This window comes from Oratosquilla oratoria, chromosome 8 (genome assembly GCF_046742065.1).
Source record: "Oratosquilla oratoria isolate Oo_2021 chromosome 8, ASM4674206v1, whole genome shotgun sequence".
NCBI lineage: Eukaryota > Metazoa > Arthropoda > Malacostraca > Stomatopoda > Squillidae > Oratosquilla > Oratosquilla oratoria.
Genome location: NC_134784.1, coordinates 58,643,433 through 58,787,611, shown reverse-complemented (window position 1 = coordinate 58,787,611; position 144,179 = coordinate 58,643,433). Strand labels below are relative to the sequence as shown.

The 144,179-nt window shown below is 40.1% G+C and overlaps 2 protein-coding genes across 8 annotated transcripts in view; one reads left to right on the top strand and one right to left on the bottom strand.

Annotated features, from left to right (window-relative positions):
* LOC143027761 (uncharacterized) overlaps positions 1 to 20,841 on the top strand; it is a 34,962-nt gene extending 14,121 nt beyond the window's left edge. Inside the window, exons 3-10 of the mRNA XM_076189285.1 lie at positions 2,033 to 2,179; positions 5,397 to 5,574; positions 6,304 to 6,433; positions 9,909 to 10,034; positions 11,127 to 11,209; positions 14,839 to 14,887; positions 18,236 to 18,361; positions 20,431 to 20,841. Of these exons, the coding sequence (XP_076045400.1) occupies positions 2,033 to 2,179; positions 5,397 to 5,574; positions 6,304 to 6,433; positions 9,909 to 10,034; positions 11,127 to 11,209; positions 14,839 to 14,887; positions 18,236 to 18,361; positions 20,431 to 20,490 (899 nt within the window). The 3' untranslated portion in view covers positions 20,491 to 20,841. The remainder of the gene's footprint in view (positions 1 to 2,032; positions 2,180 to 5,396; positions 5,575 to 6,303; positions 6,434 to 9,908; positions 10,035 to 11,126; positions 11,210 to 14,838; positions 14,888 to 18,235; positions 18,362 to 20,430) is intronic.
* A 29,345-nt stretch (positions 20,842 to 50,186) lies between these two features.
* LOC143027757 (RNA-binding protein 5-like) lies at positions 50,187 to 137,984 on the bottom strand. Of its 7 annotated transcripts, none has more exons than XM_076189278.1 (19): positions 137,855 to 137,982; positions 124,001 to 124,081; positions 115,303 to 115,348; positions 101,709 to 101,834; positions 101,289 to 101,596; positions 98,280 to 98,391; positions 98,086 to 98,155; positions 97,238 to 97,311; positions 95,675 to 95,782; positions 93,952 to 94,066; positions 91,289 to 91,512; positions 85,972 to 86,035; positions 80,309 to 80,460; positions 79,607 to 79,880; positions 78,607 to 78,839; positions 78,264 to 78,503; positions 71,503 to 71,687; positions 51,282 to 51,438; positions 50,187 to 51,120 (listed from the first exon to the last, which is right to left on the bottom strand). In XM_076189278.1, the coding sequence occupies exons 2-19, from the start codon at positions 124,030 to 124,032 to the stop codon at positions 50,794 to 50,796; spliced, it is 2,847 nt and encodes a 948-aa protein (XP_076045393.1). In that variant the 5' UTR covers positions 124,033 to 124,081; positions 137,855 to 137,982; the 3' UTR covers positions 50,187 to 50,793. The 7 variants fall into 7 exon arrangements, with proteins under 7 accessions (XP_076045393.1, XP_076045392.1, XP_076045394.1 ...); XM_076189277.1 differs by having other exon boundaries at positions 137,633 to 137,974; XM_076189279.1 differs by having other exon boundaries at positions 137,814 to 137,970.
* Between the last annotated feature and the right edge of the window lie 6,195 nt (positions 137,985 to 144,179).

Below are 144,179 nucleotides of genomic sequence, written 5' to 3'. Positions count from 1 at the left end.
AAGCTAATTTAGTAAGAAGTCTTTCGTGTGGGACGGTATCAAAAGCTTTTGCAAAGTCTAGATATATTAAATCTATATTGTTTCTTTTGTCATAATTCGAGATAACTGTGTTGTAGAATTCGAGTAAGTTAGTCACGCAAGAACGTTTCCGTCTGAAACCATGTTGGCTATCATTTATCAAACGGTTACTTTCTAAATGATATTCGATAGCATCTCTGATGATAGTTTCCATTATTTTTCCTACGATCGAAGTCAAACTGATAGGCCTATAGTTATTTGGTTTCTTTTTGTCACCTTTTTTGAATGTGGGAGTAACGTTAGCTAGCTTCCATTCTCTTGGGACATCTCCGGATATGATGGATTTCTTGAAAATAATTTCTAATGGAACAACAATCTCATTTTTCATTTCCTTTAAGATTCTTGGATGCCAACCGTCAGGCCCTGGTGTTTTATTAACTTTGAGTTTGTCTATACACCTTTTAATTGTTTCTTTTGTTATATTTACCGTAGTGAGTAAGTTTACCCCAGACTTTTCACAGGTTTCAGTTTGGAATTCACTTTGAGGTGTTTCGTTTACGAATACCGAGCTAAAATAATTGTTTAAGAGATTACACATTCCTTCATTTGAATATTCAAGTTGACCGTCAGCAGATAATAGTGGACCAATGTGATTCCTAACAACCTTTTTATCTCTAATGTAACTATAGAATTCTTTGGGATTCTCTTTGGATTTCTCAGCGATGTTCATTTCGTATTAAGTCCCAGCGGAGCTAGCCGATTTAGGGACTGGCTTTTAGTTTCTGTATGTGTGTGTGTGTGTGTGTGTGTGTGTGTGTGTGTGTGTGTGTGTGTGTGTGTGTGTGTGTGTGTGTGTGTGTGTGTGTGTGTGTGTGTGTGTGTGTGTGTGTGTGTGTGTGTGTGTGTGCGCGCGCGTACGTATGTATGTATGTGTATGCAAACAGGAGAAAATGAGAAAAATTAAAGATATTAAGTGCATACATATACAGATGGATTTTCCCCCCTACAAGGGAGGCAAAGTCAAAGGCATAATTCTACTCCCACGCATTCCATCCCTACCCACTCCACTCCCATTCACCACTCCCCCCTCCCTCTTTACTTGGCTCCTCCTGGATGACGGGTCATCCCTCCATCTCGCCCACTGCCCTGGATCGGATCCAATGCAGAAAGGCACAGTACATCCACAGCAAGGTCACTTCATTTAATCGCGACCCCCCTCTCCATCCCCTCATGCAGAAAAAGAGAAGACGGAGAGAAACTCTAAATCCCCCATCTATACACACCCATTCTCCACTCATCCCTATCTTCTGTCTTTCTTCTTCCTTCCTCAACAGACGTCCTTCTCTTGCTCAACGCCCCTTTTACCCCATTCATTTATCTCATCCTTAGTCGCCCCCTCATGTTCACTCCTTCCACCTCTGCCTTCCACACCTCTTCTATTAATCTTTCTTCACTTATTCTTTCCATGTGTCCAAACCATCCTAATATTCTTCCATCAACCCTATATCCCAACTCTCTTTTCATCTCCGAACTCCTCCTCACCCCCTCAATTCTCACTCTATCCAACCTGGTAACCCCTACCATACTTCTCAGACATTTAATCTCAAACACATTTAAATTCTTCCTCTCTTATGTTCCATGTTTCTTCCCCATGCATTGCTATCGGCACAATAACACCTTCATACAATCTCCTCTTAGCATCCATTCCCAAATGTCTAATATTCATTTGCAATTTGCTGCCATCCTCTCCCCTTGTACATCACATCACTTTACTTTTACCAACATTTATCTTCAACTTCCTTCTTTCGCACATCTTCCCAAACTCCGTCACTAACTTTAATATAATTGCATCGTCAGACGTATTACATGGGACAAGGGTGTGAGATGAGTTAAGTATAAGATCGACAAAGATCGACATATACTGTATACTAGTATATCTTAGCTTCACTGACTCGGAAGGAGAGGAATCTGGCACCCAATAGTGTGTCTAATTAATAGCGGTTTCCCCTTTCAGAGACGTTGACATCGTTGGTCACTGCGATGGTGCCGGAGCTGACCATAGCCAAGGACGTCCTCTACGCCTTCAAGTTCATGGCCTCCTTTTTTGGCGCCAGACAGAACGTCACCACCGTCCAAGCCGACTACTGGGCGCTTCTGCAAAGTACGTCCCGACTGCCCAACATTTAACATCCCCTTTGATTAACATGTAGAGGACAACTGGGGAAGGTTGGGGGAGGTCTCCCTAAGTCAAATAAAATCGCTTGGCAGCAACCAGAAAAAAATGATAATAGTACAGTAGTTCGTTCGCTCTTTTATTTGGGTATGTGTGGTTATGTAGGTACGTATGTGTGGCGGGGGTAAAAAGTGTTGGTAGGAAGGCAGAAATACATTTTTTTTATTATCATTACTATTATTGTTATTATTATTATTATTATTATCATTATTATTATTATTATTATTATTATTGTTATTATTATTATTATTATTATTATTATTATTATTATTATTATTATTATTATTATTATTATTATTATTATTATCATTATTATTATTATTATTATTATTATTATTATTATTATTATTATTATTATTATTATTATTATTATTATTATTATTATTATTATTATTATTATTATTATTATTATTATTATTATTATTATTATTATTATTATCATCATTATTATTATTTCTATTATTATTATTATTATTATAAGTATTATTATTATCATTATTATTATTTTCTTTCTTTTTCCAAACAAGGAGCCCTTCGTGGAACTCAGGGCTTCCATTAGAGTGAAAGTCACGAGTTGCCTTGGTATTCCCCCCATCTTAGGAGCAGGCAAAGCAATACTACTCATCGTGGACACTAAACGCACGCACGCATGCAAGTATGCACGTGCTCGTGAGCGTGCACACACACATATACAAACGGCTCGACGGCGCAGTGATATCGTTCGCGACCGCTAACTCAGCGGTCCGACTTCGATTCCCGCCCAGGGCTGAAATAATTTCAGCATTGCTGCACTGCGAGCCGGCACTCCGACTTTCGTGGGTAAAGAGTTGGGGATGTGTATATGTAAGATTACAGCATTACCCTTAGATCATTCATATACGAACTCTGAGAAGGTAATAGCTGTCGATCACGAGACCAACACTAATCACACACACACACACACACACACAACCTAAACTATTTTACAGATATGTGAATGGTAAACTAAAAAACAAACAAGAAATAGAAAAGCTGCGCAAAGGAAGTCATGAAAATACAAAAGAACAAGAAATGGCAAAAATTATGAGCAACCATTTCAAATCGGTATTCACAATTGAAAACACACCTAACTCTGAGGGAATAGAGACAGAACCCCCCCCCCTTAAAGGAAATAACTGTAACAAAGAAGGAAATCAGCGACCAAATAAAAAACATTGATGTCAGAAAATCGCATGGTACAGATGGAATTGTAAATAGGATACTGAAAGAATGCGTAGAGGAGTTAACAGATAAAATATACACTATAATCAAATACTCGCTCAAAGAAGGAAAGGTACCACAAGACTGGAAAAATGCAAGCATTGTACCAATATATAAAGGAGGAAACAAGAAAGATCCAACTAACTACAGACCGGTCTCCCTAACAAGCACAGTAGTAAAAATATGTGAAAAAGTGATCAAAAGTAGATGGGTTAAACACCTGGAAGAAAAAAACTATATTGAACCCAAATCAATTTGGATTTAGACAAGGAAGATCATGTACAACAAACCTGATCTGCTTCTATTCGAGACTAATAGATATAATACAAGAGAGGAATGGATGGGCAGACTGTGCCTATCTAGACCTACAAAAAGCATTTGACAAAGTACCACACAAAAAATTAATAAGAAAATTAGAATCAATAGGTGGCATCGGAGGTATATTATTAGAATGGATGGAGGACTTCCTGACTGGGAGAAAAATGAGGGTAGTAATTAGAGACAAATACTCGAAATGGGAAGAAATTATAAGTGGTGTCCCACAGGAGTCGGTGCTGGCTCCAATCATGTTTGCCATATATATACTGTATATGACATGGATGAAGGAGTTGGATGTTATATGAATTTCTTCGCAGATGACGCAAAAATACTAAAGAAAGTAAGAACAGAGGAGGACTGTGAATCATTACAATCAGACCTGAACAAAATCTGGAAATGGACTCAAACGTGGGAAGTGAACTTCAAAATCAACAAATGTAGCATAAAGGAGTTTGGAAAAAGGAAAAACAGAATTTAAGAAAATTATGAAATTGGTGAAAAAAAGAAATAAAAAATGTGCACTAGGAAAGGGACCTTGGAGTAATAATCAGCAAAGACATGACACCGGATAAACATATCAACAAAATAGTCGGAGAAAACCTTCAGCCTATTAAGGTCAATGAAAGTGGCATTTGACTATTTGGATGAAGAAATGATTAAAAAATATTTGTTACATTGATTAGACCAAAACTGGAATACGCAGCGACACTATGGACACCCAGCACTAAAAAGAATATAAGGAAATTAGAAAGAATACAGAGAGCGACGACAAAGTTGGCACCAGGCCTTTCCAAATTAACATACGAACAAAGATTATCCAAACTGGAATTACCAACACTGGAACAGAGAAGAGAAAGAGGTGATCTACTGACTATCTACAGAATCACGAAAGGAATGGAAATCCTTGTTAGGAATGATTTACTAAAAAATGACAATGGAAAAACAAGAGGTTATGAAAAGAAACTCAAAAAGGATAACTATAGAAGAGATTTGAAAAAGTAGCTTCCCACACAGAGTGCTGGATATCTGGAATATCTTAGATAAAGAAACAGTGTGTGCAACTACTATTCAAGATTTTAAGAAAAAACTTGATGCTGAAAGATACAAAGACGGGTCACCACGAGCATAGCTCCCTTCCCGTGTAATACAATTAGGTAAATACAACTAGGTAAACACACACACACACACACACACACACACACACACACACACACACACACAGAGTCACATTTTCTGTCCACTTGCACGTAAGATGACGACCTTTTCCTATAACCTAACCTAACCCAACCTAACCTAAACTAAACTAAACTACCCCAGCCCAACCTAACCTAACCCAAACCATCCCACTCACCTAACACAACTAAACCCAAACCAACCTAATCTAACAATCTAACACAACCTAACACAACCCAATCCAACCCAATTTAACCCAACCCAACCTAATCCAAACTACCCTAACCTAACGTAACCCAACCTAACGTTACCCAACCAAACCCAAACTAACCCAACCCAACCTAACTTAACCAACCCAACCCAACCCAACTCAACCTAACCTAACCTTATTCCTTTTAACGGCATCCGCCCGCAGATCAGGTGGAGTTCATGATTGAGAACAAGATCGACAACAGCATTCTGAGCGCCACCTCAAGCGCCGTCACCCGCATGAAGGCCGACATGGAGACCTACATCGAGCACTCCAAATTCACGAAGGACTGGTCGGCCATCTTGCTCACCCTCAAGATGGACACCACCTTCAATGACATCCTGTAAGTCGCGAAGCTACTTTGAGGTGGTGCTTATATTATGTGGTAAAGGTACATTTTCCTCGGTGCGATTATCGCTCAACGATGATCGTTCGTGGCCCAAAGATGATCATCAAACGATTGTCTAAAGCACTAATTCTTTGTTTTTGAATGATGGGGCTGTTTTACTTCGAGCTACAAAGTGCGAGGCTGATCATTTTAACCGAATCTCCCAATGCGTTTACCCAAATATGATAATGCCAGGAGGGAGGGAGGATGATCGTCACCCGCCGCCATTGGCTGTGGTGGTAAGCTAATAATCGCACCGAGCAAGCCTTACCTAGGCTTTTGACAATGCGGTACGGGACTACAGGAATATAGAACATTTAAGTTTATTATATCATAGGTGGGACGTGTTGAAAAAAAATGCTTTACGGTAAATTGACAAGTTTTAAGATCACTTGAATAGTCCGACTGGGCCAACTGATGACATGGGTCGGAGAAGACGAAATATTCTACATGAAAAATTTATTTGATTTCTCAAGAGACTGGTGAAGTATATTAGGTAAATGTGCGCGGGTGTTAACTGAATTCCATTCGTAGAGTTGGAGTGCAGGTAAAACTACCCGCTTTACATATTGGGTCAGCACATAGAATTATTTTCTTTTATCAGCTCGGACTACTATAGTGTCTTTCACAAGGAAATTTCCTTTTAGTTCAGCACATAGAATTGTTGTTTTTCTTTTTTTTCAGCTCTGACTACTATGGTGTACTTCACAAGGAAAAATCCTTTTTGCAGTACCTAGATATGGCCACCGCTAGGATGGTTCTTTGGCAAACGACTGCCCTTCGCTACATTCAAGAGCTGGGACTCAACGGGCAGGTGAGGTTTAACCCTAAGCACCAACTGAGACGCAGGCGACACAAGCGATGCAGTACAGAACAAGACAGACTTCCTTTTGCTGAATTGAAGTACAGTATGAACTTCTCTCTCACTTGAAATGCTGAGGTAGTACATCTAAAAGCTTGCCTGTGTTGCTTCCGTCTCAGTTTGCTCATAGGCTAACATGCAGGGTCATTTTCGTGGAAGTTTTGGCAGAATGGGAGTCTTGTATTGGTTTCATGAGGAAAACTACATTAGGTATCTGCAGGAATGAGAATATATCCCAGGGGCGTCCCCAGGAATTTTTATAGGGGGGGAGCAAGAATTTTTGTAGGGGGGGGGGATATTTACATTACACGAGTTGCAGTTTGACTCATCAATTATAAACTGATATTCTATAACTCAAAAATCTGACGAAATCATACGTTACAAGCGGCATTTTCAAACACCCTGGATTTCTAGGGGGAATAACTACCCTCCCTTGCCCTCCCCCTCCCCCTCCGGACGCCCATGCATGTCCAGACTACATAAAAGATACCGGGAGTGTGATTCTTTCGAGTATCACAATTATATAATTAAAGATAGCATCCTCCTCCCTGTGTGCACTACTGAAGAGGACTGCAATTAGCAGTCGAAATATATAGACAACCCGTCTCTAGTCTTTTCATTGTTAGTGTAGGGCCAGGAATTTAATTGAAATGTCATTTTTTTTTTATTTGCATTGAGGGTAAATTTTCCACCGTGATGTCATTAGAACGTATTCGTATGTAAGCATAGACTAGGAACTTTAGATTTAGGAGGAGAAAATTTCCAAACCTTCAGTTCAGGATTCCTTTAGAGGAATAATTTAGGGGATTTATGATACACAAATGTTACATCAAGATACGAAGTAACGGAACCTTGACTCGTAGTACGTAGTGTTAGTCGGGGTTTTATCCAGAGATACGAAAGTTCAGGGCCATTGTGAGGTATCATACGTGGAGCTTATTCAATGCAAATTACTTGAATATTGAAATCAATGAACATATCTGGATATGCATTTTCATATATTATGAATTATCAAGTGAGGTGAGTGCTAACCCAGACCCTCCCTAACAGGGGGAAAAGGGAGTGTAAACAAACACCAAACAGAAAATAATCACAGCGATATAGTAAAGATTTTAGTATCTAGTTAGGTTATGAAGTAGGTGAAGTAAACACTGAACAGGTGGCCAGACGGTTAGATCATAATACCCATGCTTTCTATCTACGCCATTGAGGCGTTGGATTATATAACCCCCTCCCCCAACACCCTACCTCTCTAGTACCTCACGGTTTCATAGATAATCATCCAGGACGGGTTTTAGTTCATTTCTAATAATTAATTTCTAATAGTTTAAATCAATTGTGTCTACTGTAATAGTGAATATAATACATTTCTGTGTCAATTCTATTTTTATTACAATTTAATCATTACATAAATCAGTAAATCAACTGATTGAAAACTTGAAATTTTCTTTAATTACTCATCCTGGAGTATACAACATAACATCAAAGCGGCCTTAAAGGGGAAGAATGGAATAAAACCGTGGTTGGTCAAAGTACATGTGTCGATATATATATAGATATATATATATATATATATATATATATATATATATATATATATATATATATATATATATATATATATGTATATGAATATATATATGAATATACATGTATATATATATATATATATATATGTATATATGTATATATATGCATATATATATATATATATATATATATATATATATATATGTGTGTGTGTGTGTGTGTGTGTGTGTGTGTGTGTGTGTGTGTGTGTGTGTGTGTGTGTGTGTGTGTGTGTGTGTGTGTGTGTGTGTGTGTGTGTGTGTGTGCGTGTGTGTGTGTGTTTGTATGTGTGTGTGTGCGTGTGTGTGTGTGCGTGTGTGTGTGTGTGTGCGTGTGTGTGTGTGTGTGTGTGTGTGTGTGTGTGTGTGTGTGTGTGTGTGTGTGTGTGTGTGTGTGTGTGTGGGTGTGTGTGTGTGTGCGTGTGTGTGTGTGTGTGTGTGTGTGTGTGTGTGTGTGTGTGTGTGTGTGTGTGTGTGTGTGTGTGTGTGTGTGTGTGTGTGTGTGTGTGTGTGTGTGTGTGTGTGTGTGTGTGTGCGTGTGTGTGTGTGTGTGTGTGTGTGTGTGTGTGTGTGTATGTGTGTGTATCCATATATAGTGGTTGGGGATGGTGGCAACGTTTACTAAACAAATTAATCCATATTAACGTAGGATTCCCCAATCACATTGTATGGATATATGTATGATAAGTGATCATCCTCGTACGTGGTTCTCTGGATTGAACACTGATGAAGGCGTACTATATATCTCGCCCATCCATTCATTGATAAATCTATTGTAGTTGCCGAGTGTGACACTGTATATATTTGGTATAACAGTGGTGGGATCGACGCCCACTCGTGAATAATAAATAATAGTTGCGACGGTGGCACTACATTAGGCCTCATTGTAATTCACTTTGTAAATATATATAAAAGTATTGAATTATGTTACTTGTTTGGTGGACAAAAAAAATGATACAGAAGTATCCCATTACTTTCTCAACTTGATGAAACACTGAGAGCAAGAGACTAGATTAGCGCAGATTTTCTCGAAGTGATTTTCTCGAAGCCTATGAACTTAGACATGTCATTTAAGGCGTTATCACGTTGGGCTATTTTCCTCCAACCTTCAATTAATCAGCACTTTTTCCGCCGTAAAATCACTCTCTGGCAAAGTATTTTGTTTTCTCAACAATATACATAGGATGTCAATTGATACATTGGAGGAAAATGATTTTCCTCCATCAGGAAATCTGCTTCATTAGTCTGCGGACAAATATGTGATAACGCTTTAACACAGCATCAAGTCTTGGTCCTTAGCCACTTCTTACATGAAGCTTCTTTCTTTCGAGACAGTTCTTGTTGTAGGGTAATAATGCGGAGGAAGGGAGGAAAGTCTATTAAAAAGATACAAACCCCAATCCGGTTTAGATTTAATAAGAAAATAGGCAAGAACTTATTTACCAACAGAGTGGTTAACAAATAGAATACACTTACTGTAGTAACAATGTAATGAGCGCTGAAACTATTGGTTGTTTTAAGAGAATATATATAACTTTTCGGATGCGGACGAAAGGTAGTATAGTATATGGAACTGCCTAGTGTAGGCCTTATGGTCTCTTGCAGTCTCCTCCATTCTGTTCTTATGTTTTTAACCATGTAGTGAGCGCTGAGATTATTGTTTGTTGAAGGTTGGGTAACTTTATTGATGCGTATGACAGGTGGTAAGGGACATGGAACTGCATAGTGTAGGCCTTTTGTTCTCTTGCTGTCTCCTTCATTCTTATATTTTTATGTTAACCCCAACCAGGTGGGGATGTTCCATCAGACATGGCTCCCTCTCTTTTGCCTAACTCGAACATCTCAACTGTCCTTCACAGACTCCATTGAACAATGTTTGTGACATTGTCCTGATGTGGCGTGACACTTACGAGTTCGAGATGGAGCGGGTCAAGAAGGACCTCATACCTGCCATGGATACGTGGAGGAAGAACTGGGAATCAAAGGTATGTGGTCAGGATGTTCAACATATTGAATAATTTTCAGAGCATGAAAGAAATTCCTGTAAAATTTCAGAATCACACAAACACGGATATCTAACATAAAATTTACGTTGTCCAACAGCTCATAGCCTTTATATTAGGTTATGAGCTGTTGGACAACGTAAATTTTATGTTAATTTTATGCTAATCTTACCTAACCTAAATTAACCTAACGTAACAATTTTATAGAAAAAATAGGTCTTTCAAATGCAAAGTAGAAATAAGTGAAAAGTGTGTTTCCGTGATACTGTAATAGAACCGAACTCGCACGGTGTCTGTGACCATTCCGTTGGAGATACCACTCACTCTGACACAAACCATTACCTTTTTATTTCGTCGTGTGCTGTTACTCCATTCTTGCCAATCTGCTACGCCCATCTTCTGATCACTCTTAACGTTATCTTCCCATCTTTTCCGGGGTCTTCCAGGTAAACTTCTGCCATCCCTAACACGTCGATCCATCAATCTTTTAGGGAAACGGTCTTCGACATCATAGCCAAATCCCCAGTCCATCTGCCCTCTGGCTTTCACAACTGCCATCACGCAGGGCTTAGCATACATCTCCCTTAGTTCTCGATCGTGCCTCTTTCTCCACTGTCCCGTTTATGGATCGGCGATCGGGCCTAAAATATTTCTCAGCACAACGTTTTAAAAAACCCTCAACCTTTGTTCCATCTCCACTCATTGCCCACGTTCCGCATCCACAAAAAAAAAAAAAAAAAAAAAAAAAAGCTTTATAATAGTATCTTATCTTTGTTCTTTCTGCTCTTTGGAGGCACCGGTGAAATGTAACAGGATATTCGGTTTAGATTCAAGAAGGAAAGAGACAAGAACTGGTTTACCAACAGAGTGGTTAACGAATGGAATAAACTTTGTAACCATCAAGTGAGCGCTGAAACAACTGGTTATATTAAGAGACTATCAGATAACTTTATGTCTGGGAACGAGTGGTGGTAATGGCCATGGATTTGCTTAGTGTAGGCCTTATGGTATCTTGCAGTCTTCTCCATTTTTATGTTCTTATGGACCTTAATGACTTTTTCCTCCCCACCATAGATGCAATTGGTCTGCCGGGAGACTTGCGACGACTACTGGGGATGGGGTTGGGACAAATACATCGACTGCTACGTCAGAGATGGGTAATGTAACTTATATGTAATTGGCAATTTCTGACAAGTCTATCGAAAGAAACACCATGTGAGGACGGAGTCTTTATTGGTAAGACGTTCCGCTTGTGATATACAGCTTTATCAACTACATAGTCATGGCACACATATGAGGCGTCCAGAAACAGTCATCCCTACCACTTTTTCTGGTTTCAAGTTCAAACCGGATCGTGAAAGGTATGAGCCCCTCTGTTTCTGGACGTCTCATATCTAAGAATAATTAGGAAGAGTTTAACCATCCCTAGTCTCCAATGACCTCCTCCCGTTCCCTAGCTTTTCCTATTCATTCCCAGATATTTGTATCAAGACTATTTACTTACAGTGTATGTCTTTTTTGACTGAAATACACGGTACTTCTACGCGTGCTCTTATGAACGCAAAATTCTATTTACGCGGTTAGATTATGGGGAAATTCTTGTTCCTATTTACGCGGAAATTTTCTGCTTACGCGGGCACATTGGTGTCCATTACTGCGCGGAAAATCAAATCCCGCGCCGCCATCTTGCTGATGTCACCATTCACGCGCCATCTTTGTTGTGTGCACGACTGGTCCTTCTTTCGGCGCCTACCCCTCGGTATTGTACTGTTTGTGCCTTTAAAATGCCCCCAAAACAGGTGAGAAATCCTACTGAAGCTGGTGCTCGTAAGAAAACCAGCATCACGATTGAGAAAAGAGGGAAGTGATTGCCAAAGCTGCTCAAGGTTTACGCGTGTGTAAGCTGGTGAGAGAGTTTGATATGCCTGAGTCAACAATAAGAACCATTCTTTTAAATAAAGATAAAATTTTGTCATCTAATATGTCTAAGGGTATAAGGTATGTGAGCACACATAAGAGGCCAGCATTGTTGGACGAGGTGGAAAGGTTATTGCTTGTATGGATATAGGAGAAACAGTGTAAGAGTGACAGCTTGAGTGAGGAAATGATTTGTTCAAGGGCTCGCCAAGTGTATGCCGACCTGCAGCGGCAACAGGCTGGTACCAGTGGCCAGCTTACACCACCTTTAGTGCCCTTTACATCCAGTAGGGGGTGGTTTGAGAAATTTCGGCAACGTACGGGCATCCACAGAGTGACACGGCATGGTGAGGAGGCAAGCGCGGACACGGACGCAGGTGAGGCGTTCGTCAAGGAGTTTGAGGAGCTGGTGCGTCATGAGCGTTACCTGTCACAGCAGGTATCTAATTGTGATGAAACAGGGCTCTTTTGGAAGAGGATGCCTAACAGCACCTACATTACTGCTGAGGAGAAAGCTTTGCCGGGGCATAAGCCTATGAAAGACAGGCTTGCGGTGATGCTGTGTACTAATGCTAGCGGCGATTGCAAGATCACGCCGCTCGTAGTGTATCATTCGGAGACGCCACGAGCATTCAAGAGGGGCAACGTCCTGAAGAGCAGAGTTCCAGTGATGTGGCGTTCCAACCCGAAGGCGTGGACAACCCGACAGTTGTGCCAGGAGTGGCTCGAAGGGGCATGCTGCCCTGAGATCAAGAAGCTTCTGCAGGGGAATGGACTGCCACTGAATTGCCTCCTGCTGCTGGATAACACCCCCAGCACATCCCCTCGACATGCAAGCACATCTTCCCCAAGACCTGGATTTCATCACAATTAAATTCCTGCCTCCGAACACCACTTCCATTCTGCAACCGATGGACCAGCAGGTCGTTTCTAATTTCAAGAAGCTGTACACGCGTGCTTTGTTTGAACGCTTCTTCAACGCTACCACCGACACACTGTGAGAATTTTGGAAGTACCACTTCAATATTTTGCACTGTGTCAAGATGATTAGCAAGAGCTGGGAGCAGGTTAACATCAGGACTCTACAGGCAGCGTGAAAGAAGCTTTGGCCATCATTTGACAGGGAGCGGGACTTCGAGGGCTTTGTGCCTGCTGGTTCATCGGTCATCTCGGAAATCGTTGTGCTAGGGAGGGACCTGGGCCTGGAGATGGAGGACGGGGATGTCGAGGAGTTAGTAGGGGAGCACGAGGATGAACTGACCACCAAAGAGCTGAAGGAGCTGCATCAGGAGCAGGTCGCCGAAATGGCCAGGGAACAGCAAGAGGTTGAGGGAGACGACGATCGTGTTCAGGGCACCACCATGGAGGAGGTGAAGGAGACCTGTCTAATGTAGAGGAAGTTCTACGAATTCGTGGAGGTCACACACCCGAACCAGACACTAGAGAGCCGTGTTGCAGGCCAGTTCAATGAACTGGTTATGCCTCACTACCGCCAAATCCTGCACACACGGCGCCGGCAAGCAATCATCACAGAGTTCTTCCAGCCTCGTGCCAAACGACAGCACCCTAATGAGGGTGCCGCTCCAGATGAAGGAGCACCTTTTCCTTCAGAGGGGGGTCAGTAAGCCCCCACCACTCCACCACCTCCTCACTCCCATCCCCCTGCGCAAGCTGCAAGCCTTACCATCGGTAGGTACAAAAGATGGCTTTTTTCATGATATTTTTTACCTTGTAAGTGGTCTTTAACATTGATTTTTTGGGATTAATGTTGCAAGAACATCATGATCATACCTACTTATGTCCGTTTGGTGACAGGCTTCATCATATCAGAGGGAAAAAAAAGTAGACTTTTTCGAGGTTGGGAACGGATTAATTGAATTAACATTGATTTCAATAGTAAATAGCGTTTCCATTTACGCGAATTTCTATTTACACGGAGGCGTACAGAACGGATTAATCGCGTAGAGGTACCACTGTATATATATATATATATATACATATATATATATATATATATATATATATATGTATGTATATATATGCAAGCAATCACATCACCGTGATAAAGAAAATGCAGAATGAATACAGAAGGGAAGCTTTATATATATATATATATATATATATATATATATATATATTATGCATATACCACAATTATGTACATAATAAGGCTATAACAAACGGAACGTCGTACTAATAAAGGCTCCGTCCTCACATGCTTAATTCTTATTTTCTATTTACTTATTCATCTATTCTTATCTACCATTATTTATTGTTTTCCAATGATCGTTCTCATTCATTATCTAGATGTTCATGCACGGTCAAGAGAATCTAAAGCCTATTGACACGGGGCTAGTTTGATAACTACTTGTGCTAATTTCAAGTTAACTTACCCGGCAAGCAAGTGTTGACACTAGAATAATTTGGAGGCAAGTTTACTAATTTTCCATTGACATTAGGCAAGTAGAGGGGTAGTTTACAAGTCGCTAGCGGCTACTAAACTAGCCCCGTGTCAACGAGGTTTATGTTAGATTCGGTATTTGTACTGTGGGTGGGTGCTGTGCGCGTAGGATCCGGAACATTTCTTTAGCCCCTTCCCCCGTTCCTTACTGCCGCTACGGACATGAATCAAATCCAGTGACTGTAGACGAAAATAGATTATAGAATGTTCAGTGTGTATTGAACAAAATGGGAATGTGGTCCACGCTTGTCATTTCCAAAATTATCTGGCCCACTGGTGGATAATAATTTGGTGATCTCTAGGGTAGAGAATAGTGGTAACGGGGGATATCAATGTGAGCAGACTTAAACAAATCTCATTAGAAAAATAAGTAAATGAATACATAAATAACCACGTCTCCATTTCTAGGTACAACGGGCACAACTATCCCAAGTCGAGTTACCAGTGCACTCACAATGTAAGTAGCAAGAAGGTATATCCAGATGAAATTGCGGTATTGGAACTTAATTAGGTATGAAGATACACAAAATATGCTGGATATGTATTTATCATAGATGGCATTTAGGTTGAAAATGTAAGATTTTAATGTGTGTGTGTGTGTTCACCTTGGTCTTTGGATCACGTGTTGGACTCGTGATCGACAGCTATTTCCCTCCCGGAAGAGAGCTCAGAGCTCGTATGACCGATCTATGGGTAATGCTATGACCTTGCACACACACACACAACTCCCCGCCCACGAGAGTCGGAGTAACGACCCGAAGCGCAGCGATACCGAAATAATTTCGGCCCTGGGCAGGATTCGAACCAGGTGCTGACGCACCTCCGTGCTAACAGTCCAGTACTCTATCACACACACACACACACACACACACACACACACACACACACACACACACACACACACATATATATATATATATATATATATATATAGATATATATATATATATATATATTATACTATATATGTATTATACTGCAGCTGTCCCTCCGTTATGCTGTCCCCCGCCCACCCCTTGTACCATTTCTCTAAATATTCATTTCCTTTCTTCGCCTAACCCTGTGTGTGTGTGTGGTGGGGGGGGGGGGGGAGGTGAAGAATAATGCCATCAAGTCTTCCCACTTGAGTTGTATAAGGCCACAAAAAGGACAGGGATAGGACTAGGCATCCTTCTCGCTATAGCCCCATAGGGGACATTCCTTGGAGAGAAAAAAAAAAAAAAAGTAAAGTCATATGAGGATCTAAGAGGAGTTTTCGGTTTGGGTCTTTTAATGTGCGTGGATGTGGTACATATGAGAGCAAAAGGGAAGAGATAGGCAGTATGTTTGTGAGAAAAAAGATGGATGTGTTGGCATTGAGTGAAACTAGGTTGAAATGGAGGGGCGAGTATTAGCTTGGGAGTGTAGTTGGGAGGTTCTCAAGAGTGAAGAGAGGACGAGAGAGAGAAGGGGTGGCTATACTAGTAAGTGAAGAGATAGGTAAGCGTGTAGTGGAGTGGAAGGAGGATTCCCCAAGGTTAATGTGGATGAAGGTAAATCTGGGAAGGGACATGTGGGTTTTTGTAAGTGCATATGGGCCTGGTAGTGACAAGAGTGTACAGGAAAGGGAAGTTTTTTGTATGGATTTAAATGAGTGCATAGAGGGTTTTCGGAGAAATGTTAATGTAGTAGTATTAGGAGACCTTAATGCTATGGTAGGAAATGAACCAATAGACGGAGTGGTTGGGGAGTGTGGAGTTCCAGGAAAAAAATCGTAGTGGAGAGTTGATGGTGAAGATGTCCCTAGAAAGAGAGTTGGTGAGAGTAAATACAGTGTTTAGGAAGAAAGTCAAGCATAAGTACAAATGGGAGAGGGTGGTGGATAGAAGGGTGGTAGAGAATCTCAAAGAATTCTATAGTTACATTAGAGATGAAAAAGTTATTAGGAATCACATTGGTCCACTATTATCTGCTGTCTGTCAACTTGAATATTCAAATGAAGGAATGTATGATATTTCAATCAATTATTTTAGGATCTCGGCGTAATAATCAGTAAGATCTAAAACCATTTAAGCAGTGTATTTCAGCCTCTGAGGAAGCAACTAAGATTCTAGGACTGATTGCGCGATCTTTTGACTTCAAAAGTCCATCACTCATTAACAAGCTATATAAATTGTTAGTTTATTCACATTTGGAATATGTTGTTTCCGTATGGTCACCGAATCTCATTAAAGACATTGACAGATTGGAAAAGTACAACGGCAAGTCACAAAACTGATTCCAAATATCAAAAATAAATCATACGAAAATCGACTAAAACATATGAATCTATTTTCCCTAAAAAAGTGTAAACTCAAAAGTGACTTGATACAGGTCTTTAAGATTCAATTTAATTTGGAAGTGGGTAGAAACAACTTCGCCAACCGTGTAGTTAATGAATGGAATAAAATTCCTGCGGAGGCAATGCAATGTAGTTCAGTTCGAAGCTTTAAGACTCATTTAGATAAGCACCTAAGCAAGATGTTGTAATGGCTATCATTTATTTTATATTATTTTTATTTGTTTTGTTATCATTTGTCTTTATTTGCTTCTCATTTATTATTAGTTATATGTGAATTTATTACTATTTACTCTTTACTTGTTTGTTTATTATTTAGCTGTACCTATGCATTTATTTCATTCATTGTTATTTACTTTATTATAATTCTATTTATTCATTTATTTATATATTTATTTATCATTATTATATTTTTTTCGCATCCGACCTTGATATGGACCAAAAGGTCTCCTGTCGGCATGCTCCGCCTATGTAATCCTTTGATAGAGCGTTAATGGACTATAAAGTGGTTAGAAATAATTACTGTCAAATACAAAATATGAGTCAACAATGCATAATCTAATTAAATCAATGATAGTGGTGGTAGGTAGTGGCAACTCAAGTTTCTTCAATTCTTCTTCAAGGTACACCAACAGATCAAAAACAGGTACACGAGTAAATAATGAAGTAACATCATAACTTATCAATTCAAAATGGTAATTTAAATTTAGGTTATTAAGCTTATCAACTAAATCTACATTGTTCTTAATGTGGCTACTGGAGATGAAGCCTACAAGAGGTTTTAAAATGGACACAAGCCGCTTAAATAATTTATAACTGGCAGATCCTATGGAACAAGTAATAGGTCTCACTGGGTTATCAGGCTTGTGGGTTTTGATTAATCCATACTTGTATGGCAGAGAAGGTGAAGTGGATGAAAACTCTTTGATTAAATGGTCATGACCTTTTAAAAGTTGTTTCAATTTTGATCTAAATTTGTTGTTGACGGACTCTAAAGGATTTTTCTTTAACTTAGTGTATGTGTTTTCATCACCCAATAAAGTTTCCATTTTGTCAATGTAATCGTTCTTATTCAATATTACAACACTATTACTATTATCTGATTTAGTAACATGCAATTCTTTGGCATTCTTTAAAGTGTTGTACTCTTTGAGAAAACGTTTAGGGCAAGTGGGCTGGTTAGAGTTAGACAAAGAATTATAAAATTTGCAAAGGTTTTGTGTGTGTGTGTGTGTGTGTGTGTGTGTGTGTGTGTGTGTGTGTGTGTGTGTGTGTGTGTGTGTGTGTGTGTGTGTGTGTGTGTGTGTGTGTGTGTGTGTGTGTGTGTGTGTGTGTGTGTGTGTGTGTGTGTGTGTGTGTGTGTACATACATATATGATAGTACAAAAATACAGTATTTCATTCCGTGGCCTAAATGTTCTGTTACTGTATCCTGATGGAAACATCAAGCCGTAGCTGTACTGACCCGTTACCCTTTTCCTTCACCCAGACATGTTGGTCCAATGTCTGCAACCAGTTTTGTTCGAATAAGGTGTCCGAGCAACAAGACGAAGCCGATGCCACATATCTTCAAATGATGACGGTTCCGGACACTTTCGTGAAGAATATGGAACAGGTAGGAGCTCAAATGTAGTAATTAAAATATGTGGCAATAGACCCATCCTTGACTTATGCAGTACAGTTTTGGTCTTCGTCCTACAGAATGGTTATCAATTCACTAGAATCAGTACAGAGGAGAATAGCCAAAACGATACAAGGGTTTGGAAATTTATCTAACGAAGACAAATTTAGGTTTAAGAAGAAAATAATCAAGAACTGGTTTATTAACAGAGTGGTAACTAATGGAATAGGCTTAACAACCATGTAGTGAGTGCCGCATCTATTACTTGTTTTAAAAGAAGATTAAATAACTTTATAGATGGAGATGATAGGTGGTAACAGACATGGAACTACTTAGTTTAGGCCTTATGGTCTCTTGCAATCTCCTCTGTTCTTATGCTCCACTTCTCTCCCGTCCTTCGTTTCCTCCTTCTATTCTACCTCCCCGGTCACATCTGGCAGTACACTCTTAGCCCCCATTTCACTCTCTCCCTCCCTATTTTCCATTTTGATGAAATGTAGACTACCTAGGACAGACCACCCGCTCGCATGGGATCAGTTTTTGTGAGAGTGGAAGAAAAATCTGTAGAAAGATAAAATTATAGTATTGTATAAAAGGAGGGCGGCTATTGCCACGTCCAGCACATTTGAGGGACATTCATCAAGGCTTATATCGTGGTTGAGGTGGCATGTGGCAGGAGAGATGGACATTGAGGCTTGGATTGAGAAAAATGGTTGAAGACATAGGTAGAAAAGCAGAAAAACTGAAAAATTTGTTCGACCTATGTAACCTTCTTTGGTTGGGAGTTACATAGGCAGGACTTAGTGCGGGCAAGATAAACTCTCAACGACTCCTTTTCTTCTCATTTTATTAATAATTAGAGTTTATCATGATTTCATCGTATACACTATAGTCACTATTTACAACACATCACTGGCACACGTTTGACTTGGTTATACACTTTTGTCTCTAGACCACCTCACACAATGTTCTTTTGAGTTAATCTCTGGAGCACCTCACACCGAACCTGCTCTCTCGAGACATGCACGGCCTTTTTGTTGACCGGAAATGTCTAGTCAGCTAAAACTTGGTGTTCTAGTCACTTTATCATTTGGAATTTTCATTTATAATATTATAACTCTATAGTTACAGTATTATTTTGGGGTTACAAACTGTTATCTGTTATATTTACCCTATGTAATATGTTCAGGGGGAAAGGTTTTAGGTGTATTGTGTTCCCGTGTGTTAATGCGGGTTGTGGCTGATGGTATCCATTATGTGTGTGTTCGTATGTCCATGTGCGTGCCTTGTGGGCGCTCGGTTAAATGCTGTGTCAGCTGTTTCAGCGGATATGTAGGCGACAGAGAGTCTAGGTGATGATTGTGACACCGCTCACAATGCGTGGGAATGGTGATGGTGTAAGTGGTGTATACACCTATGCGACTCCACTTTATTCTTTTAATGTCTCTTACCCTACCCCCCGAGTCCCTAATCTGACTGTTCACATTCCTCTTCAATTCTTACCACTTCTCTTCGTTTCCCCTCTGTTCCCTTCTTTATTCTCTCTGAATCTGAGGAACAGGGCACTGGCGCGGCACCTGGCCCGGCACCTCACCCTTCCAAGGCCATCCTCAGCATCCTGAAGGTGGCCACCCCTGGCGCCACCTGAGGTTGAGGGTTGCCCTCTATTCCTGATCTCCTTTGGGCACCGCCACACCGAACAGTGGCATCACCTCCTGTTTTATGTGTGAATTGTTCCGGACTCCATCAAAGTTGAGGATAGCCCCGGAGCAATATCGACGCTATCACACTGCAGCACTCTTTTTCCTTTAACTGTTGGAACAGATTTGCAGCACACAGGTTTCGGGAAGAAGTCTGATATGCTGGAGTGAAAAGAATTTTCCTTCAGCATATCAAATGACATTCTATGTATTTTTGTTGAAAAAAAAACAAAATAGATTGTCATGGTGATTTTAAGGCGTAAATAATTACGGAAGTGGGCGGTACGGCCGATTAATCGGAGGTTAGCAGAAAATAGCCTAGTGTGATAACCTTTAATATTGCCCTTTCTTCCACACGACCAGCTCAAGACTTCGAAGATGTACGACTACGTGAACGAATGCGAAGCCGGGTCTCCTCCCTAGGCGCTCGAGGACGTCGCCGCTTAGTTCCTCCTTCTTCTCTTCCACGATTCCAAGGACGATATCAGCTCACGTGATCAAAGTCAAGGTCAAGGTCAAGGGCAATAAGGAGGAGGAGGAGGAGGAGGAGGAGAAGGAGGAGGAGGAGGAGGAGGAGAAGGAGGAGGAGGAGGAGGAGGAGGAGGTGGAGGAGGAGGAGAAAAAGGGCATAAAATCATCGTTGTCAACCCATGAATAATTTTAAACACAAATTATAACTTTCAGCTGTTCTAGTAGATAAAAGAATGTACTTAAACTCTTTGTAGGGTTGATTTTCAACGACCTATTGGTAAATAAAGATTTGAAGTAAGATTCTATTAGCTTTTCTTTTCATATGCCAAGAAAGATCAAGTCTGTTTGTGCGCGGGAAAATATTCTGTACTGAATGTAGTGCTGAATTCAGTATAGCGATGCTGTTTACCTCACTTGCGTAAATCCTGCGCATGGAAATGATTATGGTGGCCAATAAAGTCACTGAAATCATCTTATTTTTCCCCCGAAAATTTTACCTAATTCATAAAGACTAATGCAAATAAAATTCCATTATCTCCTCTATATTGTATCAAAATTCCATACATGTATTTGTAACAATGAGGCAGTTATTAAAAATAATCCCCATCAATGATTTATGGACCACTATACAATGATACAATACAATGCATAAACGGTCTGCACAAACTCGCATACGCACACAAACTAAATTGGAACCACTGCATACTCCAAATTAGGCCTTATCGGTGTGACTAATATTTTCTTTACCATTTCTTCATCCAAGTAAGTAAAAGCGCGCGTGCGTGCGTGTGTGTGTGTGTGTGTGTGTGTGTGTGTGTGTGTGTGTGTGTGTGTGTGTGTGTGTGTGTGTGTGTGTGTGTGTGTGTGTGTGTGTGTGTGTGTGTGTGTGTGTGTGTGTGTGTGTGTGTGTGTGTGTGTCTGTGTGTGTGTGTGTGTGTGTGTGTGTGTGTGTGTGTGTGTGTGTGTGTGTGTGTGTGTGTGTGTGTGTGTGTGTGTGTGTGTGTGTGTGTGTGTGTGTGTGCGTGTGTGTGTGTGTGTGTGTGTGTGTGTGTGTGTGTGTGTGTGTGTGTGTGTGTGTGTGTGTGTGTGTGTGTGTGTGTGTGTGTTGTATACAACTTTCAACACTACAAAACTACGTACCTGTGAACGGCAGGGAACTCATCGAACCCTGAAACGTACAATGGCATCACAAAGCATCATGTATCTTTATGAATATGTAATTATTTCAATTATTCATATTGGTTTGGATATTTCATGTAACTCAATTTATGACTTACCGTGGCCTTGGGGCCACTTGGAAATCTTCTTCGTCTTTGTTCTGGTTAATGACGGTGATGTGCGCAACGAACTTCGGGCGTGGCATGGAGGGTGAGTATGGGAATGGGAAAGGATAAAGGTATGTTGAGGGGAATGGTTCTCTCACAGAATCCCCTCACTGGTTTAAGACACGCTTCATCGTATATGCACTTCACACATGATATATATGAGGTCTGTGATTGGGGTGAATTCATATCACCCTAGTCACAAATCACTAACACTTTTGGTCAATTACATTTCTTGTCTCGGACTTGTCTTGTCCTCAACTCGTACTCAAATCCTATTCAACTATTGCTCAACTGCGTATATGGGCGAGAGGGACCTCTCTTGGTCCCGAACGCCTAGTGACCTTTGACCTCTCGTTGCCAAGGGTCTATAGGAAGTACAACTTCACCTTAACTGAAGTGAAAATGTTGCACGATACATATATTATATAATCCCCATGCATGGGAACTATAGATGGGTAATGCACCAGAACCAATACTCAAGACGGAGAAAACACCAAGTGGTAAATAAAATGATTAATAATGAAAATGACATATCGGTAACTCGACATTCCTGAGAGGGGTTAGAACAACCGGCTTGGGTAACTAAGGGGTGTCGAGTCCTTACATAATGTTTTATATAATGTTTTCGTATATAGAAACAAAAATGATAGGCCACTCTATCTAAATGGAAAAAGTAAGACTGTATACTTTGTTATGCATGTTTTCATATACTAAGTTTCTAGAATATAAATTTCATACAGCTTGATATGCTTAGTTGCTGTATTTCAATCTTAATCCTAATTCTACAGCTATCAATTCACTAAATTAACTGAGGCCGTAACCACAGATGTGTATATTACTTTGTAATGATAGTCTATTTACTCTAAAAAATGCCTCTGTCGGGATTTATTCCCGACAGTGAGTGAGTGTGTGTGTGTGTGTGTGTGTGTGTGTGTGTGTGTGTGTGTGTGTGTGTGTGTGTGTGTGTGTGTGTGTGTGTGTGTGTGTGTGTGTGTGTGTGTGTGTGTGTGTGTATGTGTATTCACTTGGTCTTTGGATCACGTGTTGGACTCGTGATCAACAGCTATTTCCCTCCTGGAAGAGAGCTCAGAGCTCGTAGGTCCGATCTATGGGTAATGCTATGACCTTGCACACACACACACACCCAACTCCCCGCCCACGAGAGTCAGAGTAACGACCCGAAGCGCAGCGGTACCGAAATAATTTCGGCCCTGGGCAGGATTCGAACCAGGAACTCCAGGCCACTATCGTGGCAGTTCAGTGCTCTACCAACTGCGCCACCGAGAGAGAGAGAGAGAGAGAGAGAGAGAATGTGTGTGTGTGTGTGTGTGTGTGTGTGTGTGTGTGTGTGTGTGTGTGTGTGTGTGTGTGTGTGTGTGTGTGTGTATGTGTGTGTGTGTGTGTGTGTGTGTGTGTATTCACTTGGTCTTTGGATCACGTGTTGGACTCGTGATCAACAGCTATTTCCCTCCTGGAAGAGAGCTCAGAGCTCGTAGGTCCGATCTATGGGTAATGCTATGACCTTGCACACACACACACACACCCAACTCCCCGCCCACGAGAGTCAGAGTAACGACCCGAAGCGCAGCGGTACCGAAATAATTTCGGCCCTGGGCAGGATTCGAACCAGGAACTCCAGGCCACTATCGTGGCAGTTCAGTGCTCTACCAACTGCGCCACCGAGAGAGAGAGAGAGAGAGAGAGAGTGTGTGTGTGTGTGTGTGTGTGTGTGTGTGTGTGTGTGTGTGTGTGTGTGTGTGTGTGTGTGTGTGTGTGTGTGTGTGTGTGTGTGTGTGTGTGTGTGTGTGTGTGTGTGTGTGTGTGTGTGTGTGTGTGTGTGTGTGTGTTTACCTAGTTGTATTTTGCGGGAGAAGAGCTATGCTCGTAGTAACCCGCAGTTGTATCTTTCCGCATCCAGTTCTTTCTTAAAATCATTTATAGTTTTAGCATCCACTATTTTCTCTTTCAATTTGTTCCATGTATCTATTACTCTGTGTGGAAAGCTTTTTTTCGGATCTCTTATGTCTTTCATAAGTTTCTTCTCGTGTCCTCGCGAAATTGTAATGATAGGCCATAAACGTATTCCTCATGATGGCTTGGTGTAGCCCCTCCCCCCTGAACATACACAATACACACACATTCTGGACATCCTAAAACAATACCTGGTAGACCATGGAACCCACGAAGAGAGCTCGCAGACCAGCGAAGTGACGGGAAAGTGGCAGGAATGGGACACAGAGACAGTCTTTCGTAGTGCGGAATAAGTGGCCAGGACACCATAGTGAATGAGTGCAAAATGGAACAGGTGGACGAACGAGTGCCACTTCAAGTGATAACTGAAGTGCAAAATGTTTATTTATTTATTTTTTAAGAGTAGTGTATTAATCTATCTTAAGTGAGGTGTTTATTTTGAGTTGACGATAGAAGATTTTTTTCTTTTTTTCTGTGCAAAAATGTTTTAGTTTTATGCCAAGTAGAATGTTTAGTTATGTTTATCAACTGTGAATGATCACTATATTAAGTCCTAAAAAAGTTTTCTGGAAATTGTGTGAAGGGAGGTACAATGCGATGACGCCTATGTGTGTGTCACGAGCTGCGAATGGGATAAACAAGAATGGCGGCGTCGGTTTCTTGATTATACTTATTTTGTAGTTGTAGCTAAGTGCCCCTCGTATTCTGTGAACAGGCTTGATCACGTTTTCTGTGACTTTATATTTATTCTGAGTGAAAGAGAACAAGTATAACAGCAGTAACTTTATATTTTGTAATGCGCCTATTGTGATGCACAAATATTTGACTCGCATTGAAGAGGTCAAGGGAAGGTAGAAATACCGATATGAACCTTGGGGGAGTGTCATTGTAGCTGATTGTGTGACACCAGGGAGTTTTGATGATGGGCGCAACCCAGATGGACTGGGCACGGCCCCGTTCAATGTTGGATGAAGGAGATCTTTTAATTCGAGCGAAGTGTGCACTCGGCTTGACAATCGGTATGCATGGTTGGGGGCAGCGACTTCAGAACCTGGTGGGAAATCGCTAGTTTGCCCGGAAATGGAAGCTGGAAAGCTAAAGTTAGGGCATGAAAGAAATAAGCAAATGTGAATGGGAGGGTGTAAGAGATAAATACAGGCAAAAATAAGAATGTCTGAGATCCTTGTGGGGATGATCCGTACAGCGAGATTCCAGGTTTAGTTCGGATGTTAGCGACCATGTCCACTGGCCAGCCACTGAGACCTGTTGGGGAGCCCTCTCAGCATCAAGGTGAAAGAAGAAAAAAAAAAAAAAAACTCACGAGGTACGTGAAAAATTGATGGACCGACAGGTGTCACCGGAGAGATGGTTAACACAACCCAATCAAACGGTAGACCTCCTCAGGTCTGGGGAAGCTTTCCTTTTTGAATGGCAGTTAAGAAAAAAATCACACAATGTAGAATTCTTGTGTCCCAAAGGGACACGTGTAATGCCAAGATTTTCGTATATATATATATTATATATATATATATATATATATATATATATATATATATATATATATATATATATATATATATATTATGGTGGTTCGTAATGATGATTATATAAGATATCTGGAAATAAGCTCAGTAGCTTCATTCCAACTAACTGTATATCGTAAGGTGGTCCCCACCTTTCCCCGGGTCTACGTGACAAATGCGTAGTTCGCGGTTAGCAATAAGTACAACCAACCACTCCTCTTCACGCCAAAACGTATACACCAGCGTGGTTAGCAGAATTGTCTGAACCCGAGAAGATAATTCCATGCCTTAGATTATCTACAAAAATTCCACAGACAGGAGACTCTGTAGGTTCTATAACATGATTTATATGCACCTCCAGGAATACCCCCCAAATAGGTGAGGTCGAGCTAGGTAGGAAAATGGAAAGAGGTTTAGGAATGGGAAGCCGCAGTCAGAAGAACTAATTGGATGTCAGTTGAGGGCATGGGAGCATCACCCTTGGAGCTAAGCATCACTCACCTTGACATTTGGATCCGACAGAACAGGTCGACCGATACCCTGAAAAAAATCGCCAATCCAAAGCGTACAGAATTTACCCAGTTATATTAGTATATTGTATATATATATTAGTATATATATATATGTATATATATATTAGTATATAGGGGAATAATATATATTATATTATATATATCATACTCCATATATATATATATATATATATATATATATATATATATATATATATATATATATATATATATATATATATATATATATATATATATATATATATATATATATATATATTAGTATATAGGGGAATAAGAGCAGTGTGGCCAACACTGCTCACTGTATGCTGAGGTTAAATTAAAAATTAGGTGTATGAAAGAGTTTGCAGCCTCGTGGTGCCCATCCTCGTGGGGCTTTAGTTCTATCATGGTAACAGAGCTCTACCATAATTATTTTCATGTGTTTAACTGCCTTAGTATAAATTGGACTTTGGTCAGAGATCCTTTTAGTTGGCTGTAATTATATTCGTATGTACTAAGATAAGGGACATGAAGATTTTTATGAAAGTAGCAGTTGCCGACAAGACTGACGAGTTAAACACCATATGTGGACGGAGCCTTTATTTGTACGACGTTTCGCTTATTACAGCTTTTTTCAAGTACAAGTTGACATACACATGCTTGAGAACGGGGAAAGAAAGAAGTAGGGGGGGGGAGGAAGGGGAGGAGAGGAGGAAAAGGGGGATTGAATACTGGGAGAGGTTGAGAAGGCTGGTCCAAACGTCCGCAGGCAAATTGCTCACAAAGGGTCGTTTAAAATTTTGTTGGCCATGGGTATTAGAGGAATTATGTGGGGTGAGATGTTGAACATGCCTCTATTTTGCTCAATAGTGTTCGTTCCTTGAATGATCGCTGCTTCCAAACACTTCTTGCAGATCTTGTCGGGTTCCAGTCCATCAGATGGTTTTCCCTGTTCCTATGTGTCACACATGCATTGGTGGTGACATCATGCCTGACGTCGTAACGGTGTTCACGTATTCGTGTATTCAGGTCGCGTGACGTTTCTCCGGTGTAAGCTTTATCACATCCCGAGTATGGAATACGATAAACACTGGCTTTGGTGCCCAGTGTTTGGTTGTTGTATGTTCTCGTCCTCGTGATGTCTTTTACTGTCCTGCTGGTTTGGCACACTACTTCCATATTGGTGATTCTTAAAATGAGTCAGGTTAGTGGCAACGTCGCTGGTTGGCAACACGAAACGTTTTGATGTGCTGCCCTGCTGCCTACGACTTTCCCGAATCTTAGCGGCCTGTTTTCTACAATTATAATTATCCAAAAGAAATTCTGGAAATTTTATTGTAAAAAAGCCTCTTTAATAAACCTGCACTCTTCTTCTAAGTATTTTGCACTGCATATCCTGAGTGCTCTAAGGAAAAAGACTCCTTTCTTGGTCCTAATGTCATGGTGGGAGTAGAAATTAATTAAATCGTTTTTGTTAGTGGGCTTTCTATATACTTTAAATTCCAGCTGGTTACCATGTTTAAAGATGTGTGTGTCCAAGAAAGGATGAGAACTGTGGATTTCTTCCTCTAGGGAAAAATGAATGGTGGGCTCTACTTCGTTTAATGCCGTCTGCAAGCGATGAAGATTGAATCGCCTGGATGTGACGAGGAAGACATCGTCCACATATCGCAGCCAGGTCACATGCTCGGGAACGATGTTAGCAAAAGGTCCTGTTTCTAGAAATTCCATAAACAAATTGGCCAAGACTGCACTTAACGGAGAACCCATGGCAATGCCAAATTTCTGGTGGAAATAGCGGTCCTGGAACTTGAAACAATTAATTTCAACACAAAGTTTTATCAAATCGACAAAGTGGTTGTGGGGCAAGGGGAAGTCGATTTTCTCCTTCTCGATTCTATCTCTAAGGAGCTGTATTACCTTATCCGAAGGAACACGTGTGAAGAGACTTTTCACGTCCAGGCTGGCCAACTTCTTGTTTCTGGCGGAGATATCTCGGATTCTGTCTAGTAGGTCTCCCAGTATTCAATCCCCCTTTTCCTCCTCTCCTTCCCTCCCCCCCCCCTACTTCTTTCTTTCCCCGTTCCCTCTATTCCTCTTATTTAATCTCAAGCATGTGTATCTCAACTGGGGAAAAGCAGGAGAGCTCACGCCTTACCTGGGGCTAATCAGGAACGCGCTCTACACGCGGGAAGTGAACTCTACTCACTTCCCGTAAGATACACACACACACCTCTCACGAACATAGCCACGACCCACACACAAACATCTACACTTACTTTTTCTTCGACTAAAATTCGCTTCCTTTCGAACTTTCTCTTATACTACATCTCATATTAGTTTACCTCCCACTAAAGATTTTTCCGTTTTTTCACCTTTCTCTCCTACTACGCCTCCTACCATTCTCTGAACTTTTGGTGATTGTAATCTGTTTTTAATCCCGGCGTCGGCACCGCCGTCCAAGCTCCCAGTCCATTTCTCCCGAGCCACGACCACCAACAGCCCCTAATCGCTCGCTAAATCGCCCGGTGGCAATAGCCCTCTTTTATACACTACTATCTTTTCATTTTCTTACAGACATTCTTTCCCTCCCACAAAAACCGATCCTGCGCAAGCGGGTGGTCTTTCCTAGGAATTCAGAATTCAGAGTACTTGAAAAAGCTGTAATAAGCGAAACGTCATACAAATAAAGGCTCCGTCCACATATGGTGTATAACTCGTCAACATAAAGATGTAGTAATTTAGAATAAATAAAGTAAAGAAAATTAATAATGGTTATTTCAAAACCACCATCACAGTAGCAATAATTTCACATGCATTATTCAACTCTTCATAAGTGATCTCTCCATACTAGATTGAAAGCATAACACCGGTGTTCACTTATGCAGATGACCAAGCACAGCAATTACAGAATATCTGCTAAGAACACCCAAGCTTACAGAAACTAGGACAATTACTCACAATGGAGAACTCATCTAAAAAATCAGCAGTAACACTGCTCATTAAAAGGAAATGAATGAATTTTAAAAAAAATAGCAAAACTAATTGTCTACACTCTTCCATTGGAAAAGTACTTCCAAAATCCTGGACCTGACTTTTGATACATGACCTTTGGCTCACACATAAAAGACGACCTGACATCGAAAAAACTATATAAGAATAAAATAAACACATTAAGAGTAACAAACACAAGCTTTGGTCAGCAGAGGGACACTTTAATCTGATGTTAGAATTTTTTTCAAGAATTACATCTAACTATGCTTCCACAGCACCATTATTACCAATTGGGGGCATATGCCAGGGAATGGTTTGTTTCCCTCACCTAGTGGCACCAGTCCCCGCGGTCTCTCTGAGCAGGCTCCCATGCAGCCACCCACCCTTACCACTCCAAACAACTTTTGACATGTTCGATCAACTTGCCCCATCGAGTCAGGTGAGGCAACTGTCCTTCTACTGGTAACATGTAACTTAGTACTACCTGCTGCAAGATCTGATTGTTGGCGACTAAATTGGCTACCCCACTGGTGAACCACAAGTGAGGAGAGTGTGTTGGACATCCAGATAGAGAAAAACTAAAACCATCAAAAAGACAGATGAACTTTTGAGTCAACAACCATCCAGCCCTGTTATGGATCACTAACCTACATGTTTGCTGTGCATAGTATCCCTGCAGTTTTGAGATGGGAGTACTGGAGGTTGAATGATGTCCCAGTGCCATGGTTGCACTGAGGTTTCCCAAAGGGACTGGCAACATGCCTCTTTGATTGTCTATTCAGGCCAGGATGAGTGGACCCTCTTACCTTGGAGAGACAAATTGGCTGGACTGATTGCCTTGAATCTGTGGGTCAGGCACATTCAGAGTCAAGCAACCACTGCCTGGGCCAACACCACACAGTCCGCAGCTGTCATCCTCTAGTGTCAAAGTGGTGAGTGTGTATACTTTTCCATAACCCCTGGGGTTATTGGGATATTATGTATACTCTAATCCTGGTCTCCCCTTGGGCTCAGTGGTGGGTGGAGACATTGGAGAGTGAATCACAAGCTCATGTTCATGGCAACCATACTGGACACATACGGTGGGAACCGGCTTACAACCTGTCCCCATCAAAATCACTGAACCCACTGTGCAGGGTGTTACAAATGAGGCACAAACACATCAAGCCAGACCTGGGGTGAACCTCTGGTGGGCTCTCTTCCACAGCATGGTTCCTAACAATCAAGAAAAAATGTAACATCCTACAAACTACACAAAAGAAAGTATTGAGAATAATAACTATGTAACAAAACCACCCTAACAGAACATCTGCATACAGAAATCAGATTCCTACACAGAACATCAGATGAAAATACCGAGTACATTTTTATACATGAACCGTAAACCCTACTTATATCTTACTGCATAAAACAAAAGTAGCTAACTAAAAAAATAAATAGATAAGACAATGTGAAATAAGATAAATAAAAAACAAAAGCTGAATACTACTGAAATATGTACCTGCACCAGACAACATATCCAAAAATACTTTCACACTCAGATCACAAAACAACCACTTCAGGAAAGACCACTGAACCTCCTACTCAATCTCTTCTAGATACTCCCAAAGAAAAACTCCTCCAACAATAGCTAGAACTATATTAATATAATTACATTCAGGTCACCATCTAGCACTAACACAATATCAACACAGAATAGGCCTGACCTCAGAAACAACCTGCCTCAGATACATCACAGAGAAGACATTGAACATCTCATCTTACACTATCCCCACCCTAACCATACCAAGGCAACAAAATAATACTTTATCCTCAAGTAACTTATGGGTTAATCCAGAAACAGTTGCTGGTTAACTGGAGTCATGGGTCTCCTACAAAAATTATATGGAGCAATGGGCTGATTGACAGATTGTGAGAGGTTATCAATGACTAAATATAATGTCAATCTCAGTTGCTGCTTCATTCTTGACAGCTCCCAGGTGGGAGCAGGTCCTAGAGATCACTGTTTGAAGGTAATGGGTCAACAGTTGGTCTTATTCTTCCAGATGTTCAATCCCTGGGTCATGTTTCATGATCTTTCTACCATCTTCAGTGAGAGATGAGGCAAAGAGAGCTGCAAGACCTTGAAATGAGATTCATAACAGATATAAGATACCTGGAAAGGTGAAGCAGGGATGTATTGGAAGAAATAGCCAGGGAGTTCAGGTGGGCCTGCTCTGTGAATTGGTCTGCCATTCTCATGCTATATGGATGGGCAGAATATGGGTACTTGCCAAATTCTTGATGAGTTACAGTCTTTAATAGTGTGGGAGACTGGGTTGGTGGAGGTACTTCTCAGAAATGCAGTAACAATATCTTAATGATGTTAGGAGGGGATGGGGAGGTCCACTTACGGTAGAAATAAGTTTTATGTGGAGTGCTGCAAAAGTGAGCATACAGAATCCTGGGAGTAATTATCTCAAATGACATGTCCACTGATAAAAAGATAAACAAAACTGTCGGAGAATCTTACAACTTGCCAAAATCAATAAAGGTGGCTTTTACCTATTTAGACAAAGAAATGGTTAAAAAAAAATACATGTCACACTAATAAGGCCTAGACTAGAGTATGTTGCAACAATATGGTCACCCAGTACCAAAAAGACTATAAAGAAAATTGAACATATCCTGACAGCAGCTACAAAAATGGCCTCAACCTGCCATATGAGGTGAGGCTGGCTAAATTGTAATTACCAACTTTGGAACAAAGAAGAGAAAGAGGTAACCTGCTGACCATTTACAGAATCATGAAAGGCATAGAAGTCCTTGATAGAGGATTTACTAAATTGGGATAAGAGAAATGCAAAGGGACATGAAAAGAAACTCAAAAAGGATAGTTATGGAAGAGACCTAAAAAAAAAAAAAATCCTCACAAAGTGGTGGATATCTGGAGCAAAATGGATAAAGATAGTGTGTGCAAAAAGTAGAAACAAATTTAAGAGCAAACTAGACACTGCGAGATACATAGATGGGACACCATGAACATAGCTCCCCTTCCCGTAAGATACAACTAGGTAAATTTGGAGACCTGTGGATGTGACATCCATTGTCAAGCTTACTCTGTATGAGAGCATGACAAAGGTTCCAGAGCAGTTTTAGAAAATTGCAGGCTTAGAGGCAAGATGCTTTTAGATATTCAATCAATCAATTCATTGCCAAAGGTCACTCTTGCAGAAGACCCACACCTCCCATTTATAGTGTTTAAGGTGGGGATTCTCAGTGAGTCTATTGTCAAGGATCAGGTCTCTCTGCTACCACTGGGAGGGTGGTATTTTGCAGTTGTACTGATGGAGTATCTTCGCAGCAGTGTAGAAATGCATGGTGTTTAAGTTGGGGATTCCCATTGAGTCTATCGTTGAGGATCAGGCTTAAAAATCAAGTCTATACTACCACTGGGAGGGTGGTATTTTCTCATTGTATTGACAAGAGTAACTTCACAGCTGTGCAAAAATGGGTGGTGATTGATTTCAAGGTAGAGAAGAATCCATGTTCTTTGGCCCATTGTTTACACATGCTACATATTTTTGGAGAAGGTGGTTGGTGTAAGCAGGATGGGTTCTAACATGAACAGTGCTAGATCAATAACACAGGCTTGCAGTTATGGAAGGAGGGATTGTTTTTGTTATATTATCAATTGCTATAGTGAAAAGAACACAGAATACTCCCTTGGACTCCTTTTTTCTTTTGGTATGTGATGAGGACCACACTGTTCCTATGCATATAAGAATGTCCTACAGGTTAGGAAATGGGATATGGTGGGTAAAGCTCCTAGGAGGAAGTTTGTGTATGATCCACCATTTCCAGGCTATAAGCTTTTTCCAGATAAAAAAAATAGAGCAGTGTTATTTACTGATAAATGTGTAAATGTAGTTTCTGTTTACACTAGGGTATATGTAGTGCTGCAGCCAGTTCAGAATTACGTTTAAAAGGGTGATATGGGAGGGCATTCTAGTTGCCACAAGTTTGCAGAGGCCAATTGTAAGGGCAAGTGGGCAATAGTCGTTTGGGAATGTATTGTTTTTTTTTTTCCTGGTTTGGTAAAGGGGATGATAATGGCTTTTCGCTAGGTAGCTGGGAGGATACTATGTATCCATATTTGACTGAATAGGAGAGGTGCCTACACCAGGTGTGTAACTGCAGCCAAAGCCATCACCGTTGTCCTTAGTGCTTGGACTGTTGGGACAGGTAAAAATTACTGCTGGAAATTAGAGAGGAAAGTGGGATTTGAACCCTCAACTAAGCAAATGCAATGAAAGCTGGTAAGGCACCAGAGTTAGATGGGTGTCACATAATCTGATGGAGTGGTTTAAGTGGAATGGCCAGTGAGATTGTCTAATACATACCTATGGGAAGGAGGTGTACCAATGGACTAGAGAAAGGCATGTACAGTTCCACTGTACAAAAGAAAAGGGGACAAATATGGGTATAGTAGTTTTATAGGCATATCTGTTAAGTGTAGCTGGTAAAGTGTATGAAAGGGTGTTCACTGAAAGGATACAAAGGAAACAAAGGGTGTAACTGGTGAAGTAGTGTGGATTCAGGAAAAGCAGGTGTGTAGACCAAATCTTTGTAGTAAGGCAGATATATAATTTTTTTTGGGGGGAAAGGTAGAACATCTTTTGGGCTTTTATAAATTTGACAGAAAGGTATTATGGGATGTGTTGTGGATGTACAATATATGAGGAAGTATGTTGAAAGCAGTCAAAAAATTTTACATGAGAGAGTGAATGGTTTTTGGTGAAGGTGGGTTGTGTAATGTCACCATGGTTATTCAATGTGTTTATGGATGGGGTGGTGTGGGAGGTAAATGCAGGAGTGCTGGGCAGGAGTTTTGAGCTAATAAAATAAAATGGAAGGAAGTGGGAGGTGAGCCAATTGTTGTTTGCAGGTGACATTGTGCCGATAGCTAAGTTGGGGGAGAGACTGAAGCAATTGGAGTTTGAGAGGGTACATAAGAGGAGAAAACTGAAAGTAAATATAGTCAAAAGGAAGGTTATGAGGCATACAAGGGGTAAGGGTGGGAATGAGTCAAATGTATGGAACTGACATCAAAGGTGACAAAATTTTCACACTGAATGAAAATCAGAAGAAATAATGGTCTCAAACTGTCAGGAAATTTATTCAATTTGGAAGTGGGTAGAAACAACTTTGCCAACAATGTAGTTAATGAATGGAATAAACTTCCTGCAGAGGCAGTGCAATGTAATTCAGTTTGGAGCTTTAAGATTCATTTAAATAAACACCTAAGCAAGATGTTGTAATGCCTGCCACTTATTTTATATTATCTATTCATTTATTATTTGTCTGTTTATTGTTACTTCCTTGACTATCATTTACTAATATCTGTTAATTTATTCTTATTCATTACTGTATCTTTACCTATTTATTTACTTTTTATTTACTATTATTTATATTATAATTTATATTTATGTTTATTCATTATATAGTTAAGGACCAAAAGGTTTCCTGTTGGCATACTCATCCTTCGTAATCCTTTGCAAGGAATCAAGGACTTGGGGAGGAAGTGAATTATAGTAAGGAAAGCAAGTAAACATCTGGGAGAAAGAAAACAATCGTGAGAAATTGGTATCTGGGGATGAACACAAAGAGAAGACTGTACAAAAGGGTGATTGTGTCCATGACGTTGTACAGAGCAGACTGTATTTGAAGGGGGCAGAAAGGAAGTCATGGTTAAGGTGAAATGTTTATAAAGTATAGTGGGGGTTACAAGGATAGACAGTGAGAAATGTGGAGGTGAAACAGAGAGCAGGGGTGGAAAGTGAGCTGGCAGATATGATAGATCAAAGATTACCAGGATGATCTGGGCATATGGGAAAAGTGAAGAAAGTATAAAAAACATGTGGAAGATGGAGGTGGATGGTGTAACCTTGGGATGATGAAGAATGAGGCAGATGAATAAGGTGAAAAGAGTAATAGATGTAAGATGTATGTATTTACCTAGTTGTATCATACGGGAAGGGAGCTATGCTCATGGTGACCCGTCTTTGTATCTTTCAGTATAAAGTTTTTTCTTAAAATCTTGAATGGTGTTTGCACACACTATTTCTTCATCTAAATTACCTCCAGGTATCCAGTACTCTACGTGGGAAGCTATTTTTTTTTTTTTTTTTCCAGATCTCTTCTATAGTTATCCTTTTTTAGTTTCTTTTCGTGTCCTCTTGCTTTTCTATTGTCCCATTTTAGTAAATTATTCCTACCTAGGATTTCCATTCCTTTCATGATTCTATAATCGGTAGATCTCTTCCTCTTCTTTGTTTCAGAGTTGGTAATTACAATTTGGACAATCTTTGTTCATATGGTAATTTGGAGAGTTGGTGCCAACTTTGTCGTTGCTCTTTGTATTCTTTCTAATTTCTTTATATACTTTTTAGTACTGGGTGTCCATTGTGTTGCTGCATACTCCAGTTTTGGTTTTATTAGTGTAACTAATATTTTTTTTAATAATTTCCTCATCCAAGTAGTCAAATGCCACTTTCAATGACCTTAATAGGTTGAAGGTTTTCCAACTATTTTGTTGATATGCTTGTCTGGTGTCATGTCTTTGCTGATTATTACTCTAAGGTCTCTTTCTGAGTTCACTTTTTTTACTTCTTCTTCACCATTTTTATAATTTCTTGATATTCTGTTTTTTCTTTTTCCAAACTCCATTATACTACACTTTTTGATATTGAAGTTCACTTCCCATTTTTGAGTCCATTTCCAGATTTAGTCCAGGTGTCAAGCAAGGAAAGTAGAGAGCAAGAAATAGGTGTGAATGGAGAGTGGTTTTGAAAGGAAGAGCCTGGAAGGATCTTGCCTGTTCTGTAATTTCTTGAGTGGATGGGGGATGAGGTTTCACCATATAATGAAGCAGTGAGGGTAATCCATCTTTGGATATTGGGCCCTACTGTGGTGCTGTGCTGCCTCTGACCTGTGTATTGACAGGGGAACAGAGTCATCATTCATCCACAATGGGATATGATGGGAAAAACAACAGATGTGTTTTGGATGGGTGTGGGATGAGTGAGGTGTGGGTGTATGCTTTGAATTTGGCCACCTTCTTTATAAATGGGAAAAGGCCTTTAGTATGTGTGCGTCTAATAGAGGCAGAAGGCCATCTTTGTTCTATTGGGTGTGATCCATTCTGGATTTCACTAGAGGATCATATTCATGTTGTGGATAGTAAAAATTTTGGAACAGCTATTCTATGATAGAACCTTTGAAACCACACACCCATCTCACAAACACCACCACCAGAATGCTACAACAAAAAACACCAGCAGCATACTACTCAAATTATCTATAACAATTATCTGTACCACAGATTTAAAATAGTACCAACATGGAAGAGGCCTAACCATTGATTTAATCTGCCCCAGATACAACCACTCCACAGAAGATACCAAAAGCCTCATACTACAAGGCCCCTAACAATCCTAGACAATATATCTTCCCTGAGTGACTTATAATCATCCCACTCTCTGTACCTTTCTAGAGAGTATAGATTAAGGTGCCTAAATCTGACCTCATAAGGTAAATTTCTGAGCCTATGAATCAATTTGGTCATTCTCCTCTGTACTGATTCCAGTGAATTTATATTCATTCCATGAGACAGACACCAAAATTGTACTGCATAGTAAAGGATGGGTCTAATGCCAGATAGAGTTTGATAACTATCTCTACACTTTTATTCCTATCCCAGCAATGAAACCTAATGCTCCATTACCTCTATTCATGGCACTAATGCACTGTTTTCTGGATTTAAGGTCAGGACTCATTAGTACTCAATACTCACAATCAGTTTTCTCTAAAAAGGTGTTATCTAAGCTATATCTGCTTTCTGGGTATGTAAACCTTTGTTTAACATACTGTACTTTGAAACAATGGAATCCATTTGCCATTTCACCAACCATGTGAACAATTTGTTAAGATCTTCCTGCAGTATCCTGGCCTCTTCTCCTGACCTGGTTAGGCATCCTATATTAGTGTCATCCACAAACTTAACATCACTACACATCCTATTGTCCAATTCATTTATATACATGTGAACAATTTGTTAAGATATTCCCTGCAGTATCCTGGCATCTTCTGCCCTGATTAGGCATCCTATTTTAGTGTCATCCATAAACTTAACATAATTACAAATCCCATTGTCCAAGTAGTTTATATACATAATAAACAATTCACCCAAAACTGAGCCTTGGGGAACTCCACTAGTAATTCTCCCCCATTTAGATTTTACACTGTTACTGGTGATACTGTTTTCTCTCCCTGATCTATGCTCTAATCCATTCAAACACTTTTCCTCCTATGGCATGGGCTTTGACTTTAGTAGTCTCTGGTGGGGTAACTTGTCAAATGCTTTGCTATAGTCAAGGTAAATAACATGGTAACTATCATTGTTATCTGACACCTCACTGATATGAGTTTTGTGTCCTGGATCTTGGAGACCTATGACTATATATATATCTCAGTAAAAAACCTGGGTATAACATTTGATGCCAGCCTGAATTTTAAACATCACATAAATAATCTAGTTAAAACTTGTAATTACCATACAAGGACCACTGTGAGGAAGTATCTAAATATACTCTCATTGGACTTGTGCATTCTCTTATTATGTCTCGTGTTGACTATTGCAATTCATTATTTTTGAGACTGCCCAAATACTTACTGAAGAAAATCAAGACCATTCTAAATAAGTGTGCCAGATTGATATTTTCACTTCCCCAAAAACTCCAACCACATATTACCGGATCAAATTGCACTGGTTCCCTGTAATGGCTCGCATAGAGTTTAAGTCTGCTTGTTAGTTTATAAGGCCATAATGTTCAAGTAACCTAAGTATATTGTTGACATGATATCCAGACATGAGAATGAAACACAGATGCCTCTGCAGAGCAGTGAAAACAATTGTAGACAGTAAACGAGACAGCTTTTACAGTGATCTTTTGCTTACACTGCTCCTTGCCTTTACAAGCTGCCAGTTAAGGTAAAACAATAATCAACACTTGCTAGTTTTAAGACCTACCTTAAAAGTTTTCTATTTTCTCAAGCATATGATACCACACTAAAGGTTTTATATGAGGCATATAGAATATGATATTTTTTAGTATGATCCAATATTCATTCTTATTGTGATGCGAGTGCTCGTGAATTCAACCAAAGAACAGGTGCTCAGCAATATAAAACACCAAAATATTACTATTAAAAAAATAGAAGATTCATTATATACGACTTACCCTTGGTGAACCCATCCTGTGAGTCATGAATAAAATTGTCTTTTGACATGACCTCTAACTCTATTAGCTATTACTGATTCTAGCATTTTACCTATAACTGATTGGTCTGTAGTTGTGCATAGATGATTTATCACCCTTTTTGAAAATAGGAACATTATTTGCTTGCCCCCAAGAAATAGGCACGAATCCAATGTCTACCAACTTACTAAATATTTCCATTAACTAGTTGCAGATTTTAGATTTACATTCTTTGAGCACTCCCAGAAATATTCTGTCTGGACCCAATGATTTTGTAGCTTTAAGCCTATTTGTTTTACTACTTCCTTACTGATGCTGATATTAGTCTAGTTCCCTCATCCCCACGGAAGATCAGGTTGCATTCAGGTACCAGCCTGGAGCCTGTTGTTGGTTACCTGTGGGCCATGCATCTTCTGCACGAGACAAGGACCAATGGATTGATTTATTGGTTCGTTGGAACAGATACAAATGCTGATGATGGTATATAATTAAGGTGTCAATGTTTTCTCAATTGTTGAGTAGTCTTCCATTTTAGTTTATGATGCTGCTTGAGAATTATTCTAATTTGCACAGGAAAGGGACAATCAAAGTTGTGTGTGTGTGGGGGGGGGGGGGTAAGTGAAAGTTGTCACTGTGTTGTAGGTCTGAAATTACTTATCATCAGTTTAGGTATGATTGCATAAAAATTATGTCATTTGATGTATTGGTCACTGGAGGTGAAAGCCTGTAGGTTGGTCTGTGCTAAATGGTGAAGGGGAGGATATTAGTTTCTCATGGGAATGTGGCAGTCTCTCTCCAAAAGGAGTGTCTTACATTGCAGTCTCTTAGCAGAAGATTTGAGGTTAGTTGGGTAAGGACTAGTGTTTTCAAAGTGATGTTTTCTTATGTGGGGACATACAGAGAGCAGATGGTTATTGGGCAGTGTGGGAAAAAGTTTGGCTGCAGTGGCTTGAAGTGGAAAGTGGAGTGAAAGAGGTAATAAGACACCTAGACACTGCCATAAACAGCATGGGGATTGAAGTTCCCATTCTGTTTCTGGCAGTAGTTCTTGAAGTTTTTCTATCTTGACACCCCCAAGTTCAACTCCAAGTCAAACTGATACCCCCTCTCCAACATCAGCCTGTTACTTCTGACTTTTAACTTTTACTATGAGAAAAAACAGGACAGCTATGAACATATAGCGGAGTTCTAGGGACTCTTTATTTCTATTTTCAGTGAATAATGTATAATTCTTACACAATATATTTCCTTAATGTCACATTATTTTCCAAATTGCATTAGTGTACACAGCACTATTTTCCAGGATACTTTTTTGGATACCCCCAAGAACCAGTTTCAATACCCCCTGGGAGTGGCACTACTTTAAGAGCACTTGGTTTATGGGGAGGGAGGCAGCAGAGGAGCTTTGGTTTTAGGGGAGCTGCTGCTCCTTTCTTGTTGATGTGGTTGCTACTGTTCATAACACAAAACCTGTAGAAGGCTCCTAAGTCATACAGGCTGTTGTCAAGCTGTACTTAACCCTGAGTTCCAGAACTGGACAACTATTTGGCCTGTATTGCCAGATGTGGGGATTGTGACTTGGAAGAGGAGTGAAAAGAAAGAAGGGAGGAAAGGGGCGAAAGAGGAGAGAAAAGGTGAGAGGAGGAGAGAGGATGGAGAGGGCAAAGATAAGAGGAAAAAATGAGACAAGAAGGAAAAGGGAAAGAGAGTGGAGAGAGAGGAAAAGAAGAGGAGAGAGAAGGAAAGAGGGCAGAGAATAAGGAGTGGGAAAAAGGAGATAATGGGAAATCAGAGTGGGAAATGAGGAGAGGTAGAATAACAGCAAAAGAGAGGAAAGAAGAGAGGAAAGAAGAGAGTAGATGGAGAGTTGGAGGAGAGAGAATGAGAAAAAAAATAATGATGGAAGAGTGAGTGAAAGAGGGAGATAGGGGTAGGGAGAGGGAAGGAGGGAGAAAGAAGATAGACAGAAGGGCAATGGTGCATCCACAGGAGAGATGAGGGCACAATGTTATGACTCTTTCCTTTGATGACAAGGTTAATCATCCAAACTCTGCCTAGGCACATGGACAACTATCATCAATGTTTGTCTTTTAGTGGAGTTATTGAAATGTAAACTTTCTATTTCTTATAGTTCCAATGTTTCATCAATGAAGTAGTCTTGTTTTTCTACTGTATTATAAATTATATTTCCATGACAAAACCATCCCAGTATGCTATGGTAGGGTTGATCAAAGAATATTGGGATGGCTTGGGCATATGGAAAGAACAAGTGAAATAAACCAGCAAAAAGGGTGTACAAGGCAGAGGTGCATAGAGAACACTGAGAATGAGATGGATGAATTGATGAAAGAAATGAAAGATGTCGTGGGTGCAAGCAGGGAAGGGAGGGCAAGAGTAAGGTGTGAATGGAATGGTTGTGAATGGTTGATAAATTGCTGCCGACACAAAGGATTTCTTATTTACCCTGTAAATTCATGAATGGGTGAGGGAGAGGGTTGCCACATAATGAAGCAGTGGAGGTAAACCAGCCTTGGCTCTCAGGTCTTCCTGAGGAGGCGTTGTGTCTTGCTGCATTGCTTCTGAACTGAAGTTAAGATGAGAGGGACAACTAGGCACTGAATGGGTGAAGGATGAATGAAAGGTGGGTGCATACTTTGACCACCCCCTTAGAAGAAAGGGCTGTTTGGTATATAGGGCTGTTTGGTATATATGAATTCCATTGAATTACATTTTCTGATATTCTGTATAAATGGTTACTGTTTACATATATACATAATTTTTTCTCCAAATAAAAACAAACGTGTGCATATACATATATATATATGCAAAGGGGGACGGAGAGGGGGGGTCGCCGATTAAATGAAGCGGCCTTGCTGTGGATGTACTGTGTCTTGCGACACTGCTTCTGACCCAGGGCGGTGGGCGGGGTGCAGGGATGACCCGTCATCCAGGAGGTGCTCAGATGAGAGGAAGGGTGGGAGGGGTGTGGAGTGTATTTGGGGATGAAATGGGTGGGAGTGTTTTTATGCCTTTCCCTTTTTGGCTACCTCCCTTGGAAGGGGGAAAAAGCCTTGGTATATGTATGTATGTATGTATATATATAATATATATATTATGAGGTAGGATATTGATATAGTTTTGAAAAGATACAGGAAAAAACATGTTTTGGAAGGAGGTGAAGAGTGAAGGGGTGAGTCATATAGAGAGGAAAAGGTAAAGGATTAGATGGACCAACATTAATAGAATCAAAGGCAGTAAGGGGAAGATGAGTAGAGTATATTAGAGATTTGTTGAATGTAGAGGTCAGGGAGGAATTGATTGTGGTAGTGGGAGGTGCAATGAAAAAGGTTGTGATGGGAGAAGAAAATTATAGGATTACAGGAAAAGATGTGATATAGAGCTTTGAAAGTGATGTGATGAAAGTTAGTAAAGCATCTGGGTTTGATGAGTGTCACGTGCAGCATCTGGTGAAGAAAGGAACATAGACAATTATAGTGGATTGGTTCATGAGGTTATTAAATGTGTGCAACAGAGAACTAGGGGAGTGCTTGTATAGTTACACTTTACAAGGACAAATATGCCATTACTTTAATTAAGTATAGTTGGCAGTAGGGTATTAATTGAGAGGATTAGGAGGGGGCCAGAGGGAGTAATTGGAGAATTACGGAAAGGAAGATGCATAGATCAAATCTTCATAGTAAGACATATATTGTATGTGAGAAGTTTTTGCCAAAAAGAAATTCTTTTGGGTTTTTAAGGCCTATGACAAGATTGACAAGAAGGCACTTTAGGTGTTGCAGATATTTGAGATGGGGTATGAAGGCAGTTGAGGACACAAAGTTTTAACATGAGTAGCAGGATAGGAAATGGAGAGTGAGTGGTTTGAGGTGAGGGTGGGATTGTGCAATGTCACCATGCTTGGTAGATATGTTCATGGATGAGGTGGTATGGTAAGTAAATATGAGTGTGATGGAAGGGGTTTGGAGATGGTGAGTAAGAATGGAGGGAGAATGGAGTTGCTGTTTGCAGATGCCACTGCACTTGTGGCTGGGTTAGAGAAGGGTGGAAGGGTGTAAGGCAGCCAGTCGAGTTTGGGAGGGTACATGAGAGGAAACATATTAATGTAAATGTGGGTAAAAGATGATAAACTGTACAAGGGGAGAGGATGGAACAAAGTGAGGCAAGTGTATCCATTGCAGGTGCCAATATGGAATATTACTTAATGTCACACTCCAGGAAATGACCAAGCTTGCCAGGCAGACAGTAATGGAGTATGAGAGGAGAAAGTTGAAAATAAATGTAGGTAAAGGTAAGATAATGTGATGTACAAGGGGTGAGAGTAGCAGTGAGTTGGAGACAAGTCTTATAGGATAGAGGCTATGAGAAGTGAACAGTTTTAGTATTTAGGAGCACATGTAGCAGTGAATGTAAGATTGGGGGCAGAGGTTAAATGAAGAGCGAGGGAAGCAAGTAAATGTCACGGGGGAATGAAAAAGTGTCACAAGAAATAGCTATCTGAGGCTGGATACAAAGAGAAGATTGTATGAAAGGGGGATTGTACTTACAATAGTCTACAGGGCAGAGACTGAATGTGCGGGAGGTCTAAAGAGGAAACTTAATGCGTTTGAGATGAAGTGTTTGGGAAGTATGATTGGGGTTACAAAGGTAGAGTAAAAAATGAGAAGGTAAGGAGAGTGGGGGTGGAAAGGGAGCTGGCAGATAGGGTTGATCAAAGAATACTGGGATGGTTTGGGCATATGGGGAGAATAAGTGAAGAAAAAATAGTAAAAGAGTGCAGAAAGCTGAGGTGGATGGAGTGAACTTGAGGGATTGACCAAGAATGAAATGGATGGATGGATGGGGTGGAGGGGGCCTTAGGTAAAAGGGGAAAGTCTGCTGAGTAGGGGGAGGGCAAGACATAGGTGAATGGAGAATGGTTACAAATGGATGATAAATTGATGCAGACCATAGGGAGTTATCATTATCTCCTCTAATTTCTCATAAGTGGATAATGATGGAGGGTCACTATGTAAATAAATCAATAGGGGTAAAACAGTTTTGGCTGTTGGGCCCAGCTGTGGAGGTGGTGTCTTGCTGCATTGCTTCTGATCCATGCAGAGGATGGGGGACAGATATTGCCCTTCATCTACAAGGAGCTAAGATCAATCAATCCATTGACCCTGATCTCTCTTGTAAGACCCGCAGCCTCCAGTAAATTGGCAACAGCCTCCAGTCATAACCCTAAGTCACTTAGAGAAGAGATATTGTGTTGTTGTTGGGAGATTGTTAGTGTAGAGCACAGTAGTAGGTGTTCTGGCTTCTGTGTGGTAGTCACATCTGGGGCAGTTTGAATCTGTGGCCAGGCCTATTCCGTGTTGGTACTCTCCAAATGATGGATGGTGTCCTGTGCACATGTTTGCCAGCATGGTTCTAGTCCAGTATGGTAGGGCTTCCTCTGAGACTTATGATCTAGGGGCCATTGTTGGTGCTTGTTTAGCCGAGTGCAAATATGTTTCCATGTGGATGTTTTGCATGGTCATTGTCATTGTTGTCATTCCCTAGACTGTCTGGCCAAGCAGGTGTTTGTTTAGCCGAGTGCAAATGTGTTTCCATGTGGAAGTTTTGTGTAGTCATTGTCATTGTTGTCATTCCCTAGACTGTCTGGCCAAGCAGGTCTCTCTGCAGAACACCATAGCTGGAATGGGCTTTTCTCACAAATCCCTTATAGAGTATATATTGTGTTGTTGGCATTTATGAATGTGTACAATGCAGTTTTCCATAATATGTTGTATAGTATGACATGAAGTATTACATCTTGGACAGATCTGTGATGTGGTTATCCAGCCTCCTCTGGTAACTTTGAAGGGCTGGATGGGGGTTGTGTTCACAGCCTGGCCAGCTGTCCTCTGTCCTCTTGAGGGAGAGATGATTCAGAGGGATGGATATCAGTGGGTCTGGTATGCAACAATGTATTGTCTTTGTTTTGCATGGTTTGGCTGGTAGGTGTAGATGATTGAGCATCTGGCTGCTTGCATAGTTTCTTTGTTACTCTCTACTCATGGTGCCTGCAAAATCATGATGGGTGCTTGTTACAAAGGAAGAGCATACTGACACACTATTCACAATTCTGGCACAGAACTGTGTTCCTGTCATTTTTGTATGATGTTCTGTTGGGAGAACATCGGGCCCCCAAATGTAGGTGTCCTACAGGGGCAGCCACAGTGTTTCCTGTTACTACTCTCAGTGCTTCTACATTAAGTTTGATTTACTAATTGTTAGGAACCATACTGTGGAGCCTTACACACTGTTAATAAATGGTTTTTAGTCTGTTTCCCATAGTCTGTGCTAGAGATGCCTTTTTTTTTTTTTTTTTTTTTCCCCTCCCCAGTCAGGTCCTCGATATGTGGGCTGAATACCATATGAATAGCAAATGTTAGACCAAGAATTTTAGGGTTCCTTTTCAATGGAAGGAGGGTTTGGCCATTTGGTTCCAATATTCTTTTTTATAGTTGTCCAGAGACCAGTTTTACTATCAATTTCTGGAGTGATGCCACTACTCTGCCATTTCCAATCCAATTCTCCAGTTTATTGAACTATGCCCGAGTATTTTATGTTGCCATTTTGTATTTAGTCCTGGATTATCACGGTTAAGTCACCTGCACACAAGAGAACATGGATGTTTAGTTCTAGTTCATTAAAAGATCAAACAGCAACAGTGAAAACATTACACTTTGAAGGACTCCATTGTATATCTTTTTTATCCGAGATGTAGTTTTGGATTATCCCACTTTTTGTCACTGTTGTCTCAATAATCTTATTCAATAGTATGTGGGGACCTTGTCAAAAGTCAAAAGCATTCTTTATATCTAGAGCATCCATAATTGTCTTTCCTGAATCTTCTAGTACTTGTTCTGTGATGTTCGATAACAGAGCACTGGTACAGTGCCCTTGAAACCATTTTGATTGTGGGAGGTAGGCATTCAATTGATTCTTGATGCAACCCACCTTTCTGTGGATGATACGGAGGTCCTGTGGTGGTTTGGCTTCAAGATTGATATTATGTGAGCTCTCTTCAAGATGTCGTGTTTAGCCAGTAGTTGAAAATATCTGTTAAGGCTCCCATGGCAAATATTGTAAGAGCTTAGATAAATGGGAAAAACAAACGAGTGTTGGATAGGTGTGGTATGGATGAAGGGTGGTGGATGCAATAATGGGGAAGTGGCCTTTTGGTATATAGATACATATATATTATGTCACATGTAGTACAAGATTGAGTCAAACTATAGATATGGGAAGTAACTAAATGTCTTGAAATGAGAAGCATCACAAGAAATAAATATTTGTGAATGAACACAGAAAATACTGTATGAAGGGATGATTGATTCCATGACACTATGGGGGCTGAGGCTTGGAATTTAAGGAAAGCAGATGCTTAATGTGTCTAAGACAAAACATTTATGACATATACGTATAATGATGGTTAGAGTGAGAAATGAAAAAATGAGATAAAAAGTGGCGGTGGAAGGAAATTTGACAGACAGGGTTGGTCAAAGAGTACCGATGGTTTGGGCTTTAGGGAGAGTGGGAGGGAGTGAGAGAGAAGAAGAGAGAGGTGTTTGTGTGTGGTGCAAGGCAGATGTGGATGGAGTAATTTTAGGAAGATCGTGACTGCGATGGATACATTGGGTGATGGGGGTCTTGGGTAAAAGGGGCATGTCTGTTGGGCAAGGTATTGGCATTTGAACAAAGAGTGGATGTGAATGGATGAGAAATTGATGCAACCTGGTTTTTTTTTTTTTTTTTTTTTTTTTTCGTTCAGTAAATTTCTGCATGGATAAAGGGGAGTGTTGTCATGCAATAAAGCAAGCCAGCTTCAGCTGTCGGGCCTTGCTGTGGAGGTGCTGATCTTGCTGCATTGCTTTAGACCTGCACAGTGGGATGGGAGCAGTTACCTTCATTCACATGAAACTCGTATAATAGGGAAAACACATGGGTGTTGGATGGTGAAGGATGTGTGCATGTGTGTTTGTGTATGCAAGTGCATACACATTGAGTTTCACAAAGTACACAACCTGGAGTCCCACAGTGGTTGGCAACAGTCCTCTAAACCTCCCATAGATCTCTATAGGAAGACACTTTGGATCCCTTTCTGTGCAGTATTAGTGTGGGCCTACCTATTTCTCTGTCATTGCCTCAAAATAGTAAGAAGTGAGCAGTCACCAGCTTCCCATGCATGAAAAGGTGCAAGAAATACAGTTGAAGTTAATACAGATCTTGGGCTAGTCTGGAGAAAACTGGGGTTGATGAAATTTGAAAATGGCAGTTTTGCTGTCCATCTTGTAGGACCACCACAAGCAGGTACTCATCACTGGTACATACCTAGGGCTGTGGGCAAGAAGAAGAATGACCCATAATCCAGGAGCCATGAAAAGAGGAAGGGAGTGGAGTATATGGGGATGAAATGGGTGGGAGTGGGTTTATGCCTTTGACTTTGACTACCTCTCTTGTAAGGGGGAAAAAGACCTTGGTATATGTATATCTATATACACACACAAAGCATATCACAAATCTCCCCCATCTGGTGGCTAGGACTTGCTCCTTACAGGACCTTATGTGGAATTTAATGAACCATAACCTTGGTTCAACTGGCTCATGGCTTTTGTGTGAAGGTGTTTCTTTACTGGTAAGGACCTACATAAAGATTTAATAGGGTTGAAGTAGGTACATGCATTTTGATTTGGCTACTTAACTTATGAGGGGAAAAAGACTCAGGTACATAGATTGGAATGGGTTAAAGTGATGGGGGCTGAGGTGACAGCAGTTCAGTTCCTGCTGTGAGCAAGTTGGACCAAGTGCATGGTTCATTAAATTCCACACTTTGAAGTCCTCTGTAAGGGGCTAGTTCTAGCCTCCTGATGAGTGTGATACACATACACACACACACATTAGTTAGAGAAACTTTCAACTTGTTAAGATCAATGAAAGTAGCCTTTGATTACATGGATGAAGAAACGGTTAACCACTTCCATACGGTGACGCCTACGTAGGCGTCATGAGGAGCAAGTGGGTATGTGATGATGCCGACGTCGGTGTCTTGATTATATTTATTGTAGTCGTACCTACGTAACCTCCATTCTCTCTAAACTGGCTTCATCATATTTTCTATGGTTATCAAAATTCACGGGTGAAAAAGAACGAACGGTTGAGCACCGACTTTATTTTTTATAATGCGATTATTATGATGCAACATCGCACGTCGAGCAGCTAATGCTGCCAGACGTGCGATGTGCCCCGGAGTGAAGAGGTTAAGAAAATACTAGTTACACTGATAAGACCAAAATTGGAATATGCTGCAACACTATGGTCACCTAGTTAAAAAAAAATATAAAGAAACTAGAAAGAATTCAAAGAGCAACAACAAAGATGGTGCCAACTCTCTCCAATTTGACATACGAACAAAGATTGGATAAACTAAATTTACCAACCCTGGAACAAAGAGAAAGAGTTGATTTGCTAACCATCTACAGAATTATGAAAAGGATGGAAATCCTTGATGGAGATGACTTACTAAAGTGGGACAGAAGAAAAACAAGAGGACACAAGAAGAAACTTAAGAAGGGCAGCTACAGAAGAAATCTGAAAAAAGAATAGTTCCCCACACAGAGTGATAGATATCTGGAACAAACTGAATGAGGAAACAGTGAGTGTTAAAACTATACATGCAGAAAGATACAAAAACGGGTCACTACAAGCATAGCTCTCTTCCTGTAAAATACAACTAGGTAAATACACACACACACACTCCGAAATAGACCGAGACTCATTACAGAGTGATCTGAACAGTCTCTGGGTAGAGCAAGAAATGGGAAGTAGAATTCAACATCAAGAAATACAGTACAGTAAAACTCCTTTTATCCGACCTTTGAACATCCGACTTTTTTCTTCAGTGTCCCAAGTCAGATAAAAGTAAGAGTTTGTCCAAACATCTGACTGTCGAGCGATTGTTTAGTTATTGCTATTGCCGCTACAGACTCATGTCGTCTGTTATTTTCGTGAGCATTTCAGTGTTTGTTTACGTTTGGCCTTTGGTGGTTATTTCTCCTCAACTCTGCTGTGTTTATTATGCTTTATTGTATCGTAAATAAATAAAAATGTCTCAAACCAAAAATAATTTTTTTTTTTTTTTTTTTTAAATGTACCTCCAAACATCCAATCTAGGGGAGGTCCCACCAAAGTCGGATAAAAGGAATTTTACTATATAATCGAATTTGAGAAAAGCAAGAACAGACTATTAGGACAGTATAAAATTGACAAAAAAGTAAAAAGTAAATTCTGAAAGGGACCTATGAGTAATCATCACCAAAGACATGTTGCCAGATAAACATATAAACAAAATAGTCGGAGAAACATACAATTTGTTGAGATCCATAAAGGTGGCCTTTAAATACCTGGATAAAATGATTAAGAAAATGTTACAAACACTGATAAGGCCAAAACTGGAATATGCAGCGCTGATATGGTCACCCAATACAAAAAGGAATACAAGAAAATTAGAATACAAAGAACAACAACAAAGATGGCCCCAACACTTTCAAACCTGACATATGAACAATGACTGGCCGAACTGGAATTGCCGACCCTGGAACAAAGAAGAGAGCGAGGGGACATACTAACCGTCTACAGAATTATGAAAGGAAATGAGCACCTTAAGAGGGAGGACTTAATAAAGAGGGACACAGGAATAACAAGACATGCAATGAAACTCAAAAACAACAACTACAGAAGAGACCTGAAAAAGAACAGCTTCCTACAAAGAGTGATAGACATATGGAACAAATTGGACAAAAAAATTGTGTATGCAAACACATACAAGAATTTAAGAACAAACTTGATCTTGCAAGATACAAAAGCGGGTCGCTACGAGCATACCTCTCTTCCCGTAAAATACAACTAGGTAAACACACACACACGTATACAAACATGCATATTTGACTCTGCTTAGTATCACCCACTCCCTACCTCTGAGACCAGGATAGTGCCTCCTTACAGAAGACCTTTAGAAGAAGGTAATTTCATGGAGTGTCCCCTTACTAAGTACTCGCTTGCTTGGCAGGATTTGAACTGTCTCCTATCCTCATCTATGCTCTAACTCACTTGGCCAGTAAGAATGATATGGATATGCACACATCTATTCTATATACCGATGGCTTCTCACTCTATAGAATGACAATACACTACTGCATGCCGACCTTGACATCCCTCTGAATCCTCTCTCCCCCAAGAGAACAGAGTCCACTTGGCCAGGCTGCAATCCAGCCCTTCTAAATTGCCGGGGGCAAATAGATGAAGGCATTGTGAATATCTGTCCAGGATGTAACACTTCACTCATACTATTCAACACATTGTGGACGACTGCATTCTACACAACTATGGCTGCCAACAAAACACATCCAAAAGGGGAAACCCTGTTCCAGCCATGGCATTCCTCAGGGGGTCAGGACAACTTGGCCAGAGCCCCCCTTATCAGGCAAGCAGCCAGCCAATGCATGCACCCATCCTCACCCATTCCCCTCCCAAATGCTTCCCTTTTCTCTTAGACCCTTGTGTATTCCATCCATTACCCAGGTCAGAGGTAATGCAACAAGATGTATGCAAATATATATCATATATATACATAAAAAATAATAATCCTGATGAAGTGTTTCCTACATCAGTTGTACTTGTTTTCCTATACCTATTGAAAAAGAAATTATCATCTCTCATCCTGTGCTACAATACTCACACCACTCATACAAATTGTATGTGCATCGCTGGTTGAGTGGGCGAGTGGAAAAGAATGTGAAGGAAAAGGAGAAGGTGAGGAGGAGGAGGAGGACAGGAGAAAGAGAAGTTAGAAAGGAAGGGAGAAGTAAAGATTCATAATTTTATGCCAAAATAATTCTTTCTACATAATTTTGTGTTAGAATATGTGTAGGTCCACTAAAAAGACACTTCAAAAGGATACGAAATCAAAGCCATAAATGTTCTTTAATCTGCAAAAGTCTTATTCACTACAGTATTTACACAATTTTTTTTTTTGTTCAAATTATCATTCTAGTACTGCACAATATCAGCAGAGAACCAGCACACTGTGACAACATTGGACTAAGTAACTGTGCAGTCAGCTGGGTTGAGAATAATGGTTTCCATGGGGAAATTACATCACACCTGTGCTGCTCAACATTAAACACAAACTAGAGTCAAAGCTTGTACAAATATGGAGTGTCAATTTCTGCTGCTGCCTAAATAAAACTGGTCATTGCATAAATACAATTTGTGTTTACTTCATTATGACATGGAAGAAGATCTTTGCAGATGCAGACAAAATATAACATTTGGTCAAGTTTAAAGACAAAACAAAGGAAACCTTATCACTTAATTATCACAGTAAATGCCTCATTTAAGACACCTTGAGACATAGGAGTAATGTGGCAAACGTTTCAGCATTCCAACCAGGAACCAGGTTAATTTACTTGAAATGCTCAAAGTTCCAGCACTGAGCCATTGGCACCACTGCTGCTACATATGGGCATGCCAAGATATTGACTCACGGAAACTGAAGCAATGGCGGGGGGCCTTGCCACTTTTCTTAAACACTACCATTTTTGGCAGCTTCCTTCTCTAGTGCATCAAGCTCTTGATAGCGGTGGAACATCATCTTCTTGACGCATTCCTTGTAGCTGTCACCCACCACACTATAGGTACTGCCCTGCATTCCTAACCCAGCTGTGGCCACCCGCCGCTCTGTCTCGATGATGGAGGTGCGGCCCTGGTTGGCTTTGCCCAGGCCCTGTCCATCACTCCAGCCCATCTTCTTAAGGAGTTTGTTGCCAATGTTGTCGCTGCCTATCCCCTTCTTGGTGGGCTCCTCATAGGTGGTGGACGAGGCTTCCTCCCTTGCCGCCATGTACTTCTCCTGACAGGGACAACGACCACATTATGCTGCACCCTATAGCACATTGCACCCCTCGATGATGCCACACACAGACCCAGCTACATCACTATGGCAGCAGCTTCCACCCTCCATCATCATGAACTACATCACTATGCCAGCTAGCACCAGTGTCTCTGCATTACCTTGAGTCTATTGGGGGGAGGAACTTCAGGCTCTCCATACTTCTGCCTTCTTTCCTTAGCACGGTCACGGTACTGCAAGCCTGCTAGGTTGGGGCCCTCCTTCGACTTACGCATTCCCTCCAGATTCTTCTTATGCAAATCTGATAATTGTACATGTCTGAAATAGTAAATGCATATCATATTAGGTTAACCATACTGTGAATAACGAACAATCATCTCTACTATCGAACAGAGAAGAAAAAAAAAAAAAAAAGTGGAGATTTGTGAATGGATAGGAAATTGAAAAACAGCCATTAGGGGCTTCTTCCTGTATAAATTATTTTGTAGATATAAAGGGAAGATTGCCATGTAATGATGTAGTGAGGGGAACCAACTTGAGCTGTTGGCCCCTGATCTGAAGGTGATGTGTTATGCTGCATTGCTTCTGACATGAGCAGTGAGCAGGATACAAAGAAAACCTGTCAACCACAATGAGCTAAGACAGAAGGAACAAATAGTTGTTGGATGGGTCAAGGGTGGGTGTTATCTTGACTAAGCCACCCCTTATAAAGGAGAAAGATCCTTTGGATGTATACATACTGTCACATCCTCAGCATAAATAAAATCCTGTGGTTGTAGTGTTATGCCATTGCATGAATAAAGTATCCAATTTGTATTTTTAATGCACACCTTGCATGAATATGGTGTGTTGTATATCATTAATGGTGTTATTGTCACTTGTTAAACAATTTTTTTTTACATATGTTATAAAGTAAACCATTGCACAATACTTGTCTGTTGGGGCACACTTAGAAGATGCTCTGACAAATGATACCAAGGTCAGATAATGTTATATAACTTGGCGTGAAAGTACGTTCTCCTTTCCCATTGGTTGAAGGTGGCTGAACTACCTTGTTTAGGTATGTATCAATATCTAGGAAAAGTAATCACCTTTTCCCAGGCTATATAAGGCTGGGCAGAGAGCAACTATAGACAGATACAGAGAGACAAAGAAAACTGAAAGCAGAGAGAAGACAAGAAAAGAAACAGAAGCCAATGGTTCATCCGAACCTACATATTATTTTTTCTATATTCATCAATTATGATTTCACTAAACAAGTCCTTTGGACCTCTGTGATTGCACTACACAATTTTCAAGTACTGAACCCATGAACTGGCAATCTCCACACGAAGTGCAAGCTTGAATTTTTTTCCAAATTATTTCAGACATCTAAAGTTAAGTACGAATCTACATAAGCTCTCTCCTTTTTCTCCACTACGAAACACCAACATATCTATGTTTCCACACTACCAGATTTCCCTACCAAAGTTATCGAGCACCAGTCTCACCTCAAACAACTGTTCAAGTACTCATTCATGCAACATAAATGTATTTAGATTTTCATATAAATTGATGTACATTGCTATACGTTTTTTCTTCTTCCTCTTCTCCTTCTTTACCTAGTTGTATTATACAGGAAGGGAGCTACGCTCGTGGTGGCCCGTCTTTGTATAAAAAAAAATCTTAAAATCTTTAATAGTATTTGCACACACTGTTTCTTAAACACTGTTATTTATGATATCACTATGTGGGAAGCTATTTTATTTTTTTTATTTATTTATCTAATTGAACTAAGTTGAACTAAGGGCATGGTTCGTTAAATTCCACGCTACAAAGTCCTCTGTAAAGGGCATCGTCCTAGCCTTCTGATAGGGGGGAGTTTGTGACGGTAAACCATATCATCATATAATTTTTTTCTTTCTTTTTTCAGATCTCTTCTATAGTTATCCTTTTTGAGTTTCTTTTCATGACCTTGTTTTTCCATTGTCATTTTTTAGTAAATCATTCCCATCAAGGATTTCCATTCCTTTCATGATTCTATAGTCAGTAGATCACCTTTACTCTTCTCTGCTCCAATGTTGGTAGTTCCAATTTGGATAATCTTTGTTTGTATGTTAATTTGGAAAGAGCTGGTGCCAACTTTGTCGTTGCTCTCTGTATTATTTCTAATTTATATTCTTTTTAGTACTGGGTGTCCATAGTGTAGCTGCATATTCTAGTTTTGATCTAATCAATGTAACTAATATCATTTCTTCATCCAAATAGTCAAATGCCAAGGTCTCTTTCCGGGTTAATTTTTTCGATTTCTTCTTCACCAAGGATATAATTTTTTTTAAATTCTGTTTTTACTTTTTCCAAACTCCATTATACTACATTTCTTGATATTGAAGTTCACTTCTCACTTTTGAGTCCATTTCCAGATTTTGTCCAGGACTGATTGTAATGAATCACAGTCTTCCTCTGGTCTTGCTTTAGTATTTTTGCGTTATCTGGGAAGAAATTCATATAACTCCTTCATCCATATCATTTATATATATGGCAAACATGATTGGAGCCAGTACCAACTCCTGTGGGACACCACTTATCATTTCTTCCCACTTCGAGTATTTGTCTCTAATTACTACACCTCATTTTTCTCCCAGTCAGGAAGTCCTCCATCCATTCTAATAATTTACCTCCGATGCCACCTATTGATTCTATTTTTCTAGTTAATTTCTTGCGTGGTATCTTATCAAATGCTTCTTGTAGGTCTAGATAGGCACAGTCTGCCCATCATCCCTCATTTGTATTATATCTATTAGTCTCGAACAGAAGCAGATCAGGTTTGTTGTATATGATCTTCCTTGTCTAAATCCAAATTGATTTGGGTTCAGTATAGTTTTTTCTTCCAGGTGTTTAACCCATCTACTTTTGATCACTTTTTCACAAATTTTTGCTACTGTGCTTGTTAGGGAGACAGGTCTGTAGTTAGTTGGATTTTCCTTGTTTCCTCTTTTATATATTGGTACAATATTTGCATTTTTCCAGTTTTGTGGTACCTTTCCTTCTTTGAGCGAGCATTTGATTATATTGTACATTTTATCTGTTAACTCCTCTACACATTCTTTCAGTATCCAATTTGGAATTCCATCTGGACCATGCGATTTCCTGACATCAATGTTTTTTATTTGGTTCATTTGATTATATTGTACATTTCATCTTATCTCCTCTACGCATTCTTTCAGTATCCAATTTGGAATTCCATCTGGACCATGCGATTTCCCGACATCATTGTTTTTTATTTGGTTGCTGATTTCCTTCTTTGTTACAGTTATTTCCTTCATGGGGGGGTTGTCTCTATTCCCTCAGTTAGGCCAGTTCTCAATTGTGAATACCGATTTGAAATGATTGCTCATAATTTCTGTCATTTCTTGTTCCTCTGTATATTCATGACTTCTTTGGCACATTTTTTATTTCTTGTTTGTTTTCTAGTTTACTATTCACATATCTGTAAAATAGTTTAGGTTGTTCCTTGCTTTTTTCTATTATTTCTTTTTTCTTCTCTGTGTATTTTTACACAATCGTTTCTTAGTTTGATGTACGTTTGCCATTTGCTTGTTTCCCCCGCCCCCATTTGTTCCAGGCTTTGTCTCTATCCTTAGCTTCACTACATTATTTGTTGTACCAGTTCTTTATGTATGCTCTTTCTTACTTTTGTGGTACATATTTGTTCATACCCTCATTATAAATTTGTTTTAGAATATTCCATTTCTCTTCCATCCTTATTTCTTCCTTTAGGAATTTTTCCCAGTTTGCATTATGAAAGAATTTTTCAAGATTTTCAAAATTCATTTTGTTGTACATTGGTCTTCCTATTCTAGGTTTCTCTTTTCTTCTTAGGTCTATTTGCTCATTTAATTTGAATTATATTAATACATGGTCACTCTTTCCTATTGGTGTTTTGTAATCTATTCTGTCTACAATTTCAGGTTCCGATGTATTAACCCGACTTAGGTAAAGTGGGGTCAGACCCCATGCTTTTTTGTTTTTTACTTTTAATATAGTACTAATATATTACAAATAGATATGTTCTCCCATATACCTTCTTGACAAGTGGAGTAGTTTAAGGGGGTGATAGGGTCATTCCTGAATCTTGCTCTATATAAGCTTTATAGAGCTTTTGGGCCTGTCAGACCCTACTTTACCTTAGGTGTGGGTAGCGTGGGGTTTGTCAGACCCCACTTTACCCAAGTTTTTTTTTTTATGGCATATAAATGTTTTATCATTTAAACTTATAGGTAAATAATGATTTCTTCTATTTTTATCATTTTTTTTATGACTGATAAGCTGAATTTCATTTAGCTTTGTTTTAATTTTGTTTTCGATGGTGATGGTATTATTTGAATGCATTGTAATTGTGTTGACTGGGGAATCATAGTTTCATGTTCATTATCATTTCATTTTTTTTTCTGTTTGTCGTTATTCCAGGTAAATGTTTCGTTGTTTGATTTAATTTTCATTGTCGTTTAATGAACTGAATAATGGAAAAGACATCATTTCAAGTGATGACAAAGGATATTTATAGTTAGTACCGAGATGATGTTTCTTTCTTGGTGTATATATATTTTTTGTATTTTCCAGGCAATAATTATCAGATAGAAAAAACTGTATTCAGAGACATACAATAATGTCAGGCACAGGTGATGATATGGTAATGTGTGACTAGTGATGAAAGTGAGATTGATGAAGTCAGCAATACCTTATTTTTCATAATTTTTTTGTAATATTCATTTAAAAATATTTCTAACAATTATAGTCACTTTCAAGCATGTAAATGAAAGGAGATAAGTTAAAGTACCTATGTTTTGATTTCTATGTCACTAAACGCAGGGGAAGAATTTTTTTGTATTTAACCCCTTCCATACGGTGCCGCCTACGTAGGCGGCATGAGAAGCAAGTGGATACGCGAGGCTGCCATATCGGCGTCTTGATTAAATTTATTGTGGTTGCCCCTGCATAATGACATACTCTCTAAACTGTCTTCATCACATTTTCTATGGTTATCAAAATTCACGGGTGAAAGAGAGAACGATCGATATAAGCGGTGACTATTTTTTATGATGCGAGTATTATTACGAAACATCATACGTCTGGCAGCTAATGCTGCCCGCAAGATTTTGGCCCATAGCGAAGTGGTTAAGGCCTGTCAAAGTCAAAATAATTACCTCAGATTTTTTCAGATTTTTTTTTTTTTTTTTTTAACATTTATTATTCATTTGTTGTGGCTCTGTTTTTCCTTAAAAATAGTTGGGACATTGGTCTCTACAAAACGATTATGACCAACCACTTCACGTTTCCTGTTTTCAGTCAAGTACCCTCTAAATTCAGCAATACCTTATTTTTCACAATTTTTTCTGTAATTTCCATTAAAAAATATTTCTACCAATTATAGTCACTTTCAAGCATGGAAATGGAAGAAATTGATTATCATTATTATCTTTTTTTTTTCCCTTTCTTTTGGGGTCTGTCAGTCCCCGCTTTACCTGAGGTGTTTCCCCAAAAAAGCTTTACCTGAGCGGGGTTAAATCCCGTCTCGAAGGTTCATTATTTCTATATCTGGTATTCTCCTCTATCCACTGAGTCATTGTGTATTCAATGGTCATATCGAGTAGCATGCTGCCCCATATGTCTTCTCCAACCCTTACCGTCATTTCTTCCCAACATATTTCTCAAGTTAAAATCACCCATAATTACTGTATTTCCTTTCTTTCAGTAAACCAGTCAGTTCTTACATTATATCTCCCAACAATTTGGAATGATTGTGTTCTGTTCAGGACTGTGTTTTAGGGGGTACATACACAACTACAAATATTCTATTTTTATGTGGTTGCTTTCTACTTTTATCATAATTGATTCTACATTGTTTTTTCCTTCTGTTAACTTTGTCACATTTAAGTCTTTCCTGGTCAGAAATAGTACTCCCCTCCTTGTTTTTCCTTTCTATTCTTCATCCAACAGTTGTATAGACCTTGTCCCACAGTAATTGGAGCTAGATTATCTTTTAATTTAGTTTCTACTATTCCCATTATGTCCATTTTTTCTATGTCAGCATAGCCTAATTTTAATTTTTTCTTGTCTTTTTCTATTTTGTTTCCTTTTTCCTGATATACCATTTTCTCAGCCACAGGTCCAGCACATAAAAAAAGAAGAAAAAAAGTCGGGTTTTTTTTCTTTTTCATCTGCTTCATTTCTAAGATACTTTTCTTTTTCTTTATCACTCATTTCTTTTTTTATCAATACATTTTTGTGTTGTTCACTGCTTGCTAATTTTGCTGTTCTAAATAGTACTTTCTCTGCAGTCATTTGTGATCTAAGTTTTACTTTTCATGGCCTATATTGTTTTTCTTTAGAGTATCTACCTATTCTATAAATTTCTTTGACTTCTTAATCTAAAGTTTGACCCTCCTCTTGAATCTCAGAATTTCTTTAGCAATCTCTTTTTCTTCTTTTTCTCTCTGATACTTAGGAACATGATACTTTTCTTTAATACCACATATTACAATGCATCTTTTTTTGTCCACTGTATCCCTAACCAAATTACCTTTCTCCTTAATCACTTGGATTACCATTTCCTTGGAATTCTCCATGACCTGCTGTTCCACTATTTCTAAAAAATATAATTCTTGACTTTCCTGTTTCACTCTCCACTGTTTCTTTATTTCTTGGAAGTCATTTTCTTTGATCTTTTCTTCCACTTTCTCAGTCACTGCCCGTATTTGATCCTTCATCCGTTTCTTTGATGCCTCATTCCTATTCATATCTTCATTTTTCAATCTTTTATTTTCTCCCTTTATCCTATTCAGTTCCATTTTTAACTCATCTATTTCCCTGTTATTTTCTTCATTGGCCTTTCTTAATAGGGCTACTTCTTTGTATATACTTTTGCATTCACTTTTACATACATACATATACCAAGGCTTTTTCCCCCTTACAAGGGAGGTAGCCAAAAAGAGAAAGGCATAAAAACACTCCCACCCATTTCATCCCTAAATACACTCCACACCCCTCCCACCCTCCCTCTCATCTGAGCACCTCCTGGATGACGGGTCATCCCTGCACCCTGCACTTTTAAGTTCAATTATTTCATCTATTAATTCATTGATTTCCCTATTTCTTATTATATTTTTAAACCTAGGTTCTCTTTCCTTACATACCCCTGTATGCATATTGCTATTGTCCCTGTTAAATCCCAAGAAGACATTTCTATCAAACTTTAAGTATGTCTTTGGGGCCTCATTCAAGCAAGCTTTATTTTTCTTTTTGTACAACTCCAAGTACATACATACATATACCAAGGCTTTTTCCCCCTTACAAAGGAGGTAGCCAAGAAGGGAAAGGCATAAAATCATTTCCACCCATTCCATCCCTGAATACACTCCTCACCCCTCCACCCTCCCTCTTATCTGAGCACTTCCTGGATGACAGGTCATCCCTGCACCTTGTCCACTGCCCTGGGTCAGAAGCAGTGTCACAAGACACAGCACATCCACAGCAAGGCCGCTTCATTAAATCGGCGACCCCCCCTCTCCGTCCCCCCATTGCATAAAAGGAGAAGACGGGGAGAAATCCCTTCGGGCTGCGTCAACTTTTGCTCACACATACTACCTCACCCCCAATCCCCGCCCCCATTCCACCTCATGCAATCACAACATCATCCATATACAACCAATTTCCATTCACCCCTGTCTTCTGTCCTCTCCCGTCCTTCCTCAAAAGACATTCCCCTCTTCACAAAAGCCCCCATCACCCCATCCATCCACCTCATCCTAGGACGTCCCCTCATGTTCACTCCCTCCACATCTGCCTTCCATACCTCTTTTACTAGTCTTTCTTCACTCATTCTTTCCATGTGTCCAAACCATCCTAATATTCTTTCATCAACCCTATCTCACAGCTCCTTTTCCACCCCTGTTCTCCTCCTCACCTCCTCATTTCTCACTCTATCTAGCCTAGTAACCCCCATCATACTTCTCAGACACCTCATCTCAAACACAAACTCCTTCTCTCTTCTTCTCTTATGTTCCATGTTTCTGCTCCATACAGTGCTGTTGGCAAAATCACTCCTTCATACAGTCTCCTCTTAGCATCCATTCCCAAATGTCTATTCCTCATTACACTTTTTAATCCACCAAGGCATTTATTCGCTTTTCTCAATCTACATTCTACCTCCACCTTTTCCTGCCACATTTGCACCCAAGTATCTAAAACTATCCAGTTGCTCTCCCTTAATGCTCACTTCCAGTCTACTGCCATTTTCACCCCTTGTACATCTCATCACCTTACTTTTACCACATTTATCTTTAGCTTTCTTCTATCACATAGTCTCCCAAACTCTGCCACCAACTTCTTCAATCCCTCCTCCGATCCTGCCACATGAGCAGTGTCGTCCACAAACAACAGCTGGCTCACCTCCCACTTTTCTCCATTTTCTTTAACCATCTCCAATCCCTGACCCACTACCCTTGCATTTACCTCTCGCACCACCCCATCCATATATAAGTTGAACAGCCAGGGTGACATAACACATCCTTGACGAAGTCCCACCTTTACCTCGAACCACTCACTCTCTCCATTTCCAATCCTGACACAAGCTCTTCTACTCTCATAAAAACTCTGGACAGCTCCTAGAAGCTTTCCTCCTATCCCGTATATCTGCAGAACCTCCCACAGTGCCTGTCTACCCTATCATAAGCCTTTTCCAGATCCATAAAAACCAAAAAACCATCCTTCCCCTTTCCTATAGCTTTCTCACATATCTGTCTTACCACAAAAATCTGATCCACACAACCTCTACCTGTCCTAAATCCACACTGTTCCTCACCAATTACTCCTTCTGTTCCTCTCCTAATCCTCTCAATCAAGATCCTCACATAAGCCTTCCCAACTACACTTAACAAGCTAATTCCTCTGAAACTACTACATTCACACTTTTCCCTTGTAATTAGGAACTATACAGGCACTCCTCCAGTCCTCCGGCAAACATTTAAATAACCTCACCAACCAGTCCACCATCACTGTACCTCCCTTTTTCAGACATTCTGCATGGCATCCATCCAGACCAGGTGCCTTACCTGCTTTCATCATCTTAACAACTGCCTTCACCTCATCCTTCCTTATTTCTCCTCCATTCTCCTCACTCATCACTCTCATTTTCTTCGCATTTCCCACTGCAGCTATCTTTCCTTCCCTATCCTCCTTCACATTTAGCAACTCCCTAAAATATTCTGCCCATCTTCCCCTTACCTTCTCTTCCAAGTGGAGACTCAATTATACTTATGCTAGACATCTTTTTGTAGGTTCTTTTCCCTTAAATACTTCGTTTTTCTTACATTGTCACTTATCATGAATAAAAGAATAAATGAATAAAGATACAAAGACTATATTGTTGGCCACAATGTAACTCCCTTCCTGTTTTATGTAAACAACCAGGCGGGAGTTGGTTGGTTCTAAAATATTTCATCGGCAAATCACTAAATAGCAGTCTGGAGCATATTCTTGAGACGACCTTCGATCGCTGCTCGTGTGCTTAATCAAGGTGTGCAAAATTGGTGTGTGGAACAAGGAGGACAGGAGGAAATAGAAGGGAAGGTAGCGAGTGGTGGGATGAGGAAGCAAAGAAGGTTGTAGAAGAGAACAAGCAAACATTCACAGAATGGTTACAAAATAGAACGAGAGAATCATATGAGATGTGAAAAGAAAAGTAAAGCATAAAATAAAAGAGGCAAAGAGGAGAGCAGATGAGAAATGGGGTACAAATACGACAAATTTTTTAAATAAAAAGATGTTTTGGAAAAAAATTAAGAGGAAAAGGTGAATCAAGTAGAAAAGAAAATGTAGAAGATGCAGATGGAAAGATGATAATGAAAGACTGCAGTAAGAGGAAAATGGGCAGAGTATTTTAGGGAGTTGCTAAATGTGAAGGAAGATAGGGAGGGAAAGTAGTTGCAGTGGGAAATGCTAAGAAAATGAAAGTGATGAATGAGGAAAATGGAGGAGACATATGGAAAGATGAGGTGAAAGCAGTTATCAAAATGAGAGCAGGTAAGGCACCTGGAATGGGTGGGTGTCATGCAGTGTCTCAAAAAGGGAGGTATGGTGATGGTGGATTGGCTGGAGAGTTTATTTAATGTTTGACTAAAAGAGAGTAGGGTGGCAGAGGGCTGCCTGTACAGTACCACTTTACAAGGGAATAGGAACAAGTGTGAGTGTATTAGTTTCAGAGGGATCAGTTTGTTAACCACTTTGATAAGATGATGCCCACATAGGTGTCATGAGGTACGAGTAGGTCCACAAGGATACTGGCATCAGCATCTTGATTATATATTTTTTGTATTTGTACACGAGTTACCCCAGATTCTGTGAACTGGTTTGACCACATTTTCTGTTTCTTATTACTCAGAGTAAAAGAGAATGAGTAATACAGATGTATACATATATACATATACCAAGGCTTTTTTCCCCCTTACCAGGGGGGTAGCCAAAAAGGACAAGGCACAAAAACATTCCCACCCATTTCATCCCCGAAAACACTCCACACCCCTCCACCCTCCCTCCCATCTTAGCACCTCCTAGATGACGGGTCATCCCTGCACCCTACAGATGTGACTTTATATTTTATAATGCATTAGTATGATGAATTGTACCCTACAGATGAATTGTACCCTACAGATGTGACTTTATATTTTATAATGCATTAGTATGATGAATTGTACATTTGTATGATGAATTGTACATTTGTACCCTACAGATGTGACTTTATATTTTATAATGCATTAGTATGATGAATTGTACATTTCGCAGCCGATGCTGCATGTGAGAATTTGTGTCATATTAAAGTGCTTAACCCCTTCCATACGGTGCCGCACACGTAGGCGTCATGGACTTAGATCTCGGTGGCAGCAGCCAATGCCAGCCGTACGACGTGTCGTAATAATACTCGCATCATAAAATATAGTCACCGCTTATATCGATCGTTCTCTCTTCACCCGTGAATTTTGATAACCATAGAAAATGCGATTACAAAAGAATTAGAAAGAATGTCATTATGGAGGGGCGACTACAATAAATATAATCAAGACGCCGATATGGCAGCCTCGCGAATACACTCGCTCCCCATGACGCCTACATGTGCGGCACCGTATGGAAGGGGTTAAATGTAGTTGGGAAGGCTTATGGGAGGGTTTTGATTTAAAGGATTAGGAGGGGAAGAGAGGGATTGGTGAGAAACAGTGAGGGTTTTGGACAGGTAGGGATTGCATGGATCAGATTTGTGTAGCAAGGCAGATATGCGAGAAAGCTTTAGGAAATGGTAAGGATGTTTTTTGGGCCTTTCAATTTGGAAAAGGTTTATGTAAGGGTGGACAGAAAGACACTGTGGGAGGTACTGTATTTGTTTTTTGGCTACCTCCCTTGTAAGGGGGAAAAAGCAGTTTGTATATGCATGTCCATTTATGTTAAAAAAAAAAAAAAAAAAAAAAAAAACATAAATGAACATGCATATACAAACTGCTTTTTCCCCCTTACAAGATAAGAGGGAGGGTGGAGGGGTGTGGAGTGTATTCAGGGATGGAGTGGGTGGAAATAATTTTATGCTTATGCCTTTTCCTTTTTGGCTACCTCCCTTGTAAGGGGGAAAAAGCCTTGGTATATGTATGTATTTATGTTGTGGCTATTTTACTATTGTACATACATATACTTTTTTAGGTATGTCCCCTTTGGGGCTACAGGTAGCAGGATTCCTAATCCTATCCCCATCCCGTTTTTTGTCATCTCCAACGACTCAAGTGAGAATTGGTGGCAGAATTCTTTTCCCCCACCACAGGGTTAGGCAAAAACAGGAAATGAATATTCAGAGAAATGGTACAGGACCATAACAAAAGGGTGGGTGGACAGCTTAACGGAGGGACAGTCGCAGTGCTGTGTCTTGTGGCACTGCTTTTGACCCAGGGCAGTGGACAAGATGCAGGGATGACTCGTCATCCAGGAGGTGCCAAGATAAGAGGGAGGGAAGAGGGTTGCGGGGAGTAGAGTATGTAGGGAATGGAATAGGTGGGAGTGGTTTCTATGCCTTTGTTTTTTGGCTACCTCCTTTGTAAAGGGGGAAAAAGCCTTTGGTATATGTATTTACCTAGTTGTATTTTACAGGATGAGAGCTATGCTCTTGGTGACCCATTTTCATAACTCTCTGCATCCAGTTCATTCTTAAAATCTTGTATAGTTTTGGTACTCACTGTTTCTCCGTTTAGTTTGTTCCAGACATCAACCACTCTATGTGGGAAGCTATTGTTTTTCAAATCTCTTCTGTAACTGCCCTTCTTTAGCTTTTCGTGTACTCGTTTCTCTTTTCTCCTATTTTAATAAGTTGTCTGTTCAAGAATTTCCATCCCTTTCATAATTCTGTAAATGGTCAACAAATCACCTCTTTCTCTTCTGTTCTAGTGTTGATAGATGTAATTTCTCCAATCTTTGTTCAGATGTCAAATTTCATAGTGTAGGTGCCATTTTTGTCACTGCTCTTTGAATTCTTTCTATTTTTTTTTTTTTTTTTTTTTTTTTTCCCCTTTGTGCTAGGTGCCCATAGTGCTGCAGCATATTCTAGTTTAGGTCTTGTTAGTGCAACCACTATTTTCTTTACCATTTCTTCATCCATGTAGTCGAAGGCCACTTTCATTGATCTTAAGTTAAAAGTCCCTCCAAATAATTCATTGACATGTTTATCAGGTGTCAAGTCACTGGAGATAATCACTCCCAGGTCCCTTTCTGAATCAACGTTTTTTATTTCCTTGTTACCAATTTTATATTGACCCAATAATCTATATTTGCTTTTTCCAAATTCCATTATACTGCATTTCTTAATGTTAAAGTTCACTTCACACCTCTGACTTCATTCCCATATTTTGTCCAGGTCTTCTTGTAGCGATCTGCAATCTTCTTCTGTTCTCTCTTGAGTAAATTAGGCATCATCAGCAAAGAAGTTCATTTAACAATTCACTCCCTCATCCATATCACTTTTATATATGGCAGACATTAAAGGACCCAATACAGAGCCTTGCGGGACACCACTTATCACATCTTCACAGTTCGAATTTTTGTCTCAAAGTACCACTCATTTTTCTCCCATTTAAGAAATCCTTCATCCATTCCAGTAGCTTACCTTGTATTACTCCTATTATTTCAATTTTTCTTATTAACTTTTTATGTGGTACTTTGTCAAAAGCCTTCTGCAAGTCCAAGAAGGTGCAATCTGCCCAACCATCTCTTTCTTGTATTATCTTAATTAATCTCGAGTAAAAGCACATTAAGTTTGTGGTACACGATCTCCCACTTCTAAATCCAAATTGTTTAGGGTTTAATATCTTATTCTCTTCCAATTGTTTGATCCATTTGTTTCTGATAACTTTTTCACATATTTTTGCTACTGTGCTTGTTGTTGTTGTTGTTGTTGTTGTTGTTGTTCCCTAGACTGTCTGTCCGAGCAGTCCCGTCTCCCCAAGGAAGGCCACAGCCGAAACTGGGTTTTCCCACAAATCCTTTATAGAGTGTATGTTGTGTTGTTTGCGTGCATGATTGTGTATAATGCAGTCTTCCATTATGTGTTGTTGTTGTTGTTGTTGTCGTTCCCTAGACTGTCTGTCCGAGCAGTCCCGTCTCCCCAAGGAAGGCCACAGCCGAAACTGGGTTTTCCCACAAATCCTTTATAGAGTGTATGTTGTGTTGTTTGCGTGCATGATTGTGTATAATGCAGTCTTCCATTATGTGTTGTATGGTATGGGGTGAAGTGTTACATCCTGGGCAGCTGTTCACAACACGGTCGTCCAGCCTCTTCTGGTAGCTTAGAAGTGCTGGGTGGTGACCGCATCGCAGTCTGGCCAAGTGGACTCTGTCCTTTCGTGGGAGAGAGGATTCAGAAGGGTGGATATCAGGGGGTCTGGCATGCAGCAGTGTGTTGTCTTTCAGTGTGTTAATGGAGCGGTGAGTGATATGATTATGAATATGTTTCCGGAGGCTGGTATTTGGTGGTTGTGGAGGAAGAGAAGAGAGTATCTGTGCGTAATAAAGGTCTTTGGGTGTAGTTTTAATGTTTCTTGGTGTGTGTGGGTGTTCTGCTATGTAGTGTAGCGGGTGTGATGTGTTTGTGGTGGCTGCAGCAAGTGTTTGTGTGCCTCTCATGTCGAGGCACTGTGCTTGTAAGGGATATCGGTCTGAAGTTTGTAGGATCTTCTTTGTTTCCTCCTTTATATATTGGTACTATGTTTGCATCTTTCCAATCTTGCGGTACCTTTCCTTCTTTGAGTGAAAAGTCTATTATCTTGTATAATTTGTCCGTCAGTTTGTCTATACACTTTCATTATCCAATTTGCAATTCCATCCATTCCATGCGATTTCCTAACATCTAGGTTTTTTTATTTGGTCTCTTATTTCTTTCTGTGTTACCTTTATTTCTTCCATTTTAGAGGGTCTTTCTTGTTTGAGATGAGATGTCTGAGAAGTATGATGGGGGTTACTAAGCTGGAGTGAGAAATGAGGTGAGGAGAACTAGGGTAGTAACAGAGTTGGGAGATAGGGTGGATGAAAGAGTATTGGGATGGTTTGGACACATGGAAATAATGAGTGAAGACTAGTAAAAGAGGTATGAAAGGCAGATGTGGAAGGAGTGAAGATGAGGGGTGACCTAGGACGAGATGGATGGTGGGGTAAAGGTGCTTTGGGGAAGAGGGGAATGTCTGTTGAGGAAGGACAGGAGAGGACAGAAGACAGGCGTGAATGTAGACTGGTTGTATGTGGATGATGATGTTATGCATGAGGTGGAATGGGTGGGGGATGGGGTTGAGGTAGTACATACATACATGTACCAATGGCTTTTTCCCCCTTACACGGGGGTCAGCCAAAGAGAAAAAGGCATAAAAACCACTCCCACCCATTCTATCCCCTACATATTCCACTCCCCTCCACCTTCCTCCCCCCCTCTCCCTCTATTCATATACAAGGGAGAAGGGGACAAGTCTGAGTGTAGTAGTTTCTGAGGGATCAGTTTAAGTGTAGTTGGGAAGGCTTGGGGGGAGGGTTTTGATTGAGAGGATTAGGAGAGGAACAGAATGAGTAATTGGTGAGGAACAGTGTGGGTTTAGGACAGGTAGGGGTTGTATGGAACAGATTTTTGTGGTAAGACAGATGTGTGAGAAAGTTGTAGGAAAAAGTAAGGATGATTTTTAGGACTTTACGGATTTGGAAAAGACTTATGACAGGATAGGCACTGTGGGAAGTACTGCAGATATATGGGATAATAGAAAACCTGTTTTGAGCAGCAAGAGTTTTTATGAGAATAGTAGAGCTTGTATTTACCTAGTTGTATTTTACGGTGGTGACCTTTTTTTTGTATCTCACAAGATCAAGTTTGTTCTTAAATTCTTGTATGGTGTCTGGACACACTATTTTTTTTGTCCAGTTTGTTCCAGATATCTATCACTCTGTGTGGGAAGCTATTATTTTCCAGGTCTCTTCAGTACCTGTCCTTTGAGTTTCTTTGCACGTCTCATTTTTCCTGTCCCACTTTAATAAGTCCTATTTATCTAGGAGTTCCTTGCATTTCATAATCCTATAGATGGCTAGTAGATCCCCTCGTTCTCTTCTTTGTTCCAGGGTCGCCAATTCCAGTTTGGCCAGTCTTTGCTCACATGTCAGGTTTTGAAAGAGTTGGGGCCATCTTTGTCTTTGCTTTTTGTATTCCTTCTAATTTTCTTGTATTCTTTTTTGTACTGGGTGACCATATCATCGCTGTGTATTCCAGTTTTGGTCTTATCATTGTTAGTAATATTTTTATCATTCCTTACCCAGGTAATTAAAAGCAACCTTTATTGATCTCAACAAATTGTATGTTTCTCTATTTTATATGTATATCTGGAGACATGTCTTTAGTGATGATTACTCCCATGTCCTTTTCAGAATTTACTTTTATTTCTTTTTCATCAATTTTATACATACATATACCAAGGCTTTTACCCCCCCCCTTACAAGGGAGGTAGCCAAAAAGGAAAAGGCATAAAAGCATTCCCACCCATTCCATCCCTAATTCACTCCACTCCCTTCCACCCTCCCTCACATCTTAGCACCTCCTGGATGACGGGTCATCCCTGCACCTTGTCCACTGCCCTGGGTCAGAAGCAGTGTCACAAGTCACAGCACATCCACAGCAAGGTCACTTCATTAAATCGGCGACCCCCCCCCTCACCGTCCCCCCATACATAAAAGGAGAAGACTGGGAGAAATCCCTTCAGGCTGCATCAAATTTTGCTCACACATACTCCCTCACCCCTCCTCCATCTCCCCACCCATTCTACCTCATCATCCATATACAACCATTCTCCATTCACCCGTCTTCTGTCCTCTCCCGTCTTTCCTCAAAAGCCCACTTCACCCCATCTATCCATCTCATCCTAGGACGTCCCTTCATGTTTACTCCCTCCACATCTGCCTTCCATACCTCTTTTACTAGTCTTTCTTCATTCATTCTTTCCATGTGTCCAAACCATCCTAATACTCTTTCATCCACCCTATCTCCCAGCTCCCTTTCCACCCCTGTTCTCCTCACCACCTCCTCATTTCTCACTCTATCTAGCCTAGTTACCCCAATCATACTTCAAGACACCTCATCTCAAACACATTCAAACTCCTTCTCTCTTCTATGTTTCTGGTCCATACAGTGCTGTTGGCACAATCACTCCTTCATACAGTCTCCTCTAAGCATCCATTCCCAAATGTCTATTCCTCATTACACTTTTTAATCCACCAAAGCATTTACTCGCTTCTCTCAATCTACATTCTACCTCCACCTCCACTCCACCTTTTCCTGCCACATTTGCACCCAAGTATCTAAAACTATCCACTTCCTCCAGTTGCTCTCCCTTAATGCTCACATCCTTGTACATCTCATCACCTTACTTTTGCCCACATTTATCTTTAGCTTTCTTCTATCACATACTCTCCCAAACTTTGTCACAAACTTCCTCAATCCCTCCTCCGATCCTGCCACATGAGCAGTGTCATCCGCAAACAACAGCTGGCTCACCTCCCACTTTTCTCCACTTTCTTTAACCATCTCTAATCACTGACCCACCACCCTTGCATTTACCTCTCGCACCACCCCATCCATGTATAAGTTGAACAGCCAGGGTGACATAACACATCCCTGATGAAGTCCCACTTTAACCTCGAACCACTCTCTCCATTTCTTATCCTGACACATGCTCTACTACTCTCATAAAAACTCTTGACAGCTCCTAGAAACTTTCCTCCTATCCCATATATCCGCAAAACCTCCCATAGTGCCTTCCTGTCTACCCTATCGTAAGCCTTTTCCAGATCCATAAAAGCCCAAAAAACATCCTTCCCCTTTCCTATAGCTTTCTCACATATCGGTCTTACCAAAAAAATCTGATCTACACAACCTCTACCTGTCGTAAATCCACACTGTTCCTCACCAATTACTCCCTCTGTTCCTCTCCTAATCCTATCAATCAAGATCCTCCCATAAGCCTTCCCAAATACACTTAACAAGCTAATCCCTCTGATTTGATAGTCTATTCTACTCTTGCTTTTCCCAAATTCAATTATACTGCATTTCTTGGTGTTGAATTCCACTTCATTTCTTGCTCCATTCTGAGACTTTGTTCAGATCACTCTGTAATGAGTTTCTTTCAGAACTTATTTTCTTTAACAACTTTGCATCATCCACAAAGAAGTTCATGCAACATTCAATACCTTCATCCACGTCATTTACATATATAGCAAACATTATCGGAGCTAGCACTGACCCCTGTGGGACGCCACTACTTATTTCTTCCCACTTTGATATTTGTCCCAGAACACTACTCTCATTTTTCTTCCATGTAGGAAATCCTCTATCCAATTCAATACTTTTCCATATATGCCTCCTATTGTTTCCAGTTATTTAGCAATTTTCAATGTGGTATCTTATCAAATGCTTTTTGGAAGTCCAGGAAGGCAGTCTGCCCAGCCATCCCTTTCTTGCAATATATCTATCAATCTTGAATAGAAACAGATCAAATTAGTGGAACATGATCTTACCTGTCTGAATCCAAATTGCCTCAGGTTCAGTATATTATTCTCCAGATATTTTCTCCATCTTTGATGATTCTCTCACAAATTTTAATTATTGTACTCGTTTGGGACACCAGTCTATAATTTGTTGGGTCTTCCTTAATTACCCCCTTATATATTGGCACTATATTGGCATTTTCCCAGTCTTCTGATAATTTTCCTTCTTGGAGTGAGCATTTAACTATTCTGTTTATCTTTCCTATTAGTTCATCTATACATTCCTTTAGTATCCAGTTTGCAACTCCATCTGAGCCATGTGACTTATTAACATCAAGCTTTAATTAGAATCAGAAACAAGTGATTTGAGGTAAAGGTAGGGCTTCGTCAGGGATGTGTTATTTTGCCTTGGCTGTTCAATTTATACATGGATAGGGTAGTGCAAGAGGTAAATGCAAGGGTAATGGGCTGGGGATTGGAGATGATTGAAGGAAATGGAAAAAAGTGGGAGATAAGCCAGTTGTTGTTTGCTGATGACTGCAGTTTAGGATCAGAGGAGGTATTGAGGAAGTTAATGACAGAGTTTGGAAAGGTGTACAAAAGAATAAAATTGAAGATAATGTGGGTAAAAGTAAAGTGATGATATGTGCAAGGGGTAAAGTGGCAGCAGACTGTAAGCGAGTATTAAGGGAGAGATTGAGGAAGTGGTTAGTTTTAGATACTTGGGTGCGAATCTGGCGGTAAAGGGAGGAGTGGAGGTAGAATGTAGTCTCAGAGAAGCAAGTATATGCCTAGGAGTATTAAAAAGTTTAGAGAGAAATAGACATTTGGGAATTGATGCTAAGAGGAGATTGTATGGGGCAGAAACATGGAACATAAGAAAGGAAGAGTGGAGTTTTAATGTATTTACCTAGTTGTATTTTATGGGAAGGGACCTATGCTTGTAGTGACCTGCTTTTGTATCTTTCAGCATCCAGTCTGATCTAAAATTCTTGTATAGTTTTTGCACTCACTCTTTCCTCATTCAGTTTGTTCCAGCTATCTATCATACTGTGTGGGAAGCTATTCTTTTTCAGATCTCTTCTGTAACTACCCTTTTTAAGTTTCTTTTCATTGTCCTCTTGTTTTTCTCCTATCCCATTTTAGTAAGTCGTCTCTATCATGGACTTCCATCCCTTTCATAATTCTGTAGATGAGCAGATCTCTTTCTCTTTTTTGTTCCAGGGTTGGTAGTTTGAGTATGTCCAATCTTTGTTCGTATATGTTTGTGATGATGTGCCTGAGAAGCATGATAAGGATAGGCTGATAAGAGTGAGAAACGAGGAGGTGAGGAGAACAGGGGTGGAACTGGAGTTGGGAGATAGGGCTGATGGAGGAGCATGAGGATGGTTTGGTCAAATGGAAAGAACTATGAAGATTAGTAAAGGTGGTGTGAAAGGCAGAAGTAGGAGAGAATACGAGGGGGCAACCAAGGATGAGATGGATGGATGGGGTAAAAGGGGCATTAGGAATACATGATAAATGTCTGTTGAAAAAAGATGATAGAAGACTGAAGATAAGAGTGAATGGAGAATGGTTGTGCATGGATAATGATGTGATGCATGGAAGGGAGTGGGTGTGGAATGGGGGAATATGTGTGAAAAATAGAAATAGCCCAAAGGGATTTCTCCCAGTCTTCTCCATTTCTGTAAAAGGGGAAGGAGAGGGGGGGGGTCACCAATTTAATGAAGTGGCCTTACTATGGATGTGATGTGTCTTGCGACACTGCTTCTGACCCAGGGCAATGCGTTAGATGCAGGGATGACCCATTATCCAGGAAGAGCAAAGATAAAAGGGAGGTGGTTGGATGATACATACATATACCAAGGCTTTATCCTCCTTACAAGGGAGGTAGCCAAAAAGGAAAAGGCATAAAATCATTCCCACCCATTCCAATCCCTGAATACATTCCACACCCCTCCACCCTCCCTCATATCTTAGCACCTCCTGGATGATGGGTCATCTGCACCTTGTCCACTGCCCTGGGTCAGAAGCAGTGTCGCAGACACAGCACATCCACAGCAAGGCTGCTTCATTAATTCGGCGACCCTCCTTCTCCGTCTCCCCATGCATAAAAGGAGAAGACGGGGAGAAATCCCTTCGGGCTGCGTCAAAATTTTGCTCACACATACCTCACCCCCCATCCCCCTGCCCATTCCACCTCATATATAGGTGGGAGTGGATTTTATGCTTTTGTTTTTTTGGCTATCTTAACCAATATGTAATACTAGCAAGAATTATGAAACTGTCAAAAGGGATAAAATTTACCTGTTGAGCGCTTCCCTATTGGGGAACTGTCGTTTACAAAGGAGGCAAGCCATTTTGGTTAAGTCAATCAGTTTTTCTTCAGATCGATCCTCACCACTAACAGCACTAGGTTCCTCCTCACTGTCACTCCCTTCACCACCATAAGCTGCAACCAGACCTGAAGGTTTCTTCAGACTGGACATGTTCTGAAATTAAACTTCCTATGAGCAGGGCAGGTTTTGCAACAATATTTAATGTGAATATACCTAAAACTTGCTTATATAAAACTTATCCTACATTCACAGAACACAAATTTTCTTGTGGGAAAGAAATAGAGTAATTGTGGAAGAGCAGTGTGGCTTTTGAAGAGGAAAAGGATGTGTATATCAGGTTCTTGTTCTATGGCAATAAGAGTTTCTGGCAAGAAATAAGGCTGTAATCTGGGTCTTGTATACATATATACCAATGGCTTTCCCCCTTGAGAGAGAGAGAGAGAGAGAGAGAGAGAGAGAGAGAGAGAGAGAGAGAGAGAGAGAGAGAGAGAGAGAGAGAGGAGAGAGAGAGAGAGAGGGGAGAGAGATGAGAGAGAGAGAGAGAGAGAGAGAGAGAGAGAGAGAGAGAGAGAGAGAGAGAGAGAGAGAGAGAGAGAGAGAGGAGAGAGAGGAGAGAGAGAGAGAGAGAGAGAGAGGAGAGAGAGAGAGGAGAGAGAGAGAGAGAGGAGAGAGAGAGAGAGAGAGAGAGAGAGAGGAGAGAGAGAGAGAGAGAGAGAGAGAGAGAGAGAGAGAGAGAGAGAGAGAGAGAGAGAGAGAGAGAGAGAGAGAGAGAGCGCAGAGAGAGAGAGAGAGGAGAGAGACAGAGGAGAGAGAGAGAGGAGAGAGGAGAGAGGGAGAGAGAGAGAGAGAGAGAGAGAGAGGAGAGAGAGAGGAGAGAGAGAGAGAGAGAGAGAGAGAAAGAGAGAGAGAGAGAGAGAGAGAGAGTGAGAGAGAGAGAGAGAGAGAGAGAGAGAGAGAGAGAGAGAGAGAGAGAGAGAGAGAGAGAGAGAGAGAGAGAGGAGAGAGAGAGGAGAGAGAGGAGAGAGGAGAGAGAGGAGAGAGAGAGGAGAGAGGAGAGAGAGAGAGAGAGAGAGAGAGAGAGAGAGAGAGAGAGAGAGAGAGAGAGATATTCCATCCCCACATACTCTACTCCCATTCATCCCCCTCCCTCCCTCTTATCTTGGCTCCTTCTGGATGACAGGTCATCCCTGCATCTCACCCACTGCCCTGGGTTAGAAGTAATGTAGCAAGACACATCACATCTACAGTAAGGCCATTTCATTTAGTTGCCAACCCCCCTCTCCATCCTCTCATGCATATAAAGAGAAGATGGGGAGAAATCATGTCGGGCTGCATCAAAATATTATTCAAACATACTCCCCCCACCCCCTTCCACGCATCACATCATCATCCATACACAATCATTCTCCACTCACTCCTATCTCATGTCTTCTCCCATCCTTCCTCAACAGACATTCCCCTCTTTCCCAATACCCTTTTTACCCCATCCATCCATATCATCCTTGGCACCCCCTCGTGTTCACTTCCACACTTTTATTACTAATCTTTCTTTACTCATTCTTTCCATGTGTCCAAACCATCTCAATACTCTTTCATAAACATTATCTCCCGACTCACTTTCCAACCCCATTCTCCTCCTCACCTTGTTTCTCACTCTAACCAGCCTAGTTACCCTTATTATCCTTCTCAGGCATTTCATCTCAAACACGTTCAAACTCCTTCTCTCTTATATGTTTCTAACCCATACAGTGGTGTCAGCACAATCACTCTTTCTCAAACACCAAGGGAATACCAAAGGTTTGAAAGAGTTTTTTTCGGGGTTTGAAGGGGGAAGGAATATGCATAGAGGATTAGAAATGGATAGAGAACCCAGATATAGAAATATAATGAGAAATAGAGATATTAATGACACTTTGGATGATTTAATAGAGCTCAAAAGTGAGTATAAAATAATGTACAAAGAAGTAGTTATGCTAAGAAAAGCCAATGAGGAGAATAATAGGGAGATAGATGACTTAAAAAACGAATTAAATAAATGAAAGGGAGAAGATAAAAGGTTGAAAAGTGAAGATATAAATATGAATGAGGTGTTAAAAAAGGAGATAAAAGATCAAATGCAAGCAGTGACTGACAAGGTGGAAGAAAAAATTAAAGAATATGACCTACAGGAAATAAAGAACCAGTGGAAAGTTGAACAGGAATGTCAAAAAGTATCCCTTACAGAAATAATGGGGCAACAGGTCAAGGAAAATACCAAGGAAATGGTGATCCAAATAATTAAAGAGAAAGGCAACTTAGGGGAACAGTAGATAAAAGAAGATGCATTGTAATCTATGGCATTAAATAGAAGCATGATGTACCTAGATATCAGAGGGAGAAAGAGGAGAAAGAGATCGCAAAGGAAATTCCAAAAGCATTACAAGTGGAAGAACAAGGTTTGGATAGGTAAATCGAGTAGACCTACAGGATGGGCAGATACTCTAAAGAAAAACAATACAGGCCACTGAAAGTAAAGCTTAGATCTCAAACAACTGCCAAGGAAGTACTATCCAGAACAATGAAATTAGCAAATAGTGAACATTACAAGAATGTATGGATAAAAAAAGAAATGAGTTTAGAGAAAGAAAATAGAAACAAAGCAAATGAAAAAAACAAAGAACTGAAACTGAAAAAAAGAAAAAAAGAAAAAAAAATTGGCGAGTGGTAGACCTGAGGCTGAGAAAATGGTATATAAGGAAAAAGGAAACAAACACAGAAAAAGATGAGAAAGGAAATTAAAAATAGCTTATACTAATATAAATGGAATAACTTCAGGAATTAATTAATTAAATGATTATCTGGCACCAGAAAAACCAGACATAATGGGAATAGTGTAAACTAAATACAAGTGTACTCCACCACCCAACACTGTGGGACAAGGTCTATACAACTGCTGGACAAAAAATAAAAAGGCTAAACAGGGTGGCGGAGTATTAATTTTGACTTATAAAGATTTAAATGTAACAAAAATAACTGAAGGAAAAAATAATGTAGAATCAATTATGATAAAAGTTGAAAGCAAACATATGAAGTGTAGAAAATTTGTAGTGGTGTATGTGCCCCCAAAACAAAGTCCTGGATGGAAAGTGATCATTCCAAAATATTAGATACAAAATATGAATTAACTAATATACTGAAAGAAAGAGGAAATACAGAAATTATGGGTGACTTTAAAGAAATATGTTGGGAAGAAATGACAGTGAAGAGTGAAGACCTCTGGGGCAACGTCCTGCTCGACATGACCTTTGAATACACAATGACTCAGTGGATAAAGGAAATACCAGATACAGAGGTAGTGAAGAACCATCAAGGCTGGATTTAATGTTTACAACAGAGCCTGATATTGTCGATAAAATCGATTACAAAACTCCAATAGGTGTGACCATGTACTAATACAATTTGAGTTGAAAGAGCAAATGGATCAAAGCAGAAACGATAAACATAGGAAGACTAAAGTACAACAAAACAAATTTTGAGAAACTAAAAAAATTCTTTGGCAATGCAAACTGGGAAAAATTCCTAAATGAATAAACAGGGATGGAAGAGAAATGGAATATACCAAAAGAAATTTATAACGAGAGTGAATAAATACGTACAATAAAAAATGAAAAGAACATACATAAATAGCTGGTACAACAAAAGGTGTAGTGAGGCTAAGGATAAAAGAGACAAAGCTTGGAAGAAATTGAAAAGAGGCAAGAAAACAAGCTAATGGCTAATGTACATCAAACTAAAATGGTTATGTAAAAATATGCAGAGATGAAAAGAGAAAATATGAAAAAAAAATAATAATAATAATAAAAAATGCAAGGAAGAACCCAAACTATTTTACAGGTGTGTAAATGGCAAACTGAAGAATAAACAAGAAATAGAAAAGCTGCGCCAAGGTAAATACTAATATACAGAACAACTGGAAATGGCTGAAATTATGAACAACCACTTCAAATCAGTATTCACAATAGAAAACTCACCTAACTGTGAGGAAATAGATATATCCCCCTCAATGAAAGAAATAATTGTAACAGAAAGAAATCCGTGACCAAATCAAAACCCTTGACGTCAGAAAATCACATGGTCCAGATGGAATTGCAAATTGGATACTGAAAGAATGCATGGAGGAATTAACAGATAAAATATACAATATAATTAAATTCTCACTTAAAGAAGGAAAAATGCCACAGGACTGGAAGAATGCAAACATTGTACAGATTTATAAGGGAGGAAACAAGGAAGACCAATCAAACTACAGACCAGTCTCCCTGACAAGCACAGTAGCAAAAATTTGCAAAAAGGTTGTCAAAAATAGATGGGTTAAACATTTGGAAGAAAAAACTATACTGAATCCAAATCAATTTGGATTCAGACAAGGAAGATTATGTGCAACAAACTAGATCTGCTTCTACTCAAGATTAATAGACATAATACAATAGGGAGATGGTTGGGCAGACTGTGCCTTTCTGGACCTACAAAAGGCATTTGATAAGGTACCACACAACAAACTAATAAGGAAAATAGAGTCTGGCATCAGAGGAAAATTATTGGAATGGATGAAAGACTTCCTGACTGGGAGGAAAATAAGAGTAGTAATTAGAGATAAATTCTCAAATTAGGAAAAAATGAAAAATAGTGTCCCACAGGGATCAGTACTGGCCCTGATCATCTTTGCAATATACATAAATGTTCATGGATTAAGGAGTGGAGTGTTATATGAATTTCTTTGCAGATGACGCAAGAATACTAAAGAAAGTAAAAACTGAGGAGTGCACCTCATTACAACAAGACTTGGACAAGATCTAGAAATGGACTCAAAAGTGGGATGTGAAATTCAATATCAAGAAATGTAGTATAATGGAATTTGGAAAAAGTAAAAACAGAATATAGAGAGATCATAAAATTGATGAAGAGATAAAAAAAGTAAACTCGAAAAAAGACCTTGGAGTGATGACCAGAAAAGACTTGACACCAGATAAGCATATTAATAAAATAGTCGAGAAACCTACAATTTATTGAGGTCAATAAAAGTGGCATTTGCCTATTTGGACGAGGAAATGATAAAAAAAAATTCTAACTACACTAATAAGACCAGAACTTGAGTATACAATAACACTATGGACACCCAGTACCAAAAAGAATACAAAAAAATTGGAAAGAATACAAAGAGCAACAACAAAACTGGCACCAACTCTTTCCAAAATGACATATGAACAAAGACTGTCCAAATTAGAATGGAAATCTTAGATAAGAATGATTTATTAAAATGGGACAATGGAAAAACAAGAAGACATGAAAAGAAAAGAAGAAAAAAAAAATAATAATAATAATAATTATAGAAGAGATCTAAATATATAATATATATAGCTTCCCACACAGAGTGATAGATACTTGGAACAAATTAGACAAAGAAACAGTGTGTGCAAACACTATTCAAGATTTTAAGAAAAAAATTGATGCTGAGAGATACAAAGATGGGTCACCACCAGCATAGCACCCTTTCCGTATAATACAACTAGGTAAATACAATTTCCTCTTAACATCCATTTCCAAGACAATTTCTCATTACTCTTTTTAATCCCTCAAAGGTCTTTATGTATTTGGAAAAGGAGTATGATAGGATTGACAAAGACATTATGTTGCCAGTGCATGAGATGGGCTCAGTCTGTTGAGTGCAGTTAATAATAATTGAATGGGTAGTAATGCTTGTGTGATGGGCTACACCAGTTATTGTGTTTAAAAGGCAGGTAGCTAGCCTAGTCATGTAACCACCCCCACCCATCTCGTCCATCACCAATTTTTTTTTTTTTTTTTTTTTATCATAGTTCCTTATGGATGAAAGGTCATCCCTGTCTCCCACCCACTGCCTGAGTCATAACCAATACGGCAGAACACAGCACATCTACAAGGCCAGCCATTTCATTTACATGTTGACACTCTCTCCTTGTCCCCTCATGTAAATAGTGAAGACCAAGAGAATACCCTTCAGGCCAATCAAATAGTGCACAGTGATTGTGAACATACAATCACTATCCACTCACACCTATCTTTGCCTTCTCCCTTCCTTGTTCAATTGACATTCCCCTTTTATTCAAGGCCCCCTTTGACCCATCTGTCCATCCCATTCTCAGTTTTCCCCTCAAGTACTCCATCTATTCTTTTTTTGCTAATCTTTTCCTCACTTCTTTAAAAAAAAACCAAACCATCCCAATATTCATTTATCAACCCTCTCTGCCAGCTCCTATTCCACCCCCACTCTCCTCACCTCTTCATACTCAATCCATTCTCATTACATATACCCCAAAGGCTTTTTCCCCTCTACTAGTCACAAAAAGGCATAAAATCCACTCCCACCCATTTTATCCCCACATACTCGCACTCCCATTCACCCCCTCCCTCTAAATACCCACCATATTTCTCAAACACTTAAATTTCTTTGTTCTGCCTCCATTAAATTCAGTCTCCATCCCATACGGTGTCATTGGCACAATCACCCTTTATATAGTTTTCTTTTTGGATCCATTCCTGTCAAACAAGCAAAAATTCTTATGGGTAATAGTTGTAGAAGAATGTATACTTAAGTGTGTGATTGGGTGGTGAGTAAAGATGTCCTTTTAATACTTTTCACTCCAACCAAATCAACACAAAACATTTGCAGTACCACTACAAAACCCTGCATTTTATGTAATCTAAACTTACCAAGACTGAAGGATCCTTTTTCAAATGCATCTGGAAGACCTGTGCTTGCTTCTCAACTAAGGATGCTCTATCCTTTCTCTCTACAAGCACTGCAAATGCAGCATCTGCTGCACCACCACCTCTAGTAGACCCACCAGCAGGCTCTGGAGCAGCTACCTTCACAGCAGCACTTTCATTTCTTTTGTTCTGTGCCTTTGCCCACCGTTGCATGTCCTTAGCAATCTTCTTTGCTACTTTTACCTAACAAAAATAAAACAAATAAGAAAGCTTTCTCTTCCACTTGATCTCTGACATTTTCACAGAAAAAAGTAATAACAATCTACAACTGTTAACAAATACTTGCCTTTTCTTGTTTGTCTTTTTCTTTATCCTTTTTATCACCCTTCTCCTTGCCATCACCATCTTCAACAGCTGGTGCTGGCATGTATGTACTTTTCTCTGCATCCCAGTACATATACTGGCCAGTTTCAGAGTTGTAATAGTACTGACTGTTGGCATCATAATACAGACCAGTAGATGGGTCATAATAATAACCTGATGACTCATCATACTGGTAGGCACTCACATTGGGGGTGGCTGTATTAAAATAAATAGTGAAATGTTACTATAGTAACTACTTGCATACCTACATACAAATCCCAAAAGGCCCTTTCCCACATCCATCCTACACCCACCCACTGCACTTATCCTACCTCAACTTTAAGTGAATAATGAGTCAAAGAAATACCATAGTAGCTAAGTAGTGAAAATAAAAATGGGGAGGCAAGAGACCATTCACAATAACTGTTAAACTACGGTGACCTGGAGGCCTGGGTGACCAGTACTTGGGTAACAATTGTACATACATATCCCAATGACTTTTCCCTCCCATTTCATTTACTAAGCACAAGTGCCAAATCATAATCTATTGAGAGTACATATTTGTGATGGTGGGTTTATAGCTTCACTCATACAATGATCCCAATTGTTGTCTTCCCATTCCAAACAACTTTCACTAGGTTCAACTGACTTGCCTTAGCCACAAGTTCTGTGGATGTCCCTTTCATTCCCATCAAAGGTTGCCTCTTGTGGAGATAACCCAGCAAGTGGTATCAACAATGGGAAATGTACCACATGCCCATACTGCTAGAGTTTACATACATGAATTATGTTGGTAATAGGCATAGATTGAGTCTCATGGAACAGTCTCTGATTTAATACTCATTCTAACATTAACGCCATGATTTTCTGAAGGCATTTGGTACAAAAACATCAAAATGCCTCTTGAGGTAAGCAATCATTATCTGTCTCACAGCCATACAACACATAAAGCATAAAATGCCAAGTCTATGCTAAGTACTTACGGTAAGTCTGATAGTCGGATGAATTTTGTGACTCGTAGCCAGTTGGTGTGGTGAGTGTTTGTTCTGTAGATGTGGTTGTAGTCGTTACAGTTGCACTGTAAGTTGTTGGGGTTGCAGATGCTACAGCTGCTGTTGCAGCTGCTGTGGTTATTGTTGGTGCTGAGGATTTCTGTTGCATAGCCTGGAGAGCTGATTGTGCTACTGCCGCTGCTGCATTAACAGAGTCTGATTGTGTGCCTGACTGCTGCTGTTGCTGCTGTCCTTGTTGGTATGCCTGCAGGTGAAAAATCATAAAGAACATTTCCACAGAAATCTCATTTAGTCTGTCCTTTGAGCATTGCTTGCAATAATTCACCTACATACCAAGGACTCATTCTCCCTTCAAAGGGAGGTAGCCAGTCAAGGGATGCACTCGCTCCCACCCATTCTAACCCCGGTCACCACCGTCATTTCCCTTATTATCCTAGTTCCTACTGGATGAAGGGTCATCCCTTTCTCCTGCCCACCACCCAGGTCAGAAGCAATAGGTATGTGGTGTACTGAGTATATATGTCTTATTTCATCTGCAGTTGACCTCTATCAAACAAACCTCAAAGGAGAGAATATTTCTTTGCCAGTTAGTAACTGGTAGGTGAGGATGGGATTAATCTATACAACATGTATCTAACTTTCTACTACATCCTGGCAAGTTCATGTACATACCTGTGCCTGCTGTTGATAATATTGAGTGTAGTACTGCACATAGGCTGAGTGTTCCTCTGGGGACTGTGCATATAGCGATGCACTGTATTCTGCTAGCTGCTTTATATCTGCCCCTGCTGTGTACTCAGCTGGCTGGTGTTGACTCCAATTACCTGACCAATATTAAAAAGATCCATTAGTCCATTTCCAAATACTGGGCAACTGTAACTCAAAGACCAATAGATTAAATGTTACTGGTCTTTCAAACAATCTAATGAGCTTATCTTGTATAACATGAAAATAATTCAGCACCCGCCCTCTCTATCATCATCCATAAGCATGACAGTATTGTTCTGGGATTTAATATTGCATATCCTTACTCATATCAAACACTGACATCTACCTCTGGTATCTTCGCTCCAGACATTGATGCCTAGCCCACTTAGCCACTACAATCCCCAAATCAGAGTTGCAATAAGAGACAGCATAAGCTTTTTAAATGACCTATACATAACCCTGGGAAAATGTGCTTAACCACTTCCATACGGTGACGCCTACGTAGGAGTCATGAGGAGCAAGTGGGTACGCGATGATGCCAACGTCGGCGTCTTGATTATATTTATTGTAGTCGTACCTACATAACCTCCATTCTCTCTAAACTGGCTTAATCATAGTTTCTATGGTTATCAAAATTCACGGGTGAAAGAGAACGAACGATTGAGCACTGACTTTATTTTTTATAATGCGATTATTATGACGCAACATCGCACGTCGGGCAGCTAATGCTGCCAGACGTGCAATGTGCCCCAGAGTGAAGAGGCACATCTCCTGCACAGGAGACCCAAAAATACAGATGACTTCCTCTACTTCATCAATGTATATATACATACGAGGGGGCTTCAAAAAGTTTGTGGAAAAAGGACAGTATAAAACAATGGTTTCAGTTATGTCTATTTTTCAATATCTGCTCCATTAAGGTCAATACAATTCTGCAAATGTTAATACCAGCCTCTAAATCTATCTGAGTAGAACTGAGGATCATGTGATCTGAACCATGCCAAAGCAGCCCTTTTTACATCTTCAACTGATGGAAAATTGGTACCTTTCCATTATTTTCTTAAGTTTGGAAACAAAGAAGTCGAATGGGGCTAAATCGGGGCTGTAAGGGGGATGTCGGATGACTTCCCATTGAAATTCACGTAGCACAGCTCGTCTGCCGAGCACCGTGAGTTCGAGCATTATTGTGGTAAAGAGGACGCGTTGATGCAGGTTTCCAGGTTGTTTTTCCAAGACTTTTTTTTTTTTAGTTTTCTCAAAACACATTCATAATAAGTATATGTAATTGTTTTCTTGTTCTCAAGTAAGTCAACCAGCAAAATCTCTTCTACATCCCAGAAGACAGTGGCCATGACCTATCCTCTTGAATGCTCAGATTTTGCTTTGACTGGTCCACTTCCACCCGGGGGCAGCCACTGCTTTGATTGAATTTTGTCCTCGGTGCCGTACTGGTAAAGCCATGTTTCATCACCTGTCACAATTCTCTGTAGAAAACCTTCAGTCTTCATCCCACTTGATCGATCTGCCTTTATTTGCTGCTGATCTGGGCGCAACAGCCTAGGGACCCATCGAGCGCAAAGCTTGCTTAGCCCCAAACTCTCTACCAGAAATGTATGTGCAGAACCCACGGAGATGTTGAGTGTATCTGCTGCTGATTCAGTGGTTATTTGTCTATTCTTTTCAATCATGGTGCAGACAGCATCAATGTTTTTCTCACAAACTGACGTTGATGGCCTGCCATTGCGGGGCTCATCTTCAATTTAGTTTCTTCCACTTCTGAACAGACTTATCCATTTGTATGTTGCTGATTTCTTTGAGGCATTGTCATCATAAACCTGCTTCAGAGCATCAATGATTTGCATATTCTCCCAACCAAATTTGACCATGAATTTAATGATAGTCCTGGCCTCAATTTTGGTGGATTCCATGTTGCTTGAATGGTGTCTAATTGGCAGCGATGTGTCATTACCTGCATTTATGGGTTCATGTTTGAAATTGTTATAACACCTTGGTACAAGAGTTTCCAGGTGCGATAAAATCAAATTCCTTCCATATATTTTTTAGTTATGGACATTTTCCACAAACTTTTTGAAACTCCCTCGAACATTAATATACCAAAGTCTTTCCCCCCTAACATGGGAGGTAGCCAAAAAAACAAAGGCATAAAGACCATTCCCACCCACTCCACTCCCCTCCACCCTTCTCCCATGCCACATCCATTTGTTCCATTCATGTTAACTGCAGGTGACCTTCCACTGACTGCCACCAAGACCTTATGCTTTCTTGAGACACTGTCACAAATACGAGGGTCGTTCTAAAAGTAATGTCTATTTTTTTTTATTCCAAACAAAGGGATACAAGGGGATTGCAAATTGCATTGTTATGATGACTGAACTTTGCACTCATGACCTGAAAGTTTCATCTCTCTTGCAGATATTGATGGTGTGACACTCTAAAAGCAATCCCTGTCATAGACGCGAGTCAGAAGCAGAGATGTGTCATTGAATTCGTCCATGCAGAAAAAATTGAACCAATCAACATCCACCGCCTGGTGAACATTTACGAAGCCGATGCAGTTGATGTCAGCAGTAAGGTGATGGGTTCGTCAATTTCAGAGTGGCGGCAGAGATGTGAGTGACAATGTGCGCTCTGGACGCCATGCACAGCCACCACCCCGGAAAACAAAGTGCGCCTCAATCAATTCGTCTGCGCTGATCGGTGGATAATGGTGAATGAAATGCGTGTAGAGTTGGATGTGGGTGTCAGTGCACTGAAAACAATGTTGTCATCCCTAGGATACAGCAAAGTGTGTGCTAGGTGGGTCCCACAAATGCTCACACAGGACCAAAAGGACCACCAACGGGATGTCTGTCAGGACTTGTTGGATCGGTACAAAGCCGAAGGTGACGGATTCTTGGACCGCATCATCACTGGTGATGAGACGGGGTGTCACCATTACGAGCCGGAGTCCAAACGGCAGTCAACTGAATGGCACCGCTCACACTCCACCTTTGTAATCAGCTAGTTAAGTGTAGTTGGAGGGTCTTTATTGAAAGGATTAGGAGAGGAAGAGAGGGAGTAATTGGAGAGGAACAGTGTGGGTTTAGGACAGGTAGGGGCTGTGAGATCAGATTTTTGTGGTAAGACATATGTGAGAAAACTATAGGAAAAGGTAAGGAGGTTTTTTGGACTTTCATGGATCTGGAAAAGGCTTATGACAGGGTAGACAGGAAGGCACTGTGGGAGGTATTGCAAATATTTTGGATAGAAGGAAAGCTGTTAAGAGAAATTGAGTTTTTAGGACAGTACTAGAGCGTGTGTTAGGATTAGAAATGGAGGGAGGGAGTGGTTTGAGGTAAAGGTGAGACTTCATCATGGATGTAGTATGTTGCCTTGGATGTTCAATTTATACATGGATAAGGTGGTGCAAGAGGTAAATGCAAGGTAGTGGATCAGGGATTGGAGATGGTTAAAGAAAATGGAGAAAAGTGGGAGACAAGCCAGCTGTTATTTCCTGACGACACTGCTTGTAGCAGGATCAGAGGAGGGATTGAAGAAATTAGTGACAGTGCATGGGAAGGTGTGCAAAAGGTAGTTGAAGATAAATGTGGGTAAAAGTAAGGTGAAGAGATGTACAAGATGAGAAAGTGGCAGCAGATTGGAAGCAAGTATTAAGGGAGAGAGACTGGAAGTGGATAGTTTTAGATACTTGGGTGCAAATGTGGCAGGAAAGGGAGGAGTGGAGGGGGAGGTAGAATGTGGATGGAGAGAAGTGAGTAAATGCCTTCAGGGATTAAAAGTGTAATGAGAAATAGACATTTGGGAGTGTTTGTGCCAACAGCACTGTATGGGGCAGAAACATGGAACATAAGAGAGGAGTTTGAATGTGTCTGAGATGAGGTGTCTAAAGTACCATAGGGTTACTAGGCTGGATAGAGTAAGGAATGAGGTGAGGAGAATGGGGGGTGGAAAGGGAGTTGGGAGATGGGGTTGATGAAAGAGTATTGGAAGGGTTTGGACACATGGTGAGAATGAGTGAAGACTAATAAAAGAGGTGTGGAAGGCGGAGGTAGAAAGAGTTAACATGAAGGGTCAACCTAAGATGGGATGGATGGATGAGGTAAAAGGGGCACTGGGAAAGAGGGGAATGTTGAGGAAGGGCAGGAGAGTGCAGAAGATATGGACGAATGGAGGATGGTTGTGTATGGATGATGTTCTGATGCACAAGGTAGAGTGGGTGGGGGGGATGGGGGGGTGAGGGAATATGTGTGAGAAATAAATTGATACAGCCCGAAAGTATTTCTCCCCGTCTTCTCCTTTTCTGCATGGGGGATAGAGAGGGGGCTCGCCAATTTAATGAAGCAGCCTTGCTATGGATGTCATCCCGGAGGTGCCAAGATAACAGGGAGGGAAGAGGGTGGAGGGGAGTGGAGTATGTTAACCACTTCCATACGGTGACGCCTACGTAGGCGGCATGAGGAGCAAGTGGGTACACGATGATGCCGATGTCGGCATCTTGATTATATTTATTGTAGTCATACCTACGTAACCTCCATTCTCTCTAAACTGGCTTCATCATATTTTCTATGGTTATCAAAATTCACGGGTGAAAGAGAACGAACGATTGAGCACTGACTTTTTATAATGCGATTATTATGACGCAACATCGCACGTCGGGCAGCTAACGCTGCCAGATGTGCGATGTGCCCTGGAGTGAAGAGGTTAAGGATAGAATGGGTGGGAGTGGTTTTTATGCCTTTGATTTTTAGCTACCCCCTTATATGGGAGAAAACACCTTTGGCATATGTATGGTACATGTATGTACAAAGATTTATCCAGCGATTTGTGACCATGGATGAGACTTGGGTTCACCATTTCCAGCCTGTGTTGAAAGAACAATCAAAACAATGGGAGCATCTTGGATCTCCAGCTCCAAAGAAGGCCAAGTCAGTGATCTCTGCAGGGAAGGCGAGGGCTTTAATTTTTTGGGATTCTGAGGGGGTGCTGTGCTACTGGTGGATTATCAGACAAAGGGTTAATCCATTACTGGACCATACTGTGCCAACTTTACAAGGCAGCTACGAGAGAAAATTAAGAAAATATGGCATGAAAAGCTATCATTAGGGGTGCTTTCCATCAGGACAATGCACCAGCACACAAATCCATCATGGCTCTTGCTGCCATACAAGATTGCAGCTTCCAGCTAGTTGAACATCTGCCATATTCACCTGATTTGGCCCCCTCAGACTACTATTTCCCAAGATGAAGAGCTCAGCAGTCAACATTTTGCCAGAGATAATAAAGTCATTGATGCCGTAGAGGTGTATTTGGAGGACCAAGACTCAAACTTCTACAAAGAGGGGATCCATAAACTCCATGACCATTGGAATAAGTGTTTAAACTTGCAAGGGGATTACATTGAAAAATAAATGTATCAATTTATTATGAAATAATTTTTTTAAAGTTATGTTGTAACAATATGCTTGAGGATGGAGACAAAGAAAATTATAGATATGCAGTTCTATGATAGAGCTTTTAACACCACTCATCCATCTCATATCACCCATACTGCCAACCAAACAAGAATGAAAAGAAGATATTATTCACTAAAATCTCTGGTAACTTACCATAAGTGCCAGATCCAGACCCTGACCCTGTATTCTGACTAAGTTTGCAGTATGATATTGTGACCTAGAAAGATATTTACACATATAAATTGTAATTAAAATTCATAACATCTGTTACACTCTTATTCCAATTATAACATAGATTGATTTGGTTTAATTTCAAACTCTCCCTCACTGATAGTGCCTCCATACAGAGCACTTTCTGAAGCAGAAAATTTAATGTTTTGCCCTTGGGAAGAGGGCTGGATTGGAAGGGGTTTGGAACCATACATACATACATACATATATATATATATATATATATATATATATATATATCTATATATATATATATATATATATATATATATATATATATATATACGACATCTTGACAGGCTGTGAGAGAGGCAGAGGGGAAAACACACCAATAGAACGAGAGTTTATTCTTTAACTAGTTTCGCATTATGGTGCTTCTTCAGAAAGAAGCACCATAGTGCGAAACTAGTTAAAGAATAAACTCTCATTCTATTTGTGTGTTTTCCCCTCTGCCTCTCTCACACACACACACACACACACATATATATATATATACCAATGGCTTTTTCCCCCCCTTACACATTAGTTAGAAAGAAGAAGAAAAAGGAGAAAGGAGAAGGAGAAGGAGGAGGAGGAAGAGGAGGAGAAGGAGGAAGAGGAGGAGGAGGAGAAGGAGGAGGAAGAGGAGGAGGAGGAGAAGGAGGAGGAAGAGGAGGAGAAGGAGAAGGAGAAGGACGAGGAGGAGGAGGAGGAGGAGGAGGAGGAGGAGGAGGAGGAGGAGGAGGAGGAGGAGGAGGAGGAGGAGGAGGAGGAGGAGGAGGAGGAGGAGGAGGAGACGATGAAGGACAGAAAGAGAAACACTCCCACCCATTCCATCCCCACATACTCCACTCCCATTCATCCCCTCCCTCCTTATCATCTTGGCTCTTCTTCATCTATACACATCCCTACATCCTGCCCACCTAAATAATGATAATATACGTAAATATTAATTTCAAAGACTGCTTTGTTAGGAGGTACCATCCTACCTGCAAACTACTCAAAATCTACAAAAACCTGTACCACACACTATACCACAAATACATATTCACACTTACATCACACGACAGTTTCTTCGAGACCAACCATCAAGCTCCTCACACTATCAAGCCCTCCCACCTGACACTGGCACCACATGAATTCCTCCCAAGAAGAGCAAGCACCACATTAGCATACGTGCATTTAGGTCACTTTCCACAACTAAAAATGCTTGGCTACATAAACAGCCCCATATGTCACAATTACACAAAAGATATAGAACACCTCATCCTATACTGCCCTACTCTAGCCATATTCAGAGAACACATTATTTCGTCCTTGAATGACTTGAAAGTCAATCCCCTGGCTGCTGTCAGATACCTGGGAGTTCTAGGTTTCATGCAACACATACCTAGTGCCACATTGATTGATCAACTTTGTATATATGCCTTTGCTTTTTTTAAGAATGTCCCCTTTGGGGCTACAGAGAGAAGGATGCCTAGTCCTATCCCCGTCCCATTTTTGTCGCCTTTTAAAAGTCAAATGGGAACATTTGGGTGAAAGTATTCTTTTCCCCCACCACAGTGTTCAGTGAAACAAGAAAATGAATATTCAGAGTAATACAGGACAGTAACAAGTGTGGGGACAGCATAATGGAGGGACAGTCACAGTATAATAAAGTATCATAATTTCTCAATAAATAGAAATTTCCTCAACCACAGACAAAATGATGTGTGACTCTGGTCCATAGGGGTGCCCCATACGGACCATAAAACCTCAGTTGCAGGCTACTGAGCAGCTTTTAGCCCCACAATAAACATGCAGCCAATACCCCAGAATGTCTAAAAAAGGGAGGTACAGTGATGGTGGACTGGCTGGCCCCTATGGACCAGAGCCACACATAATTTTGTCTGTGGTAGAGGAAATCTCTATTCATAGAGAAATTATGACACTTTATACTGCAAATGACCCTCTATTATGCTGTCCCCCAACTCTTGTTACTGTCCTGTACCATTTCTCTGAATATTCAATTTCTCATTTTACTGAACCCTGTGCATACATACATACATATACGAAAGGCTCTTTCCCCCTACACGAGGGGTAGCCAAAAAGAAAAAGGCATAGAAACAACTCCCACCCATTCCATTTCCTATATATTACACTCCCCTCCACCCTCCCTCTTATCTTAGCACCTCCTGGATGATGGGTCATCCCTGCATCCTGTCCACTGCCCTGGGTCAGAAGCAGTGTCACAAGATACAGTACATCCACAGCAAGGCCGCTTCATAAATTCAGCGACCCCCCCCTCTCCATCCCCTTCGGGCTGCATCAATTTTTTTTTTCATACATACTTCCTCAACCCCCATCCCCCACCCACTCCCCCTCATGCATCACAGCATCATCTATACACAACCCCTCTCCATTCACCCCTATCTTGTCCTCTCCCATCCTTCCTCCAGACATTCCTCTTTTGTAAAACCCCTTTCATTCCATCCATCCATCTCATCCTAGGACGCCCCCTCATATTCACTCCTTCCATCTCTGCCTTCCACACTTCTTTTACTAATCTTTCTTCACTCATTCTTTCCATGTGTCCAAACCATCCTAATACTCTTTCATCAACCCTATCTCGCAGTTCCCTTTCCACCCCTGTTCTCCTCCTCACCTCCTCATTTCTCACTCTATCCAGCCTAGTAACCCCCATCATACTTCTCAGACATTTCATCTCGAACACATTCAAACTCCTCCTCTCTTCCTCTCTCATGTTACATGTTTCTGCACCGTACAGTGCTGTTGGCACAATCACTCCTTCATATAACCTCCTCTTAGCATCCATTCCCAGGTGTCTATTTCTCATTACATTTTTCAATCCACCAAGGCATTTACTCGCTTCTCTCAATCTACATTCTACCTCCACCCCAACTCCTCCCTTTCCTGCCACATTCGCACCTGAGTATCTAAAACTATCCACTTCCTCCAGCCTTTCACCCTTAACCCCTTCCATACGGTGCCGCACACGTAGGCGTCATGGACTTAGATCTCGGTGGCAGCAGCCAATGCCAGCCGTACGACGTGTCGTAATAATACTCGCATCATAAAATGTAGTCACCGCTTATATCGACCGTTCTCTCTTCACCCGTGAATTTTGATAACCATAGAAAATGCGATTACAAAAGAATTAGAAAGAATGTCATTATGGAGGGGCGACTACAATAAATATAATCAACACGCCGATATGGCAGCCTCGCGAATACACTCGCTCCCCATGACGCCTACGTGTGCGGCCCCGTATGGAAGGGGTTAATGCTCACTTCCAGCCTGCTGTCACTCTCTCCCCTTGTACATCTCATCACCTTACTTTTGCCCACATTTATCTTCAGCTTCTTTCTTTCACCATCTTTGTTGTTGCTCTTTGTATTCTTTCTAATTTTCTTGTATTCTTTTTTGTACTGGGTGATCATATCAGCGCTGCAAATTCCAATTTTGGCCTTCAGTGTTTGTAATATTTTCTTAATCATTTCTTTACCCAGGTATTTAAAGGCCACCTCAACAAATTGTATGTTTCTCCGACTATTTTACTTCATGTTTATCTGAGGTAAAGGTGGGACTTTGTCAGGGATGTGTTATGTCGCCCTGGCTTTTCAATCTATACATGGATGGGGTGGTGCAAGAGGTGAATGCAAGGGTAATGAATCAGGGGTTGAAGATGGTTAAAAAAAAAAAGGGAGAAAAGTGGGAAATAAGCCAGTTGTTGTTTGCTGACGAGACTGCGCTTGTAACAGGATCAGAAGAGGGATTGAGAAAGTTAGTGACAGTTTGAGAAGGTATGTGAAAGATGGAAGCTGAAGATAAATGTGGGCAAAAGCAAGGTGATGAGATGTATAAAGCAAGAGAGTGGCAGCAGGCTGGAAGCGAGTATTAAGGGAGAGACTGGAGGAAGTGGATAGTTTTAGATACTTGGGTGTGAATGTGGCAGGAAAGGGAGGAGTGGAGGTGGAGGTAGAATGTAGATTGAGAGAAGCGAGTAAATGTCCTGATGGAATGTTCTGGTGTAATGAGAAATAGACATTTGGGAATGGATGCTAAGAGGAAGTAATATGAAGGGGTGATTGTGCCGACAGCACTGTACGGGGCAGAAACATGGAACATAAGAGAGGAAGAGTGACGGAGTTTGAATGTGTTTGAGATGAGGTGTCTGAGAAGTATGATAGGGGTTCAGCATGAGCACCTAATCTCAGTGAGACACACCTCAACACCCTTCAGACCATACTAAACAAAGCATTAAAAAGAATTACAGGTTGCACATAGACAACACCTACAGACCACCTACACTATGAAACAAAAGTCCTCAAGTCAAAGATCACCTTGACATAAGAGGCACACAAACACTTGCTGCAGCCTCCACAAACACAGCACACCCATTACACATAGCAGAACACCCACACACACCAAGTCATACAAAAGACCCAAATATCTATATCACACACAAATACTCTCTTCTCTTCCTCCAAAACCACCAAATTCCAGCCTCCGGGAACATATAACCACATCACTCTCCTCCATTGACAAACTAAAAGACAACACATTGCTGCATGCCAGACCCCCTGATATCCATCCCTCTGAATCCTCTCTCCCATGAAAAGACAGAGTCCACCTGGCCAGACTTCAATGTGGCCACCACACTTCACCCCCTACTATTCAACACATCATGGAAGACTGCATTATACACAATCCCACATGCAAACAACACAACATTCACTCTATACAGGATTGTGGGAAAACCCCATTTCAGTCATGGCATTCCTTGGGGAAACGGGACTGCTCAGACACAGTCTAGGGAACAACAACTGAGGATGAGATGGATGGGGTAAAAGGGGCACTGAGAAACATAGGGATGTCTGTTGAGGAAAGGAGAAGACAGAAGATAGGGGTGAATAGAGAATGGTTTTGTATGGATGATGTGATGTATGGAAGTGGGTGGTTAGGGGGGTTAGGGAGTGATTACATGTGTATGTTATTTTGATACAACACGAAGGGATTTCTCCCCATCTTCTCTTTTTCTGATGAGGGAACAAACAGGAAATTGCCTAATAAATGTAGTGGCCTTATTGTCAATGCTCTGTCTTGCTGCATTACTTCTGACCAAGGGCAGTGAACAAGATCATTTAATTCCATGCTACAAAGTAGTCTGTAAGGGGCACTATCCTTGCCTCCTGACAGGGGGGAAGTTTGTGATATTAAACCATATCATATTCATCGTCATATATAGACTGTGACCCACCTGCTTCCCATCAATAACAGGTGGACTTTGGACTAGTTTATTGTGCAGCTGCATTGAATCCATCACTGAGTTGAGCTCTATGTAGCACACTCCTCTGGATGTGTTAGTCAAGGAGTCCCTCCCAATTCGCACTGATCGGATGGGCAGATCACTTCCTGCATGCTGAATGCCTTGAAGAACACTCTCTTCCGTGGACAGGATGTCTAAACCACGCATTAGTAGAGCTGAAAAATGAAAAATAGTTTATTTTCTACTCACCATTTAGCAATACAATGAAACAAGTCTATTGAATCATTCCGAAGCTATTTACAACTTGAAACAAAGATTTCACCAAAGAAAAGACATGCCAAAAGGCTTTTCTCCCTTTGGGGAGGTGGTAGTTAACCCATACACCCATTACACATTTATTGAATGCCCATTAGTCACTCTTCCCAATTTAGCACCTTGTCAATGAAGGGTCATTCCTCTCCCTTGCCATAAAACTTGGGTCCAAGTCAATCAAGTGGCAATTCAACATAAGAACACAATATCCAGAGCTGGTTTACCCCCACTGCTTTGATACATGGTGACAACAACTACTCGTTAATTTGAAATACGAGTAATTTATGGAGCACAAAGGAACATTCCTTCAGATGCATAATCTCTCCATCTTTAATTTTCTATTCACCATTTTTTGCACATCTTGCATCTTCTAACATTCAGTCTATTCAATTCTACTTTGCACATTTTTTTTACCTTTTTTCACTCGCTTTCCATAAAAGAAGTTATATAAACAATATAAGGAAGTTGATACACTAAAACTTCATTTTTTTTTTTTTAAAGATTAAAAAACATACGAGAGGTACAAAGTAAAGAGAAGGGAAGTTAAGCATTAGATAAAGGAAGCAAAGAGGAGAGCAGATGTGAAATGGGGTAAGAATATGACAGAAAATTTTGAAAGTAATACTGTTTAATGTTTTGGAAAGAAATTAAAAGAGGAAGAGGAGGCGAATCAAGTAGAGAAGGAAAGCTAAAAGGTGAAGATGGAGAGTTTATAATGGAAGAGAAGGCAGTGAGAGGAAGGTGGGCAGAGTATTTTAGGGAGTTGCTAAATGTGAAGGGGAATTGGGAGGGAAAGGTAGTTGCAGTGGGAAGCACTAAGAAAATGAGAGTGATGAGTGAGGAAAATTGAGGAGAAATAGGGAAAGATGAAGTAAAAGCAGCTGTTAAGATGATGAGAGCAGGTAAGGCACCTAGGTTGGATGGATGCCATGCCAGACTGTCTGAAGAAAGGCAGTACAGTTATGGTGCACTGGCTGGTAAGGTCATTTAATGTTTGTTTAATAGAGGGCAGTGTGCTGGAGGATAGAGGAGTGCCTGTATAGTTCCTCTTTACAAGGGAAAGGGGGACAAGTGTGAGTGTAGTAGTTTCAGAGGGATCAGCTTGTTGAGTGTAGTTGGGTAGGCTTATGGGAGGGTCTTGATTGAGAGGATAAGGGGAGGAACAGAGGAAGTAATTGGTGAGGAACAGTGTGGTTTTAGGACAGGTAGGGGTTGTGTAGATCAGATTTTTGTGGTAAGACAGATATGTGAGAAAGCTATAGGAAAATATAAGGATGTTTTATGGGCTTTTATGGATCTGGAAAAGGCTTATGACAGGGTAGACAGGAAGTCACTGTGGGAGGTACTGCAGATATCGCTTGTTTGCGAAAACGTCATCATAACTCAAAAAACTGAATTTTTGAGTTATCTATACAGACATATTCATCTTCAAACACGGATTTTTTTTTGTAACAGTGTCATACCTGTAGCTCAAAAATTGACCGCTAGGGAGTGCTAAATGTCCCAATGACATAACCTTACATGTTTCAACTTGTTCCAACAAATATTTTAGACTTAGTAAAGATTATGATTGTTTCAACTTCTATAAACTTTAGAGGCGTATTTGATGCTCCAAAAAATGTTCCACCTATGGTGTTTGAGGGCTTTTTATAATATTGAGAGCGTTTTGAAACTTTAAAATGCCTCTCCTGAAAAATTCGATATTTTGAGTAATGACGACGTTTTCGCAAACAATCGATATATGGGATAGAAGGAGAGCTGTTGGGAGTAGTCAAGAGTTTTTACAAGAGTAGTAGAGCTTGTGTTAGGATTAGACATGGAGAGAGTGAATGGTTTGAGGTAAAGGTGGGACTTCGTCTGGGATGTGTTATGTTGCCCTGGCTGTTTCATACACCAGAATCGCCCAAATTACATCCCAAAGGCTGATCTTATACACCAAGTTACCCCTGAAAAATTGCTGCCAGGGTTGCCAGTTTGGTAAATAACAAAACTTAGGTGTCTTTTATAGCCAATGGATAGGGCTACTTGGTCATTACCACAGATAATGCCTATTCTTGGCAAATTTTTTAATTTGCAGCATACATCGTATTCCACTGACGCTGTAGGGGTTAATATATTTAAAGTGAAAGAGAACAAATAATAAAGCTCTGACTTTATATTTCACAATGCATTGTTATGTATCACTGAATCATCATACATCAGGCAACTGATGCTGTGCTGAAGAATTTGACTTGCATTGAAGAGGTTAACATGAACGAATGTGTGGCATTGGTCTGTAATATGCCCTAAATCAGTCCCTTCAATAGTATGGGGAAATATACAATATGAAATTAGATACATACTGTTGGTGGGGTATGTGCAAACTTCATCACTTCCCTCATTTCCAGCCTCAGATTCATGACGAGGGGCAGAACACTTGAAGCAGGAATCACGCCTCTTGAAATTGTGCGCACCACACTGTAAAGACATCCAAATGCTTTTACTTTTTACATATCCAAATTAACTTTACAATATTATCAATAACATCATGCTAGAATAGATTTGGAAGGGACCAATGATGGGTACCTGCAAGCAATGGTCCTGTGAGACAACTTCAGAAAGAACCATCTAACTTAACAACTGGTGACTGCTCCCCTTCTACTACTTCCTGTTTACCCTGTCATATGCCTTTTCCAGATATATATATATATATATATAAAATAAAAAAATAAAAATCCTTACCTTTTCCTATAGCTTTCTCACATATCTGTCTCACCACAAAGATCTGACCTACACAACCCCAACCTGTCCTAAACCCGCACTGTTCCTCACCAATTACTTCCTCTGTTCCTCTCCTAATCCTCTCAATCAAGACCCTCCCATAAGCCTTCCCAACTACACTAAACAAGCTAATCCCTCTGAAACTACTACTCACACTTGTCCCCTTTTCCTTTGTAAAGTGGAACTATACAGGCCCTCCTCCAGTCCTCCGGCACTCTCCCTCTCTCCAGCAAACATTAAATAACCTCACTCATCACTCTCATTTTCTTACCGATTCCTTTCCCGTTTCACATTTAGCAGCTCCCTAAAATACTCTGCCTACCTTCCTCTCACTGCCTTGTCTTCCATTATCATCTCTCCATCTGCACCTTTTACCTTTTCTTCTCTACTTGATTCGCCTCCTCTTCCTCTAATTTCTTTCCAAAACTTCTTTTTATTACTTTCAAAATTTTCTGTCATACTCTTACCCCATTTCACATCTACTCTCCTCTTTCCTTCCTTTATTTTATGCTTAACTTCCCTTCTCTTTACTTTGTACCTCTCATATGATTCCCACGTCCAAATTTGTAGCCAATATATGAAAGCCTGCTTCTCTTCTACACCCTTCTTTGCTTCCTCATCCCACCACTCACTACCCTTCATTCTATTTCCTCCTGCCCTCCTTGTTCCACACACCATCTTTGCACACCTTATGACTCCCTCCTTGAAACATCCCCATTCCTCTTCCACTCCTCGTTCTACTCTATCCTTTACTCCCTCCCACTCCTCTCATAGCTTCTTCTAATACTCCTCCTTTTCTTTCTCATTTAAGAAGTTTACTCTAAACACCTCCCTACCTTCTGCCCTTTTCCTCTTTCTCCACCTATTCCCCACTCTCAATTTACCTTCCACCAGAAAATGATCTGATATTCCCCCACTCTCTTCCCTTAGAACATGTACATCCTTAACTCTTCCTACCATACTCCTGATCACTATATAGTCCATTAATGCTCTATCTGCCACCCTTCCATCCACCACCCTCTCCCATGTGCACTTATGCATGAGTTTCTTCTGAAACACTGTATTTGCTATCATCAACTTTCTTTCAAGACAATTTTTACCTGGAACTCCATACTTCCCAACTACTCCATCTATTGGTTTGTTTCCTACCCTAGCATTAAGGTCTCCCAATACAACTACATTGACATTTCTCCCTAATCCCCTAATCTACATTCTTCTCACTACCAGGTCCATACGCACTTACATAAACCCTCATCTCCCTTCCCAGCTTCACAATTTGCAAGAACAATTATCACTAATCCTTACCTTTATACAAAACCAATCTTGTGAAGCTTTTGCATGCCTTTCTGACGATTCTTTGGGTATAGAATACTGGAGGGTTGCCCTATACATATCCTGCAGGATAAGGACGCCCTGCAACACCCAGTAAATCCTATATTAGTACCAAATGGAAGTGGAGTATATTACAGGAATTTGGGTCAGACTACAGCTTTCCTTCGTTAATGTGCACCACCAGGAAACTTGAGTCTACAGGATCAAAGCCAGGAGTCCATGCATGCCAAGTCCTCCTATGTTACATGCTACACACAACTTCAAGTCCTTATTCATAAAGAATGGCAGCACTAAAATCCCATGACTCAAGTTTGCTTTGCTACCAAATATGGTGGGCCAGAAAGCTGCGAGTCATGCCCACAACTAAGTGTGCCAAAACCCTGGCACTGAGAACCCTTTGGTGAGGAGGCTGTTGTTGTAGTTGTGGTTGTGGTTGGAGCTGCAGATGATGATACTGGTGCTGGTAGGTTTGAATGTCACGAGACCTCACGGGAGAATCCCGGACAATATCGAAATCTATTTAAGCGTACACTGAAACTTGATTCAGTTCTGAGGGGCTTATTGTTCATTGATGATAAAGCATGCTCACTAAGGGACTTATTCAAGGGAAGCTTGGCTGAAAGGAAGTCCACCTTTCTCTTAGGTGTTCTCTATACTTGAATTTTAATTTATGCTATCAAATGGGTTCAATGCAGCCAGGAGTGTCATGAAAAACAAATGAGAAGAAATGTAACAATAATAATAATAAGTCAACAAAAACACTTAATCAATCAAAGGTGGTCTTGATCTCAAAGCTCCTAACACATGCTCTATGTTGTGTTACTTAGAAAGCAAAGTTCACAGGTACTTTTTTCCTCTCCAATAATTATTATTATTATTTTTTTTTTCAGCAAATGCAGTCCTCTTGAGTATTTTAGGCAATATTCAACTTAACTACTAAAATGATGTGACTAAAGCATTCACTCTTTCTTTCATTCAGACATGGGGAGAGATATCATGCAATAGGATTACAAGGCAAATTTGGGGCAATCCAGAACTGACTCAATGACATTAAGACAGAATGTGGGTAAGATAAGATTGAGTTCTCAACAGCATAGAAAAGGATAGGTACTCTTTTATCTTAAATACACTTTCTCAATGACATTAAGATAGGAGGAGGTTAAGACAAGATCTGGGTTCTCAATAGTATGGAAAAGGAAACAAGAAACCTTATCTTAATGTTCCAATCACACCCACGCACAAAATTATATATCAATGTCAAACCAGTGACATATCTAACTGACAGCAGTACAAAATATGATCAAGGTATGGAAGCAAGATTGATAAGGAACCAGTTGGCATTGACTTTAAGGAGGTATAAACCCAGTGTTACAGGCAGATGACGGTTGGTGTTGAATCCCCCCCCCCCATGCAGCCTCTACCATGCCAGCAGCAGCAGTGGTGGGAGCAAGGAGGTATGGGGGATGGGGAGTAGGGGACCTCCACCAGAGCCACCATGGGCCGTCTGGCTTGGGCCGGGTTGGGGCCGCGTGATACCTGTTTGGCTTCCATCCAACGAGTGGCGTCATGTACCGTCGTAAACTCCACGAACGCAAAGCCTCTTGATGCACCTAGATGTAAGAACACACACAAGCACGTGTTAATGGGGTCGCTCAGTGATGGCGGCGAGGGCATAGGAAAACCACCTCGCACTAGGGCCACCAGGCCAGCAGCCATCACCTGCACTACCTTGCTGCTCATCGCCTTTGCACAATCTAAAATTTGTGGACATTGACTTAAATTAAAACTGAATAGGTCACAAAGGGTATCTCTCAAACAAAACATCATCAGCTACCGTGACACTCAATCTCCCGCTGAAATGCAAAACATTAACAGTGATGACACGCAATACATTCTGTATATCAATGGACAAAATAAGATCAGGTCTGAAAGGTCGGTGAATGTGCATTATAATTGGATATCAAGTGTATACAAAAGCTATGACAATTCAATCCCATTCCTCTATACCATACCATGACAGATATTGGCAATATTGACAATTAACCAGGTAAGTAAACAATGTGTGACAGTAGTTTAAATCAAATTCTTCTTATATTTCTTTCCTGGCTTCTATACTATCTACCTTACCAATAGGCAACATGTACTTACCACATATAAAAATCAATAATAAACTTGCCCGGCTCTCCATCCCCTCACTAGAAGAGGGGCCAATAATCTGTAAGAATCTCTTAATAGCCTTACACTGGCCCTTGTGACCTTGTTTCTTACAGCAATGAGCAACAAGGCAGGCAGGTAATAAAGATGGGAACCAAAAATTTGTTTAAATTAACGAAAAAAGGAAAAAAGAGTAGGAGACAAGAGGATCCCAAGGAACAACACTTTACCTGATTCTTTTTTCCGCACTAGCCTAATGTCCTTGGGCATCAAATTACAGGCCAGTATGTCTGCACGAATCTAAAATGAACGAAATACCACACTTAACAAGTGATACCCCTACATTATCTAAAGGAATACAATTTCAAAGGGTATAATTAAATTCACATTACCAATATGTAAAACCAAAGTTCTTAGTACTTACATCATTTTCTGTGATGTGCTGTGCAAGTCCACGCACCATTATAGTATTATTTGGGGGTTGTGTCTTGTAATCACTGCCACCACTACTACCACCATGGTCATCATCATATCCCCTTAGAGAGAACACAAAAGAAAAGCCTTCCAATGAACACGTGCTCAAAAGAAAGTAGTGGAATTGTATAATCACAGGAAATAAATTCACTTGTATTTGAAAATCCAGATCAATCAATTTGTTGCCCCAGATCTCTTACTGAAGACCCACACCTCCCAGGTATAAGGAAACTGCCACAAAACTGGCTTATAAGTCACTCAAGGAAAAGACATTGTGTCATTTGGTTAAGGCTTGGGTGGGGCTATGTAGGATGTGGTGTTCAGTGGTTTCTGAGTGGTGATTGCACTTGGGGAAATTTATTTCTGTGGCCAGAACTATTCTGTATTGGTACTGTTTTAAAGCTGGTTGGGGGCCTTAACATAAGTCATGCTAGAGTAGTTCTTGCTTGTCATGGGAGGGATTCTCTTTAGGGATGATGTCAGGAGTTCATTGGAGTAGGGAGATGGTGGTTGGTCCTGGAGCCCTGTCTTATGTGCACATGTTTTTGGATATGCTGTAAGGTGCACTGTACAAGTTATTTTGGTGGAAGCATACTTAACACACAAATAGTGGGCCTAACTGGAAACAAAATACAACTTCCCTGCAAAGTCAAGAGCATATTTTCACTCGTCATCCATTTGTTGTCCCTGCCCACTGGTTTGGTCAGACAATATAGCAAGATGCAGTATCTCCACAACAGAGCCTGACAAAGCTGGTTTACCACCACTAATAGTAAAAGAGGTATGGAAGGCAGATGTGGAGGGAGTGAACATGAAGGGACGTCCTAGGATGAGGTGGATGGATGGGGTGAAGGGGGCTTTGGGGAAGAGGGGAATGTCTGTTGAGGACAGGAGAGGACAGAAGACAGGGGTGAATGGAGAATGGTTGTATAAGGAGGAGGATGTGATGCATGAGGTGGAATGGGCGGGGAGATGGGGTGTGAGGTAGTATGTGTGAGCAATTTTTGACGCAGCCTGAAGGGATTTCTTCCCGTCTTCTCCTTTATGCATGGGGGGGACGGAGAGGGGGGGGTCACCGATTTATTGAAGCGGCCTTGCTGTGGATGCACTGTGTCTTGCAACACTGCTTCTGACCCAGGGCAGTGGACAAGGTGCAGGGATGACCCGTCCTCCAGGAGGTGCTAAGGTGATAGGGAGAGTGGAGGGGTGTGGAGTGTATTCAGGGATGGAATGGGTGGGAATGATTTTATGCCTTTCGCTTTTTGGCTACCTCCCTTGTAAGGGGGAAAAAGCCTTGGTATATATATTTGGTGCTGACAAACAGAACTGCCTCTAACATAAATTTCTCCATTCACTAACAACCACTCTCCTGCACAGTAGGCATTCCTCCTGCATCCATGCCCTTTTTCACTCCATCCATTAACCTCATTCTTGGTCTTTCCCTAAAGTCTACTCCCTTCTTATCTACCTTCCATCCTGTTTCTGCTAGTCTTTCTTCATTCATTATTTCCTCATGCAACAACCATCCCAGTAATCTTTTACCAACCCTATCTGCCAACTCTCTTTATACACACCACTGCTCAACCTCTTCATTTTTCAATCTAACCATTCTCATACAATACTCGCTTCTACTCTACTGCCATCCTCTCCCCTTGTACATCTCATCACCTTACTTTTACCCACATTTATCTTCAACTTACTTCCTTCGCACACCTTACCAAACTCTGTCACTTCCTTAATCTCTCCTCTGATACTGTATAAGCAGTGTTGTCAGCAAACAACAACTGGCTTATTTCTTATTTTCCTCCATTTTCTTTAATCATCTCCAGTCCTCTACCCATTACCCTTGCATTTTCCTCTTGCACCACCCCATCCATGTATAAATTGAACAGCCAGGGCAATATGACACATCCCTGGTGAAGTCCCACCTTTACTTCAAACCACTCATTCTCTCCATTTCTAATACAGGCTATGCTACACTTGTAAAAACTCTTGACTGTTCTCAACAGCTTTCCTCCAATCCCTTATATCTGCAAGCGTCTTCTTATCTACCCTGTCATAAGCATTTTTCAAATCCATAAAGACCCAAAAAACATCCTTGCCTTCTCCTAATGTTTTCTCACAAATCTGTCTTACTACACAAATCTGATCCATGCAATCTCTACCTGTCCTAAACCCAGTCCCTCACCAATTACTCCCTCTATTCCTCTCCTAATCCTCTCAATTAAAACCTTCCCATAAGCCTTCCCAACTACACTCACCAAATTGTTCCACCTGAAACTACTACACTCACACTTGTCCCTTTTTCCCTTGTAAAGGTAAACTATACAGGCACTTCTCCAGTACTTTACTCTCTTTTAGACAAACATTAATTGTCACCAGCCAGTTCACCATCACTGTAACCCCCTTTTTTAGACACACTGCACAATACCCATCAAACTCAGGTGCCTTACCTGTTCTCATCATTTCACAAATGCTTTCACCTCAACATCTTATTTTTTCATTTACCTCCTTCATCACCATCATTTTATTTGCACTTCCCATTACAACTACCTTTCCCTATCTTCCTTCACATTTAGCAAATCCCTTAAATACTCTGCCCATCTTCCCCTTACTGCCGTCTCTTCTATTATCATCTCTCATCTGCACCTTTTACCTTTTCTTCTCTACTTGACTCCCCTCCCCTTCCTCTCTTAATTTCCTTCCAAAACATCTTTTTATTACCTTCAAAATTTTCCATCATACTCTTACCACATTTCACATCTGCTCTCCTTTATCTTATGCTTTATTTCTCATTTCTTTGTACACAAGCAAATAACATTCCACCATATTCAAAAGATAAACATCTATATAAATCACATATATATTTAGCACCAATGTTCGATATTTACCATACACCCAAGTTTATATTGGCATTTTTGTACATCTACAGCAAAAGAAAATTATGCTGTACACTCACCCGTCACGATCTCTGTCCCTGTCCCTGTCCCTATCATAGTCTCTGTCTCTGTCTCTTCTATCTCTGTGTGGACTTCTGTCTCTGTTATCGTCCCTCCATCGGTGTTCTCTGTCTCTGTCTCTATCTCGGTCTCTTCTATCCCGATCCCTGTCCCTGTCCCGATCTCTTCTGTCCCTATCCCGGTCTCTGTCACGGTCTCGTCTTCTCTCTTCCCGATCTCTTCTTTCCTTCCGCCGTTCTGGCTCGTATCCATTGAAACTTTCATAATTATCCCGAACTGGCCTGGCAGCTGTAGTAACATATGGTCCCTGAAGTTATAAAAATATATTAGATGTCTTTTGTTCAAATGAAGGAAAAACTAATTCACATTAATGGGCATATATAATCATTCATTGGGAACTGTCTGCCAAATCAACATACCTGTGTAACATACTGAGGATATGGGGCATATGCAGCTGCTTCAATGCCACCATATGCAGCAGCTGTGTAAATATGCTGTTGAGCAGCCATGGCATTGATCATCTCTGATAGCCCAATACCCTGGCCCTGTTTAAAGCACAAAATATTTTAAAATGGTTACTCACTAATATTCATCTACATGTGCATAAAAATCTTCACAGAATATTATAAACAACATCATGAAGATGTGGAGAGGGAAAGAGACAGGATGGGTGAGAGGAGGGTGAGAGTATGGGAGGGGAGTGGCAAGAGGTTTGGTGAGATGGGAGGTAAGATGTGGGGAGAGGGGAGGAGAGATGTGAGAGAGGGGAGATGGGGGAGAGGAGATATGGGGAGAGGAGATATGGGGAGAGGAGATATGGGGAGAGGGAATGCAAGAGGAGTGTATAAGGGGAGGTGAAGAGATGGGATGAAAAGAGAGGCAAGAGGACTGGGTGAGAAGTATGGGGATGGGGGAGATGGTATGTGAAGGAATGGGGAATAAAGGGATGAGGGGCAGAGAGGGAGAGGTGATGGAGAATGGGGATTAGAGGAGATAGGTGAGGGATGGGAGATAGGAGAGTTGAGGAATGGGGGAGGTGAGGGATGGGGGATAGTAGAGTTAAGGGATGGGAGATAGGAGAGTTGAGGAATGGGGGAGGTGAGGAATGGGGGAGGTGAGGGATGGGGAGGTGAGGGATGAGGGAGGTTGGGGGATGGGGGATAAAGGATGGGGGAGGTGAGGGATGAGGGAGGTTGGGGGATAAAGGATGGGGGAGGTGAGGGATGGGGGTAAGGGATGGGGGAGGCTAAGGATGGGGATAAGGGATGGGGATGCGAGGGGGTTGTTGAGGCAAATGGGAGGCAAGAAGAGGCAATGGGGAAGAGGGGAGATTAGGGGATGGGGGAGGAAAGATGAGGGGATAGGAGACAAGATGTGGGAGCAGGGCAACGAGAGGACAGGGGGAATGGGGAGATGAACTGATGGAGAAGAGGGGAGATGAAGTATTGGAGGAGAAGGGAGGTGAGGGGATGGGGAAAGGTGTGGGTATGAGCAAGTAAATCAGGTGATGGGATACAAGGGAATGGGTGAGAGGGGAGATAAGGAGATGGGGAAAATGAAGAAGATCACGAGAAGGGTGGAGGTATGGATCTAAGGGTCAGGGGAGGTGAGGGGATGGGGAGAGTGGTGTGCAAGATAGGAGAGGAGGTGAGAGGATTGGGGGGGAGGGGGAAGGAAGAATCTAGATGGAAATGAACTTACTTTAAATATATCTTATCAATAATGCTTACACATACAAAAAGCCAATCCAACAAGGGGGTGGCTGTTAATGCATACTTTTGTTATATCTTTACTGGAGAAGAGTTTATTTGGTCTTCCCACAATGTCCCCATTTAATCACCCCTTACAACATAGAGGAAAATGTAGTGGTATTTGTATTTGTTTGGGAGTGTAGTTGGGAGGTTCTCAGGAGTGGAGAGGGGAAGAGGGAGAGAAGGGGTTATACTAGTAAGTGAAGATATAATAGGTAAGAGTGTAGTGGAATGGAAAGAGGTTTCTTCAAGGTTGATGTGAAGGTGAAGCTGGGAAGGGAGATATGGGTTTTTGTAAGTGCGTATGGGCCTGGTAGTGAGAAGAGTGTAGAGGAAAGGGACCTTTTGGGTAGATTTAAATGAGTGAATAGAGGGATTAGGGAGAAATGTCGATGTAGTTGTATTGGGAGACCTTAATGCTAGGGTAGGGAACGAACCAATAGACGGAGTGATTGGGAAGTATGGAGTTCCAGGTAAAAATCAAAATGGAGAATTGATGGTGGAGATGCGTCTTGAAAGAGTTGACGATAGCAAATACAGTGTTTAGGAAGAAACTCAAGCATAAGTGCACATGGGAGAGGGTGGTGGATGGAAGGGTGGCAGATAGTGTATTAATGGACTATAGTGGTGACCAGGAGTATGGTAGGAAGAGTTAAGGATGTATATGTTCTAAGGGAAGAGAGTGGGGGAAATATCAGATCATTTTCTGGTGGAAGGTATAAATTGAGAGTGGAGAATAGGTGGAGAAAGAGGAAAAGGGCAGAAGGTACTTAAAAGAGAAAGAAAAGGAGAAGGAGTATAAGAAGAAGCTGAGAGAGGAGTGGGAGGGAGTGAAGGATAGAGTAGAACTAAGAGTGGAAGAGGAATGGGGATGTTTCAAGGAGGGAGTCATAAGGTGTGTTAAGATGGTGTGGATGAAAGTATTGGCATGGTTTGGACATATGGAAAGAATGAGTGAAGAAAGACTAGTAAAAGAGGTATGGAAGGCAGATGTGGAGGGAGTGAACATGATGGGGGCGACCTAGGATGAGATGGATGGATAGGGTGAAAGGGGCTTTGGGGAAGAGGGGAATGTCTGTTGGGAAGGATGGGAGAGGACAGAAGACATGGGTGAATGGAGAATGGTTGTATATGGTTGATGATGTGATGCATGAGGTGGAATGGGTGGGGGGGATGGTGGGGGTGAGGTAGTATGTGCGAGAAAAATTTGACGCAGCCTGAAGGGATTTCTCCCCGTCTTCTCCTTTTCTGCATGAGGGGACGGAGAAGGGGGGGTCGGCGATTTAATGAAGCGGCCTTGCTGTTGATGTGCTGTGTCTTGCGACACTGCCTCTGACCCAGGGCAGTGGACACGATGCAGGGATGACCCGTCATCCAGGAGGTGCCAAGATAAGAGGGAGGGTAGAGGGTGGAGGGGAGTGGAGTCTATTTAGGGTTGGAATGGGTGGGAATGGTCTTTATGCCTTTTTCTTTTTAGCTACCTCTCTTGTAAGGGGGAAAAAACCTTTGGTATATGTACCAGTACGTATGTAGTGGAGCTTGTGTTAGAATTAGAAATGTAGAGAGTGAATGGTTTGAGCTAAAAGTGGGACTTCGTCAGGGATGTGTTATGTCACTCTGGCTGTTCAATACATGGATGGGGTAGTGTGAGAGGTGAATGCAAGGATAGTGGGGTCAGGGTTGGAGATGGTTAAAGAAAATGGAGAAAAGTGGGAAATAAGGCTGTTGTTGTTTGCTGACAACACTGTGCTTGTAGCAGGATCAGAGAAGGGATTGAGGAAATTAGTGACACAGTTTGAGGTGTGTGAAAGGAAGCTGAAGATAAATGTGGGCATAAATAAGGTGATAAGGTGTACAAGGGAAGAGTGACGGCAGGCTGGAAGTGAGCATTAAGGGAGAGAGACTAGAGGAAGTGGATAGTTTTAGATACTTGGGTGCGAATGTGGCAGGAAAGGGAAGACTGGGGGTGGAGGTAGAATGAAGATTGAGAGAAGCAAGTAAATGCCTTGGTGGATTAAAAAATGTAATGAAAAATAGACATCTGGGAATGGATGCTCAGAGGAGGTTATATGAAGGAGTGATTGTGCCGACAGCACTGTATGGGGCAGAAACATGGAACATAAAGAGAGGAAGAGAGGAGTTTAAATGTGTTTGAGATGAAATGTCTGAGAAGTATGATAGGGGTTACTAGGCTAGATAGTGAGAAATGAGGAGGAGAACAGGGGTGGAAAGGGAGTTGAGAGATAGGGTTGATGAAAGAGTTTTAGGATGGTTTGGACAAATGGAAAGAATGAGTGAAGAAAGATTAGTAAAAGAGGTGTGGAAGGTAGAGGTGGAAGGAGTGAATATGAGGGGGCATTCTAGGATGTGATGGATGAATGGGGTAAAAGGGACATTACAAAAGAGGAATGTCTGTTGAAGAAGGACAGGAGAGGACAGAAGATAGGGGTGAATGGAGAAGGGTTGTGTATGGATGATGCTGTGATGCATGAGGGGGAGTGGGTGGGGGGATGGGGGTTGAGGAAGTATGTATGAGAAATAATTTGACGCAGCCCGAAGGGATTTCTCCCCGTCTTCTCCTTTTCTGCATGAGGGGACAGAGAGGGGGGGTCGCCAAATTAATGAAGCGGCCTTGCTGTGGATGTGTTGTGTCTTGCAATACAGCTTCTGACCCAGGGTAGTGGACAGGATGCAGGGATGACCCATGATCCAGGAGGTGCCCAAGATGAGAGGGAGGGAAGGAGATTGGAGGGGAGTGGAATATGTAAGGGATGGAATGGGTGGGAGTGGTTTCTATGCCTTTTTCTTTTTGGCTACCCCCCTGTGTAAGGGGGAAAAAAGCCATTGGTATATGTATGTATTTGTATTCTCACCACAGAATGCTTTGGGAAAATGAAGAACTGGAGTAACATGGGTGGTACAGGATATCTAATTCAGCCAATCTTAGAAAAATGCTGTGCGACTCCCTCAAACTTTAACTCTACCAGGAAACAATGACAGGTACCAGAATGTGGTGGCCCTGCAAGATAGACAACAAAGCTGTCCATTTTCAAAACCTGTCAACTCTGCCAACCTCTATCAGGAGGTGCAGCCTTGATGGGCACTAAGTCTCCCAACTGAGCCCAAGATCTCCCTTTATCAACTTTCAACTGCATTTCCTGGGTTGTAATATTCTGATGACTGCATGATGTACAGCATCACAGGGAAAGACAAGGTCAGTGATTTTTGTGTGCAGAAAAAGACAAGGTCAGTGATTTTTGTGTTGCCAATGCAATGACGTTGAATGTCAAATCTGACCAACATGCAGTCCATGCAAGTGTTAATGTGTTGGGGCAAGCATGCACTCTTATCTTACTGCCAAGTTCAGAGGGTAGCCAGACATACCTCCTCCACAGTTCACAACACTGACTCAAACTTCACCTTCTTACATATTGTTCCCATTAATAGATGTGCTGATATAAACAACAATGACATATTGAACCAAGACATTTTCTTTAATACATGTACTTTAGTCATGCAGTGTCTAAAAAAGGGAGGTACAATGATGGTGGACTGGCTAAAAGAGAGTCGAGTGCCAGAGGATTGGAGGAATGCCTGTATAGTTCCACTTTACAAGGGAAAAGAGGAGAAGTGCAAGTGAAGTAGTTACAAATGAATCAGTTTGTTGAGTGTAGTTGGGAAAGCTTACTGGAGGTTTTTGAGAGGATTGGTAGAGGAAGAGAGGTATTGGTGAGAAACAGTGGGTTTAGAGTAGGCAGGGGTTAAGTGGATCAGATCTTTATGGTAAGGCAGACCTGTGAGAAAGCTTTAGAAAAGGGCAAGGATGTTTTTTTTTACCTTTATGGGTTTGGAAAAGGCTTATGACAGCATAGACTGGAAGGCACTAGGCGGTATTGCAGATATATGGGATAGAGCAGTCAAGAGTTTTTACAATAGTAGAGCCTGTGTTAGGATTAGAAATGGAAAGAGTAAAGGTAGGACTTTGTCATGGATGTATTATGTGGCCTTGGCTGTTCAATTTATACATGGATAGGGTGGTGCGAGAGGTAAACACAAGTGTAATGGGTTGGGATTAGAGATGGTCAAACAAAATAGAGGAAAATTGGAGATAAGCCAGTTGTTGTGTGCCGACGTCATTGCACTTATGGCAGGGTCAGAGGAGGGATTAGGGATATTAGTGACAGTTTGGGAAGGTGTGTGAAAGAAGTAAGCTGAAGATGTGGGTAAAAGTAAGGTGATGAGATGTATAAGTGGAGAATGTGGAAACAAACTGGAAGCGAGTATTAAGGGAGAGAGACTGGAGGAAGTGGATAGCTTTAGGTACTCAGGTGCAAATGTGGCAGGAAAGGGAGTGGAGGTGGAGGTAGAATGTAGATTGTGGGAAGCAAGTAAATTCCTTGGGGGATTAAAAAGTGTAATGAGAAATAGACATTTGGGAATGGATACTAAGAGGAGATTGCATGAGGGAGTGATTGTGCCAACAGCACTGTATGAGAGCACAAACATGTAACATAAGAGAGGAAGAGAGAAGGAGTTTGAATGTGTTTGAGATGAGGTGCTTGAGAAGTATGGTAGGGGTTACTAGGCTAGAGTGAGAAACAAGGTGAGGAGGAGAGTAGGGTGGAAAGGGAGTTGGGAGATTGGGTTGATTAAGAGTATTGATGGTTTGGACACATGGAAAGTGAGTTAAGAAAGATACGTAAAAGAAGTGTGGAAGGCAGAAGTGGAAGAAGTGAACATGAGGGAGTGACCAAGGATGTTATGGATGGATGGGGTAAAAGGGGCATTGGGAAAGAGGGGAATGTCTGTTGAGGAAGGAATGGAGAATAGTTCTGTAACATTACGCAAACGTTACTTGGACTATGGTGATAAGGGAGTGCATGAATCTCAAGTGGGTTGCTGGTTTTTATTCTGGTTAGTGCGAGTGTCAACCTAGGCTGGGTCGGCAGTCAGGCTCCGAGGCATGCCCAACCGCAAAGATGACCACGTGTTCCAGGGGACAAGCACCGCTGGTTACAAGTACTGTAGACAACTGCCTATAGAGACCAAAACCTGGCTCCTTATACATACTGCTGGCGTATGCTAAAGTAGCAAAGGACCCAGCCTCACGGGAATATGGCTTGGCATGGCCAAGGTTGTATTTACCTACTTGTATTATATGGGAGGTGCTAAGATAAGAGGGAGGGTAAAGGGTGGAGGGGGGTGGAGTGTATTTGAGGATTGTATGGGTGGGAATGATTTTATGCCTTTTTCTTTTTGGCTACCTCCCTTGTAAGAGGGAAAAAGCCTTGGTATATGTATGTATCATACAGGAAGGGGATCTATGCTTGTGGTGACCCATTTTTGTATCTCGCAAGATCAAGTTTGTTCTTAAATTCTTGTATTGTGTTTGCACGCACTATTTCTTCATCCAATCTATTCCATATATCTATCATTCTGTGTGGGAAGCTGTTCTTTTTCAGGTCTCTTCTGTAGTTATCCTTTTTGAGTTTCATTGCATCTGGCTGAGCGGGTTAAGGCGTCGTTACTTGCGGCGAAGGCCGAGGTGAGGACGGTTCGAATCCTGCCACCAGCGAAGTTGAACCAAGGGCATGGTTCATTAAATTCCATGCTACAAAGCCCTCTGTGAGGGGCACCGTCCTAGCCTCCCGATAGGGGGGAGTGTGTGACGTTAAACCATATCATCATCATCATCTTGTTTTTCCTCTGTCCTGCTTTAATAAGTCCTCCCTATCAAGGCATTCTTTTCCTTTCATAATTCTGTAATGGTTAGTAGGTCCCCTCGTTCTCTTCTTTGTTCTAGGGTTGGCAATTCCAGTTCGACGAAGTGTTGGGACCAACTTTGTCTACAACAGTTTCTACACCACATACATTCCTTTTCCATCCCATTTCTGCAGCGACGATACTACAAGCCAAAATGTCATGTAGACGCACATGTGGGGGACTCTCTTCACCACAATACCCTCCTTCCCCTGCAAAACGTGGAATCCTGATGTGCAAGCAGGGAGTCAGTCGTGCGTGACGTCAGTGGAAGCGGGAACCCCTTGAGGCGGCGCTGGCAGAGGCGGTGGTTTCCCTGAAGTAGTGACGTCGATCTGCATCGATCGTGATGTCCGGTGTTGGGAAGAGGTTGTGCATGGTGTCAGTGGGGCTGGGCATCATTGGCAGCTGCGGCGACACTGGAAGCGGTGACCACGTCCAACTTTTCTCACCATACACCAGATAGGGCCAATGCCCTGTCAGTTGTGGTGCCTCACAAAATTTCACCAGATACGGTCTTCATAAAGTTCCTCTTCTTCCACACTAATGTTATTGTTGTCGTTCCCTAGACTGTCTGTCCGAGCAGTCCCATCTCCCCCCAAAAGAATGCTATAGCCAGAATGGGGTTTTCCCACAAATCCTTTATAGAGTGGTGTATGTTGTTGTTGGTGGTGGGACTTTGTCAAGAATGTGTTATGTCGCCCTGGCTGTTCAACTTATACAAGGATAGGGTGGTGCGAGAGGTAAATGCAAGGGTAGTGGGCAAGAGATTGGAGATGGTTAAAGAAAATGGAGAAAAGTGGGAGGTGAGCCAGCTGTTGCTTGCGGACGACACTGCGCTTGTGGCAGGATCGGAGGATGGATTGAGGAAGTTGGTGACAGAGTTTGGGAGTGTGTGTGATAGAAGAAAGCTGAAGATAAATGTGGGCATAAGTAAGGTGATGAGATGTACAAGGGGTGAAAGTGGCAGTAGACTGGAAGTGAGCATTAAGGGAGAGCGACTGGAGGAAGTGGATAGTTTTAGATACTTGGGTGCAAATGTGACAGGAAAAGGTGGAGTGAAGGTGGAGGTAGAATGTAGATTGAGAGAAGCAAGTAAATGCCTTGGTGGATTAAAAAGTGTAATGAGGAATAGACATTTGGGAATGGATGCTAAGAGGAGACTATATGAAGGAGTGATTGTGCCAACAGCACTGTATGGGGCAGAAACATGGAACATAAGAGAGGAAGAGAGAAGGAGTTTGAATGTGTTTGAGATGAGGCATCTGAGAAGTATGATGGGGGTTACTAGGCTGGATAGAGTGAGAAATGAGGTGGTGAGGAGAACAGGGGTGGAAAGAGGATTGAGAGATAGGGTTGATGAAAGAGTATTAGCATGGTTTGGATACATGGAAAGAATGAGTGAAGAAAGACTAGTAAAAGAGATATGGAAGGCAGATGTGGGGGGAGTGAACATGAAGGGACGTCCTAGGATGAGGTGGATGGATGGGGTGAAGGGGGCTTTGGGGAAGAGGGGAATGTCTGTTGAGGAAGGACGGGAGAGGACAGAAGACAGGTGAATTGGAGAATGGTTATATATGGATGATGTTGTGATGCATGAGGTGGAATGGGCGGTGAGGGAGTATGTGTGAACAAATTTTTGACGCAGCCCGAAGGGATTTCTCCCCGTCTTCTCCTTTATGCATGGGGGGATGGAGAGGGTGGAGTCGCCTATTTAATGAAGCGGCTTTGCTGTGGATGTGCTGTGTCTTGCAACACTGCTTCTGACCCAGGGCAGTGGACAAGGTGCAGGGATGACCCATCATCCGGGAGGTGCTAAGATGAGAGGGAGGGTGGAGGGGTGTGGAGTGTATTCAGGGATGGAATGGGTGGGAGTGATGTTATGCCTTTTCCTTTTTGGCTACCTCCTTTGTAAGGGGGAAAAAGCCTTGGTATATGCATGTATGTATATTGTTGGCATGCATGATTGTGTATAATGCAGTCTTCCATTGTGTTGAATAATATGGGGTGAAGTGTTACATCCTGGGCAGTTGTCCACAATGCAGTCATCCAGTTTCTTCTGGTAGCTTAGAAGGGCTGGGTGGTGGCCACACTGCAAAATGGCCAGGTGAACTCTGTCCTTTTGTGGGAGAGAGGATTCAGAGGGATGGATATCAGGGGTCTGGCATGCAGCAATGCGTTATCTTTTGGTGTGTCAATGGAGCAGTGATATAATTATGAACATGTTTCCAGAAGCTGGTATTTGGTGGTTTTGGAGGAAGAGAGTATTTGTGTGTGATATATATATATATATATATATATATATATATATATATATATATATATATACACACAGTATATATATATATACATTACAGGTGAAAAATGTAATCACACATTTGTCAATAACGTAGAAACCACTGTTGGAGTAGAAAAGACTAGAAACGGGGAATCTATATATTTCGATTGCAAACTGCAATCCTCTTCAGTAGATACAAATAAGAGAGAGGGCGTACTGTTTAAGTAGCACCCTTAACAAAAGAAAGGGGAACATGGGAAGATATCTCTACCCTCTTCTCACTCCATATGTGAGGTCAGGAGGCAAATGAGCTTTCACTAGGTTGGAGATGAAGAGTCCGGACATTATGTCCGGGGACCATTGCCCCTTTGAAATATTCATGTTGGGCTGAAATTCAATGATCGTAGATTCTACCATTTTCCTCCTGAACTCACATCTGGATTTATAAATAAGCTCAGCTCTGTCCCAATCTAAACAATGTTTAAATTGCTTAACATGTTGGAACACAGCTGAGCTATCTTGTGCATATTTAATGGAACGTTTATGTTCAATCATCCTGGTATTCAAATCCCTTCCCGTCTGTCCGATGTAAACTAAGTCACAACCTTTACACGGAATCGAATAAACCCCTTGGCTCTGTTCTTCTTTTAACCTTTGATGGACATTTACCACCTTTTTATTAATGGTGTTAGGGTAATAATTAATCAAATTTAATTTGTCTTTGGGAAGAAACTTCGTCGAGGGAATGAATGATTCAGAAAAGGGAACGATTAAAGAGCTCTTACCCAATGAAAAATTAGAGGAAGTGGGGGTGGTGTTGAAAAAATTGGATCTCGCTCAGCTGAGGGCTTTGACCAAGAACCAATCCGGGTAAGCTAAATTACTAAGTTGAGATTTTATAATGTTAAATTCTCCTTCAAGAAACTGGGGGCTGCAAATTCTAAGAGCTCGAAGGAATAATCCTGAAGCGACGCTACTTTTTACTTTGTCTGGGTGACTGCTGAAAAAATGAAGATAACTACCAGAATGGGTTTCTTTTCTATAGACGGTAAAAGCAAGCTTGTCTCCGTCACGAACAATAAGAACATCTAAAAAGGGTAGCTTACCTTGTTCTTCCCATTCAACTTTAAACTTAATGTTGGAGGCTAAGGAATTTAAATTAGCAAAGAAGTTATCGAATGAGCCCCAATTTTCATCCCAAAGAGTGAAAATGTCATCTACGTATCTAAACCAAACCATGTCTGCGGGTTTAATAGATTCCCCGTTTCCAGTCTTTTCTACTCCAACAGTGGTTTCTACGTTATATATATATTATATATATATATATATATATATTATATATATATATATATTATTATTATTATTATTATTATGACACATGGAAAGAATGAGTGAAAGATTAGTAAAAGAGGTATGGAAGGCAGATATGGAGGGAGTGAACATGAGGGGGCGTCCTAGGATGAGAAGGATGGATGGGGTGAAAGGGGCTTTGGGGAAGAGGGGAATGTCTGTTGAGGAAGGAAGGGAGAGGACAGAAGACAGGTGAATAGAGAATGGTTGTATATGGATGATGATGTGATGCATAAGGTGGAATGGGTGGGGGGATGGGGGGTGAGGTAATATGTGTGAGAAAAATTTGACGCAACCCAAAGGTATTTCTCCCTGTCTTCTTTTCTGCATGAGGGGGACAGAGGGGGGTCGCCAATTTGATGGAGCAGCCTTGCTGTGGATGTGCTGTCTTGTGACACTGCCTCTGACCCAGGGAAGTGGCCAAGATGCAGGGATGACCCATCATCCAGGAGGTGCCCAAGATAAGTGGGAGGGTACATGGTGGAGGGGAGTGGGGTGTATTAGGGATGGAATGGGTGGGAATGGTTTTTATGCCTTCTGCTTTTTGGCTACCTCACTTGAAAGGGGGAATAAGCCTTTGGTATATGTATGTAGAAAGAATCCAGAGAGCAACCACAGAAATGGCTCCTGCACTTTCAAACTTGTCATATGAGGAGAGACTGGCTAAATTGGTGTTACAGACTCTGGAGCAAAGAGGAGAGGCAACCTACTGACCACCTATAGAATCATGATGGGCACAGAAATACTTAATAGAGAGGACTTGTTAAACTGGGACAAGAGAAAGACAAGAGGACATGGAAAGAAAATAAAAAAAACATAGTTATGGAAGAGATCTGAAGAACAGTTTTCCACAGTGGTGGACACTTGGAACAAACTGGACGAAAAAATAGTGTGTGCAAAAACCATTCATGAATTTAAGAGCAAACTAGACACTGCAAGATACCACAGCGGGACACCACAAGCGTAGCTCCCCTTCCCATAAAATACAACTCGGTAAATACACCCTTTCCCAAACTCTGTCACAAACTTCTTCAATCCTTCCTCTGATCCTGCTACAAGCCCAGTGCCGTCCGCAAACGACAGCTGGCTTATCTCCCACTTTTCTCCTTTTTCTATAACCATCTCCAATCACTGACCCACTATCATTGCATTTACCTCTCGCACCACCCCATCCATGTATAAACTGAACAGCCAGGGTGACATAACACATCCCTGATGAAGTCCCACCTTTACCTCAAACCACTCACTCTCTCCATTTCTAATCCTGACACATGCTCTACTACTCTCATAAAAGCTCTTGACAGATCCTAAAAGCTTCCCTCCTATCCTGTATATCTGCAAAACCTTCCACATTCTTTCAACCTGAATTAGTATGTCAGAGAAAACAATATCAAGCCTATTCACAGAATATGGGGGTCAACAAGCTACATCAAATATAATCAGGAAGTCTATACTGGCATTCTTGTATATCTCACTCATGACTTATGCATAAGCATCTTCATATTCAAGAAGGTTAATAGCATCATTAATGTCATTTATCATGCTATTTTGTTCTATTCTTCGAATAACTTCGTATGTTGGTCTCTCCACTTCTACTCGATTTAAAGCTGTGAGAAGTATTGTTTCCATCTTTCATCCACTTCACCTTCCTCTTTAAGTAGCTCCCCTTCTTCATTTTTAATTGTATGCACACCACTTTCATCTTTTCTTTTGTAAAATTTCTTTGTGCCCCGTTGATCATTTTCCAGTTTGTTTCCTAACCTATCCCACATATCTCTTAGCTCTTGTTTTTACTCTCTCAACTTCATTTCTTGCTGCTTCATATTCTGTTCTGCTTTCAGGGTTCTCTTCATCCACTTTCTAAAAGCAACACTCTTCAATTTCTGTCCACCAATTTTCTTTTTCTTTGCTCAACTGACTTTCTTTGTTTCTATCACCTCTTTAGCAATTTGAATAATTTTCTTTCATATTCTCCCACATTTTCACAATATCTTTTGTTTCTTGGTGTTCTCCTGGTCTAGCTTCAGAAACCCTCTCTGTATTGTCTATCCACTTCATGTTCTTTCAGCCTATCGATTTTTTATTCTCTCTTATAAGCTTTTTCAATAACTAACTTTTTTCATCTTCAGTTTGGCTAATACCAAGCAAATGTCAGAATCTAGTGATACTGAAAATACTTTTCCAAAGATCTTTCTGTTCTTAGTCAAAATCAGATCTATCATGGACTGCTCTACAATCTCTTTTAGAATTCCACTTGTACCAGCTCCATTTGTGGTATTTCTATGCTTAAAAAATGTGTTCATAACATCCAGACTGTTTCTAATGCAGAAGTCTTATCAAATTTTCACCATCACCATTCACTTCACCAATCCCAAAAGCACCCATCACATTTTCAATATCTTTTCTTTTACTTCCAACATAAGCATTCAAGTCCACCAGTACTATCTCTTCTATATCCTCAATTTTGTCCAAGATATTTTGTGATTTCTGACAAAATAATTCTTTTTTGTCTTGGGGCCTTCCTTGATGCAGTGTATCTTGTTATTAAGGAGACTTTACTTGTACTTTACCTAAGTGTCGTGCCCAATATTGTCTCATTAACATGATCTATCTTTCCAATTCTTTCTGCAAAGTTTGGTTGAAGGATAAATGCTACTCCATATTTTCTTTCATTTTTCATTCCTTTATAAACAAGTTAAAAGTGTATTTTCTTCATACCCTCTCCGTCTAATCTGGTTTCACACATCCCCATAATGTCTATATTCTCTCAAACATTAATTCCAACATCTCTCCCACATGTTGGGACAAAAACTATGCTTTGCCTAAACATCTTACAGGGGCTTTTACATACAAAAATTTCCCATCCTAACTCACCTCCATTATGTTTAGAGGAAGACCTCCTTCAATGTAGCCCCTGCACCTGTAAGTGGAAATAAATATCACTATGACATCTTTAATAATCTTTCACCAAAGACAGACAAATAAACAAGTAAATATTACCAAACTCACAGATAGCATAAAGCAACATTAACTGATGCTGGCAAGTGCAGAAGCAGTCCAGACTAGTGCCAAGGCAAAATAATATAACACCACACACAAAGAACACTGCCATAATCAAATCAAATAGGCTTGAACTATTAGTTATTACAACAATTGGTTTGTTTTGTTATTAGCCTATACACTATAAGCAACACATTGCAGTTAAGCAGCATCAAAACCTTTAGCATAGTTATCCTTACTTATTGAATGTAATTAAAATTCCCATCAAACTTCTATAAATTCTATAAAGCAAAAAAGAATAAAGAAATAAATAAAAAATAAACAAGATAAAAAATAAATATATCACAGCCAAATAGTGGCAAGCAGTGGCCATAGTGTTGGCAATTTGCTGCTACTTGTGCCATGGATGCCTCCTTAATTTTCTAATACTAATATAAATAAACAAGGTTACTGGAAAAGAAAATATTCTATATATAACAATATAAGAAAATATAATAAGATAAAAATGCTACTTTTTAAGATGTTACAACTAAAAATAAACTAAAATTTACTTTCTATAGACAACACTGAGGACTTTCAAACATCTCTATTGAAACAACTACAATCTGAGCTTAATTACATAAGACACAAAATGACCTGAAATTAAATCAACAAGCAACACATTCACAATACTTGAATGCAACTTTGGGGCCTGGGTCAATATATACTAAACATTTACTAAATTTCTTTAATATCATCACATTAACAAGCTAATTTCCATCATACAAAAATCCAAATCCTCCACAAATAATGTGAATAGTCTCTCATATATCAAAATAACTAATTTAAAATTACACGAGACCATTACACAAATGAGAAAAAAGTAAACAAATGTATGGTAAAAATAAATGAATAAAAAGCAGCTGAACAGTGTTATCAGAAAGTAAGGAAAACCTGCAATATCATAAGCAAATGGTAAAGTCTGGTAATGTACATAAATGCATAGCTATGCAACTTCACCTTTGAAAACAAACTGTCCCACTAATAACCGAGTCTTGGAGAACTTGTTAATGTCTCAAATAAAAACCTTTAAATTCTCTTGTTTACACCTGATTATAGCATTGCCCTTCAATTAACCCATTCACTTCAATGGCATTCCACTTTATTCTGACTAATGCTAGATGAATTCACATTAGGGGGAGGGTACACTTATGACAAAACTGGGTCATAGTTGATCAAGACCCCACTTGAAATAATACTGTTTAGCTTAAACCAAAATCAATGTGCAATAAACTACAAAAGGGGAAATCATTTCTATTTCCACTAAAAATATAGAATAGTCGAACCAATTTCTTTAACAATTATATTACCTCACACACGCACACATGTGCACATCCTCTGACCTCTCATACAGGAGAATAATAGCTGTTCATGAGTCCATCATGTGATCCAAATCCAAGGTGAACAATACACAAATGATGAAATTGGAACATTTAGGTTTGGCAGGTATGTACAAAGTAGTACAGGACCAATGAAATTTAAAGTAATAAGTATGAAAGACATGAATAGTACTAACTATTGACAAATCCAAGAAGAGTGGATGCAACATGAGAGAAAACAAGAAAATGTGGCATAAAAAAAGAAGAAATAGAAGAAGACAAAATAGAAGATGAAGATCCAGATGTGAAAGAAAGGAAAAGAATGAAAAAAAATTGAACTAGCCTACATTAATATAGATGGACTCCTATCAACAAAACTAGAGATAAGGATTATCTGAAGTAGAAAGAATGAGTGACCTTTGGACCTACATATCTACGTTAACAACATGATGGAAAGTACAAGTTATACCAACATGTTTGCACATGATGAAAAGATCATAAAAATGAAAAACAAGGACAGTAGGCTGTTGCATAAAGATCTAGGCACTATACTCACAGGAACCAAAAATGGAAAATAAATTTCAGTGCCAAAAATACATGGAGATGGGCAATAGCTCTATAAGACCATTTTTGGATTATTCCTTGGGGAACATATTACAAAAATAAGTAGGTTAGCTTGGCAGCTGTTCCCTTGAGCTAGGAGTTTTTATGATTGTGTGTGAATTCACAACATAGATTAGGCTGAACAAGCCAAGGAGCTCCTATCTGGAGAGTATTAGCTGTCTATCATAACTCCAGCACATTGATCTATATCCAATATGAACCTCTCTCCCTCATACATGCACACGCACAAACACACTAATAGGTACTGGCACATAATATTCTTGACCTAAGAACATAATGGAAGGGACAAGGCTAATCTAAGCTTTTTGCCAACTATGCAAGGATCACAAAAGAGAATTGAATAACTGTTGCTTTGATTTTCACTGCCTAGAAACCTTTAGTTCCCCAGCGGCTGGCATCAATCATCAGACCCTCTTCTGGAATAAAACACTAGTCAGTGTTGTGTTAGGGTGGGGCTGTTTTTCTATGCCACTAGCCTGTGGGCAGAGAAGGGGAGCTATCACCTTATATTACTTCTCTTTGTGAAAAAGTAGAAAAAATGCACTTAAAGTAACTTATGAAACTGATTAAAACATCCATACTGAACATATTTATCTTTCATCCATTCATTCATTTCTGTTATGCCTTCACTTCCCTACTGAAAAGACATTCCATGTGCACCCAATGCCCCCTTCATCCCATTTATCCTGTTCTTGGCATTCTCGTTCACAATTCTGCTTTCCACACCCTCTTTTGAAAGCCTTTCCACAGTTTTTCCTAAATGCCCAAACCACCTCAACTACCACCTCAACTCCCATCTCATTCCCATTCTCCTCCACACTTTCAAATTTCTCATGCCATTGCAACATCTTGAACTAGGTCTCACTTGTATGTAAACAAGAATTATGCATTAAGTGGAAGATGAAGTTGAAGAATATTACCAAATAACAAACAAAACATGATACTAATTACTTAATAAGCAAGACCTAATCTGAAACATACAGCCACCTGTATTGGCCAACAAACCATGGAAGACATACTGTGTTGTCAAGTAATGCTTATCTTGGACTACAACAATAAAGATCCTGGAACAACCAATGCTAGAGGAAAAAGTACAAATGGTATATGATTACAGTGTAAAATGCATTAGGCTAAGAAAAAAAAAAAAAATATATATATATATATATATATATATATATATATATATATATATATATATATATATTTATATATATATATAAATATATATATATATATATTACTAAACCCAGCTGTAATTGGTAAGCCTATGGGGCCCAAATATAAAATGGATATGTAAATGTAAAAAGATTATCTAAATTAGACTTCAGATGAAAAAGTCTGCCATTATTTAAAATACAAGAGTTCAAAGCCAATCCAAACAACTGGACCATGCAAGATCAAATTGCAGTTGTATCACATGATAGAACACTTATTGCTATTACTCCATGACCTATCAACAAATGTACACACACACGCACACATACCAACTTAATATGCTTTAACTCAAGATTACTAGACATAGTACAAGAAAGAGATGGCTTGGCAGTTTGTGCCTTCCTGGACCTACAAAAGGCTTTTGACAAAGTACCACACAAAAAACTACTAAGAAAAATTGAAATAATAGGTGGAATACAAGGAAAATTATTAGAATGGATGAAAAACTTCTTGGAAGGAAGAAAAATGAGTGATACTTAGAGAAAAGAACTCAAAATGGGTAAACATGATAAGTGGAGTACCCCAAGGCTCTGTGTTGGCTCCAATAATGTTTGGTATTTATATAAATGACATGGATGAAGGAAATGAATGCTATACAAACTTCTTTGCAGATGATGTGAAACTAATGAAGAGAGTAACGAAAAAGATTGCAAATCTTTTCAGGGAGATCTGGACAAAGTCTGGACTTGGAGTAAAAAGGACAAAGTGAATTTCAACATTAAAAAATGTATAATGGAATTTGGAAAAAGCAAAAATAGAATATCCGGTCAATACAAAATTGAAACAAATGAAGTTACAAAAGTAAACTTGGAAAGAGACCTAGGAGTAATCATTTCAAATGACATAACACCAGACAAACATGTAAACAAAATAGTTGGAGAAACCTACAACTTAATAAGATCAATGTAAGTGGCCTTTGACTTCATGGATGAGGAAATGGTAAAGAAAATACTAGTTACACTGATAAAACCAAAATGCAGTGTCGCTATGGACACCCAGTATACACACACACACAAAAAAAAAAACTAGAAAGAATTCAAATAGCACTAACAAAGATAGCACCAACACTTAGCATTTTGACATACGAACAAAGATTGGACAAACTAAACTTATCAACTCTGGAGCAAAGATGAGAAAGGCGACTTGATAACCATCTATAGAATTATGAAAGGGATGTAAATCCTTGACAGGGATGATCTACTTAAATGGGACAGAAGAAATACAAGGGGACACAAGAGTTAACTTAAGAAGGAGTTACAGAAGAGATCTGAAAAAGAATAGCTTTCCACAGAGAGTGATAGATACATGGAGTAAAATTGAAAGAGAAAACAGTGAGTGCTACAACTATACATGACTTTAAGAAAGAACTGGATACGGAAAGATACAACTGCGGGTCTCTACAAGCATAGCTCTTCTCCCGCAAGATACAACTAGGTAAATATACACACACACACACACACACTCGAGTGGCCGGTTAAAGTAATCCAGTTCTTGAAATAGGTATAGTTTTGGCATAATGGAGAAAGAGAAAGAAGAATAACAAATGAACCAACAAAGCGAGGACTAGATGTAAGTATAGTAGAAAGTCTGAGAGGTGTCATCCCCAAAAAATATTGTTTGATAGATACACCAAGGAAAAACCAAAGGTGGGAAAAGTTTTTCAGGGTTTAAAAGAAACCAAGGTGAAATAGGTAAAAGCTTAGATATAGATAGAGATATTAGATATAGTAATGCATTAAGAAATCGCGAAGTAAATGACTTAATGGAAGAAATCATAGATTTAAAATTGGATTACCGAGCTGTACTTAGAGAATTGGTTACTTTGATTACACACACACCTCTAAACTAGAGCTCTGAAGGCTGCCAAATAAGATGAAAATTCTCAATAATGTAAGGAAAACAAGATGTCTGGTTTGTATTGAATGGGAGGGGGAACACTTGTGAACCTGCAGTGTTAAATCAATCTCATGAGTGAAAATTAAATAAAATGAAAACTATGATTTCGAACCAAACATACACTCAAACACAGAGCCCACTGGAGGCACTATGCCAAAATTAAATGTAGACAGAGGCCTTGAGACACCTACAATACTTCGACTATATAACAAAGACATTGTTTCTGGTTTGGTAAATACGAAAGAAGAAATTTGAGTCATATCTTAGACATGCAAAGGGAGGAGAGTATTAATAGTAAATTGCAGGAGAAAGAATTCATAGAACTAAAGAAAGATTGCTAATCTAACAAAAGGACATTTTGAGGCTAACACCGAGATATGTGAACTAAAGAAAATAAATTCTGAACTAAATAATAAGCTAAAAAGACTAAAAAAAATATCTAAAGGAGATTAAATGTGAAAATGAAAAGATGAAAATAGTAACAGCTGAAAAAAAAAAAGTAAATAACAAAATACAGGCAATATCTGAAAGAATTTATGAAAATTTAGGTGCAGAAAATTTGCAATGATTAAGAAATGGAATGAAAACAGAAAATTAAGAAATTGCTTTTAACCCATACATCGTCAGCGGCATATGTCGAATGCTGTGATTGTTTTCTGGACTGAGCATGAACTGCATATGTCGTATGCCGCAAATTAAAAAATTCACCAAAAATAGGCATTACATCCAGGGTCAAATCTGTGGTAATGACCAAATAGCCCTATCCATTGGCTATAAGAGGCACCTAAATTATTTGATTTATTGACAAAACTGGCTATCCTTTCAGCAAATTCAGCCTTTAGGACATAATCTAGTGGATGCTGGTGTACAAAACGAAGTATGAGGTGGTGAAGTTGTACTTTGACAGTTAGGCAGGTGCTATTTAGTTTGTATTCAGACATATAGAACTGGCAATTTCGTACTGCCAATTTTCATAACAAATGCGTAATACAAAATGTGGCCACGCAATAATGGTGTGTTGGATGCTTACTAAAACATTTACCAAAACAATAAGAAATACCACAATCACCTATCCTCCATGAAATTATAAAAAAAAGATATCAAAGAATCAATTTACCACAGTTATAAATATTTGCCCAAAAATCCACAAAAACTATTTATAAACACATTTTCTGTGTCACACTATTATGGGCGACTGTACACTGATCTCAAACATCATGTCAAATTCCTTCACTCGCTGAAATTCTAACAAAGCTTCCCCAAAAAATATGACCGATTTTCTCGTTCAACCCGCGTGAGGAGCGAAAGTCTACAGATGTTCTACCAAACTTTAGCACGCATTTCTCAACAAAATCGACCCAGTTTCTCCACTTCTAGGCTAAGGTGAATCAAAGTAAGCAAGATGTGTTGGTTTTACATAATTTTGAGTTGATTTAAGCAATAAAATAAATCAATTATTTTGGCTCCAATGAGGGGGGAGTATATTCAACATTCACCCAGCAATGTATGGGTTAAAGAAATAGTACAACAATAGATGCAGAAAAATGCAAAGGACACAATTATTCAAGTCATCAAATAAAAAGCAAATTGGGTCAGACACCGCAGATAGGAAAAAGTGTATTGTGGTATATGGACTAAGGGAAAAACATGATCTGATGAGGTACATGAGAGATAAAGCAGAAAAAGAAATAGTAATAATTCTAAAAGAAATAAAAGAGTAAGAGAGGACTTAAAATTGGGACGAGCAACACAAGAGGACATGGAAAGGAACTCAAAAAGGATAGTTATAGAAGAGACCTAAAAAAACACAGGGCGGTGGACATCTGAACAAACTGGACAAAACAACAATGTGTGCAAAAACCATACACGAATTTAAAAGCAAACTAGACACTGCAAGATATAAAGACGAGACACCACGAGCATAGCTCTCCTTCCCATAAGATACAACTAGGCAGGTAAATGTAAAAAGCACACACACACTGACAAGAACTAAATTGGTGTATACTGCGACACCATGGGTACCTAGAAAGAAAAAAAAGGAAATCAGAAAGAATTCAAAGAGCAGCGACAAAAATAGCACCTACACTCTCAAATTTTACATAACATCCATCAACACTAGAACAGAGAAGAGAAAGGTGATTCGCTGACCATTTACAGAATTATGAAAGGGATGGAGATTCTTGATAGACAACTTATCAAAATGAGACAGAAGAGAAACAAGAGGACATGAGAAGCTTAAGAAGGACAATTACAGAAGAGATTTGAAAAAGAATAGCTTCCCACAGAGTGATTGATGTCTGGAACAAACTAAACATGGAAACAGCGAGTGCCAAAACTATACAAGATTTTAAGAACAAACTGGATGTGGAGAGATACGAAAATGGGTCATTAAGAGTATAGCTCTCATCCCATGAAATACAACTAGATAAACACCCACACACCACACACATACACATGGGACAGAAGAAATACAAGAGGACACGAGAAGAAACTTGAGACAGTTACAGAAGAGATCTGGGGAAAAAAAAGGCAAGCTTTTCACATAGAGTAATAGAGACATGGAACAAACTGAAAGAGGAAACCGAGTGCTAAAACTATACATGATTTTAAGAAAGAACTGGATGCAGAAAGATACAACTGCAGGTCACTACAAGCATAGCTCTCCTCCCGCAAAATACAACTAGGTAAAAAAAAAAAACACACACACACACACACACACAATGAAAGTGTTCCAAGATTACCAATCACATCCCTACAAGACATGTTACACCCACATAAACTCAAAAATGCATGCAAAGTTAACTTCAGTTTCCTCCCAATCACTTCAATATATATCGAGACCATAGCTTGTTAAGCAATGTCTGTCTTGTGGAGACCATAGTTTGCTAAACAATGCCATATAGTTTTCATACAACATGGTCTCTTCATTGGAGTGGCTCTTTCTGGCATTTGGCAATTAACATGCATATGCATACTAAATACAAATGTTACAAGCAGTGCTCATGTTATATACTCAATCAAACTGGGTGGAATATAAAATTGAATGGCTTACATTCCCTCTTTCTATCCTGGATTTAATGGAAATTCTTCAGGCATAAAATGCTATCATGATATATTATTATATTTGCAGGGCATTTTCTTAATTCATAAAGAACATTTTGTCAATAACAAAAACAGAAAAAACTACGTGTACTATAAGACCTAAGGTTGATCATTCTACAATATTAATGGATTTATAATGGATTCCACTATAACTTATTGTAAATCCATTGTAATACCAGTGATTAGTGGGACTGCTACAACTACCTATTGACATAAAAGCTTAATCCAGCTCAAAATTTTAACCAATTTTTAGTAATGTTCACAATTTCATAAATACAGAAAGTGCTTGCAGCTACAAATTACCAGAAAATTGGTTCTCAAGTAGGAACAGTACATCTTACGAACCAACTACAAGACAGTAAAATATGGCCAATTACTTGATCACTGTAGCTTTTGGATGAAGGTTCATTACCACTTGCTTAAGTCAATCTTCCACGGAATCCTTACTGTATACATTCCTGAAATGTGGAGAGACTAGGCTACTCTCTCAACTCATTCAAAACCTAGAGCTTTGTTCATTATGAACCCAGCTTACACAATCACTTGTCATTCTACATCCAGTCAGCCTGGAAGCCAAACTCTAAGGAAAAAAAGTGATATGTATGTCCTAAACTAAATATAAACTAAAAACTACAAGTGTTTGGTGAATGAGGTCTATTGTCAATGTATTCTCCCATTATCAAAACTCAAGTTTATATTTCTAAAATACAAGACTTATTATTTCTATACATAAAAACTAAATATTCAAAGAAAAACTTGACATACACACACTCAATGTGTATGTCAATACACTATTCAAAGAAAAACTTGACATACACATGTACTCAATGTGTATGTCCATACACTATGTACACAATACTATGAAGGACTGACTGGCACCTGCTTGTGGTGGTCCAGCAAGATGGATGGGAAAGAAAATAATCTTCCTGTTGCCCATTTCTAAAAACCCACCAACCCCCTCACCTTCACCTGGAGGTGCATGGCAATTGGTCTCTGAATCAGGCCGAAGGTATCTATAAATTTAAAACTATATTTCTTCCACATTTTCACAGATGGAGAGTTGACCCCCTTCCTACTACTTTCAGCCACTGAAAGACCCACACTAATACAACACAGAAAACCGTCTAAAATTTCTTACCCAATAACCACTGCCAGCCACTGTGGGGGCTGCAATTGTCCAGGCAACAATCTATTAGGGTACTGTATGTGTACATCTGAATGTTCATGTGTATGTGTGTTTTAAAGATATGCTGCATTGGGAAGCTACTAACTCTAGTGAAGAATATTTTCCTTTGACACATGAAAATAATCAACACAAATGTGGATGCACAAAGAAAATCATACATTTAAACATCTATGGAAGCAACATAATTAAAAGTATCAAAATATGCATTTAAACCTATTCAAATTTCATATGCAAAAAAAAAAAAAAAATAATAATAATAATAATAATAATAATACATATACCAAAGGCTTTTTCCCCCTTACAAGGGAATAATAAACAAATAAATAAATATATAAATAAATAAATACCCTTTTCTATGTTGTTTAATGTCATGGTAAAAACATGCTACTTTACATTTGGAAAAGTTGGCTCTCCATTGTCATATTAATAATTAATCAATTTAAGGTATCCAAATATAAAAGAAACATAAGCATTTTCAATGAAGCAGTCACATTATATAAAGAAAACTGCAGGATCTGAAGCAGTTGCAGGATCTGAAGCAGTTGGTAATTAGTTTAGAACTAGCACAGGGGCCTTGGTACAAGTACTAACCCCCAAGATTAGTGTGAATAGGTTTAGTTTTTTTGTATGTCCACTGATAGCTACAACAAATTTGCAAAATGTCTGGTCCTAAACCCACCTCATGCATACCCTCCTTTGCACTTCATATGGTTATGAGCACAAGCTTTTGGTCATCTCGACCTAGAGTCAGGTGACAATCCTAGAGATTCCATCTTACATAACTAGTGCAGAGGATATGTGCTTACAGGACCCTGTCTCTGCACTTTCATATATCAAATTCAACTTTTAAGTTTACCTAAATTCTTTTGAGTGTACAATTTATTCTTCCCTATTACGCCATAGATCAATGAATATGTAAATCTGTAGTATTTCTGATTCTTTCCATGTCATTTTTGTTTCTACATTAGTCTTTTTTGCCAGCCTACTCTAATCATAGTTGTGAATTCTATCATACTATTACCTCAATGTTGGCAGCTCCAGTTTATTTGATCTGTTTCATCACATTGGACATGAGACACTTGAATGCCATTTGATATTATTCAACAATGCATATGCATTTCCAATGATAAATTTTTCATACCTAACACTCCCAGGCCCCTTTCCTCCTTCACTTAGGCCAACAGTGTTCAACAAGATTGTGTTATGTAGGATGAGGTGCTATCATTGTATGGTAATCATATCAAGTGCTGTCAATGACCAAGTTTATTCTGCAATGATATTACATTAGCTTTTATCCAAACTCTTGGCACTTTTTCTTGTGAACACACAACCAGCTCAAGAATCATGTCCACCTGCTGTTATCTACCAAAGCTGGGTGCATTACCACCAGACAAATAGTGTGTTACCACAAAATCTGAGGTGCATTTCCGTCAATGCATATTATATGCATTTACACATGTGTGTGTACACACACGACTTTAAGAAAGAACTGGATGCGGAGAGATACAACTGCAGGTCCCTACAAACATAGCTCTTCTCCCACAAAATACAACTAGGTAAATACATACAGGAAAAACAAGAGGACATGCAATGACACTCAAAAAGGATAACTACAGAAGAGACCTGAAAAAGAACAGCTTCCAACACAGAGTGATAGATATATGGAACAAACTGGATGAAGAAATAGTGTGTGCAAACACAATACAACAATTTAAGAACAAACTTGATCTTGCGAGATACAAAAACGGGCCACCAAGAGCATAGCTCCCCTTCCCGTATAATACAACTAGGTAAACAAACAAACACACACACACACACACACACTATGTTTCTACTCAAGATTAATAGGCATAGTGCAAGAAAGGAATGGTTGGGCTGATTGTGCCTTCCTGGACTTACAAAAAGTTTGACAAAGTATGACACAAAAAATTATAAAACATATAGGAGGGATACAAGGGAACCCACTAAAATGGATGGAGGACTTCCTGATCAGTAGAAAGATGAGAGTAGTGCTCAGAGAAAAATATTCAGACTGGAAAGAGGTGATCAATGGAGGCCAACAAGGATCTGTATTGGCCCCAATAATGTTTGCTATTTATGTGAATGATATGGATGATAATGTGAAATGTTACACGAGCTTCTTTGCAGATGACCCCAACTGTTAAAGAAAGTAAAAACAGAAAAGGATTGCGAATCACTGCAGGAAGACCTGAATAAGGTATGGAACTGGAGTCAGAAATGGGAAGTGGACTTCAATATTAACAAGTGTAGCATAATGGAGTTTGGAAAAAGCAAAAACAGAATATCAGGATAATATAAAATTGGAACCAAGGAGGTAAAGGAGACATCCGAAAAAGATTTGGGTGTAATTATCTCAAATGACTTGTCCTATGACAAACAGATAAATAAAATTGTCGGAGAATCCTACAACTTGCTAAGATCAATAAAAGTGGCATTTACATATTTGGACAAAGAAATTATTAAAAAAATATTGGTCACACTGATAAGGCCTAGACTAGAATATGCGGTGACACTGGTAACCCAGTACCAAAAAGAATATAAAGAAAATAGAAAGAATCCAGAGAGCAGCAACAAAAATGGCACCTGCACTTGCAAACTTGTCATATGAGGAGAGATTGGCTAAACTGGCATTACAAACTGGAGCAAAGAAGAGAGAGAGGTGACCTACTGACCCTCTACAGAATCATGAAAGGCACAGAAATACTCAATAGAGAGGACTTGTTAAACTGGGACAGAAGCACAAGAGGACATGGAAAGAAAATAAAAAAAACAGCTACAGAAGAGATCTGAAGAAAAAGTTTTCCACATAGTGGTGGACACTTGGAACAAACTGGACAATGAAACAAGTGTGCACAAAAACCATTCATGAGTTTAAGAGCAAACTAGACACTGCGAGATACAAAGGCGGGACACCACAAGCGTGGCTCCCCTTCCCGCAAAATACAACTAGGTAAAACTAGGTAAATACACACACACACACATATACATATATACAGGAATACCTTACTATACGACCGAGTGCTATAAAGGCTATAAAGTAGGTAAAACTAATGTTGGGTGTATGTGAATGCCCCAGGCAAAAATTGAGGATGGGGTTGACAGGATCCATGAACACAACCCCCCTATTTACTTGTAAAACCCACCTCGATATACAAATCTTTGCATTGTGACCAGTCAGCTGGGAACACAACTGTTGTATAGCGAGGTTTTTCCTGTATATTATATGTACACACAATGCACCTGCAGTAATGCTCCCAGCTCTGTTATCTACATTCTTAAGTATCCAATCCATAATCCAATTAGGACCCCCAAGGACTTTTTTACATCTAACAGATCCAGTAGTTTATGTACTTCTGGCACTTCCCTTTCTGTCCTTCAACCCCCTTTCCAATTATTTCCTTTGTCTTGTGTGTACAACGAGAACTACATGAAGATCAGATAAGAAAAACCAGATTATTGTGAATATCTGATTTCTGATATCGCACCTGACACCTATGTGTTTATATATATATACACACACACACACAATTCTCTTAAACCCAAACATGGAAGCATGTCTGCCACAACTGCTCTTTATATAATACATGTGAATGCATCCTGCAAAAGCCACACTCATACTAGCTAAGCTATGTGACCAAAGCCATCACTTCTGCCCTTGTACTCAGACTGCCTGGGCAAACAAGTCACTGGTACAAAAAGATAAGATGGAGGGAAGGGGGTAGCGGGGGGTGGAGTGTGATAGGAATGGAATGGGTGGGAGTGGTTTTTTGGGTGAAAAAAGCCTTTGGTATATGTATAAACTTGTTCACTCCTTCATTATAGATTTCCTTCCAAATTGTCCATTTCTCTTCACCTTTATTTCTTCATTATTAAATTTTTCCCAATTTGCTTCTTGAAAGAATTTTCTAAGTTTCCCAAAGTCTGTTTTGTTATACATTAGTCTTCCTTTTCTGTGTTTTTTGTTTCTTCATTTAATTCTAGTTCTAGTAGTAATGTTATCACTTTTTCTAATTGGTGTCTTGTATTTGATTTTATTCACAATTTCAGGTTCTGATGTGAATATCAAATCCAATCTTGAGGATTCATTGTCATTTCTCTATCTGGTATTTTCCTTGATCCATTGTGTCAATGTGTAATCAATGGTCATTCCAGTAATATGTTTCCCCAGTGATCTCCACCTTTCACAGTAATTTCTTCCTAACATATTTGTTTCGCGTTAAAATCACCAATAATTACCCAATTTCCTTCTTTCTTTAGTATTTCATTTAGTTTTTCTTGTGTCTTCCAACATTCCATGCATGAGTTTTAGGTGGGACATAAATCACTGCATACTTTCTTGTTTTCATATCTCTATCCTCAACTCTTATCATTATCAACTCCACATTGTTCTCTCTTTTTGTGATTTTTGTTGCATTTAGGCCGTTCTTGGTTAGCAACATGACTCCTCCACCTTGCTTTGTTTCTCTGTTTCTGATCCAACAATTATATACTATTTAGTGGTAATGATCCTTTGAATTTTGTCTCCACAATGCCCATTATATTTGGTTTTTCTTGTTCCAGAGTCATTCATCTATTTCTGATATCAATCCTTCTATATTGGTATATGTTACCTTTAATTTTTTTCCTTTTCTTCTTGCTCCTGCATTTCCTTTTCCTTTATGTACCATTCCCTCAAGTCTCAAGTCCATCACTCCAAAAAAACTCTTCTTTTCATTCTCTGTTCTTTTCCTTAGCTTCCTCTTTCAGTGTTTTTTCTTTCTTTTTCCTCATCACTCAGTTCCTTTTTTATCCATAAATTTTTGTAGTTATTACTTTTTGCTATTCTTCCTGTGCTTGTTAATATTTCCTCTGTGAATTAAGTTTTACTTTGAGAGGTCTATTCTTCTCTTCAGAATATTCCCCCATCCTGTAAATTTGTTCTATTCCCTTTTCAAGTCCTTCTCCCTCCTCCTGTATTTCTTTTAGTATTTCCCTTTGGAACCTTTACTCCATGTTCTCTTTGATACCATAGATTACACTTTTTTTTGTCTATAGTCTCTCTTACCCAATCTCTTTTCTTCCTATATTACATCTATCAGTATCCTTTGTACTTTTTTTTTTTTTTTTTACATATTTTCACCAACTTTGCCTGCCTATTAGTATCTTCTCATTAACTTCCCTCAACAGTTTCATTTTTATTTGTGTCATCATTTGTGTGTGTGTGTATTTACCTTGTTGTATTATACAGGAAGGGGAGCTATGCTCGTGGTGACCCGTTTTTGTATCTCGCAAGATCAAGTTTGTTCTTAAATTGTTGTATTGTGTTTGCACACACTATTTCTTCATCCAATTTGTTCCATACATCTATCACTCTATGTGGGAAGCTGTTCTTTTTCAGGTCTCTTCTGTAGTTATCCTTTTTGAGTTTCATTGCATGTCCTCTGTCCCGTTTTAATAGGTCCTCTCTATCAAGGCATTCTTTTCCTTTCATAATTCTGTAGATGGTTAGTAGGTCCCCTCGTTCTCTTCTTTGTTCCAGGGTTGGTAATTCCAGTTCGGCCAGTCTTTGTTCATATGTGAGGTTTGCAAATGTTGGAACCAACTTTGTCGTTGTTCTTTGTATTCTTTCTAATTTTCTTATATTCTTTTTAGTACTGGGTGACCATATCAGTACTGCATATTCCAGTTTTGGCCTTATCAGTGTTTGTAATATTTTCTTGATCATTTCCTTATCCAGGTATTTAAAGGCCATCTTTATTGATCTCAACAAATTGTATGTTTCTCCGACTATTTTATTTACATGTTTATACGGCGACATGTCTTTAGTGATGATTACTCCTAGGTCCCTTTCAGAATTCACTTAACTTTTCTATCAATTTTATACTGTCCTGTTCTTCTCTTCTTGCCTTTTCCAAATTCAATTATACTGCACTTCTTGATGTTGAATTCTACTTCCCATCTCTTGCTCCACTCTGAGACTTTGTTCTGATCCTTCTGCAATGAGTCACAGTCTATTTCGGAGTTTATTCTCTTTTTTAATTTTACGTAATCTGCAAAGCAGTTCATGTAACTATCAATGCCCTCATCCATGTCATTTACACACTATTCATTTCTTCCCATTCTGAATATTTGTCTCTGAGCACCACTTTCATATTTCTTCCATGTAGGAAGTCCTCCATCCAATTCAATAGTTTTCCATGTATGCCTCCTATTGTTTCCAATTTATATAGTAATTTTCTGTAAGGTACCTTATCAAATGCCTTTTGTAGGTCTAGGAATGCACAGTCTGCCCAACCATCTATTTCCTGCAATATGTCTATCAATCTTGAATAGAAACAAGTTAAATTGGTGGTACATGATCTTCCTTGTCTGAATCCAAATTGCCTCGGGTTCAGAATATTATTCTCATCCAAATATTCTGTCCATCTATCTTTGATGATTCTCTCACAAATTTGGACTATTGTACTTGTTAGGGACACCGGTCTATAATTTGTTGGGTCTTCCTTATTTCCCCCTTTATATATTGACACTATATTGTGTGTGTGTATTTACCTAGTTGTATTTTGTGGGAAGGGGAGCTATGCTCGTGGTGTCCAAATTTCAGTAAGACATGTAGAGTTGAAAATGACAGCATTTTTTGTAGTGATTTAATTTTTTCCCAGTGTTTTATCTCTGATGACACCATTTCCTTCAATTGGGTGTTCATAAACTAAATTTGCATAATTTTCCATTTATTCGATGTTTCATCGTTAATAAGACATCATTATTTTCCGTAATGACGAGACAAAAAAGTACAAGTTGGCATTGCAAAAACACTAACAGGAATTAATTAGTGATATATATGATGGTGCTTACATCTAAAACTAACAAAGACTAGTACCATCATATGTATTACTATTTAATTCCTCTTATATTGTTTTCATAATACCAACATGTAATTTTTTGTCTCATGTCATTATAGGCAATCCTGAAGATTTCTTAAGACAAAACATTGAAATGCAAGATTATGCAAATTTAATTCATGCACACCTAATTGAGGGAAAGAATGCCATCAGATATTGAAAACACCATAAAAAAAAATAATAACTGCAAAATACATGCACACACATTTTTATATACACAAACAAGACCTCCCCAAGAATCTAAGATTTTTGTGTGGTTGTACTAATAGGAGACAACCACAGAGGTGAGCCAACAACCCATAAATGTCCCAACAACCTGTTTATCATTCTTTTGGTTTAATATTGCATTATAAGGCTAAAACTAATTATGAACTATCATTTCTTTCAATGTTTTTACAGGTATGATCCAATGTGGTAGTGCATATGAAATAATGTGCTGACAACCCTTAGTGCTGTCAACCCTTTCAGGGTATGTAAGAACATCGAATCAGACCCCTTTCTGTCGAATTGGAGTGGGAATTAGTGAATTGTAACAACTTTGTCACAAAACATCTTAGATTATATACCATAAAAAAAATCAAAAAGTTTATTTGATAATTTTTGCTGGTCTAATTACCAACACTTCAAATGATATTTATTGTTCTTAGTTAATATTGGCGGGGGGGTGGGGGCCGGGGTAGTATGTGTGAGTAAATTTTGACGCAGCCCGAAGGGATTTCTCCCCGTCCTCGCCTTATATGCAGAGGGGGACGGGGAGGGGGGGGTCGCCGATTAAATGAAGCGGCCTTGCTGTGGATGTACTGTGTCTTGCGACACTGCTTCTGACCCAGGGCGGTGGGCAGGGTGCAGGGATGACCCGTCATCCAGGAGGTGCTCAGATGAGAGGGAGGGTGGGAGGGGTGTGGAGTGTATTTAGGGATGAAATGGGTGGGAGTGTTTTTATGCCTTTCCCTTTTTGGCTACCTCCCTTGTAAGGGGGAAAAAGCCTTGGTATATGTATGTATATGTATGTACCATAAATTACTGTATAGGTCTATCCTCAAACTTTTGTTAGTTCATCTTACATAAAAAAAAAACATGGTGTTTCAAAGTTCTCAGTAGTGTATCACATCTTGATTATCTCAGTATTCCTATGGCTAAATGCTTTAAAATTTAGATACAATGAAATATAGCACAAATAATTTATTCATGTCAATATTAAGTAAAATATCAATGAAGTTGTCAGCAATTAGTATGACCATAAACATAAATTTTGCCTGTTTAACCTTTAAATACTCAAGAAATAAAAATGTATGGCTTTATGTAGCTCACTGTACCCCTCCCCCTACACATTACCCAACTCAAGATGGTAGAAGGGTTTACAGCTCTGAGTTGTTGGCACATTATTTCATTAGTTTTAGCTTTATAATGCAACATAAAAGTAAAAGAATGATAAATAAATGGATTATCAGCAGACTTCAGCAGTTGTCTGCAATTAGAATGACCCAATCTTTGTGGAAGGGCAGATGATAAACACAAGGGCTTCAGTGTTTGGGACAGAACTGCAAGTTAATAAAATTGTTTAGGGCCATTATGCAACCCTAAAGCCACATCCACACAGTTGAGCACTATCAGTTGGGCACAAGAGGCTTGCCCATCTATGGGCACTTTAGCAGGCAAACCATCAAACTGCCCATTCCCAGTGCTATTGGAGAGCAGTGGGAGGAAGTTTGATATCGCTGTCAAATGCACAAGGTATGGTGTGGGCAGACCCACTCAGTACAGAGTCAGTAGCACAAGAGTTCCACACCAGGTACATACATGAGGAGCAAGTGGGTACTCGATGATGCCGACGTCGCCATCTTGATTATATTTATTGTAGTCGTACCTACGTAATTTCCATTCTCTCTAAACTGGCTTCTTCAATTTTCTATGGTTATCAAAATACACGGGTGAAAGAGAAGGAACAATTGAGCACCAACTTTATTTTTTATAATGCGATTACTATGACGCAACATCGCACATCAGGCAGCTAATGCTGCCAGACGTGCGATGTGCCCCGGAGTGAAGAGGTTAATTGACCTGCATCAAGCACGCAATGTTTATGGAAAGGTCATCATGGTGATCATACTGCACTAGACCTCACAACCCCTGCTAATAACCCACCAACCACCATTGTCCGCCATGTACCCTATGGTATTATTTTAGTTGTGCACACCTACGTGATAAGACACCTATATGAATATTTAAATGTAATATTTGTATTTTTTAGCCTATTCCCTCTCGGAAATGAAAAGCTTTAAGATAATTGATAATGAAATAGCTGTGCCTCAATCATCAACATGTAGGCATGTTCTCCAATACTTAACCTCTTCCATACAGTGACACCTACGTAGGCGTCACGAGGAGCAAGTGGGTATACGAGGATGCCGACGTCGGCGTCTTGATTATATTTTTTGTAGTCATACCTGCGTGACCCCCATACTCTGTAAACTGGCTTCATCATATTTTCTATGGTTATCAAAATTCACGGGTGAAAGAACAAGCGATAGAGCAGTGACTTTATTTTTTATAATGCGAGTATTATGACGCAACATCGTACGTCTTGAAGGGGTTAATCGTGTTTGGTAATGCATGACATGTAGGAGATACTACGCGTAGTAGTCGTAGAGGGTGTTGTTCACAAATAATACTCGCATTATTATGGCATGAGGAGCAAGTGGGTACTCGATGATGCCGACGTCACCTTCTTGATTATATCTATTGTAGTCGTACCTACATTCTCTCTAAACTGGCTTCATCAATTTTCTATGGTTATCAAAATACACGGGTGAAAGAGAACGAACGATTGAGCACTGACTTTATTTTTTATAATGCGATTATTATGACGCAACATTGCTCGTCGGGCAGCTAATGCTGCCAGACGTGCGATGTGCCCCGGAGTGAAGAGGTTAAGATGGACAGGCTATACTATACCTATTACATAGCCGGCTATAGCTATGATAGCAAGCATATGAAATAACTATTAATAATATGGTCAGTATTCCATGTCATGAACCATGACCATGAGAAGTGTCAAGACTAGTTGAGATCTAGAGGCTAGACATAAATTTTCCTCTTGGTTTCATGATAACAGATATGAGCTGTTGAAATAAGACTTTATTCAGATCATCATGATTATAGATAAAATGATTAAACAAAATAACTCCTTTGAAAGTAAAGAGACTTTATTCATTTTTTTATTTCAGTAAGTTGGTGTAAAAAATAATTCACCGATTTCAACATAAATCTTAATTCACCGATTTCAACAAATCTAAGTTAAGTATTAGGATAGTTCCAGTACTGACTGGTTAGTGTTCCGAGAGGCAATCTAAGGGTAAGGGCTAAGGCACCTATAGATGCACTTTTTAATGTGATGGTAGAGTTTTGGCAGCACATACATTACACATTACATTGATGGAACATGTTACATGATAGGTGTTAGTAAGAATAGTATAAAAGGAAGGTCCTACATTTTTTGACATGCTCGGGTGATTTGTTGACCCATAAAACCCTCGCATGCCAAGCTGCATGTCAAATGGGCCAGGAGTTTGGATTTTACGGATGATTATCTCTAAACTGACAATAGTTGCCATGGCAACATGAAATGTGTTAGTAAGAATGGTATAAAAGGAAGGTCCTACATTGTTTTTGACATGCTCAGGTGATTTGTTGATCCATAAAACCTTCACATGCCAAGTTGAAGGTCAATTGTGCCAGGAGTTTGGATTTTATTGATGACTATTTCTAAAGTGACAATAGTTACCATGGCAACATGAAAGGTGTTGTAAGAATAGTATAAAAGGAAGGTCCTACATTGTTTTTGACATGCTCAGTTGATTTGTTGACCCATAAAACCTTCACAGGTAAATGTTCAATTGTGTACATGGACACAATATAGTTAGAAAATTATTAATTTTGTAAATTATAATGTATCAAAGCAATATGCAACATTCTCAGCGGAAATAAAAAACAAAATAGTTGCTAAAACAGATTTCATAAATAATGAAGTAGCGCCGGACGAACGGTATGCCACGTTTGTTATGATAGATGCCAACGTTGAAGAAATGAAAGGATGATAAATTCATCTAACCTAACATGTATTTAGTTAATCAGTACCTGTAATTTAAGGTCATCCGGATCATCGTCGTCACCACAGATGTTGGCGGCCTGTTCAATCACTTTCTGATTGCAGGGTAAATAGGTTTTCCATAGCTTGAAGGAATGCATGGATTTCAGCTCCATAGCATTCCTCCAAGAGTATATACCTCGCGAGGTACTGGCAGAAGTACCGAGGGCATACACCAGGCCTCAACTGGACTGGGCAGACAACACTTGACAAATGACAAGATGGCGTCCCAATCCTATGCAAGCAACTTCGTTCGTTAATATATTTGCTTGAAGCAAGGTAATTTTTTCTTTATTTCGGCCAAGAAAATTGCATATTACGTTCATGTATTATAATTTATAGAATTAATATTTATTTTTCTAATGCTACATTGCATCCATGTACACAACTGAACAAATACCCCTTCACATCCCAAGTTGCACATCAATAGGGCCAGGGGTTTGGATTTTATTGATGACTATCTCTAAATGGACAATAGCTGCCATGGCAACATGATAGGTGTTAGTAAGAATAGTATAAAAGGAAGCTCCTGCATTGTTTTTGACATGCTCAGGTGATTTGTTGACCCATAATGATAAAACCTTCACATGCCAAGTTGCAGGTCAATTGGGCCAGGGGTTTGGATTTTATGGATGATTATCTCTAAACTGACAATAGTTGTCATGGCAACATGAAAGGTGTTGTAAGAATAGTATAAAAGGAAGGTCCTGCATTGTTTTTGACATGCCAGATTTGTTGACCCATAAAACCTTTACATGCCAAATTGCATGTCAATTGGGCATATTTGTTAGTATATTTGTTTGGTGCAAGGTATTTATTATTTTTATTTCCACCAAGAAAATCGCATACTACATTCATGTATTATAATTTACAAAATTCATATTTAATTTTCTAACGCTATATCACGTCCATGTACACAACTGAAAAAAATACCTCAACAGAATCTTTACTGAGCATAAATGAAATGTGTGGATATCCATGCATGCAGATAACTAGATTTAATAAACCTACTCAGTCATACCTTAAGTCAATGCTAAAAAATCACAATCCTAACAAAAAAATAAACAAACAAGCTTGAAATTATCAAGGTATGTGTAGGTAGAACAATTACTGCATACATGAAGCAGTAGGCCAGGTGTTCTCGCCAGGATCATCTTGGCTTTTCAGTGACATGCTAAAGTTCCCTTCCCTTCAGTGACCAGTCCACCTCCATAATGCAGTATTACTTCTCATAACATTCATCACCCTACCCTCTAATAATACGGAAGATGCAGACTAACAAGTAGTAAAGTACACAGTGACAGTGGTTCACTAATAACTAAAATGTCTATATCAATCATTCACATGACATCTACATGCCTTTGGCACAGGAACTGATAGTCACCATGTCAAATATACTCATTGACATTACTACCAAAACTACTATAGTACTACTTCTGGCAAAATTAAACCTCAGCAGAACATGAAATGCCCTGGCGTGTAACAAACGACTACTTTGGGTGATGATGGAATTGGGTGCAATATCTCCCAGCTGCGGGAATAATCGGAAAGGGAAAAAGGGGTGTACAACTAATGCCCTCATGTCTTTGCGTTTGAGCCAAAATTTGGAAGAAGCACTCCGAAGAGCAGTTTGGTCTCCTGAATTAACTACAAGGAGCCACCAAGCCTCAGGTGTGAGCCCCAACGACAAGTCCAAGGTTAGGCAATGTCCAAGCCTAAACACTACATAAATTAGCAATCGGTAATGATAAGGTTGTAAGCCAGCTGAGCTTACAGTGCAAGTGTGTTGAGTTGGTGAGCAGCTTGAGGGTTGGGGGAGGCTTGCGATTCCATGACGGCAAGGTCAATCCCCGCGCGGACAATGCAAATACGTTAAGCTGATAGCCATGGCCGACAATCTTCTTCTGAAATTCACAAACTTTCTCCTTTTTTTCTACACAACTTCCGTACTTTACCTTGAAACTGTTAAAGGAAGGCCCTGTTATATTCCCCGTACCTTTCCCTTCAGTGTGAAGAGGCAAGGAAAAACAATAATTTGGGAAACTCTTGTAAAAACACTTGTAAAACGTTATCCAATGCCCAGCTTCCTAGCTCCAACAATATGGCGTCCACCAACGCAAGCGTATGGCAAGATATTTAGAAACGAGATTATTATATCTACCAGGACAATTAATTATTTCTTGAAATAGCTATTATATCTTAATAATATAAGACAAAATTACACAAAATAATTCTATATACATTGTGATATATACGTATATGTTTCTTGAATTTTGGGAAGATGAATAACGATATGAAATGCAGGAAGGTTCAAATTAAACTCGGCTATTATTGATTTCTCTGCAATGTATTAATTCTAATCATATATGAATACAGAAAATGCATATAAATACATTCAATATAATAACTGTGTTAGGAATGTATAGAAAACCTAAGTATAATAACTTTGTAAATTTTCAACAATACACTATCCAGAAAAACGCAAAAACCGAGGCAGGAATCTACAGGCCTGTTCCAATTCTAGCTATTATTTCCAAGGTTTTGGAACGTATCGTATACAATTAGTTAGATACCTACCTCAGGAAACGTAATCTACTATACGCCATGCAATCTGATTTTAGAACGAATTATTCAACAGACACCAGCTTAATATACCTCTCCGATCTGATTAAACAGGAATGAGGTAACTACACGGGTTTAGTTTTGTTGGATCTACAAAAGGCATTTGACACAGTGGACCATGATATTTTATTGATAAAAATTTCAGGCATTAGGAGTGGCGAATATTGGTTGGTTCAAGTCCTACTGGAACAGGTCGCAAACAACTTGTACAGGTAAATGGAGCCTGCTCAGGTGACAGAGAGATAACTTGTGGTGTACCACAGGGTTCAATTCTAGGACCGCTTCTATTCCTGATCTATATTAACGACATGCCAGGTGTGGTGAGCTGTAAGTACTGCTCTATGCAGACGACTCAGCACTAATTGTCTCAGGTAAGGACCCAGTTGAAGTAGAGGAGGCACTGAGTGTTGAACTGTCATCAGTCCAGGACTGGCTCATAGGTAAGAGGCTGTCTTTACACCTTGGTAGAACGGAAAGTATTGTCTTCGCATCAAAACCCAACCTCAGGAAACACTGGTGTACAGGTCAGATGTGGGGATTATGTCTTGGAGTCGAAACAAGAGGTAACTTATCTTGGAATACCCTTAGATCAGTTCCTATCAGGGAATGCATTAACGGATAAGATTGTATCCAAGTGTTCACATAAAATCAATTTTTTGTGCAGAAAAGCCAGAAAATTTGATATGGAAACAAACAAGCCTCTGGTCTCAGTCTTGATACAGCATCCCTTTGATTACGCTTGTAGCTCATGGTACAGTAGTCTGAGCAGAAATAAAACAGTTTCGGCTACAGGTTGAACAAAATAAGATCATTAGATTCATGCTAAATTTACCTCAACGTAGTCATATTGGCATAGAAGAATTTAGCAAAGTAGGAATGTTACATGTAAAATATCGTGTCCAGCAGCTGAAACTAAATCATGTTTACAATGTCGTTCATAATTCTGCTCTTCATATATGTGAGCTGTAATTTTACGTTATCTGCTGAGAACCGAACCCGGAACAGTCAAGGGTCTTTTATTGTAACCCATACAGGTTCCTTCACCAAAAACAGCTTTCACTTCACAGGTGTTCAACTATGGAACTCACCCCCTCTGTCCATTAAACAGTCAAATAGCAAGGTTTCTTCCAAGAAAAAAGGTCAAGAACTACTATATGTCTCAGCTATTGACCGAGAACAGCCTTGATTTTATGCACTACTAGCCTAGTGAGAGGCAGGCCTACCTGACTCTATCCATGAGCAATACCATCCAAATCTGCGTTCACTCATAATTGTTCTGACCTCCCCTTTTGTCCTTCAGATGTTTAGCTTAGTATAACAATGATGTTCAAAACTGGTTTCCACCTTTGTTTTGCTAGTCATAGTATGGTATATGTCTCAGGTATGATCCGAGAAGAGCCTGGTGAATCAGGGCACCAGGCAACAAGGTAATTGCGCCTTTCCCTCGATCTCCTTATTGTTTTACTCATGTATTGGTCCACTGCACCTTACTTCTGATGCTTCAGGTTATAATGTACTACTTCCTAGTGCTCATACTAATTGCCCACTCCTTCCTGAGGTACAGGTAAAATTTGGAATTAATTAATAGGTGACCCTAGCTGCAATGTAGCATTCACTATAACATGATGGCCTGCTACCTTCTATCATGTGGTACTTAATATTTACTCTTACCCTGGGATGGACTCCCCCTTTATTGCCCTGCACTTGCTGATACAGCTGTAGAATAATGTAGTATATCATTAATGGTAGTACACTGATATGGTACTCCCTCATACTGTTTTGATACCTTTTAGCATTATTTTGTTGTTCCTGATGCATATTGTTCTTGTTGTGATGGTGCCTCAAGTTCTGGTCTCAATATCCTACGTGTTAGGAACATTTTAGTAGCATTAGCAAATCTATAATAATGTTTATGTGTCATATGTGTACTGATTGGTATTACTCATGACTGTCTCTGGTAGACTTCTACCTAAGATAGACGAGTTCCCTCTACTAGTGCAGCGGACCAGAGCAGCAGTCATCGGTGTCACCGAAACTTGGCTAGACAGTACCATGATACTATCTCCGACTCAGAAATTACGATTCCGGGTTATAGTGTTGTGCGTAATGATAGAAAAAGGACCGGAGGAGGGGTATGTACTTTCATTTGCAATAATTTAGCATTCAGCCCCCGTACAGACCTTATGAGTAACGAGGGGCTCGAAGCTGTGTGGGTAGAAATAATGTTACCTAAATCGCATCCCATCTTATGTGGGGTCTGTTACAGACCACCGAAACAGATGTCATTCTATAGCGCATTAGAATCTACCTGTTTCAATAGGTAGGACCAAGAAATTATTATCCTATGTGATTTTAATACGAACCTGGCAAGTACACATAATAACCTTGTTAAGGCAATGAAAGACTTGCTAAAATCTCATGGCCTGACACAACTGATTGACGAGCCTACTAGAATAACAGGCACATCCAGGTCCATCATAGATCTTATCCTGGTCTCCGATTGTAATAAGATAACGCAGGCCGGTGCTTGTGATTATGGTCTTAGTGACCACAAGCTCATATATTGTACTAGGAAAGCTAGGATGATTCAGCACCCTTATGTGCTGAACACAGTGGAACAGAGCAATGCTGCGGCATTTTAAAGTTAGTTCTATCACGTTTGGAAACAAGACTGTAAAACAGGTAAAATTTTAGAATTAATCAATAGGTGACCCTAGTTGCATTGTAGCATTCACTATAACAACATGTTGGTACAGCTGTAGAATAATGTAATATATCATTAATGGTACTAGTCTGGTATGGTACTCACTCATACTGTTTTGTTACCGTTTAACATTATTTTGTTGTTCCTTTACTTAATGCAATGTTCCTTATTGTGATGGTGCTCAATTTTTGGTCGCAATATACTTAGAAGAAGAGTGCAGGTTTATTAAAGAGACCTTTTTAACACTAAAATTTCCAGAATTTCTTTTAGATAATTGCAGACAGCAGGCCGCTAAGATTCGGGAAAGCCGTAGGCAGCAGGACGGCACAACAAGACGTCTCGTGTTGCCAACCGGCGACGTTGCCACCAACCTGACACGTCTTTTAAGAACCACCAACTTGGAAATAGTGTGCCAGACAAGCAGAACGATAAAAGACATCACGAAGACGAAAATACACAACAACCAGACACCGGGCACCAAAGCCGGTGTTTATCGTATTCCGTGTTCAGGATGTGATAAAGTTTACATCGGAGAAACGTCACGCGACCTGAATACACGAATACGTGAACACTGTTACGACGTCAGGCATGATGTCACCACCAATGCATGTGTGACACATAGAAACAAGGAAAACCATCTTATGGACTGGAAGAATGCAGAGCTGCTGATACGGGAACCAGACAAAATCCGCAGGAAGTGTTTAGAAGCAGCAATCATTCAAGGAACGAACACTATTGAACAAAACAGGGGCATGTTTAACATCTCGCCTCACATTATACCCCTAATACCCATGGCCAGCAAAACATTAAATATCTAAACCACCCTTTTTGGTCATTTCGCCCACGGACGTTTGGGCCAGCATTCTCATCCTTTCCCAGTGTCCAATCCCCCCCCCTTCTCCTCCTCCTCTTCCTTCCCCCCCTTTTCTCTCCCCGTTCCCTCCTTTCCCCTTATTTAATCTCAAGCATTTGTATCTCAACTTGTACTTGAAAAAGCTGTAATAAGCGAAACGTCGTACAAATAAAGGCTCCGTCCTCATATGGTGTTTATCTCGTCAATCTTGTCGGCAAACTGCCACTTTTAGATAATTTCTGTCATATTCTTACTCCATTTCACATCTGCTCTCCTCTTTGCCTCCTTTATCTTATGCTTTACTTCTCTTTTCTTTGTACCTTTCATATGATTCATCCCATTTTATAACCAATCTGTGAAAGCTCGCTTCTTCTCTTCTACAACATTCTTTGCTTCCTCATTCCACCACTCACTACCCTTCCTTCTATTTCCTCCTGCCCTCCTTGTTCCACACACCATCAATGCACACCTTGTGACTCCCTCCTTGAAACATCCTCATTCCTCCTCCACTTCTAGTTCTACCTTATCCTTCACTCCCTCCCACTCCTCTCTCAGCTTCTTCTTGTGCTCTTTCTCCTTTTCTTTTTCATTTAAACAGTTCACTCGAAGTACCTCCCTACCTTCTGTCCTTTTCCTCTTTCTCCATCTATCCTCCACTCTCAATTTACCTTCCACCAAAAAATTATGTGATATTCCCCCACTCTCTCCCCTTAAAACATGTATATCCTTAACTATTCCTACTATACTCCTAGTTACCACCATATAGTCCATTAACGCTCTATCTACCACCCTTCCATCCACCACCTTCTCTCATGTGTACTTATGCTTCACTTCCTAAACACTGTATTTGCTATCAACTTTCTAGACACATCACCATCAACTCTCCACTACGATTTTTCCTGGAACTCTATACTTCCCAATCACTCCGTCTATTGGTTTATTTCCGACCCTTGCATTAAGGTCTCCCAATACAACTACATTAACATTTCTCCCTAATCCCTCTATGCACTCATTTAAATCCATCCAAAAAGCCTCCCTTTCTTTTACACCAGGCCCATATGCACTTACAAAAACCCACAACTCCCTTCTCAGCTTCACCTTCATCCACATTAGCCTCAAAGTAACCTCCTTCTACTCCACTACATGCTTACCTATCTCTTCACTTACTGATTTAGCCATCCCTTTTCTCCTTCGTCCTCTCTTCACTCCTGAGAACCTCCCAACTACACTCCCAAACTCACACTCTCCCCCCCTTCCAACTTAGTTTCACTCAATGCCAACACATTCATCTTTCTTCTCACAAACGTACTGCCTATCTCCTCCCTTTTCACTCTCCTCTGTACCACATCCACGCACATTAAAAGACCCAAACCTTAGACCCTCTTATGCCTTTACTTTGTTTAGGAATGTCTCCTTTGGGGCTATAGGTAGCAGGATTTCTATTCCTATCCCTGTCCCTTTTTTTCGCCTAGTGTGACTGAAGTGGTAAGACTTGGTGGCAGCATTCTTTTCCCCCACCACAGGGTTAGACGAAAAAGAAAATTAATATTCCGAGAAATGGTGCAGGACAGTAACAAGGGGAGTGGGGACAGTATAACGGAGGGACAGAGAACAGAGACTTCCTCTATCACGGACAAAATGATGTGTGGCTCTGGTCCTTAGTGGCGCCCCATACAGACCCTAAAGTATCAGCTGGATGCTACTTTGCCACAATATCATGCAGCCAATACCCCAGACGGGGTATCAAAAAATTTCCCCCACCTGCAAGGGAGGTAGCCAAAAAACAAAAACATAAAATCCACTCCCACCCATTCCATCCCTAACATACTCCACTCTCCTCCACCCTCTTCACTCCCTCTCATTTTGGCACCTCCTGAATGAAGGATCATCCCGTGCATCTCGCCCATTCCCCTGGGTAAGAAGCAGTATCGCAAGACACAGCACATCTATAGCAAGGACGCTTCATTAAATCGGCTATCCCCCTCCATCCTCTCATGCAGAAAAGGAGAAAACGAGGAGAAATCCCTTTGGCTGCGTCAATTTATTTCTCACACATACTCCCTTACACATACTCCCCTCATACCCCATCCACTCCACCTCATGCATCACAGCATCATCCATACACAACCATTCTCCATTAAC

Coding starts and splice junctions, on each gene's coding strand:
- LOC143027757 (XM_076189276.1), bottom strand. CDS start 137,691: ATGGAATCGCAAGCCTCCCCCAACCCTCAAGCTGCTCACCAACTCAAC. Junction 115,349..137,632: donor CAACTCAACACACTTGCACT/GTAAGCTCAGCT, acceptor TTCCACTTACAG/GTGCAGGGGCTACATTGAAG. Junction 101,597..101,708: donor ATCCTCAGTATGTTACACAG/GTATGTTGATTT, acceptor TTATAACTTCAG/GGACCATATGTTACTACAGC.